At 33.1% G+C, this 122,267-nt stretch overlaps 19 protein-coding genes across 35 annotated transcripts; 7 read left to right on the top strand and 12 right to left on the bottom strand.

Annotated features, from left to right (window-relative positions):
* Positions 1–3,326: 3,326 nt before the first annotated feature.
* Per (period circadian regulator) lies at positions 3,327–25,657 on the bottom strand. 2 transcript variants are annotated; one of them, XM_072906282.1, is made up of 17 exons: positions 25,522–25,657; positions 20,332–20,409; positions 15,731–15,915; positions 11,621–11,754; positions 11,305–11,503; positions 10,823–11,047; positions 9,340–9,524; positions 8,832–9,116; positions 8,433–8,585; positions 6,193–6,415; positions 5,726–6,117; positions 5,419–5,609; positions 4,990–5,159; positions 4,558–4,787; positions 4,161–4,430; positions 3,787–4,089; positions 3,327–3,680 (listed from the first exon to the last, which is right to left on the bottom strand). In XM_072906282.1, the coding sequence occupies exons 1-17, from the start codon at positions 25,602–25,604 to the stop codon at positions 3,570–3,572; spliced, it is 3,417 nt and encodes a 1,138-aa protein (XP_072762383.1). In that variant the 5' UTR covers positions 25,605–25,657; the 3' UTR covers positions 3,327–3,569. The 2 variants fall into 2 exon arrangements, with proteins under 2 accessions (XP_072762383.1, XP_072762384.1); XM_072906283.1 differs by having other exon boundaries at positions 6,193–6,391.
* On the bottom strand, positions 25,624–31,464 carry LOC140673372 (RNA-binding protein 45). Of its 3 annotated transcripts, none has more exons than XM_072906317.1 (6): positions 31,156–31,461; positions 30,800–30,914; positions 29,919–30,709; positions 29,592–29,821; positions 29,348–29,488; positions 25,624–26,951 (listed from the first exon to the last, which is right to left on the bottom strand). In XM_072906317.1, exons 1-5 carry the CDS (start codon positions 31,352–31,354, stop codon positions 29,375–29,377), a joined length of 1,449 nt encoding a protein of 482 aa, XP_072762418.1. In that variant the 5' UTR covers positions 31,355–31,461; the 3' UTR covers positions 25,624–26,951; positions 29,348–29,374. The 3 variants fall into 3 exon arrangements, with proteins under 3 accessions (XP_072762418.1, XP_072762417.1, XP_072762419.1); XM_072906316.1 differs by lacking the exon at positions 25,624–26,951 and adding an exon at positions 27,683–29,088 and having other exon boundaries at positions 31,156–31,460; XM_072906318.1 differs by lacking the exon at positions 25,624–26,951 and having other exon boundaries at positions 29,355–29,488; positions 29,592–29,846; positions 31,156–31,464.
* Positions 31,465–32,303: 839 nt separating this feature from the next.
* Pgd (phosphogluconate dehydrogenase) lies at positions 32,304–36,599 on the bottom strand. Its single transcript, XM_072906315.1, has 5 exons — positions 36,394–36,599; positions 35,711–35,934; positions 35,379–35,623; positions 34,669–35,294; positions 32,304–34,304 (listed from the first exon to the last, which is right to left on the bottom strand). Exons 1-5 carry the CDS (start codon positions 36,402–36,404, stop codon positions 33,962–33,964), a joined length of 1,449 nt encoding a protein of 482 aa, XP_072762416.1. The 5' UTR covers positions 36,405–36,599; the 3' UTR covers positions 32,304–33,961.
* Positions 36,600–38,120: 1,521 nt separating this feature from the next.
* Positions 38,121–42,072, top strand: Arl5 (ADP-ribosylation factor-like 5). Its single transcript, XM_072906356.1, has 3 exons — positions 38,121–38,517; positions 39,349–39,793; positions 39,873–42,072. The coding sequence occupies exons 1-3, from the start codon at positions 38,472–38,474 to the stop codon at positions 39,919–39,921; spliced, it is 540 nt and encodes a 179-aa protein (XP_072762457.1). The 5' UTR covers positions 38,121–38,471; the 3' UTR covers positions 39,922–42,072.
* A 218-nt stretch (positions 42,073–42,290) lies between these two features.
* On the bottom strand, positions 42,291–60,429 carry Kdn (citrate synthase). The gene is made up of 4 exons (XM_072906320.1): positions 60,241–60,429; positions 47,473–47,628; positions 44,740–45,663; positions 42,291–44,392 (listed from the first exon to the last, which is right to left on the bottom strand). Exons 1-4 carry the CDS (start codon positions 60,283–60,285, stop codon positions 44,126–44,128), a joined length of 1,392 nt encoding a protein of 463 aa, XP_072762421.1. The 5' UTR covers positions 60,286–60,429; the 3' UTR covers positions 42,291–44,125.
* A 220-nt stretch (positions 60,430–60,649) lies between these two features.
* Positions 60,650–62,894, bottom strand: LOC140673387 (methylenetetrahydrofolate reductase (NADPH)). The gene is made up of 5 exons (XM_072906348.1): positions 62,542–62,894; positions 62,045–62,271; positions 61,459–61,619; positions 61,039–61,361; positions 60,650–60,855 (listed from the first exon to the last, which is right to left on the bottom strand). The coding sequence occupies exons 1-5, from the start codon at positions 62,757–62,759 to the stop codon at positions 60,795–60,797; spliced, it is 990 nt and encodes a 329-aa protein (XP_072762449.1). The 5' UTR covers positions 62,760–62,894; the 3' UTR covers positions 60,650–60,794.
* A 121-nt stretch (positions 62,895–63,015) lies between these two features.
* LOC140673396 (phosphatidylinositol N-acetylglucosaminyltransferase subunit P-like) lies at positions 63,016–63,673 on the bottom strand. Its single transcript, XM_072906360.1, has one exon. The coding sequence runs from the start codon at positions 63,671–63,673 to the stop codon at positions 63,290–63,292; it is 384 nt and encodes a 127-aa protein (XP_072762461.1). The 3' UTR covers positions 63,016–63,289.
* A 57-nt stretch (positions 63,674–63,730) lies between these two features.
* LOC140673400 (EKC/KEOPS complex subunit LAGE3-like) lies at positions 63,731–64,641 on the bottom strand. Of its 3 annotated transcripts, none has more exons than XM_072906367.1 (4): positions 64,517–64,641; positions 64,160–64,227; positions 63,940–64,068; positions 63,731–63,870 (listed from the first exon to the last, which is right to left on the bottom strand). In XM_072906367.1, the coding sequence occupies exons 2-4, from the start codon at positions 64,174–64,176 to the stop codon at positions 63,738–63,740; spliced, it is 279 nt and encodes a 92-aa protein (XP_072762468.1). In that variant the 5' UTR covers positions 64,177–64,227; positions 64,517–64,641; the 3' UTR covers positions 63,731–63,737. The 3 variants fall into 3 exon arrangements, with proteins under 3 accessions (XP_072762468.1, XP_072762469.1, XP_072762470.1); XM_072906368.1 differs by having other exon boundaries at positions 64,450–64,590; XM_072906369.1 differs by lacking the exon at positions 64,517–64,641 and adding an exon at positions 64,313–64,438.
* Mfs16 (major facilitator superfamily transporter 16) lies at positions 64,512–68,435 on the top strand. Of its 4 annotated transcripts, XM_072906305.1 has the most exons (10): positions 64,616–64,754; positions 64,822–65,528; positions 65,728–65,806; positions 65,889–66,024; positions 66,117–66,482; positions 66,785–66,829; positions 67,066–67,264; positions 67,349–67,497; positions 67,792–68,094; positions 68,172–68,435. In XM_072906305.1, the coding sequence occupies exons 2-10, from the start codon at positions 65,177–65,179 to the stop codon at positions 68,238–68,240; spliced, it is 1,698 nt and encodes a 565-aa protein (XP_072762406.1). In that variant the 5' UTR covers positions 64,616–64,754; positions 64,822–65,176; the 3' UTR covers positions 68,241–68,435. The 4 variants fall into 4 exon arrangements, with proteins under 4 accessions (XP_072762405.1, XP_072762406.1, XP_072762404.1 ...); XM_072906304.1 differs by having other exon boundaries at positions 64,512–64,648; positions 67,792–68,435; XM_072906303.1 differs by having other exon boundaries at positions 67,792–68,435.
* Positions 66,112–69,606, bottom strand: Pen-2 (presenilin enhancer, gamma-secretase subunit). 2 transcript variants are annotated; one of them, XM_072906365.1, is made up of 4 exons: positions 69,332–69,606; positions 68,948–69,052; positions 68,702–68,863; positions 66,112–68,570 (listed from the first exon to the last, which is right to left on the bottom strand). In XM_072906365.1, the coding sequence occupies exons 1-3, from the start codon at positions 69,390–69,392 to the stop codon at positions 68,724–68,726; spliced, it is 306 nt and encodes a 101-aa protein (XP_072762466.1). In that variant the 5' UTR covers positions 69,393–69,606; the 3' UTR covers positions 66,112–68,570; positions 68,702–68,723. The 2 variants fall into 2 exon arrangements, with proteins under 2 accessions (XP_072762466.1, XP_072762467.1); XM_072906366.1 differs by having other exon boundaries at positions 66,112–66,525.
* A 460-nt stretch (positions 69,607–70,066) lies between these two features.
* Positions 70,067–73,599, top strand: LOC140673383 (polycomb protein PHO). Of its 2 annotated transcripts, none has more exons than XM_072906335.1 (3): positions 70,067–70,556; positions 72,369–72,921; positions 73,177–73,599. In XM_072906335.1, exons 1-3 carry the CDS (start codon positions 70,067–70,069, stop codon positions 73,289–73,291), a joined length of 1,158 nt encoding a protein of 385 aa, XP_072762436.1. In that variant the 3' UTR covers positions 73,292–73,599. The 2 variants fall into 2 exon arrangements, with proteins under 2 accessions (XP_072762436.1, XP_072762437.1); XM_072906336.1 differs by lacking the exon at positions 70,067–70,556 and adding an exon at positions 70,957–71,266.
* Positions 73,120–76,910, bottom strand: U2af38 (U2 small nuclear riboprotein auxiliary factor 38). Its single transcript, XM_072906349.1, has 5 exons — positions 76,743–76,910; positions 76,555–76,642; positions 76,295–76,361; positions 75,880–76,168; positions 73,120–75,778 (listed from the first exon to the last, which is right to left on the bottom strand). The coding sequence occupies exons 1-5, from the start codon at positions 76,784–76,786 to the stop codon at positions 75,544–75,546; spliced, it is 723 nt and encodes a 240-aa protein (XP_072762450.1). The 5' UTR covers positions 76,787–76,910; the 3' UTR covers positions 73,120–75,543.
* A 1,884-nt stretch (positions 76,911–78,794) lies between these two features.
* Cycg (cyclin G) lies at positions 78,795–90,436 on the bottom strand. Of its 5 annotated transcripts, none has more exons than XR_012048052.1 (8): positions 90,223–90,432; positions 83,508–83,764; positions 82,830–83,243; positions 82,371–82,616; positions 81,829–82,046; positions 81,660–81,731; positions 81,381–81,540; positions 78,795–81,229 (listed from the first exon to the last, which is right to left on the bottom strand). XR_012048052.1 is itself a non-coding variant. In XM_072906346.1 (7 exons), exons 2-6 carry the CDS (start codon positions 83,655–83,657, stop codon positions 81,686–81,688), a joined length of 1,071 nt encoding a protein of 356 aa, XP_072762447.1. In that variant the 5' UTR covers positions 83,658–83,764; positions 90,223–90,436; the 3' UTR covers positions 78,795–81,540; positions 81,660–81,685. The 5 variants fall into 5 exon arrangements, 3 of the variants coding, with proteins under 3 accessions (XP_072762447.1, XP_072762445.1, XP_072762446.1); XR_012048053.1 differs by having other exon boundaries at positions 78,795–80,736; XM_072906346.1 differs by having other exon boundaries at positions 78,795–81,540; positions 81,660–81,728; positions 90,223–90,436.
* A 446-nt stretch (positions 90,437–90,882) lies between these two features.
* LOC140673389 (putative glutathione-specific gamma-glutamylcyclotransferase 2) lies at positions 90,883–92,304 on the bottom strand. Its single transcript, XM_072906351.1, has 2 exons — positions 92,170–92,304; positions 90,883–91,821 (listed from the first exon to the last, which is right to left on the bottom strand). Exons 1-2 carry the CDS (start codon positions 92,302–92,304, stop codon positions 91,294–91,296), a joined length of 663 nt encoding a protein of 220 aa, XP_072762452.1. The 3' UTR covers positions 90,883–91,293.
* Positions 92,305–92,510: 206 nt separating this feature from the next.
* LOC140673362 (tRNA (34-2'-O)-methyltransferase regulator WDR6-like) lies at positions 92,511–97,007 on the top strand. The gene is made up of 13 exons (XM_072906294.1): positions 92,511–92,647; positions 92,777–92,972; positions 93,054–93,215; positions 93,298–93,442; positions 93,505–93,729; positions 93,809–94,208; positions 94,320–94,466; positions 94,539–94,945; positions 95,040–95,222; positions 95,290–95,807; positions 95,882–96,321; positions 96,403–96,568; positions 96,648–97,007. The coding sequence occupies exons 1-13, from the start codon at positions 92,581–92,583 to the stop codon at positions 96,700–96,702; spliced, it is 3,111 nt and encodes a 1,036-aa protein (XP_072762395.1). The 5' UTR covers positions 92,511–92,580; the 3' UTR covers positions 96,703–97,007.
* Positions 97,008–97,056: 49 nt separating this feature from the next.
* Positions 97,057–98,344, top strand: LOC140673391 (trafficking protein particle complex subunit 5-like). The gene is made up of 3 exons (XM_072906355.1): positions 97,057–97,356; positions 97,432–97,741; positions 97,848–98,344. Exons 1-3 carry the CDS (start codon positions 97,190–97,192, stop codon positions 97,944–97,946), a joined length of 576 nt encoding a protein of 191 aa, XP_072762456.1. The 5' UTR covers positions 97,057–97,189; the 3' UTR covers positions 97,947–98,344.
* On the bottom strand, positions 98,164–99,320 carry Nd-b15 (NADH dehydrogenase (ubiquinone) B15 subunit). The gene is made up of 3 exons (XM_072906364.1): positions 99,108–99,320; positions 98,392–98,535; positions 98,164–98,314 (listed from the first exon to the last, which is right to left on the bottom strand). The coding sequence occupies exons 1-3, from the start codon at positions 99,237–99,239 to the stop codon at positions 98,246–98,248; spliced, it is 345 nt and encodes a 114-aa protein (XP_072762465.1). The 5' UTR covers positions 99,240–99,320; the 3' UTR covers positions 98,164–98,245.
* An 860-nt stretch (positions 99,321–100,180) lies between these two features.
* On the top strand, positions 100,181–106,556 carry Ctsl1 (cathepsin L). The gene is made up of 7 exons (XM_072906347.1): positions 100,181–100,312; positions 103,745–103,870; positions 104,347–104,499; positions 104,587–104,784; positions 105,008–105,213; positions 105,295–105,446; positions 105,649–106,556. Exons 2-7 carry the CDS (start codon positions 103,772–103,774, stop codon positions 105,858–105,860), a joined length of 1,020 nt encoding a protein of 339 aa, XP_072762448.1. The 5' UTR covers positions 100,181–100,312; positions 103,745–103,771; the 3' UTR covers positions 105,861–106,556.
* Positions 106,557–107,710: 1,154 nt separating this feature from the next.
* Positions 107,711–118,002, top strand: Gmer (GDP-L-fucose synthase-like protein). Of its 3 annotated transcripts, none has more exons than XM_072906660.1 (8): positions 107,711–107,940; positions 108,009–108,218; positions 108,304–108,418; positions 108,496–108,624; positions 108,709–108,922; positions 108,993–109,130; positions 109,380–109,640; positions 117,493–118,002. In XM_072906660.1, exons 2-7 carry the CDS (start codon positions 108,094–108,096, stop codon positions 109,613–109,615), a joined length of 957 nt encoding a protein of 318 aa, XP_072762761.1. In that variant the 5' UTR covers positions 107,711–107,940; positions 108,009–108,093; the 3' UTR covers positions 109,616–109,640; positions 117,493–118,002. The 3 variants fall into 3 exon arrangements, with proteins under 3 accessions (XP_072762761.1, XP_072762760.1, XP_072762759.1); XM_072906659.1 differs by lacking the exon at positions 117,493–118,002 and adding an exon at positions 110,256–110,557 and having other exon boundaries at positions 107,712–107,940; XM_072906658.1 differs by lacking the exon at positions 117,493–118,002 and adding an exon at positions 109,886–110,029 and having other exon boundaries at positions 107,712–107,940.
* The last annotated feature ends 4,265 nt before the right edge of the window (positions 118,003–122,267 follow it).

Raw genomic sequence — 122,267 nt, 5'->3', positions numbered from 1 at the left:
GTTCCTCAGAGATTGCAAAATTTGTGCTAACACGAGGATAGTGTCGATCGTCTTCAGCTGCATAATCGAGAGAAAATCGCAAGCTGGATTTTAATAGACATTTTGGTCCTTTCTAGTATTTGTATTATTTATAAAACTCAGTTTTCTATTAATTAATTATTACTATATATTATAATCTATAAAATATATAATTAATAATTATATAATAATTTAATTTAATAATTATAGAAATAATAATAATTAATTTCACACAAACTTATTTTTCTATAAAATGACAAAATAAAATAACTAATATTTATTTTTTGTGAAAAAATATATAAAATGCTACAAAATAAAGCAGGAAAGTCATTAAAATCCAGCATTAATAATCTCACGCGTCGTTTCTTTCGCGTATCATATATACTGTGTGCAAGATTTCACGTAGAAAATTTCTCATACAAAAATATTTTTAGAAGCGAAAAACACAGCTATGAATTATAATAAATCACCAGACTCGATTTCTCAAGTTTCGGGGATCTGTCCGGATCCGTTAATAAGTAGCCGGTATACAAAATATTGCCTCTTATTAATATCGCGTACGGTAAACGCTATCTCATATCTGTTGCGTGACATATGCACAAATACGTGGTATACAAAATATTCGCTATGCATGCGTCATCGTAATAATCGGATTCGTTAAAAAAAAATATATATATATTTTTGCGCTAGTTTATCCATGAATTCCTGAAATCGATTTTTACGTCGGACAAAATCGGACTGTTTGATTACGATTACATAACTCGGAGTTTTATTTTTTCTATTATATATGTATGATTAATACAGATGAAATCCGATCGAATTCCTTTCTCACGTGTACTGTTATTTTCTAAACACGTGATGTGTATAAACTTAAATTTATCGAATTATAATGGTCATCACGATACCGTTTTATTTTATTCCATTTAACGAGGATTTATTTGGGGAAAATTACAGTTATCAGAGGAAACTGACGTAAGAAATAATACAATTATTTATCGCGTCTCGCAAGAGAAACACATGTATTATATAATAAAGCCAAGCATCTTCTTAGTCTAATCATATAGATATGTATCATTCAATATATATATATATATTTGCTCCAAAATATCTCCCAGAGATATTAATAAAAAACGTTCAATGTATATAATTATACAAATGCGGTGCTCGATGTAACTTCTAGAAGATGATCTCTTTTCGCTGCTGATCGCGATCCTAGAAGCTACATACGACACATATAATTCTACGTATCTCTCGAATGAAATGCACATTATCGTGTAATTTGTCAGTTTTAGCTGCTTTCGGTTGCAAATGTATACGAATGCGTTGAGATTTCTAACAAAGATAAATATATATCGATGACAAAATTTTGTTTTTTACAAAAAACGTCGTTGATATTAATAGAAAATAATCAAAATTTTTCAAACTGCAATTACTTAGTGATTTTTCAACAAATTTTACAGAACTGCTATTTTTGTAGTATCAGCTATTGTGTCAATTAAATTCGCAAGTATAATATAATTACAGCGAATTACAAAGAGTTGTAAAGTACAAAAACCGCGAATTATAAACATATAGAAAGACGCTATAAAAAAATATACCTCACTATCGATATATACATTTATATTTCCCCGATATGTCCACCTTTATTGGTCTTCTCTTTTCACATGAAAACTTCTTAACGAAAGAATTAATCATACAGAGAGAGAGAGAGAGAGAGAGAGAGAGAGAGAGAGAGAGAGAGGAAAATGAAACTAATCTAAGCTTGTTTCATATAATTTTCGCGCGCAAAATCACTTTCGTATAAACATTTATAAAAGTAATTTTTACAATCGCGAAAAAAAAGAGTATCAAAACTCATGTATATAAATATTCATGAAAAAAGAGTATCAAAAATTCACGATAAAAAAAAAACAGAGTACTTACGCGAAACTTATGCTATCGAGCAAAATATTTTCTTCCTGTATAAATTATTTCTGCATTAATATAAAATCTTTCGATAAATTCATATACGTTATTGTAATACACACGAGTATTATATAGACGCTAAAACAGTATATATATATATATATATATATATATATATATATATATATATATATATGTATATGTATATGTATATGTATATATACTATGTCTGTATATAACGTATGTCAAACTCTTTTTGTACTATTTATCTTCGACACGTTGGAAGAAATCAGTCATCATTTCGCTATTCCCGTATATATTATCATAATTATAATTATATCATCTATTCAACAGAATATTTCCCAAAATCTTTGCGTAATGAATTCTTCCAATCAGAAACTCATATTTGTGATTGAGAGAACATTCGATAATTCTAGGACACGTACGCGAATATAATACATATTTATATATTCATACAAATATTTTGTATGAATATATAAATAGTTTTTATATAAAAATTATTGATGATTTATATTATAAAATATTTTTATACACATAAAAACTATTTATGAAATCTATTTAAATATAAATGAATATATAAATATTTTGTGTGAATATAAAAAATAGTTTCATATAGATATTTAATTATGTGTTCAACTTTGCGTTGAAAATTTTGAAAAATATATTATAAAATATATATGTGATCAAACTCACTGCTCGCTATTAAGGCAACTTGAAAAATCTCTCCGAGCTTTGTACCTGTGTCAATTTTTCTCCGATTCTTTGATTAGCCATCCATCATCAATACGTACTTATTGCAACATTCATTCAATCTCATAATTGCTTTCTTCTTTTTGAATGAAAATCAATTTTTTCAAAAAAAAAAAGTAAGAATTGCGCGCATACATTTTTGAACGTCGATAAATTTATGTGTCTTTTACCGAGTGCATTTCATTCGTGTGTGTCTATCTACACATCGATCCGTATTTGTAGTTTTTCGGATAGAAATGTTCAATCGACAAAGAATTTATTCTGTCTCTGTCGTTTGATTAAAATTTGCTTAGATAAATATTACGTATCAAAGAAAGAATTTAAGTTTCATCAATATTTGATCGAGGAAAATAGAATAGCGTTTGTACAGTTACAAAAATATTACAAATTTTAAATATTTTATCGCGACTAAAAATTAGTTCAATCTTAAAATTTAATTTTTGTTTATTCATTTCGAATAAAAAAGTAATTCGAAACACAGATAGCAGCACATTGAGAGAATTATTGTTTTTTATATATTAAATTATATATCATTATATTGTAATTATAAATATAATTATATTATATTATAAATATAATTATTATATATTGAATTAAAACTCACTCAATGATTTCTAAATTTAAAAGTCTTAAAAAAATGTATTAAGATTGCAGAAAGTGTACAAATGTTTCGTTGTAGGAAACGAAAGCATTAGAATTGAAATAAAAGTTAAACTGTTTCCTAATTCTTAAGAAGTAAATGTAAACCTAAGTAAAAGACAGAGTACAAAAACACTAATTTAAAATCTAATTTAAAAATTAATTAAACAACGTTGTACCTATTTGTTGTACCACTTTAACTTCGAGGATATTCTAGATTTGCTCGATTGCAATTTCTATGAATGTTGGCAGGATATAATCTGGGACGCTAACGGGGGTGGTAGAGGCGCGTTCTCCTCATGAATCATTACCAGTTTGCCGTACTTGATCATTCTTCTCTGTTTGCGCTGAATAGGAAAAACAAAAAAGAGAAAGTCGGATCGTGTAATATATTTTGATGGAGATTTTTTAAAAATAAATCTAGCAGTTTTCTCTTTTATTCGCTCTTTTCACCTGCGACTCGGTCCAATTGCCGTTGCTGCTTCCGCTGTCGCTTCCGCTCGACGTGATCCCATCCTCGAGAACGAGTTCCGTACCAAAGCCCCCCAGCTCCAGATCCAGATAAAGTTGTCCCAGCTGATCGTTTACTAGAAGCGGCTGATTGAAATTCTTCATCGCTTCCATGTCGACCTTCAGCACGTCGTTCAACGTCTTCGGATGCATCTGGTATTTGTAAATCAACTCCGGCGTCAACTGAACGTCCTCCAACCAGGACGGATCTCTCTTTCGCATTCCTTGATGACACTTGGTGTGTTCCTACGCATTTATTATACCTTTACGATCGATTATATATCAGAGAGGTTTGAGAGATATCTAAAAAAACATACGAAGGATTGAGACGTTTTTCGGACATCTTTCGAGCATTGCGCAGTTTGGTTTTCTACTTCGGAGGAGAGCTCGCACGTTTTCTGATCTGGATTACAGCTGCTGTCGCTGCTCTTGTACAGGAAGTTACTGTAGAAGCTGGACGAGCTTGATTCGTCTCCGTTGTAGTCAGTCGGTCGACGACGTTCCGTCATGATCAGCGGTGTCACCACGCTCGAACAGCCGCCATCGTTGCTCACGCACGACGAGAACAGCTCGCCCGGCGAAAGAACCTGTCCGAAGTTAAAATTAAAATCACGATATAAAGTAACATCTCACATAAAGTAGAACCGACGTTAAAATGCAATCTTTTCAATCTTGTTTTCTATGACAGATAGTTTGTACTGTAGGTGGTTTTACCTTCTTGGAGGACTCGGACATGGCCATTATACTCCCCGGTTCTGCCTTGACACTCGTCGCTTGGCTAGCCGGTCGTTTACGATCCAGACACTCTGACGGCTGCTGCTGGTTTTCACGTGGTGGAGCTTGCTCCGGTATCAAAAACGGCTGATACATCATCGCACATGGCGACGGCGCGCCGATCATGGCTGGATAAATCATCCCGGCCATCGCTGTCGTAACATAGGACACTGGAACAAATATTAAAATTACTATCTAACTCGAATCTTATTTGTTAATATGTAATTAATATAATTAAATGTACCGAACTTTTTAATTCTAAGTTTGATCGATTTAAAGACCCAGATCTGAAGATCGTTTTATCGATAATCAAGAGAATCTATTTGCGATGTTTATTTCTATTTACTCTTTCGTCAAGTGTGTGACACCTACTGTAAGGATGCTGCGATTGCGTCGATTGCGTCGATCGAGGAGGTGAATCGAGCTTCTTTCGGGGCGGTGACATTGGCGTCGTGGACTCGCTGGGTTGCGGTACCGGCACGTAATACACCGGTATCATCGGTGGAAGTAAAGAAAATCTCGGTTTCACTTCCAAATTCGTACTGAAAGGTACATAAGTATGTACTTAAAACAATTCACTTGCAATAACTTGTATATATTTTTTATATCATGACATTTCTTTGTTATTTCGTTTAAATAATTCTACGAATTACATTGATATAAAATTTAATATTACATTTTAACATTCTATTAAAAATATTCCAATATATATAGATAAAGTTCTCTCTCTTAAAATATTAATATTATATATATATATATATATATATATATATATATATATATAGTATAAATAGTTTTTACTTGTGGAGGGAACTGCCAGGTTGGGTAGATGTAGAGGAGGAGGGCACAGTGACCGATAGCGGTGGCCACAGATTAATATTCGTCCCCGTTTGTACCACGGTCGACTGATCGAGACTCATGCTGGTGACGGTGGTCGTCAGGTTCGCCGCACCTGTCGTGCTCGTTCTCGAGATTTTCTCAAGCTTCGATGCCTATTTCATATTTTCCTCTCGTTAAAATTCATATAAACCTTATCTAGATATTTTTCTTTTTCGCTTCTATAACTTGTGTAATTCACTGCCACAGTAAGAAAGATGAAAAGATATACCTTGAAGCCTCTGCTATCGCCCTCCCAACTATGACTGCCGCTCCTCTTGATGCCGTGACTCTGATTCACGTAATGGACGCTCTGGTCGGTCGCGTTACCCTTCTCGTTTTTGGTGCGGGAGTCCTTCAGCTTGTCGCTGTTCTTGATGCTGGAACGTAGCTCCCGGTGCTTCTGCATCATCAGCTTCTCCATGTCCTCGTTGTGGCGGTTCAGCAACGACTCCGTCAACGTGGGCGGCTTGAAGCTCTCCGTCGTGTTGCTATTGCTGGTGGGGTTGAAGGCGTCGCCTCGACTGGCCGAGCTCGTCTGGTTGTTGGAACCGCTGCTCAGATTCTCGGCGCTACCGCTGCCGCTGGCACCGCTGCCGTTTATCGGCGACATGCATTTCCTCGCTGAAAAGACAACGGACATTGATTTTCTTTTTCCCCCATCTTGGATCTTGTTCAAACAAAGTGACGATGACTTACCGCCTTCATCGTTGCTGGAATTGACATTCTCCTCGTCGCTGCCGTATATGGTGGTGACGAGCGGTTTGCTCTTGAAGAAGCGCTCAATGTTCTCGTTGTAATTGAGCTGATTGTAACTCGGCGGCGTCTCCGTGGAGGACTTGCTGTCATAGTACTCGTGATGGGGCGAGATCTCACCGAGCATCACGCTGTCGTGTTCCTGCAACAAGGGATTTCGTGATCCCTTTACAAGTATATTGTAGAAACTTAATATGAGTTGTCACTGAGGTATTTATCGGGGTGAGTAGAGTTTTTGCGTGGCCGCACTTTTGCGTAAGCGGTGAGTAAGTACGCCGGCAGCCCTGGTGAAGATCAGCCTCGCTAGAAAGGAGTATCGAAAGACCCTCGCCCATACATTTAAATTATCCTTACGACCATCCATTCGCGAGGCTTGCGCCGCAAGCTCATGCGGAAAGTTCCGTGCAGATATTTACAATGAAGAGTTAGAATCAATCGATCACCTCACCGTCCGCATCGCAAGGTCCCTCGTTGCGTCGGATGTATATTAATTCCCTCCTCCTTTGATCAATCTCCCGGTTCGATTGGAACCGAAATCCGAATTATAATCGAGATTGTAACGGTCTCCAACAACCCCCTTCGATTCTTTACTCTCTCTATATTTTTGTCATTTTTTTCTTCTTCTACACATCATCATCTCATCCTCCTTGTGTTCCATCTTTCACTCAACTCTTTGAAAATACTATGCGGGTATAAATAATAATAAAAAGTATAAGCAATAAATTGAGAGAATGTATAAATTAAGAAAAAATACAAAATAATAAATTAGACATTCATGGACTATATATCTTAGCCCACACCCCTTCTCTTCTTTCGAAGCACCCTGGGAAATCTACTCACCTTTCTCAACTCTACTAAGCCCCTCTAAAAAGATTTCGGAGAAGCAGCGAGAATCTTTTCGCAGGTCGCGTTTTTTTTTATCGGTGCTACGTCTTTGATATCACGAACGAACTCGAAATCCGCTTTGATCTGATTGCAATCTTGAAGAATTATATAAGGTAAATGTCCCTATTTGTGACCATGACTCTATTTATATAATAAAATAATATTTATTGTGTTTGGCGATTAATCAAACATAATAAATATTCTTTTCAAGGATGAATTACTTAAAAACTTTTGATTAATTTAATAAAATCGCGAGTGATCACAAATAGGGTCATGGTCACAAAATAGAGACATTTATCTTAAATATAGAAATTTTCAAAAGAATTATGAGTATATATAAATTATTAAAATTACTATTAAATAAATAAATCATTAAAAAATTAATTAAATAATAATCTGTAATAACGGAGAAAATTAATCTATATAATTTAATAACTCTATCGCTTTACAGAAGACTATTATTTATTCAAAGATCAAGACGGTTGGAACGCGATAATACTTTGGACAGTGTCATTAATGTAAAATAACAATGTTAATGAACACTTTAATGGCATCTTAATATAATTTTAAAAAATAATTGAATTAATTTTTTTTTTAATTCAATGGCAATTATTTGTTCTACTTAAAAAAAAAATCGTTGATATTTATAGAAAATTAATAAATTTCTGTTCTGTTAAAGATCGCTGAAAAAGAACACCGTGCATGCAAGTTAATCATAAAATACACATTTCATATTGAGTCCTTTTGAGATATTGTCGAAGGTATCATTTTAATAGCGATCACATCGAAAACAAAAAGATACAACAAGAAGAAGAACTGAGCGACAAGCGAAAATTTCTAGTTGCTTCGTGAAAATCCGCGTATAATAAATAATCTTAATCGATTAGTCTACCAATTGCTTAAGTTCTATTTACATCATGCGTTCGCCATATTTGCGGAAAGAAAGGAAACGTTCAAGAACGGAAATCGCTCTCTCACGAACAACTTTCCTTCTTCTCCGATTGTTCACGATACACATTTTCGGCACGTCAATCATTTTTTTTTTTTTTTTTTTTCATTGTTTTCCGTCTTCTTCAAAGATTGAGAAACGAATTACCGGAAAAGTGTATCGTGCAATGCATAAATGGCGAGATTACGTTACACAAGTTTTTACCTTTGACGTTGTTAAGTACAATATTACATATTATAAGTATTATAAATACATATTAGAGTTTTTTTTTCGTAGCATACCAGAGCGTAAGTGATAATTAGCGTAATGAGTGTTTTTTCGGCGATACTAAAACGTAGCTAATAGTCACCGAAAAACTCCTGAGTTCGTCCGCCGTGAGAAGTCCATCCTTGCTGACGCCGAGCGCCTTCGTCTCCTGGAGCAGACTTTCCATGAAGGACGCTAGGTCCTTACATCGCTTTGATACGTCGAGCTCGGTTATATCTGACATTCTCTGGACGCTCTGCGCACATGCAGAAAAACCGATAGAAAAAAAAGGAAGAATGAATTAGGGGATGAGTTGGTTTATTCCATCCGTGGTGGACTTGTGTTTCTTTTTCTTTCTCAAAGATGCCTAATCATTTTCGTGCACTTCTTTTTATGTTCTTGTATAATTTTTCGTGAAATTTCTAGGCCTTAGTCTTACACAGGCTAATGGTATATTTTCTAATACTAACGGATAACATTCAAACTGTACTCTACAAGTTACCTCGTCAAGGAGCCCCCGTATCTCGCCCTGAATGATCTTAGCCTCCTTCAACACCTCCTCGCTTATACTAGCCAGGTAGCCGGAATCGGTGTCGCGAGGTACGCGGAAGATGTCCGGATTCACCGGCCCTTTGAGCACCCGGTGCTGACCTACGACAAACTCTAGTTTTTTCGTCCAGGGATTGATAAAGGACGACCACTCGGTCTCGAGGACGACGCAACCTCCGTTCTGCACGGCGAATCTGTACGGCTTCGACCTGAAGGAGGAGCCTTCGAGCCTGATCACCTGTTCAATGACAGGTAAAGGAATCAACGTGAATAATTTTTCATGTAAATCGACAACGCTTTTTCGCTCTTCCTATTTCTCTCCTCGACAGGATCGCATTCATTCTCTCTCTCTCTCTCTCTCTCTCTCTTCATCATCAACATCACTTTTTCTTTCATACGTGCACACACGATTGGAACCTAAATTTCTTTTATTCGCAGGGAGAGGGAGGACTCATGCTCACAGTCTCATAGATGTCTTTGATGAAGGGTAGATCCTCGGGATGGTAGAAGTCAAACAGCGAACGGCCAACCATATCCTGTGGTAGATAGCCGAAGTATTGGACTACGTCGGGATCGACATGGGATAAGTGGCACGTTGCGGTGTGGCGGGTCGTGAATATCGAAGATATTATTGTTTCTTCTGGCGCTGCGGATAACGACAAGATCGGAGTCATTCTCTCTCGTTACTACCTTGAGCGAAGTACTTAGATATTACGATGGTTAGACGTCGACAAGCTGCACTATGAAAATTCGCACACCGTTAAATTTCTGTATTTTCCATGTTTATTAAAATTATCTCTATATCATTAGTAAAGCATACTTTGCACGAATTTCCACACTAATTGCGGATAAACTTCGGAATTTTATTCTTCCTTTTTAAACATTTTTTTCAATATTAATATATCATTTGTGGAAGAATGTAACAACAATAATCTTGTAAAATAAGACATTGTCGTGATATAAAAATAATTTGACAACAAATACATAATCAATTTATCAAAAAAAAAAAAAAAAAAAAAAAAAAAAAATTCCGAAGAATACTGCCAAGATAAGGAATTTAAATGACACAAAGTCCACCAATGCGAATGAAAATTCTAAATTCCTCGAGATCAGAATGAAACACCTGAAGCTTGCATGTGTAAAAATGCCTATTGTGGTCGAAAAAAACGAAGCTTGTGAATGCTTTGTGGTGAAAGATGATGAGTAATCTGTGAAACCATATATATATATATATATATATATATAAGAGCATTCGTAACAGTGGTCTCCAAACTGAACGAAAAAACTGGGTCGGAACACGAAAGGAACGACACAACGACAAAAAAATTAACATATCGTCACGTGTCATCGACTTTGGACAAATTATGGAAATAAGTTACCTTCGCTTTAGACGTTTTTCCATGGAAACCACCGACTCACTGAGTATCGTTGACGAGATCAGACCAACGATAAGGCTTGATCGAGCGAGCAGTGAATATAAAGTATCTCGAGGCTCACACATGACAGGGAATGTATCTCGGAAATGAATAAATAATTGAACGTAATTATAGACAGTGGAATTACAACGCAAAAATTCTACATTTTTTTTTGTATACACCTTGGAAATATTTTATCCTGTAAATTCAAATTAATTCAGTGAAACTTTGATTATTCTGTGCACTAAATATATTTCATGCGAATAATATATTTGTAGAGAAAAATGATTACTTTTCAGCGGAAAAAAGAAATTTTAATGGGAAAAAAGTTAGTTGCGAGAAATTTGTTAGCAATTAAGAGTAACTTGATTTAGGAATCAATTTTCTGAGACTCGAAATCACTGATTCTCAGATCATGATTGCGCTAAATCATCTGTTTACAAGCTAGTTTTATAATTAAAACCGACTGTCTGTAATCATCGAGTCTTCTCGCCGGTCAGACCTCGTCGAAGACCTTGGACTATGCTACCTTTGTAAGCGGAATGGACGGGTTGGGCTGTAACTACGAGGAACATAGCTCGGTTGCTGGACTTCTGTTCAGCTGGCTTCCTGTCACGAAAGTCACGAAACGATAGGGTCAGGTGAAATATCAGGTACAGGTTCGATCTAACGTCCGCTCGATGTCCGTTTGACACATTGCCTTTGGTGAATCTTCGCAGGCCGCAGAACAAGCTCGCCCTTCTACCGTTGATGCCTGGAAGAAGCAAGCCCAACATTTATGTTAAAAAAGGACATAGTATTTCGAAGAAACTATAATTAAAAAAATTATATAATTAGAAGAATTGAATTATAATTACAATTATAACAATTAAAAAATTATATAATTAAAAAAAATTATAATTTTATTTAAAATGCAAAATTATAATTACAATAATTTAAAAAATAATTGTGAGAGAAGAGATACATAATTTTTCGAGCAAGAGAGCGTCGCTCTTTATAATTTTTATATACCTTTAGATTGATCTTCTTGCGGCGAGGCGATGCCGCTGGTGATCTGGTCGGCCAGGGTGACTTTATCTTTCGGATGCACGTAATCGATAAAGGATCGGCCAATCCAGGCGTCTTTGAGATAGCCGAGGGCGGTGCATATCGACGGGGTTGTGTATAACACGAGGCCATCGTGCATTGAAATCACTGCGCAAAATCCCTCCTGGAGGACACAACCGATAGATTAGGGGAGGAAATGATTAACATTAACGCTCTTCACGCGAATGATAACGTGATATTTAGATCCTTTGTTTTTTTACGCTTATTGACGTATACTAACGTTGGCCTGAGACGTGGAATCGTCCAGAGAAATAGTCCGCGAAGCAAGGGCTGCCGCTTCCGGATCTGTGACGGTGTTGCTGTTGTGTTCGCCAGGATCCGTTGCATCCACCAATTCCACGATGGCAACCTCTTCTAGGATTGTGCCAAAAGAAATTCTTGTTATGCTCCCGAATCATTCGTTCGAAAAATTGATAGCTGGGGAATGATGGAGCGGGAAGAGGGGGAAGAAGGATCAGGTGTCCAAGATTGGCATAAACAAAATGTGTATTTCAGAATTTTAATTTATATATATATATATATATATATATATATATATATATATATTACTTTAAGCTTGTTTAAATAAAATACCTGCAAAATATGTACATTAATTCTACACAATTTAATTATAAATATAATCAAATACTATCTATATATATATATATATATGTAATTTGCAATATATGTAACGAGAGATAGTATTTGATTATATTTATAATTAAATTGTAGAATTAATGTACATATTTTGCAGGTATTTTATTTAAACAAGCTTAAAGTAATATTAATCTGCGAAGTCTTCGAAATACCCGAGAAAAATGTCATAAATGTCACAACAAGAGAAAAAACACGTTCTCGAGAGATCTTTTCATAATATACTGTCTATATAGTAAGATGTAAAATAAAACGAAACATGTGTGTAATAAATTAAATGATTTGATTGAAAAACACATTTAAAAAATATAATAATTTTCAAATGATGAATTTCTTATCTTTATAAATTATATATTATATTATATTATTTTATTTTTATTTACATTACATATTAATTTTATATAATTTATTAATTAATAATATATTATCTTCTTATTTCAATAGTGAAATTCCTAATTAAATTATACATCAAAATTCGGACCTGTTACATGAGCATAAGAATTTAGAAAGAAAGTCGCGTTGTAATTCGTACTTTATCATAAAATCGCGTTATCAAAACGGTTACCGGAAGTACACGTGGAAAAATTCAATGCCATTATCCAGTAATATATAATATTACAATCTCCAGCTATGTCGTCACTTCAGTGAAAGGCATTTCTTTGCATAAGATACATGCGGGCGTACATGATTGCATTTAAGTGAAAGCGATAGTAATCATATTACGACGATATAATGCAATGATGTATTGAGCCTTTCATCTCGTCTAAATTTTCTTCCTTCTCAACATATACATCTTCAAGTAGTTTAACAATAACTAGGTTCAATATATTTTTAATATTGCCTCGCAACTCTATTTTTAACATTCATATCCTGTATACTACACAATATGTATGTAATATTCTACTATTTAGACCAAAAGCTACAAGCGAGAGGCATTAATTTTATCATTAATAAAAGGCATTTTTTAAAAATTTTATCGCCCATTGAAAGGGTTAATAAAGGGTTAAATAAACGGCGACGTAAACGCTTACGCAAACATATAAAATAACATGCTGGCAAGGACATAGAACGTGGGTGATTTCGTAACGCGCACATTGGACCTCCAATTAACACATCCCCAAGGGTTGGCATTAACTTGCTAAAAATACGAGCAAATTACTCTTTAGTAATAATGCAGAAACTCCAATTACGCAGGTCATGTATTGCGAACGAAAATGAATGAAAAATTTTTAGCTTGAAAATTTTCACGCGTTATTACGTCAACCTATTGTATAACGCTTTTGGAAAAAAAAATTAATATGCGCCGTAACACAAGCTCCACGTTTTAAACGCGTGACTAAACTCACTTGGCTTCGTCGCTTAGCTTATTGATCCATCGACAGTTCTCGATAGTTTATATAACTCGTGTATTAAAATTTATCACGTTTCTGAGAAAGAAAAAGATTTTACAACGCGCGATGCCTATAGATTTTTTTCAAATGGGCACAAAAAATTTTTCTTTCAAGAATTTATTAAATATTTCTCTGTCAAGTTTTTTGATTCCTATTTATTTCTTTCTTTCATACTTAGCAATTCTTATTAAATTTTTATTTATTTCAGACTGTCTTCCAATCTTGTAAAAAAATCTTCAAAATATTCAAATCTTGTAAAAAAATTCCCTGGAAATTTCACGATCTTCCAGATATTTTTTGTTCAAAATTCCAGGTAAAGAGAAGATTTTTTTTAAAATGCAATTTTCTTAAATAAATTTTTTTTATTGTACGCGTTTTCTAATATTTTGCGTTCATACGAAAAACATAAAGTCACTTGAATATCAAGATTTACAAATATACTGAAAAAACTGAATAGTATTTGTTAAGATAAACTTTTTAACTTTCATAACATTTTCATTTTTTATCACTAAAAATTAAAATGAAGAATACGTACTGTACATTCAATATTTTCAATATATAAAAAGATATATATATATATATATATTATAATTAAAGTAAAATTATCAAAGAGAGAGTTTTTTAAAATATTTTCCAAGTCCCAATAAAATTCTATCAAAATTCTTTGAGTTTTAGGTTTTTCATATTTCCAGGAAATATGTACCCTGTAATTAAATCTATCTTCGCCCTATCTTACAAAACCAATATAAATATAATACTTATAAGTACGAAAAAAACTGGAGAAAACGCAAAACTTATAAACGAGCATTGATACTATCTCAAAATCGCTGTCAAAACAATTAATTGCTGTTAAAAAAAAAAACCGATAAACTTATTTAGTAGATGCTGAGAATGTCACGTTGGATTGCATGGAAAATTCCCCATTCCATAGAACTTCGTCCACGCGTATTACAATTTTGCTCCGACTAGCAATCGCGACGGAATATCTTTCAAACTTTCCTTTGTTGAAAAAGAACGCTATTTTTAAAAAACCCGTGATGATAACCGCGTGTTGCATGCGTTCATGATTTTAACGTGAAATCAAAGTATGACACGTGTGTCTTCTTTGAGGTATCAGCCGCTCCATGCCTAATGCGGATCGATTTTGATTATGAAAACGAGCACAAAACGCACGTTTCGCAAAAGTCTTAAAATAATAACTCACGTTGGTCGTGCAAATAATCTCTCGAAAATCATGCGTTTAAACTTTTAATCCCTTTTGTATGTCACAATTTGAAAAAATTTTATTTTTTTATGTTTATATATTATTGTTATTATTATTTATTTTTGTTATTATTAGTAATATTATTTAGTTTTTATGGTTACGTATTTATTATTGTAGTAGCTATATATACTTATTGCTTTGATGCCTTTCTGCTTAAATGTGTTCTAGAATAATATTTTGTTCCTTTTTTTTAACTCGAATTTAAAACAATTATTTCGTTCTGTTCGACAGATCGAATCGTTGTTTTAACGAGGTATTCGTCTCGGACTAAGGGATAATACTGTATATGACTGTATATAATCGTAAAAAGATCGTTGAACGGAAGCCTTAAAAAGGAGAGCGAAACCAGACGAGGTCGGGCAGAATGCATAAAACCAATTAATCGAGAAACAAATGGAAGAATGATAGACTCGCGATATATATACAAATAAGAATTTCGATCTTTCGTTTCGAGAAGTATAGACCTTGATTCAACAAGTGACAGGAAATTTTGCAAGTAAGACATATTTATGAAATATTAGCGCTCTCGCTTCGTAAAAGTAAGTATGTCAAATTTAAGTTTACTCCACTGTGAGTGAAAATAACGTTAATGAAATCGGACGAAACACGCGGGAAAATAAACTTTAGCCGAATGACAATTATTTTCGATCAATAATGAAATTATTATAAAATTATTATAAAGTAAATGTATATAAACAATAATAATGTTATTGTTATTTTTTATTTTAATTACTTTTATAATTATTTTATAATTTTATTATTATAAAAATAATATTTTTATTATCAATCAAAAATAAATATCGTTCGGATAAAATTTATTTTCCCGTATTTCGACCAATTTCATTAGCATCATTTAATTTATCCATTATGTCTCTTCTCATGGTAAATCGATAATAAATTGAGAAATTATATAAACTTAATTCGCGAGTCTATCTTATTGAGGGAGAAATTTAAAAAAAATTCAAAAGCAACTCGGAAGATGAAAAATTGTGAGCAGCCAGCATGCACTCATTTCTCACCTTTTGTAGTTTGTGAAACCAACCTGATTTCTCGTCGAGCACGCCGGTATTCGTGATGATGTTGTAGGACTTAACTTCCGACAAGGCATTCGACGTTTTCAAGGCGCCAACTTCCGCCTCGGCATTAATCGCTGATACTGCTTTCGATTTCTTCTTCTTGTACTCCTTGTCCTTTCTCTTGCTGATTGGTCGTGGTAGCGCCTCATTGCTGAAACACACAATACATGTAAAATCGTGTGAGACATAATTCTCCATCGAATTTATATCAAGTATCATTAAAAGACTAACTTAAGTTTATTATTTCTTATAACATTTAAAAAAATTGAAATTTATTATTATCTTATTTTTCTGTTTAATACAACAGTAAAAATTTTAAATATAAATTAACTATGCCATTCACATATTTTTGACAATCGAGAGAATAAATAATGTGATATTTATGTGATATCTGTTTGATCTCATTTAATAATTTAGAAAATTACCTTAATATATAATTAATTAATATTTAGTTTTTAATATATATAATTTTTTTAATAACAAGTTACTTAATATTATCGTGATCGCCGTCGCGTGAGCACGTGTCATGCCATGTGACAAGCAAATGTCAACTTGGGAATTACGCTGATAAGCGAGAACGCCTGAATGAGTGCCATTCGAAAATAAACACCAGGAGAAATATTTCATTAGAAGAATGTGCAAAAATTATATATTTCTATAATTCATCGATGATTATTAAAGATTGATTAAAAATGATTCTAATAAATTAATCGAAGCGTAAGTTGGACACTTTCCCACGAAATTTTGGAAGAGATATCAAATCAATATTGTATTCGGTAAATTTAAGTTATTTATAATAAATGGAATTATATTTTTTATAGAAACGCAATTACATTGTAATCACAATTATTATATAAATATCTTATAAATACAATGTATAAATCGTCTACTAATACATAAACGCTTTTTCTCGGAAAGCCTTCTCTTACGTGAGTCTGATAAATCTACAAAACGTGATCGTTACGTTGCACAAACCAGAGAAAGTCCACATTCACTTAACTGCCTATCATCCTTTTTAGACGCTTTCACCGGAAATCTTTTCAATCGGACGTTTTATGCACTTTCCTCTAGGAATAAATGGCAGAGAATTGCATTAAGTGTTAACAATTATGTAAGTGTATTTTTACGAAATTAATTACGATTCTAAAATAATTTAAATTAATTAGAAAATAAATGCAAAATCAACTCGATTACAATATATTTTTTTTCTCTTTTCATTGATGTTTTAATCACGAACAGAATTTTTTGTCTTGCGTCAAATACATTAGTTTAAAAATTCTAGGCAAGAAGTTTTCATTAAACGGACGAGAATATATATATTTTTGAAATGATGTATTAATTTGTGATTTTTGATGACTTTTTAGAGATTCAACGAAGCACAATGGTTTTTTAATGTCAATAATAATACTGATAAAATATTTAAACATCCGTTATATATTATTTATTTTCTGTTATATAACACTAATGTGCATTTTGTCATAAGGTTTCGAAAAGTGTAAACGTTCGAAATTTTCTTTACACGATAATAAATCACGTAACAATATAACTCACAATCAGTGCAGAATTTATTTCTTCTGGTTTTCTATTGTTGTACCTTTATTGCTGCGACAGTAAGTAGATAATAGCCGATCTTGCGAGATTATATCTTTTCGCGTAACCAGACGCGGACTTGGTCAATCCTTCTTATCACGCAGACATGACTGATGATTATCGAATCGCTTTTAAACATAATGTAATGGAACACAATGGGAACGCATTAGAGAAATAAAATTATTTTAACCCTCCATGTTTTACTCGACTGAAGTTATCTAACGGATCTATATATACAATTGTTTAATTAAATTGATTAAACACTGCGATTATTTTAATTGTAACCTTTTTTCTAGGATTATTCCAATCCGAAAAAATCATTTCAATATTTTATAAAAAATATATAAATATAAAATATTTACAAGCATTTATAAATTTATTATTAATATTTATATAATAAAAATATTTTATATACACGTAATATATGTATATTTAGATATTTAGATAAAACATTTTTGACATTTTTATTAAATGTTATTTTAATTTAGTTAAAATAATATTTTCTAAATTTCAGAATGTTTTACTCGTATTAGAGTTGCATTAATTAAAATAGAATACTAATTAGCGGCGATATATTTATCACAACTATATATATTGGTCGAACCAGAGCTATTTGAAAATGTCACAACAAATGATACAACCAACTTGCAACATAAAATAATGATTACACATGATTGCAACGTGCTTTCAATTGCGATTGATCATATAAGTGTCTACAGGAAATGAATTATATATAACATATTATTTCTCGGATAGCCAATTTTCGAAAGCTCCTGTAAAAGCAATAGTAACATTGGTGCATTGTTAAAAATTTATTATTCGTACGATAGATTTAATCTTTATTTACACTTCATACTTTTGAATCGTTTCTGTAAAATCCAGATTTCTTACAATTTGACAGATCAAGCTATCATTTCATTTTTTGCCATTATTAATATAAATGTTTTTTTCAAAAAAGATTTTTGTATTTTTATACATATTTATGAATTTAAAAAAAATGTCAAAGAGAATTAAAAAAAGTTATTGCGTGTGAGAATTGTTATCTTAAGGCGTCATCGGATCATATTGATAGGAGTTATGATCAATTGATGTTATCAATTAAATAAAGTTCATATGGCAATATGAGCGGATCAATGAATGCTTTGCAAAACGATATTAATTTCAAGATTATGTGATGTTTCTAAAACCTCATCTTTGTATATTCTCGCTCAATTAGTTCGGAACTTTTTTTAAGAGAAAAAATTGAAAAAATAAATTAATTAAAATAAATTAAACACAAAAATCCTTGATATTCTATATTTTAATTTTGACTTTAATAAAGTGTGTATAAAGCATATAATTTAATATGTAACATTTTAACACGTGATACTTTTTAAATTGTTTCTAGAAGAAGATTCGTGTCTGTCGGTGAAATAGTTGAGTAAATTTTGTCAGTCTTTAATTATATGAATCATGTTGCGTTTGATCAACTTCGGCCATGAATATTTACAATACAATATTCAGATCGATATTCGCTTATTATTATCGTGCTTCCTCCCTCTGTACGTATTATGCAACGAAACACAAGAGTGTCTGATGAATATATACCCTAGTCAACAGCTGCACGTGGCGCGCCACGTGCATCGATGTTTATGGTGCCATTGCCAATGTCGTCGCGGACTTATTTCTATCATCGACTTGAAATTATATTATACTTTCTTTACAGAAGGATGCAATGTTACGCGTCGGTTACGCGACGATGCTTGAAAGCACAACCCTATATGTGTGATTGACATTATTCTCGCAAAAGAGTCGTCCACAGAGTTATTTAATTTGTTCAAAAGAAGAACGTGGGCACCTCTTGAAATCGAGTCGACAAAGATTAAACGTTCCGCGAGTTTAAAAAATTAAAAAACGGTATTAAATAGAAAAAAATATATTATGAATGTTAATCAAAGAATATATTTCACATTTGAAAATTATATTTTTATTAAGCAAGTTTGACCCTAATCGAAGATATGTCCCTGTAAACAATTTTATGATACGTATTTCGTTTTTAAATAAATGAAATGCATTTTTTAAAATAAAATATATATTTTTAGTAAGACATATTGCTTTGAGGAAAATATTCTATCTCTCTTTGTAACACAATATTCTAATAAAATGAACACTCTTAATTGGAAGCACTTCTTTTAAGATACGTAACGTCGCGCGACGAGAAGATCGTTACGAAACGTCAGTGCCAAGGACTTTATTCTCTGAGATACACATGTATATGACTTTAAATGATCTGATAAGATCTGATCGCACTACTATGTCCTGATTTTATTACTACGTCTAAATAATATTTAAAAGCCGATAACATTCTGAAATAAACAACGTGTGTTTCGTCTATCGAGCTACAATTCATCGAGCGATATACGGAAGCAAATTAAAAATGCTCGCAGAATAATTTACGAATAATAAGTTAATAATTACAAATCGCAATAAATTATATTCAGAAAACAATCTCTGAAAGCTGTTAGATTTTTAATTAAATTATTATCGATTTGAAGGATTACGTTTCTTCAAGCCCTTTTTCAGATTTTTAAAATCAATAAGACAATCGATCCTTTATTCGATCGTTTATTTCTGAATTTTTTTCTCACACGGATGAGAAATCTTACGATGGCAATTTCCGTTTCTCTAAATTATTGTCTCGAATTATATTCACGTGCGGCGCCCTAAATAGCTTCATTTAGTGTCGCTAAATGTTGTAGTTCCATATATATATAACGTTTGCACGTTTCCGTTTACTTTCAGGCATGAATTTAATGACAAAGTAATACAAATATACATATATTATAATATCTGAAATATGTATTAAATTGATATCGCAACCGCATCACACGGTTTTATTTTTTCAGACTAATAATAATTTCTCACGTGCGTGTGTACCGATCTCTTACAAAGTCTATGAGACTCTAATAAATGATCGATCGACAAAAAAAAAAGTTACCTGGATCCAAAGGTCGATGGATGCCTATCGCAATAGCCACTGCTTTCGGAACGATTACTGTTTCTTGAGCTGCCGCTGCTGTAACAGAAAATGACGGAAATGTTTCGTGTAAGATAATAATTGAAAATTTTATTTCTTGCGTTAAATATATGAGAATATATAGGGTGTCTGATAAAGATTGTACCCACGCTCGTAAGCGGATAGAGCGCAGTAAAATGAAAAGTCTTTTATCATTTTGTAATTTTCGTAATAATTGAAATATTTTAATACTTGAAATATTAATTAAAAAGTTATTAATATATATTAATTGGCTCGTTTGTCAAAAATTTTAAATTAATATTTTAATAATTATTGAGAAAAATAATAAAAGAAATTTTTCTCTTCTGTGCATTTTACTCGATCATATTGGTATAATTTTTATCAAACACTTTGTATATATAATTGTAAATTTCTACATTTTCCATGTTTCGTACACTAACTTTGATCATTTAAAACTGTATTATATCGTTTGTCGAATAATTCGGGATGTCTGATACAAATTGTGCCAAACTACTTATCGAGTCGGATCTCGGCCAATTGTTTTCATTGACGTTATCATAATTGTTGACAAATCCCGAGTGACAGTTTTGTAACGATAAAAAAATGGATGACAAATAAATACTGTTGTATTTATATTTCCAAATACGAGCATGCAAGAGTGTAAAAAATATTTTATTATAACAAAAACGTCTAGTATTAGATAGTTCTAGAATAAAATAAATTGAATTAGCAAATAAAAATAAATGTGAGTAATGAAGTAAAAAAATAATAATAGTAATCTGATATTGAATATTTTGTAATCTAATGAAATAAAAGGTCCCCTAAAGAGTTCCAACAATTATCTTTAATAACTAAAGCTCTAAAGTTGATAAGAAAAAAGTTATAGCGCCTTAAAGTTGCGAAAAAATGTGAAGCTAGTCCCCCAGTATCTTCAAGTGCTATTTTCGGTGCTTTAAACGGAACTATTTCTAAAACTGATGGAGAATTGTAAAAATTTTAGACAATCTAGAACTCTAATCATTTTAAAAAATTATTGATAATGAGGGGCCAACTTTATATACAATCGACGGGCAGAAATCATAGCGCGATCCGCATTTATATCTCGTCAGGATTCTTCCCGCGCAAAAAGGTTGCAAAATCGCGACATACATATATTAGTCTCTTTCAGCAGCGGCCTCCAGTCGATCGGGAAAGTCACGCGACTCGAAATTGCAACAAACCGGTTGCAGTTAGAAAAAAGGCCCAGGATCACATGTTCGGCAAACGTGACACGTTCGGCCCTTATTTATACGGCCTCCCTCCCTCTCTCTCTCTCTCTCTCTCTATCTATCCATCTATCTATCTATCTATCTCAGACCTTTCACTGTCCTCATTATTCGCCGCCGCCGATCGACTGACCGGCCGCATTTGTTCGGATAGAAAAATTATTGTATAAGAAGGTACCGCTTCACGTTCGCAGCCCCGTGACTAGTCCGCGACGACTACTATCGATTTCGTTCGCTGGTTATGTTCGAAGTATAAACGGGACACAAAATAATGGAATAATAATAATAATGGCTTGGCTATGCCCTTGATTGTTATACGACATTATGTAAAAACGGATTGAGCTACGGAGGGAGCTATTTCGAACTAACAATAGACTAAATGAGTATTCTTTGCTCCTTTTTTATTTAACACTATTCAATAGTCGCCTAATTGTTCCACCACGATTTTATTAAAAATAAAAATTAATCTGTATTTTATATAAAAAAATTTAAATAAAAATTTTATATAAAAAAATAATATATAAAAATATATCTGCTTGCATTTTATATAAAAAGATTATATAAAAATTAATAAATGGAAATAGAAGCTTTAGCGAAATGTCACATTACAACGCACTCTGCGTGTCGCAATGATAAAATGCGATTCGTTTATATGGAACGCGTATCTCGGAAACCTGTATATGATTATATCTTATTATTCGTGACACCCACCCAATCATCCTCTGCGACCCATTAGCGTCTTCGATTGTGATATAATAATCCGATTATAATATGCCTCTACCGGAAATAATCGCGTAAACATACGTTTCGAAATTACTTCGCTATTAAAGACAGTGTAAAAAAATGTTATTCAATATTGAGTAATAAAAATGTCTTCATCTATTTATTCTAAATCCTTTAATGATTCAAAAATTGCATCGCTATCTATTACATGCTTCTTTATCAAATTACTTGTCGCGAATAAAATTTAATAAGATGATCTGTATCCACTTTAATTTAACATCAATTTCACGATGCATTTTGCTGCGCGTGGCTGTCACGTGGCTCGAGGGAGCGCGCGATCAAAGAGAGATTGTGAATTGATCGTTTCCTTTTCATTTGACCTGTTTTCGCGCGAAAAGGTTTCGCAAGCGTCTTTAACCGCGTTAGCTAGGACGTGGAAAATGCAACCGGCACACACCGGGAAACCGGTTAGCCTTAACCGAACCGTGTACGAGTTTCTGTCTCCCTCGCACGTTGCACTACTCGCCTCTCGCCATCACGGCGAGGAAAGCATGTCAATGTCAAAACATTCCTCGAGAATTGCATTAGAAAACTTACGTGCAACATAATTAACAAATTTATATATCATTATAAATAATTTAATATAATGCGACAATTAAATAGGATATATGTTATATTTTGAATACATTTTTTTTTACCAGAACGAATACCTCTCTCCTCTTCAAAAAAAAAGATGTATGAATCTTTTAATACTATAAAATAAGTAATAAATTTTGCGAGTTTTTTTATTAAAACATAAATATAATTTTTAGAATATCTTACAAGGTCCTAAAAATTAAAAAATCCTTTAAATATCCCAAAGTTTTAAAAAAATAGTGTCGCGATCCACGTGACGTGGATCGATGGATGAGATGTCAATAATCAGGACATTGACAGCGTGTATAGACTGTGCGGAAGCCAATGTTAAACCAATATGATTCTTATTATGTAATATAATGTGAAAAGCGCGCGCGCGCAACAAAGTTTGAATGAAAAGATTAATCTATCATCCATATTTACGCGATAGATCTATGCGACTATTGATCAATAATACAATTTAATCCTTTTACTCTTATTGGGTCTATTGTTTCGGAAAAATATCAATAACATTATACAACATAATTTTAGCAAAATATCTAAAACATTATATAATTATAAGTAATATCGTTATAATTTTACTGTGTCAAAACTTAAAATGTTAAATGTAAAAATGATGGCATAAAAGAATTGAAAGAAATTTTCCTCAAATGTATTCTGCAAAATATTTATAAATATAAATTTTATTTATTAGATTTATAATTATAAATATATTTATAATTATAAAATTCAATGACTAGATGTAAAAGAAATTTTATTATAAAAATAATTTTTATAACAAATTCCTTCTTTTTAGAATCAGTCTAAGTTGGAACAGATTTAGATTTTTTTTTTATTTGCGTATCGATAAATTGCCTCTAATGGACCACTAATTAGCACTCGGACTAATGATCGTTGCATAATCATATACGGTCCGATTTTTCCTGAAACACATTACGTTGTATCACGTATTGCGACGCGCAGAGTATACGCTATAATTGGAAGTAGTGGATAAACAATTGTCTATTTAGGAGAGATTGCAGATAAAAGAAACGTGCTCTCAATCTGGAATACGAAAAGGGATGTACACCCAAATGGCAAGGGTTAAATCGCTATTTTGATCGAAGGGATGTAATTAAAATGATTGTGATGCCGAGCCATGGCGAGCTTAAGTTATATTCAACATTATGCGTTGTAACCTGGTTTATTTTCGGACGCATTATTCTGGACAAGGGGAAAAACTGATCGGATAAATTGAAAGATAATGAATCTTATAAATAATCCCGTTGCAATATATACCAAATACGTGTCTCTGATTTTTTAACATCTTGCGCTTGTATAAATCTCTCTTATATATAAAATCTTCATTGGTTATCATTTCATTAATCAAACGCAAAATTAATTTAAAAAAAGAAATATATGTCTGTATGCAACATATATACTATACAAACCATTAAAATAAGAATATTCGATTTTATAATTTACAATAAATTACAGTAAATTTACAGTAAATTATATATATATATATATATATATATATATATATATATGCAATATTCTGTTCGTAATGTATATAGACATAAATATATATACATATACAATAAATATATATAACACAAATAAAAGTGCATGATACAGAATAGTAAAAAAACCAAGTAAAATAAATTTGATGGAATCAAGCAAAATATTTTCCATTTTTTAAAGTAAAAAAATTCAATTTTATAATTTATATATAGTAAATGAGATCTGACGATATTATTCTATAACATTGAACGATATAAACAATAAACAATGATATTTCGCGTGATATTTTAGCATAATTATAATATTTTACTGTCAACTTAACAATATATTGATTTCCATAGATATAATATACAAATACGATTGTATAGCAAGAAAACAGGTAATCGCATCACAAGTAAACGCACGACTGAAGTTCGAAGTGAGGCCACGTGTATTCCACGAACATTCCGATGTACTTTGAAGTGCATCGATCACGTGTCGAAATATTCCATCGTCCGATGCGCAGTTTTATAGTGAATTCAATATGTGTATAATCAGGGTCGTCATTACGTTTTTTTTCGAAGCCTGATCATCAGTCAATGACCGAGAAGAAGGGGAGGGGATCGAGAAGGGAGGGAGTACAATTTTACATTTGTCAATACACTTTTTGTACAATATTTTCGTTAGTAATAACATAATATAATATAGCTTTAAGACATTAAAATATAAAAAATTATGAAAAATTTTTTTTACTGAAAAAATTATTTTATATTAAATTTCGAGCTGAGATTTCAATAAGACCTAAACAGTACTATGACCACCCTATGGTTATAATGATGCCTCTACATACAATACATTTTCACGCACTTGTAAATTATTATTATTATTAAAAGTCAGATAAATCCGTACTTTTATTTGATAAAAGAAATAAATCTTTTATTTTAAATTATATAAGAATAATACTTCAATCGTCCTTTTTCTTTGTGAAAAATATCCTGTCTCCACTCAAAAACGGAGAAAAAAAATTTTTGCGAATTGCGCTCACCTTCGTTGCGATTGACTGTTGCTACAAGTGTTGGAGTATCCAGAGTCCGATACCTTAGCGTTCTCCACGGATACTTCCTCCATTGTGCGATCTCTCTGTCTGTCTCTCTCTCTCTCTATTTTCCGAATAAAATGTTCTCCAAAAAAAAAAAAAAAAAAAAACGAAATATACTCTATCTCTCACGAAAATCTCTCACCACGCGCGCGATTTCGCGCTCGCGCCAACTTCGCGGCTCATCTTCGTTACTTCACCCTCCGCCGTTTCGAGATTGATTGACGATTAATTAGGATCGACGGGTACCGGGTACTAACACCGTTCGATGATGATTGCTTGTTCGCGCGACGAAACGCACTGAATGAATCGACGGTCGGCGATTTTCACGCGGGGACTGAGCCGCCGTCGCGCAGTCGCCGATCCACGCCGGCCGCACGTTCTGAGACACGTGACAGCGCCCTCCCCCTCCCCACCGCTCTCTCAATTCGTTCGCGAATTGTGGATCCCCCTCCTACATCGTCTTCGCGCTGCCGCGATAGCGATCGGCGTGATCGACATAAAATCGCCGCACATGTTACACCGGCACGCGTTGTTGCGTAATAATCAATCATGCTTTATTCTTTTTGATACTTGAATTTCCTGAAAGATTTCTACTCTTTGTTAACACATTATAAATTATCAAATGTTTATTATACAATATTTAAGATATAAATTTGTAAAATATTATTCGTATATTGTGATATATATTTATTATAAAATATCATAAAATAGAAAAAGATTTATAGTCTTTGAAAGAATTCTGAAGAGCTCTTTTACTCTTGAGACAGGTACTTTTTTTTCCTAAAAAAAAGGAAAAAGAGATTGATGTGTAAATTAAAAATTAAAAAAATTAACGAGTATATTAAAAAGCCCGTGTACTTTTATAGTTGCCCACCTGCGGGTCTCGTCTGACGTATTCTTGCTACTGCGCTCCGACAAATTTAAAGTTTGCTTCTCAAATATTTAGAAAGCTTTGCAAAAAGAAAATACATTTTTAGTGACAGATTAAAATATTAAAATAAAATTACATAATTAAGTATTATCGCAAAAGTGTAAAAGAAATCAGAAAGCGTTAAGCATTATATATATTGTATTTTAAATAATTTAGAAAGTTTTTAAAAATAGTTAATAACAAGAAATGATACAATTTGCCGTTATTCGACCAGTTATTTAAAATATAAATAGTTGAAACGAAGATATGCACTATAAGAAGTTCACAAATAACGCAACCGGCACAGAATTATGTGTGCGTATAAAAATATAATAATATATTCTCTGTAAAAACTTTGTTCTATGTACAATATCTCGTAGAAACATTATAATAATCTCATATCGCTAGAAATAATATCACAGTCTTCAGGTACGATGCTTCTCCCTTGTGGAATTCTTGTGGTATCCTGGAAGCGAGAAGAACACATGTCAGATCATCTCAGAAAGTATCAGTTTGACAGGCGCGCTAACAGAGTTGTAAAATACTCTCCGTTCAAGCAGAAAAAAAAATGAAATGAAAGAGTCGGTGTTTGGGATTTATTGCGTATTTCACTTGTGTATTTGATATCACCAAAAAGAAACAAGTCACAGTTACAGTCTCCTGGAACATCATTCGTTTTTTACGGTCAATACAGTGTGGGTCTAATCGCACGTAGGTGATACAAAAATGCATGTCCATCATCATTCAATGTTGTGCGTTGATTCATCATTACGTGTGTGACGAGGTTGTTTGGTTTCGTGATGAATCTGGATATCAGGTTTTATCGGGAGAAAATCTTGGGAAAAAGTCTTTTCTTCTTTCCTCTATTTTAGTCTCGATAAACGACAAGTCTAACACATACGCTTCATTTTTTTCTCTTTGTACTTTCTTAAACATGAAAGAGATAATTTACATACCAGTACATTTGGTACATCGATTGCTTCGTACATCGATAATTCCCAAAATAAGATGTACCCGCAATTAAAAGCATTTAACATATGTTTTGGCAATGTTTTATATTAGTATATTATATCATTTTTCCTTCATGTATAAAATTTTTCAGTTATATATTAAAAGTCAAAAAATATTCACCATTTCTTGGCGATAAATCCTTTTTTTTCTTTTTTTTTTTTAATAAGTTGTCGATTATTGTTTTAAATGGATAGTTCTTAATGTAAGAAATCAGTCAAAACTTTCTTGCCAAAAGTAAAATTTTAGTTATTTAAAAGTTTAAGTTTAATAACGTCTTCTCTTTCTTGCGAAAAAGGCGTATTACACAAATACACATTCTATTTTATTACAAAACATCCACACGAGTTAAAAATATTTTATAATAAACACGATCGATGTACGATATAAAGAGGTATAATGTGTTAACAAAGAACAGAATCCGATCATGAACAATCATTATACATAGGATAATTATTTGCACCGGTGTCTCAATTATTATATACCTTGTTTTTTTTTTTTTTATCCGCAATAACTTTAATACCTATCGTCATGTGAAAGTTGTCAATGGTGTATAAAGTACAAGTCATTTTGCTTCCTGCACGCAATATAACTATAAAAGAAAAGTACAGAAATATAATTATAAATAAAGATTCTCTTTTTTTTTGCTAAACCTAAAGCACAGATTATATCTAAAAGCCTGTGCGAACGGATAGCACTCTTATTATACAAAAAAATGTTCTTTAGTGCATTCCGTATTTTATACCTATGAAACAAAATTTACGTATATTATATAGTAAATATATATTTTTGTCACTAAATAATTCACTGAGTCACTCTATTCGTTAAATATATATATATATATATATATATATATATATATATATATATATATATATATATTAATGTAATTTGTTTCCTTTTTATAGTCGCCGAGTTAAAGCGACTGTTTTAATTTCAACAACTCGAACGGTTCACCGTCCGAGAAAGTACGATCTGTATCGTCAATAACCGAACAATATTCTAGACAAATAAAGATATAAGTCGGAATAAAGAGAGGGAAGATCTCGCGGGAAACGAATCGGTAGGTGCGCTTTGTTTCCTTCGATTCTTGGAAAGTCTTTCGAGCGAAGAAAATGTACACACATAGGGGTCCATGCGCTTGCTAGATATACAGCGAACGAATGCTCAACGAAATCAACCGTTCGCACAAGCCTCTTAAAGTAACAGAAACGCGAGTCCTCCACGCGCGAGCGCTATAAATCATGTGTGAACAAACAATGTAAGAGGATAAAAAGTAGTAGTAGTAGTAGTAATAGTAATAGTAGTAGTAGTAGTAATAGTAGTGGTGGTGGTAGTAGTAGTAGTAGTAGTAGTAGTAATAGTAGAGTAGCAGTTAAAGGTTTCAGTAACGTTGTTGCAGTTGCGCGAACGTAAAGCGAACAGTTAAATATATATATTATTTATATAAATATATATATATAGATATATATATATATATAGGTAGGTAGTTGGAGTAGTTTTCCCTGGATGCAGGCCCTTGACGTGGTCAAGTGAGTAGTCTTTAAATTCGTCTCTTTTTGTTGCGTGCGTCCAGCTTGTGTATACCAGTCAGTCTGTGAAGATAAACAGCAAAAATTACATTCTCTCCTGATGGTTTTGTCTCCCCCCCCGTGCCCGAGGAGGAAGAGGAGAAAAAGGAGGAAGAGGAAAAGGTAGAAAGAAGCAGCGAGATAGATAGATAGATAGATAGATAGAGAGAGAGAGAGAGAGAGAATGGCAGCGTCGACAAAAACACAACGTCGGGAGTGTAAAACTACAAAGAGATGCTTCTCTTTCCCTTCGCGTCGCGAACTACGTTCGTCTACTACTTACGAGATACGATTTTTTTTAAGAACCAGCTCAATTCTCGTCCTCATCCATCCTTAATCGTTTTCGCCGGTCCTCGCCGACGTTTCGTTCCTCCGCCTCCAGGACCTTCAGCCGAGAACCACAGATCTCTTGCCCGTGCAGAACCTAAAATATATTGTATTTTGAATTTGAAATATTTCTATGCGTAAGATTCTTCGTAATAAATGCAGCCATAAAGCTTGTAGGAAAAGAAAAGGGAAGACCTTACCTCAATGGCCTCGTTCGCGCTGTCAACGCTAGCGTATTTGGCATAGCCACAGTTTTTGCCGGGTAACATATATACATCTATCAGATTTCCGAACCTGCAGAATGCATCTTTCATAGCGTAGATGGGCGGTACTGGAGGGCCACAAACGATAAAACACCTCTTGGCTACCTCGGCGTCGATGCTGGCCATCGGTTGCGCTGGCGGCAGCTTCACCGATATGTGATCCAAGCCTAAAGTGAGAAACGTATAGCGATGCTTCACACACAACGTACATTTACTCCGTCGTGGTACCAAGCACGTTGAAGGGACCAGTTTAAGTTTACTCACTCGGTGCTGTCAATCCTGCGGCCTGTATTAACGACGTTGCTTGAGCAATAGTCTCCGCCAAGTGTGCCAGATCTGTCCTCGCGTTGGCGACCGCCGTTGAACCACCCGGCTTCGTCGTGCTCTTCGACGGCGCGCTCGTCAAGTCCGGCTTGACGATCATCCGGTGACCAGGTGGATACTCGAAACCGTGAAACTTCTCGCGCGCATACGCCGCTGCGCTCGAGTTGTTGTACACCACCACTGCCTGGCCGCGTGGCATCCTGTATCTCACGTCGGTTTTCAAGTGACAATAGTCCAAACCGGGCACTATGTCAAACAGCTTCCACAGCTGGTCCTGATTCAGCGCCGGATGCGCGATCACCTGTAGACGCGTGTAGCCGTCCGAGTTGGAGTAGTTGGTCGCAATCTCCAGACTGATGCTGCTCTTGCCAAAGTTGGACGTACCGTAACTGCCACTGGTGCCGTCATATGCGACGCTGGACAGACCGTTGTTGTACTTGGCATCGTTGTGATCGGGTTTCGGCTTCTTCGGTTCGGCAAATACTGCTTTATACTTTCTGTCGCACTCCTCGAACGCTCTTGCCGCACTCGACACCTTCTTGAACTTGACGTAGCCGAAGCCCTTGGACTCGTTTGTGCTGCGATCCTTCACCACGGTCGCGTACTCGATAGCGCCAAACTTGGAGAACTCCTGCTGCAGCTCGCTGTCAGTCATCGTTTTTGGTAAAACGCAGAACAACCGAACCCACCTCTCCTCTTCGTTCGTCTCGCGCACCGAACCCTGATCTCGACTACAAAAATCACACCGTAAGATAAAATATATTACAGATTAAAAAATGTTAATTAGAATATCTTTGAAATACAAATAATAAGACACTTACTTCGAGGCGATCATCACTTTGATAGGTCTGCCAACAGAGCCCAGCATTTTGCCGTTCATCTCCTCCAGGGCAAACGCCGCCTCGGACGTTTTGGAGAACTTGATGTACGTAACGCCTACCCATAAAACAATACAAACACAGGAAATTAGGGAGAGGTTGACATATACAAAAACGACGCTAGAAAATTTGCATACGTTTCCGGGCAAAAAAAAAAAAAAAAAAAAAAAAAAAAAAAAAAAAAAATTAATAAAAGACAGAAAGAGACAGCGAGAGCGAGAGCGAGAGAGAGATAGAGATAGAGCGGATTCTTATCGATTACTTTAATATCCTTAGGCAAAAGGCAGAGGCAGGATCACCTTTATTCTCGCCCGTGTTGCGATCCTTAACCACCCAGATGTCCTCGATCTTGCCGAACTTCTCGAACGCCTTCCTGAGATCATCCTCCTCGAGGCTCTTGTGACAGATGACGAACAGTCGGGAGTTGGGCGGATCGTCGTTCTTCGAGCGCAGATCCGTCTGCGAATAATACGAATCCCGTTCACGGTGGTCGGCCATTTTTAGGCTTCAACTCGAAGACGAGAGCGAACACGAGCGCTACCGCGAGCGCGGACTCTATCCACTGCCGTCGCCCGTCGCCCGTCTACGGTTACTTACCGGGTGTCCGCCGCGCGAATTCCCCTTCCCTCCCCCCCTCTCTCTCTCTCTCTCTCGCTCTTTTCCCCCCTCTCCCGGTGTATGTACCTTGTTTTTCCGCGCGCGCGAAAAATAAGTGCGCTTTTTTTTTTTAATTATTTTTAATTACACCACGCATGTTACACTCTCTAGAATCAAAGCGAGATAAACTCGATATAGGAAGGAGAAAATGAGAGAGAGAAAGAGAGAAATCGTGAAAGAAACCATGAAAAGAATGAAAAAAGCCGACGAAAGATATATATGTGTAACAGGTTCACGTTTGACATTTAACGTGATCAGGCGATTCCCACCGAGGTTTCTTTATCTCATATCCGTGATGTTATCTCGCTGTCGCGATATCTAGAAAAAAAAAATTTAATAGCGTGTCAATCGCTAATAATTAAAATTGATGAAATGCACGGAATCTTGTAAACAGAATAAGATGAAGTAATGATATATAAAACTTTGGCAGATTTTTTCATTTTTTAAAACCAACATAATTATGTTAATTAATACATTCATAAATTAATTAAAATAATTAAATAATTTATAAATAATGAAATATAATTAATATAATTTCACACAACGAATCAAATTAATATTATTAATTTATAAATGTATAATAAATTATAAACATTAATTTTATATATATATATATATATATATATATATATATATATATTATGACTTAAATTAATATAATAAATTTACAAGTATATAACTATTAATTTATAAACATATTAATTAATATAATTGGTTTTGAGATAAAAAAATCTTCTACCAAAGATTCATATAGCAATAAATAGCAGTATTAAAATATCTATGATCCTCGTTTCTTGCATTTCGAAAATTTAATATAGTATGTATAAATTTTAACTTTTGATGCGCAGTTTCTTCGCGCACTGTTGCACATTTATATGATCAAGATATAAATAAAAATTTATTGTATGTGTAAAACTTAATGTATAGTGTGTATATGTATAACAAATAACATTAGCCTGACCTTGATGTTAAAAAAAAAAACCCCGACTAATATTAAATATTCTTCAGAAAAACGAAGTATATAAAACGAAGGATAAAACTCCGATCAAGCTTCAAGGCCAACCGGCGTTATTTAAATAAAATAAAAACTAGTATTAAATAGAGAAAAGTTTAGAGTTATTTAGAACATATTAATTAATTCCTCAAGCTGTGTCGACACATTAGCCTCGATAATATCGCAGACTAAATTAAACGCCTCGCATAGATTCGAATATATCTTAGAATGGTTAAAAATGCGATTAGAAAAACGCCAACTGAATCTCTCTATCATTTGAAAATCGTTAACGTCACGGCAGAGAGCAAGCAAAAAAGAAAAAAGAAAATTGGGTTGCGCAAAGTTACTTCCGGAGTCGTCATTTCTGAACGCAATTGAAAGTGTCACGCTCCAGTATCTTCGCGTCCGCTTTTCTGCGGAGAAAGAGAAATGTAACGTAATGTCCACGAAATCGCAATCCGTAATCACATCGTGGAGTTTCACTGTAGTAATTTCGTCGTCTTATGTCTCCACTTCCTCCGCGATTTCTATCATCCCCTTCCCCTCTCGCTCTTGCGTCAACGTTCCAGCAAGCGAGGCAAAAACATATACAGCGTGCGATAATCTTATTATCGCCCGAACGGTAAAAGCAAAATAAATTTGCAAATTGTGCGATCGCTGTTTACGACCTCTGCGTGACGTGTACAACGTCGTCGGACGCCTACGTTAAATTATTCCACAGTCGTTGAGTAACGTACTTTATCCACGTTACGTAATCCGTGTCTCCAAATCGGAGTTTCCTAAAATATACGTGTGACTCGAATGGAACGCGACGCACGCACGGAAACGGTCGTCGCAGTTGACGATACAAGAGTAGTTTACACAGGATGATCTGTTGAAAAAATTCTGTGTTAATCACTTATCTATTCCTTTATAGATCAAAATCGATATCTATTTTATTAATACATAATCAACATTTGTATAAGAATATAGGCTTCTTTTTTTAACTTGCTTTTGTGATTTAATTCGATATAATAATTTTATATAATATGTAAGAAAATATATATTTATCAAGAAGAGAGAGATCGCGAAGAAAAGAGAAATATATTAGATGTACCCTTGTTCATGTTTTTTTTTGTACCATTTAGTTGTAAATCAACGCGTATTAAATCATTTATTCATTGTATTGCATCAAATATCACATGCATAAACTTATTATGTGACTCGTACGTTTATAATAATTATAAATGTATTTTTAAAAATATATACATTTATAATTGTTATAAATATAGGTATTTATAATAATTAAAAAAATATATACATTTATAATTATTATAAATACATATCTTACATTGTACTTTCATGTGTATGATAAACACACATAAATTACAAATACTTATCACACTCTTAGTATCGCAATTTTTTCTCGTTTGTACATATTATCGACCGTAATACTACTGGGAGATTCTCCGAGTTTACGCATCGTATGTGGAGGCGGATACATTTCCGCCGTGTCCCGTCCAGTTCGTATGGACGAATTTTCCTTCCTTGCCGAGTAATTCATATGTATGGGCGCCAAAGTAATCTCGTTGCGCCTGTAGTAGATTCGCCGGCAATCGGGCCATTCTGAACCCGTCGTAGAAGGCCAAAGCCGACGACAGTGCGGGAGTCGGTATGCCCATTGTCACGGCGGCGCTGACCACTAGCCTGGCACTTTGCTGACCCTCACGCACAGCCTTGGCGAAGAAATCATCAAGCAATAAGTTGGACAATTTCGGATTTTTTTCGTAAGCCAATTTTATGTTTCCCAGGAATGCACTGTAAATAAATTATTATTGTAATCTTTTCCAGGGAGATATATGTTTCTATTTTAATTTTATATAAAAATAAAATATATACTGTCATTGTACGGCATACATCTACATGAAATTGGTCTTTGCTTTAAGTATAATACAAGATATTATTTTGACGAGATAATGAATGGCGTCTTTTAGGAGAAACGAGAGTTATCTCGCGAGCCTCTGTGACACTAGATATGAAATGTGCCCTTGAAATATTCTACACATTCTTAATATTTATATTTTTCTTGCCGTACACAAAGAAGACGTAAGGTCACTTTCAGAAAGATTGGCGTGATACCAAGAGATTGAAAGTCGCGTAAATTTTCAAGTCCCGATATTACCTTCTTATGATACATCCACCTCTCCACATCAAGGCTATTCCGCCATAGTTTAAGTTCCAGTTATGGACTTTGGCGGCCTCTCTTAGCAGCATGAAGCCCTGCGCGTACGAGATAATTTTCGCGACGTACAGGGCCTGTCTCAAATACTCGAGGAACTGTTTCTTGTCGCCCTTGTATACTAGAGCCGGACCCGTTAGTATCTCGCTCGCTTCCACGCGTTCGTCCTTCAGCGCTGACAGGCATCTGGAGAACACCGATTCGCCGATCAGCGTAACCGGCACGCCGTAATCCAGGGCGGCGATCGCCGTCCACTTGCCGGTGCCTTTCTGACCGGCGGTGTCCCTGATGCGCTCGAGCAAGTAGCCCTTCTCGTCCTTATATTTGAGTATATCACGCGTGATCTCGATCAGAAACGAGTTCAGTTCACTCTCGTTCCATTCATCAAACGTCGCGCTCATTTCCTCCTGCGTGAGCTGCAGAGCCGTCCGCATTATGTGATACGCCTCGCAAATGATCTGCATGTCGCCGTACTCGATGCCGTTGTGTACCATCTTGACGAAGTGGCCCGCTCCGGTTTCGCCGACCCAGTCACAGCACGGTTCTCCGTCAACTTTCGCGGCTATCGACTAAAAAAATTTCAATATTTTAATAAATCATGTATATATTTTTGATATTTATAAATACTAATGAAAGACTGAGCATCACCATACTTGAAAGATAGATTTAATATGCGGCCATGCTTTAGGATTGCCACCAGGCATCAAGGATGGTCCGTATCTGGCACCATCCTCACCTCCACTAACCCCACTGCCGACAAAAAGAATCCCTTTCTCCTCTAACTCTTTGGTACGTCTCTCTGTATCCTGGTACTCAGAATTACCACCATCGATGATAATGTCTCCAGGGGAAAGGAGAGGTACTAATTGTTTAATAAAGGCGTCAACGGCTGCTCCAGCTACATCATGTAACATCAAATTGTATTATTATCATAGCATGTATTATAGTTGTAGATTTTTAATTAATATATAATAAGGAAGGTTACCTTTGACTAACAACATTACTCTCCTTGGACTCTTCAAAGTATTGACCATTTCCTCCAAGCTAAAAGCACCGATAACTTTTGTGTCCTTGGCTTCATTCTCGAGGAAAGCCTTGACCTTGTCAGTGGTACGATTGTACGCACATACCACAAATCCATGATCATTCATGTTAAGAATTAAATTTTGTCCCATCACCGCTAAGCCAATGAGGGCAATATCCGCTACTCTGGAAAATATAAAGACATGTATGTTAATTAAAATTTGATTAAAAAGTAAAAAAAATTTTTTTTACATCCATATATAACTAAAAAAAATTTCTATAATTGTTTTATTATTAGGCAGTCCAATGGAAAATATCTTTCATGACTCATTTCTCTCTACAATATTTAATAATCACAATAATTATAATTATAATAATGCCCAATACATATAACAATAATAATATACCATAATACTTGGATTAATTTCACAGCAATTAATAATGAATTAAAATTCGCTTTAAATCTACAGCTCTATTGATTCACATTCTCAAATTAGATATTCGGCCGCATATATGAATTGAATAATCACACGCTCGTAAACGTAATGGAAATCAAAAGTACTCAAAGAGCGAATGAATAATTTTTCTTTTTACGTAAGATATGTTTTCACGTCACTTGAAGAAAATAATAAAGAAAATACTCACTGAGTGCTCATATTTGCGGCGATCCGTGATTCGTGAATAAACGATGAAATTCGAGGGTCCTAGCAAAACAACAAGTGGTTTTTCGGCTCGTCGGTTAACGTGTGCGGACTGCGGACGTGTGTTCAGACGACGTGCTCAACTGTGCCTGACGTTCCTCGCGGCGTATCAGCTGATAAGCCACGAGCCAATCGTGAGGCGCGCCAGGTCAGCAGGGCCTTCGGGACTCGGGACCGCCATCGGCAAAAGTTGTCATAACGATGATGCAGCGTTGCAAATATCGCGCAAAAAATGCGCGGTATCGTGATTTTATGACGCAACCACGTGGCACTCTATCGGCTCTCAACCGATTTGTCAAATTTATTCTTTCTCTTTCTCGAGGATCCCTTTCGAAAAGCATTGTCCCGAGCTTGAGGAAACGGTAGTTTATATCAAAAAAGTCACTCTCTCCATTTCTTACTTCCGATGTCAAAATATTTTTCCCTTGCGATTACCTAATCAACGAAGCAAAATGCCATTAAAGGAAAACAAAAATCATGATTAAGCATTTTCTTCAGCTCTGAAAAATGGCTACCACTCATGAAAATATGTATATATTTAGATACCTTCGAAAAATGGTCAAAGTTTATCGGGAGAATACATTTCCATGAGAAATACCCGCGATTACTCGGAGGAACTCTCAACTAAACTAAAGTGAATCGCGAACTCTGATGCCAAGCTCTCGATATTAGGAGAGCAGAATTTAAAAGAGATTACGCGAACCTCTTTCACATCGTGTTCTCTTAATATCGAGAAGTAGCTTTGGATTTGAATGTACAAAGGATTTCAGGATAATTTACCTCTTGTCGAAATATATTCTCCCGATAATATTGACGATTTTTCGACATAAAATAAGATAAAATCGATCTATTAGTTATTTATATATAAATATTCAGATAGCAAAAATATAAGTCTTTTTGACGTCAAAATGACTATTTTTGCTATATAAACATGAATAGATTATTCTTACACAATCACGATAATAATTTTTATCATTATATGTTATATATAATTTAATTAATCAATAACTTGTTTTCATATCAGTTACACAACAAATTTTTTAAACGTGAATATAAATAAATAAATATATAAAAATTATGATAAATAAATTGACGCATGTTGTAAGAATAAAAATTATCATTACGTACAATTAATAAATGATTTTAATCGTTAGTGTATTTTTATATAAATTAAAAATAAGTAAAATTCAATGAATTAATAATAAATAATAATTAATTAAAAAATTAAGTAAAATTTACTAATTAAAAAAAAGGATTTTCCTTCATTATAATTTAAATTTAAATTTTACTGTGCCTTCTCAATTCAAGTAACAAATTACATTTAAATTTAAAAATTTTAAATATTGAAATACATTTATTACCTTCAAGTATCGTAAAAACAAAATTACTATTCATGCGAGATCACAATAATATATCAATTAATTAATTTATTAATTAAATTTAAGTAACATTAATATAATATTAAATAATTAATTAATTAATTTAGGATTATTTATAAAAGAGGGAACGCAAAATATGAAATTATACGTACTCCCGAAAAACCAAGGGCATCAGGAGAGCACGATCGACGAGAGATAAAAGGAATTGAAGCGAGAATTCGAATTTTCGAGGCAAAAGGATGATGACGAAATCGAGTGTAGTCGAAAGCCACAGCAGCAGCAGCGCCGTACCCGGAGCGATGCGTCAGTTTCGTGAAAGCAACATGTCGCGCTTCGCCTGATTGGGATCGTAGACAGGTGACAGGTGACAGGTTGTCCGCGTTTGTCTCTCCGCGAGATCTCTGGATATCTTCTCGTCCGCGAATTCAGCTCGCGACCCCCGGATGCGTCTTTCGAATGTGTTCCCGCGCGATTATGACGCTGCACCGCGAGTCGGTGTCCGACGTATCCTCGTCGTCGAGGCGAACATAACCCCGAGACAATGAACCGCCCTGTTCCCTGAGACATTCTCCTCAATCGCGAGCTTCGAGTGGCGACGAATAGATATCCCGGTTGTCTCGGAAGGCTAAGAAGGACGATCGACATGGGACTGCTGTTTGCCAAGCTGTGGAGCTTCTTCGGCAACGAAGGTGAAGTATCCCATACGTTTGTCCAGGTCTTCCTTTCTCTCTTCTTTCGTTCCTCTCGCGCGTGATATGTATATGTTTATGATGACACGTGCGATAGGATCGTCGACGACGTCATCCGTCATCCGTCATCTTCTCAGTCGAACATTTAATTAACCAGGTGGATGTTCTGACGTTAAACTCGATGGGGATGTTTACTGCGCTTCTTAATATTTACTCCAGTATTTCTTCAAGTATTAATTCATAACATCATTTATTTTGCCAGGATTGTGATGTAAAATTGGATGATAATTTACATTCTAGAAATTCTGTGTAAATGCACACTGGCCTACTTTCTAATCTGTTAACATATGCTATATGTCAAGTCATGGTTTCTTTGTTCTAAAATTTGGCTCTTGAATATAAATATGTGAATTTGACACTCTGATTTGGTTTACCTCTGCCAAATTTTCCCCTTTCTAGATTCAGAATTTTGCATTATCTCTTATCAAAATTTATTCTTTTGATAAGAGACTGAATTCTTCGATAAATATTCCAACTTGTGTTTTCAAACTCTTTGTTTTTCAAATCTTCTTGAATTTCTATATCTTTACTTTTTGTTATACTTTTATGTACTATACTATACTGGTAATAAGAAAAGAATTTAATGTTGTGAAATTTGTATGACTACTTCACATAATTATTATAATTTTAGTCTTATCAACATGAAGTTGCAAGTCATTCTCTTTAATCTACAATTCTCAGCAAACAAATTCTTTTACAACCAGTCATAATACATCTTTACAAAATATTTATGCTCTTTGTAATAATTGATGAAAAATGTCATTCTTTCAGAGCATAAGATAGTTATGGTCGGTCTGGACAATGCTGGGAAGACAACTATATTGTACCAGTTTCTGATGAACGAAGTTGTTCACACATCTCCGACCATCGGATCTAATGTGGAGGAAGTGGTGTGGAAAAACATTCATTTTATCATGTGGGATCTAGGTGGCCAGCAAAGCCTGAGGGCCGCCTGGTCCACTTATTACACAAACACCGAGTTTATCATTATGGTCATAGACAGTACAGATCGAGAGCGACTCGGTGTGATTAGGGAAGAATTGTATTCGATGTTAAATCACGAGGAGTTGAGCAAGGCCAATGTTCTGGTCTACGCCAACAAACAAGACTTGAAGGGCAGCATGACAGCGGCCGAGATTTCGAGGCAGTTGGATCTGACGTCTATCAAAAAGCATCAGTGGCATATACAGAGCTGTTGTGCCCTCACAGGAGAGGGGTAAGTAATCTATGAGCAATAATTGTTGTGAGATAAAGAGAGATAAAAATCTGAAATAAATCTGAAAAAAATGTTTCAGGCTGTATCAGGGTCTTGAATGGATTGTCGGACGCTTGAAAAAGACATGACGTACATTATGAGAGTCGATTATAAATCTAATGAAATATCCAAAATGTAAAATATATTATTAAGCTAAGTATCTGAGTTACACACACCCAACACACACACACACAAATACTTTGACAGTTATACGAAAGAGGAAAGTAACCAGGGGACTGTCGCATTTCGTTAGTCATTATTTAAATCTCCCGGTATGACTCTCAAAGTACATCCGATCGCGAGAATTTAAACGCATGGTGGACGGGTGAATCTGCTCTTTAGCTATTATATCGCGTGAGTAAAATGTAAACGGAATACAAATGGCTATTTATGCGTCAGAGAGAAAGTTCGATATTAATTATTATATAAAATATGACTAGTATCGCGTTTTCTCTCATCTACAGTCAATATGCAACAAAAACTAAATGAAAAGTACAAGACAAAGTATTAAGTATAAATAAAAATCATCATTTTTTACTCGCGAAACACGTAACAAAGTATGCAAACACTTGGCATTGATTTGTCACAATTAAACGTTTATCAAATGTATCGAGTCCCAAATCCATAGTTCAATAGCTTCCATTAAAAAAAGTTATACCGTTATTGCTTATGCAAATTATTATATAACGGAGGAATGCGAAGCTTTTTTATCCCGTCCACCTGTAATGGAAAACAGATGAAGATAACTAACGTTATTTGTATTCAGTTGACATAAGAGCGCAACGGAAGTGCACCTGTGTACATAGTTTTTTATACTTCTCGTTAAGAGAGCGAGCTATGTAAAAAAAAAAGAAGAGAACGTCGGACGGGAGAGTACGTAAGGGCCCGAGCAGATTCACGGCAAGGTCAGCCGATCGATAAGAAACCTTTCGTGACAGAACGAACTGCTCTGTGATATGTGGATTCAATTCTGAGACAGTTGTTTGCTGGACAGATTACGGAAGATATACACATGAAAAATAAAAAAAGGAATAGTTAGATAAAGCTGATAATGCGTGAAGGAAGACTGATAATATTCTCCAAAGTGTAACGCACAGATAGTATCGCGATAGGTGAATGAAAGCTTTGAATAAAAAAAAAAAAAAAAAAAAAAAAAAAACTTCGCTTTCTCACTGATCGTTTGCTTTCAATTTATTTTTTCTAGATCAATCAAGAAGAGCTATTTTAAAAGCATTTTAATTAATTTCTAATTAATATACGTTACTGTTACAGTTATTGTAATTATTGTAAATAGTTATTACAGTTATTCTAATTTAATTTCATTAGTCCAGAGGAGTCCTTAAACATTTAAGGAAGTTCATCTTTCCATTCCATTCACCTGCGATTACTATATGCTAGGATGACGAGAGGGACGTTTGCGAAATTGTACGAAATTTCCTTGTCCCCCCAACTGACAGCTGTCTCGCTTTTGTTTTTATTTAAATCGTAATATCTCTATCTTTTATGTAGCGCGTGAAATACTCCAATAGATATAATATTAATATTGTGTAGCTTAAATGATAAAAAAAAGGAATTATATCAATGCTGAGAAATTACCGATTTGATGACGGTCTACGTTGACGGTATACGTCAAGATTATTATAGAGAATTGTTATTAACATCACCGCGCGAGAAATATAAAAATGCCGTCTAATGCCAGAGTGAGATCTTAACGCTTAAAGTTACATAAAAGTTAAATAACGTCAGCTTTCTCATATTGAGAGAGAGAGAGAGAGAGAGAAACGGGTTCTTAGATGTTGATGACATAAGAATTGTATCTCGTGTGAATATTGTTTCCCCGTTTATTCTGTAGGCGGGGCTATTATGTCGAATTTATCCTCGGACGTGTCCGTCTTCTTTATGTAATTGTGTAAAAAAAAATTTTCTGAAATGTAAAGTACAAGATATAGGTTGTTTCAATCTCTAATCGATTGTTGGCGGAGCAAGTACGCGCGTAAAAAGAGATATGTAATTCGTGTTGGTTTTGCGAATTTCATACACGGCCCGGCCTGTCGAAAATAATAACGATTAATAAAAATGAAAAATCACAATCCATCTTCGCGATCTATTGGTCTTTATCTATTATAATATTGTATGATATATTTAAGTCCCAGGGAGTGTCCCCTGTACAACTTTATTAAGTAATAACAAAAAGGCTAAAATGTGCGATGTCAAATAAATCAGTTTCTATCAATAAGAAACACAGATGTCTGTTCTCCATTATTTTTCTCCGCCATAATAATTTTATCCCTTTTCCTAACTTTTGCGCTTTGATAAGGAATAATAATTTTATATTATTTTTATAAATTCACAAATAAGACATTTAAATCGCTCGAAACTTATATGTAAGTACACCGTTAAAAATATCTCTTTAAAATTTTATTCAGGACTTCATTATAATCCTAATAATTAAAAAAAATTATTAATTATAAATAATTTATTAATAATTAAAATTTCCAACCCGAAAAAATTAGACTTTTAAAATTGTACATTTTTTTATGTCGAGTGCTACATTTATATTAATGTGCTAGCTCTGCGTGAAAAGAAGGAACCGGTTACCTTTAGTCGTCCATTTATTTTCACATTTTCATTATAAATAAGATACGCACATATTCGTTCATTCTGATAACAGTGGTTGCTCCACTAGTTATGCTCCTTAATTTTACGACTCGCATGATCGAGTAATCGCGTTTGTCATTCGACGAAACTATTGACTGTTATATTTAAGTGCTTGTTGATTACTCCGCATCTGTTTTTTTTTTGCTCGCTTTTAAGTATTCTGCAACTACAACAACTTGTGGCACAGTAACATTATTTTTTTTCGCCATTCTAAGAACATTTTAATTGCAATAAACTTCCTGAGAGAGAAGTGGGATAGTGAACTAATGGCCAGGAGGATTACATTCGAATTACTTAACACTGCGTGTTTGGGCTTAGGCAACTATATTGTCTCGAAATTTATCTTCTATTTATGAAAATTTGCTTTCAACAAAATTTACTTTTTTTATTAATTAATAATATTAATAAAATTATTATATAATATATATATTAATTAATATATAATATATATATATATATATATATATATATGTATATATATTATTAATTAATAAAAAAATGTGATATACACTTTTAGGCAGTACCTTTCTTGAATGACAAGGCAATACAGTATATTAATACAATGTGCTAATTCCTACATCGTGTTGTTATCGAGCCTGTACAACGCAAAAGTCCCAAAGACATTCGAGAAAATCATCCGAATAACATCCGGATTGCATTTTCTAGACATTTTTTTGAACATTTGTATTATCTGAAAATTACATAATATGAATCTGTTACTTAATCGCCAGTTTTCACTGCCATTGTGTCGCTGAGATTAATTGCTATTATGTTAATTATCGTTTTAAAATTTTACGTTTATGCGAAATCAACCTTTCCTTCTAAATCTCTGACGATAATAAACGCATTACTAAATATTGAGAGCGATGAGTGTATTTACAATAATGCTTTATCTATTTCTGATGCATCTCTCTATTTAATGTATACGTATGTGTTTTCTTCAAATAATGTCAAATCCCAAAGACGTCTTTCAAAAATCTACGAAATATTTTCGTAGATTAAAGACATCTTAAACTCATCTCTTGGGTTTGTACGTTGTCTTTGAATTTTCTCACGAATTGGCAGTTTCCACTATTGGACCAATCTACGTTTCCGCTTAAACAAGCAGCTACGTCGCGACAACTGCATTTCATTTAACGCTTTTTCCGCAATCGATACTCTCTGAGTATGAGCGATTCAGAAATCGTATTAATTACATTACATTTATATTATAATGAATACTATACTCTTTATAATCGCCATATTCAAAAATATCAACAGGAAGAAAGTTAATGGGAATTCTGCCTCGATGACGCGGAATATTGATGTATTTGCTCTTAATTCTACATTTAGATAATACAGTATTAAGACGTAATTATTTGTCGTGTTTAATACCTAGCCTTGTCTCTTTCGCACATTCTCTTTCTCTCTGTCTCTTTCATTCTCTCGCTCTTTCATTCTCTGCAATTCATACTCTTCAAGGTCTTCGCTTGATAAGGCGCGGGATCATTGAGGTGACTCGATGACGTCGAGGTCGGTATCAAAATGATACCTTTTCGCAAAATTTCCGGCGTCGTTTGAACGAGATCAGGACGACGAGACTGATTTCGAAGTGACGCCGATAACGATCGTCGATTAAGGGACAGACGGACGTTTTTAAGCCTTGACTGCTTTTATAAGGAGATCGGTGCTGAGGGACTTAGGCCTCTCGATGGGCAATCCTAGAGCGCGGTCCCATACCAAAGATGCAAGCACGCCCAGCGCGCGCGAAACGCCAAACAGAACCGTGTAATAATTCATCTCCTTCATGCCATAGTATTGCAGCAGCACACCCGAGTGAGCGTCCACGTTTGGCCACGGGTTCTTTACCTTGCCGGTCTCCAACAGGACCGGCGGCACCACCTTGTACACCTGCGCGACCAGCTGCAAAAGAGAAGATTACATCAATATTGAAATCTAATAAGCTGACAATGAGTATAATTCTCTATAATTAGTATTATACAAATTTAATTTCCATTTAAATTAGAATATTAATTTTATTTCGTAACGGAATATATTTTATATATAACTATATATTTTTTAATAAAAACAACATAAAAAAAAAATATTTCAAGAGAAATTTAATTTTCTTGATTTCAATATTAATACTCTTAAATTCTTCAAGTGAGATTATAATGAAATCAATTATCTTCTTCACATCTCGCATAAAAAAAATCCTTCCCTTCGCATGTTTAGAACATACTCCACGTTCTAGATCACGCGTGACTTACCTTGAACAACGGATCATCCGGCAAGTGTTTTAACGCAAACTCCCTCTGGCATGTGTATCTCGGATCGGTTTTCCTGAGAACGGCGTGTCCGTAACCGGGCACGACCTGGCCGCTCTTCAACGTATTCCAGATGAACTCCTTGAGCTTCTCGTCGCTTGGATTGTCGCCGACCTGAGAGCGTAGTTTCTCCAACCACACCAGCACCTCCTGATTGGCTAGTCCGTGCAGCGGTCCAGCCAGACCATTCATACCGGCGGCGAAGGACAGGTACGGATCCGACAGGGCTGATCCCACCAAGTGAGTGGTGTGCGCGGACACGTTACCGCCCTCGTGATCCGAATGGATCGTCAGGTAGAGACGCATCAGCTCGATGAACTCTGGATTGTCGTAACCGAGCATGTTGGCGAAGTTCCAGGACCAATCCTTGCCTGCGTCGACTGAACCCAGGCCCTTGCCACCCTTGTAGAGGTTACGGTAAATGGTGGCCGCCACCACCGGCAGCTTGGCAATCAGGTTCATCGAGTCCTCGTAGACGGTTTCCCAATACTTGGTCTTGTGCACGCCCTTATTGTACGCCTTGACGAACTCGCTCTCGCTGTTCAGCAGCGTAATTGCCGCCGAGAACTGCGTCATTGGATGCAGACTCTTGGGGAAGTTGTTGAGGGCCTTGACCACGTGTTCGGGTAACGAGCTCCTAGACGCCCATTCCTGCGAGATGGCCTTCACCTGCGCCTCTGTGGGCACATCACCGGTGATCAGCAACCAGAAGAGACCCTCCGGAAGCGGTTCCGCGCCACCGGCCGCCTTCGGTAGGAGTTTCTGACACTCGGGGATCGACTTGCCGCGGAAACGGATGCCTTCCTCAGGATCGAGCACCGACGGCTCCCACACGAGGCCCTTGATGCCGCGCATACCACCGTACATCTGCAATTAAAAAAGAATGTTATTTATGTAATAATAGAAATAAAATTAAAATATATAGTTTTCATTTAATTATTTGGATCTTTTTGCTTATTTTAACCCTCAAACTGAACACGTGGGTCTTTCGTGTCCGTGCCATTTTTAATCCATTGTTTTAAAAAAATATTAATAAATCTCGAGGTTGGAAACTTATCCAAAAAAAAGTTTGTGTCAAAAGGGACTTGTAACTGAAAGGACAATTTAAACAGTTCATTCAGTGCAAAGTGCTGGCGAATCTAAATCTGAATCTGACACAAATAACCCCCACGTATTCGCTTTATGTATTATATTAAATAAGAAAGAGTGAATAAGTAAATTTTTTTAAAAATATTGTTTTTTTGCTGTTAATCGTTTTTTATAAAAATAACTTATAAATTTACAATAATAATCTTACTAAAAAAGAAACAAATTGCTTTAATTTCTATTGTGTTCATTTATTTTCATGCTAAAAATATCTTTTGTTAATGATAACAAGCAACAAACAGGGATTGTATGTATTAATCAATTTTTATACTGTAGATTGTAATGTAAATTACATTTTGTTTTCATTTTCTTTCAAATAAGTTACGTAAAGATTAAAAAAAAAATTTTCCTCAGAAAAAACACATTTTTTTATACCTGAAAATTATCTATTTTCGATCATTCAAATAATTATATTTTTTTAAAGCCGTAGACATATAGTATTTTTTTTTTCGTAAACTTTGAACTTTGAACTAAAAATTCCTGGAAACCTTTTTGTTCAAAATTATTTTTTCAAATTTTTATTAATTTTTATATAAAACATCTATGTTTCCAAATCTTGATCTAACAAATAACAAAAATATAGTATTTAAAAATATTTTTTCTTAACTCTACTACATAAACTTTTAGTTTAAACTTAAAAAAAGATGTGTAAATTTTTTTAAAATTTTTGAAATAATTTTAGAGTACAAAAATTAACTCGAACTCCAGTTACCCACGCGTTCAGGATCACGGTGCCAAAAAAACGTGTTCAGTTTCAGGGTTAAGTAACATTACCTATTAATAAATTACAAAAGATCGAATTTCTCGAAAATGGTTAATTAAAAAAAATTTTCCTCAGTAATTAATATTAACGACATTCTTTGCCTAAAAGCTGGATTCGTGAAAGAAATATCGAAATGTTTTTAATTGATCGTAGAGAGATCACAGATAAATAAATATAAATACACATGTAGAGCGATCAACGAGGTCTTCACGTGCGATAAGTAAGATCGTCACATGAGAGCTCGCGATTCATTCGGTGACGATTAATCTCCACGTGTTTCTTTCGACTGATAATCGCATGCTAAAAAAAAAAATCCGCCAGTTACTGTCGCAACAATCTGCATGCGCAGACGAGAGAACTGTCAATGCGCGATACGGTTATCACGATCACATAGTTAGCACGCTGTCGCGCGATCATCCTATAGTCCTTATCATCAGAATGGCAAAAAAAAATAACTCATCATATCACGTGAAATCTTTCCTCCTCGTGGGATTCGTCAACCGAGAATTGATGATTATTGTAATTAATTATCAGTATCCTAAGTATACACTGTATATAGCTAATTTTAACCGCGATATAAAACGAGATTATAAATGAGAGAGAGAAAGAGAGAGAGAAGAATTTCATAAATTATATTATTAATTATATTAAATTAAATTATCTAATTTCATTTCGAGAGAAGATTGAAAAAAAGATCAAAAGTATTGTTATTTTAAATGCTTGTAAATAAAAAAAATGTTATTCATTAGTAGCAATAAAATACATACCATGTCGACAGTCACTTCTCCGACCTTGGTGGATCCATGATTCTTACGAAAGGCTTTAACGCGCTCCTGCTCCTTTGGAATCTTCTCTGTGAGAACCTTCTTCAGATCCGTGGATGCGTCGGTCAGCTGTCGCGAGAAGACCGTCGACGATAGTTTCTGAAAGAGAAAGAGGAATTGTGATAAAATTGCAATTGTTAAGAATAAGAGAACGCATTAAAAAATATAAACGAGAATTATTTATGGATAAAAAATTATTAAATAATTCAGAGAGGAAAAATTCGAAAAATTATATAATATATATAATACTGTAAAATTATATAATACTATAGTATAAAAATTATATAAATCAAATTATAACCACTATAATATATGTTCTCCGAGTATTTCAATAAGTTTAATATTCTACAATTGAATGTAACACATATATTTCATTGCAATTTTATCTTTTCAAATTATTTCTTCGACAGACTACACAGACTTTTCTGACGTGTATGCGCGTTTTAATTTGATGAATATCTTTCGTACGTGACATACGCTATGTAAAGAAATCACAATAAAAGGCACACGTGGATTACGTAAAAAGGACAAACCGTTATTAATTACAAATCGTACTGTCAATTGCACACGCGAGTGTTCATCGGGCTTTTGACAAATAGCAATTTCATATTAAGAAACGACAGGAAACGATTCCTATGAAAATACTCTTTTTCAATAGCCATATAATTTGTGAAATTGATGTCACAATTGATTATAACATTTTATAACAATAAAATTCAATTTCTAAAATTCAATTATAATTATGTGCATAAGAAGTTATTAATTTATCCTAACAACGGTAATTTAACATCGAAAGGACGAAAAGTTGTCAATTCGCTCCAAAAATGATTAAAAAGTAATCTTTATCATTTAATTTTAATACTATTAATCACGTTAATATTATCAATCAATTCAATTGAAAGATTGTTTTTAGAGAGAGCACGATTACGTCACGATTACTCGGGAATTACGCGGTGGATACGTTTTTTTTCGTTACATCATCTGATCGACTCTTTATGACGATGTAAAAAAAAAATCATCTCATCTCGACACGCATCATCGAACGTCATGAAATAGTCAGATAAGAGCAAGGTCACGGGATCTCAGTTCGAGGTCATTATTAACAGTTCGCGGAAACGCCATCATCATGAATTAATCCCTTTAATTTCTTGACGAAGAATAGGCAAGACGATTATGACCTACTTGGTAGTAGGTCTTTAATACAATAAAGAGTTTAATTTGAAAATAAAGATATAGTGAGTTTAAACATTTTGGAGCTGAACACGAAGTTTAGGACATTTTACATCGCGAATCTCTCAGTGTATCAAGTAGCAGAAATAATAATGTAATATACAAAGATAAATGTAATATTATAATATCTAACAATATATATTTATTTTATAATATTTTATAATAATAATAATAATAATAATAATAATATACTAATATTAATATAAACAATATTAATATATATTAATATTATAATATTATTAGCTATCTTCCAACAGTATAATAATAAAATAATAGTGAAGCAATACAAATGATAATTGCAAAAATAAAAAGCGATAATAAACAGTGACATTTAAATATTCAAATTTTGACGAGAAAAGGTGAAGACCGATTTATTGTTACATAATTGCATGATATAGGAAAGGCACATACAATGTATACAATGTGTGAAATTGACAAGTCTCGGAACTCTGGAGTGGATACAAAGATCTATCGCAGTCTTATCTTTTTTTTCTTTTTAAGCGAAACAAAAATAACTAATATTTACTTAAAACTCCTTCATTTGCGTTATGTCTAATACACTGCGGTCAGAACTAATTTATGCAAGAACTTTAACACACACACGCGATAAATGTCGACTTGAATACTTTGTGTACACAGAACGACACTCAGCAGGTAATTAAGCCAAGGTAAAGTATAGTAAACTTACGGAAGCGAGTATCAGTTCAAAACAATGAGATTACTTCACTGAATTTTTGAATCTAAATTTTCTTTAAATTTTAGTTTGATTATTAATTATTTTAATTAAAGGTAAGGTACCTTTTTAACGATTTTAATTATTAGAAGAGACAATTTTTCTACTAAACTTTTTATAGTAAAATTTACAAATCTTTATACATGTTTGACGTTACATAAGATATATTAATTATAAATAATCGTCTTTCATATTATAAAAGAAAACATAGCTAAATAAGAAAATATTTCCACCAAAATTAAACTTCATCTCATATTCATTTGTCTATGACCTCGATAGACATCGTTTTTTAATCATCTTATTAATTAGTGTAATTGTTTTTTTTTTAAATATTATTAAGTGACAGAATAACTATGTGTTTTACCATAATTCACTTTCGGAATTTTCCGTCTTTGAAATAAACTTATCAGACTAATATTCTTTGAAAGAGCCATTGTTAAAATATATTATTATTTTTAAAAAGAAAAATCCATTGATTTCTTAAATTTATTTTATTTTTCATTAACATATAACATTCATTATCTTTTTCAACATTATTTTAATTAATTATTCATAGCGATATTTGAGCAAACATAAATTAAGATAAAAAAATAAATAATTTATTTTTAAAAAATAAACCATAACGAAAAGAGAAGTGTCCATAAATATGTCTACAAAATTGTGCGAAGCACACAATAAAATAAAAAAAAAACTTTAAAATGCGAAAGTAGCACATCTATAAAGACTTGGACGGATTTAAATTAGTATATAAAAAATATCATGTATCAAATAAAAATTTTCTTCTTCTTCCTTCTCTAAAATACACTCTTAGATCGACCTAAAGAGAAACCAAGTGTCTCACAATATATCGCTGTCATGTCACGATGCACCTTCAAATTCAAGTAACTCGATTCAAAGATCACGCCTCGTCGCAGTTCTTATCATCTGTCTGATAGTGCACGTTCCACGTTATATATTTACGCAAAAAAGCGGTAAGACGCGTGTGATTATGTAAGGCCCGGGTAAACTTAACGCGAGGCCTGCACTCGAATGCAATTCGATCTTGACAGTTGTACAAGGTACAAGTGTCCTTCTGTCAGAGACATCCTCCCGATCGATTTATCAGAAGCGACGAAACGGAAATTCTCGATCGGTATGTAAAAAAAAAATTTAAACAAAGTCTCATGGAAGCGTATAAAAAATTACGAATTCGTATACTTCAGGTAAATAGTAATAATATTTTTGTTTTCGAATACGGTTATTATTATATTATCTTAGGAAAAATTTGAATATATATGATGAAAAAATAATATATCGATGATATTTTTGCGGCTGAACGGGAACATAGTTATTGGACGGAACGCAAGATCCGGGAAAGAAGCCAATGACACAGCTAAAAATAAAAGAATTTTGTTAGGCTCGTCGTACAATTCGGGTTGAATACTAATGAATAAATTCGGATGCGCGATGTGAATCTGATAAGATGGGATTTTCGGAATATCAGAAATTTCACTCTCAAACGCATTAATTTTTTATATGTATACATATGTTTCCAAAATATATGCAAATTGTTTACATCACTCTGTACAAATTTCAAGACGAAATATTATAATTTTTAATAATTAATAAATAACAATAATAATTTACATATAAATTAATAATAATGAACATTTTTGTCTGCGCTAATAAACCTGCTACTTTGTCTTAATCGCAATTATAATTTTAATGTTTATTTATTACGATGATGAACATTCGAGTAGGTACTAAAAATATCATCAGTACAATTTCCTGTTTTCTCAATCGAAAAAAGTTATCTTATCTATCAATATTCGATTCCGCGAAAGCTTAGATAGCAGGAGCTAAAGGCAAATCGATTGAATTGGAAGATGCCTGAACTTCGAGGGTCAATCATGCTTATAGCAAATGTGTTTAACCTTTTAATATATGCAATTAACCTATTAAACCCTGGTGGCAATTGTAATCTCTTTAGAAATAACAATGTGTATGTAAATGTGTGTGTGTGTGTGTGTGTTACTCGTAATACTTAAATAAAGAATGTCCAAAAAAAAAGAATGTGCGTTAAAATCTTGTATGTTTATAAAATAAAATTTTATATATCTCGTCAAATTCTTTTATATGCTTTTTTATATTTTTTATGTGTCAGGACAATTATAATAAAATTTTGATTTCATTTCTTATATCAGTATTTCTCTCAGTATACATATAATCTTTTTTTTTTATTTTTAGAAGATTATGGTAATAATTGATTATTTATTGAACTATTAACTGCAAGATGTACGTATATGAAAGCTTTACGAATTAATTCGTTGACTCGCTGAATCGTTATGCAAATGCATTGCGCGAAATGCGAGTGGCATCGCTTTCAATATGCAACGCGAGATTATCGGGTTAAATTGCGAACGATGCGTCGATATTTATCACGTAGGTGGTCGTTGAAGAGCAAATACACGAGTCAATTTAAGCGGAATGTCACATGGCTTCAGTGACACCGTGTGATGAAAAACAAGCTACAAACAAATTATAATAAGTTTACAAGATTTACGAATATTAGACTTTAACAAATACTAGCAAATAAAATGAATAGAGAGAACCGAGATTATAATATAATTTTATTATTGTTTGATACGTTCTTTTCTAAAAAAAAAGTGACGTGACGTATAACGTGAAATTAATAATAACTGATAAAGATTTTAATATGTCTATTAAATCATTTTGGCGAATGATAACAAAATTATTTAGTCTGGCTGGGAGGCAAAGTTCACTGTGTACATTTCTCTGTAATTACGAGATTATAGTCTTCCATGTATGATCTAATTGTAAGCCATATAAGTAGAAAGAGAGTTGACTGACTTTCCCGATAATAAATGATTTTTTAATGCAGCCTATATATTTTTTCATTTTTAAGTTATTTCCATAATGTATTACACATGAAATTTTCGTTATACTATTTATATAAAGATATATCACAGAAAAAAAGTAAGTGTCAAATCAAAACTTATATACTCATTTGAACGCGTTCATTGTTTCATATATACGCAACAATTTATAATCTTCTTAGAACAATTTAAAAATTTTAAACTTCAACAATATTATAATCTTATTTCAATATTACAATTGTCATTTCAAGAATAAAATAATTATTTTAACTTTAAGAAAATTATAATTTTTGATTTGTGTGAACATGTGTTATTTTCTATCCAACATCTTTTCCTCTCTCCATTCAAGAAAATTATTCTTAAATAACAAGAATATATTTTTCTTGGTTGAACTATATAAAATGTCTTCATCCAAGCAAATTTTCTTTGTTTAACGCAATGTAATCTCATTTCAAGATTTACATTTTGAAACTAAAGATATTGTCAAAATAAGAAGAATATTCTTTTTTTCTGTGCATACATGTGTAAGAAAATATATAATATATTTTAATATATTATGTAATACGTGTTAAATACGTTTAAATATATTAAAAAATTTCCTCTGTTCTAAAAAAAAATACTTTAAATTAGATTTAAAATAATATTAAATGTCAGATTAATAATAAAAATATATATTATATTCCACTTTTTTCGATAGATGAAATTATAACCTTGCCATTATGTATATCCTATAATGAATAGACCTTCACCTCGATCGTCCGGAAAACCGGATGATAAGAACTTTCCACATACACATAAAACGCTCTATATCTAAAATATTCGCAATTGCGTATTCTAAACACGTGGAACAATTTTTCTTATTTTAAGCATATATCAATTGCAATTGACGAAATAAAATCAATACTAATTTTATTTGATAATAAATCAAATATTATATATATAAATGAAAAAAGAGAGGATAAAATTTTGGCCAAGAAAAACTCGGTATTGTATTTTGTAGCGTCAATAGAATACGAATAGCGAATTGTAATAAATATTACATTTTTAGAATTAGATTGTACTTAAATATGACAGAGAAATATAAAAATCTCCTCTCTCACTTTTTTTTACATCAATTGACACAATATCTGCATCATTCATAGAACGATTAATTATATCAATGGAAACCGCACGTGTTGGATGACAAAGTGATCGACGATGTGAAATAGATCTCGTCAGCAGTCTCGTCATTGCCGCGAATTTTATCATCCTAGATTTGACTAATACAAATAGCACATTTTACTCTGTTTTATTATATAACCCGCTACTTGTTTTCGCATCGTATATATTCATGCCCGCGATTATCTCATCTCTCCGTGTGTGTAAAACCGCATCTCCGATCGTAAAAATCCAATTGTCACACAACGGGATTGAGATACCGCTCGTTGTGTGATAAGGAAATATTCACACTGAATATTTCACGACCTCCTGACACATTTCTCACAAGGACAAAATCGATTACTCATACTTTTTCTTCTAATTATTAGATAATAATTTTCTCTTTTACTTAATTAAAAATAATAAAAAAATCTCAAGTTTAACGACGATATAAGCAATAATTTTATAATAAGTTCCACTTTTCATTAAATTATTACATGTTATTTAAATTTTATTACATGTATAATATTTATTTGACATAATTATACGCATGTAATAAATAATTATATATACAATCCGATAATATATTTCGTCTAATTACTTAATAAAAAAAATTCATAATGTATTAATATTCCATTTTTATAATTGCGTTGAATATTAAAAAGTCTTTCGCGTTGTGCTTTAACATTGTCACCATTTATATGAAAACTGTATCTCATTGCTTATCAACGGACTTTGAGAACATAGGCGTCACAACAATTTCGAGATTCGCGCGTGCATCAGGTCAGTTATACTTATTATTAGATCAATCAATGATCACTGTGAGAGCGAGGGATTCGGTTACGATACAGGAAGTCAGACAGCGCGATCTCTTTTCCGTGAGTGACAATTACATCCTCAGCAAAATCAATATATCGCAATATTTTCACGAGGACATATCGTACTATTTCGAAATCATCGCTGCTAATGTTGCATTTTTTATGAAATACGATTCAGCATATTAAATCGCTTCCTCAAAATCACTGACGAAATTATGACATGTTATTTAAATAATACGTAATAATAATAATAATATGTTACTGATAATTGCTGGATGTATATACTTTTAATTGTAGTAAAACAAGTAATCTCCAAAATGCAAAAAATATAAAATAAAAAATAAGTAAAATTAAAATAAATATATGACGGTATGAAAATATGAGTTATTTAAAATAGAATTATCTAAATATATGTGTTATATTTAAAGAGTTTCTAAAACGTATTCTAATAGCGTATTCTTACTTACATTTAAAAAAATAAAACTCTAGAAATGTTAAATACTCTTTAAATTAGTTAACATCAATTATTATATAATTAATTTTTGTATTTCGAAATTATATCAGTACTTCTATATTCGACTACGCGTATAAAATATTTATCGAATCAAAAAATCGTAGATTACTTAATTTTTTATACCACATACCTATTCATCATATAAAAAAAAACACTCCGAGAAAGAATTGGATTTTAATTTCAAATTTATCGACCAAAATCGTAAACCTTATTCAGACTTCTTTTCTCGTCAATTCAAAATGGTATGGATTCGCGAAAACTTTTCCGTTTATATTCTCGAAAAAAATACTCCTATCTTCAATTATTAAAAATTACAAATTTGAGACAAATACAAATTAGAGAACGGAATATTAAACAAAACAAAAAATTTCCCAGCATCTCCTTTTGTATCTTTAAAGTATTTTTTAAATATATAAATCTATAAAATTGTCTCTAAAAGTAAAATGTAATTATGACTACAACTTATTTCAGATAATCGCGAATAAATACCAGTTCTCGAGTAGATATACGAGTTTACTGTGTTTTGAATTCATGGCCTTTCTATTGCGCTTGCTAAGAATGGCCTCTCATTCTTAAGCTTACAACATTCTAGGTCGCACGATAGCGGTATAATAAAATCCTTAATGTTAGAAAAATTACCATATATATGACACGATTGCATATATATATTAATGAGGTTAATCTATTTATGTTTAATTCAAATAATTTACAAATGCATTTATAACACAATAAGCAAAAATACAATTTGTATAAATTAAATATTGTACTAATATTAATATATATATATATATGAATTTTAAATAAATTTTATATAATTTAAATTATATATTTGTTAAATTAATTTTTGTTATTAATTAAGATGGTTAAAATCATATACCATTAACAAATTCGATAAGATAACTAAATCTGAGTGATTAATTTTACGGAGAGAGTGATAAAATTTGGTGCATTAGCTGTTTAATCAACGCAACTCGTATTCGATTAATTGTCGGGGAATCGTGTGAGAATGCTCTCATTATCACCAATTGCGTAACAGACCCGCTCTGAAGGGTATTGCCAGTCGGAACACGCTCACACTCGTCGTTCACGATTATCTAATTGATCTCGCGCCATATAATCAAATGGCGCTAAAAGGAGCAGTGATGAGGGCCCAAGATGTCAATCTTCATAAATTCTAACAATAAGATGCGAATTCAATAGTATTCTGAGCTTAATAAATTTTTTCATAAATTGTAATAAAATTATTGCGATATGAAATTGCAAATTTTAATTGTAAATTTATGATTAAAGAATTTTTAAATTATTGTATATTATTTAAAAGAGAAACATATGTAACAATATTGTACATAAAAAGAATTATTCTAGATTAAAATGTATAACTAAAATTCAATTGTGTGTAATTTCACGCAATGTTTAATTCGTCTGCCAGATATAATTAAAATAAAAAATATATTTTATACAAAGCTTAATAAATAAAGATACATTTTTATATACGAAGGTATGAACAATGATAGAATTTACTAAAAATGAATGAAGGTATCATGTTTCAGGAATATATTTTTAAAAATATAATACGTATATAAAAGAATAATAATTGAATGAATTTATCGAATCAGTTTGGTGCAGATAAAATAAAATGCGATATCATCAAATTGCACTTTAACCATTTGTTTAAACAGCAAAATAACATGTGATCAGGTAAATTTGGGTAAAGCTTATTAAAATCGCTATATTTTCGGACGTCAAAATTTTATCTAAAGAACGTTATATTCCAAAACGGATATCTGGAAACATATGCGTCAATATTTTACATGTCAATATTCAGCGTAATATTCAACGATAAGGTAATATTTTTATGTTATCTCTAATTAATATTTGCATCATAAAAAGAATTCTATATGTATAAGAATGCTTGTAAAGAAAAGCTATGAGCATACGATATGCAACTGCAATACCTCCATTAACCTATGGAACGATTAATAATGTATAATTAATAGATCTTTAGTAATTGATACCTATGTTTTTTTTCTACACATCTTTAACGCATTTTCAATTTAAAGTGAGAATAAAATCGACTGATATGCAACTGCAATACTTCAATTAATTTATGGAACGATTAATAATCTATAATTATTAGATCTTTATAGTAATTGATATCTACCTATGTTTTTTTTCCACACATCTTTAATGCATTTTCGATTTGAAGTGAGAATAAAATCGACTGCAATTTTCATACAGCAGACGTATGTACATGCTTTTAATTTTAAAACTGTGACATAACTAAGGACATTTAAAATAGCATCGTTGAACTCGCATCAATTTCGAATTCTGTTGATGCATATTCTTCTCGATAGAATCTCGAAAAGACAAAACAAATAAATATACAATATATATTTCCAACAAAATATAATTAAATTGATAAAAAAATTTCTAAATTGAGAAATATTTTCTACTCTATCGCGTCTGATAAAAAACTTAAATTACCGTGAAAATTGTATGTTTAGAGAAAGTTCTTCGCGACGACTTGTCACGGATAAAATAACGCTTTTAAAAGGAGTAAAGAAAAATTTTACGAAAGGCCTTACGAAATTCGCAATTGGCAATGAAACTTGTTGGCATTCAGAGAGTTAGGTCAAGAAGAGAAAAGTCTAATAATAGACGACGCGCATGTGTTCGCAAGCTTGAAATGAAAGAATCGCCCCTGAAATAGTTTGTTAGGACATGACTGGTATCGTCAGCATTAGGTAACAGGTATAAGATGTATAACAATCGACAGAAAACTCTGCGAGCCTGCCAAAAGTCGTAACATAATAAATTCACAAGTACTACTAAGCTTCCTAATTAATATCGGATATTTAACAATAAGCATTAAGAAAATTACAACGTGATAATAGCCTCATTATAAATTTATGATAAAAAAAAAATTACCCTCAAAACTTGTTGAAAAGAGTCGATTAATTTTTTTAGGACGCTTTACGGTTCGAAATATTTTGACTGATTATATAAATCTATCATTGTTAAAAATATAAAGATTTTTAATCGGTTTGACAAACTTTGAAGCACGATTGAACTACTTGATCTAATTAGCCGGCCAAATAATATATCACGTGATCGACAGTATGGACAAATTTTTCATCTCGAAAATTGCCGCTAAAATTAGCCAGCCTTTAAAAAAAATCACTCAATGGAGAACACGCGAGATGAAAAGGTTCCTCTCAATACATACACGCTTATACATGCCACGTGTCTACGCACGCGCGCGCTCGCGTATTGTATAACTCCAATCTCGTTTATATTATTTCTTTATAAAGATACATGAGATATGGTTTCTTAGAAAATAGATAAAAATGTACATTTTTCTATTTCACATTTTATCCGTGTATCGAAACAATTAAATGAATCGTAGAATATTAATAAGACTTCTTGGCGAGCGTGACTTATTATTTAATTCACAATGTTGAATAATTATATTAAAAAATGAATCTGCTTTGAATTGAAATGTATATTGATCCCAATTTTCTTGTTTAAAATATGTCACTTGACTAGAGCGTCTTTTGTTCTAAAACGCGTCATGATATGTTCAATGATAGTGACCCAAATCCCTGTATTCTCTAAATGTCACAGAAATTTTTCAAATACATATATTAATAAAAAGAGATTTCTAAAAATATTTTGATAAACAAGATAAAGTACAATTAAAAATTCTGAGTGACCAGTTTAAGACACGATATTTGTTTAAGCAACTATAATTATTTAAAAATTCAAATTCTGGATGAACACAAATTTCTCAGTCATTCTATATAAACCGGTATCGCAAAGTCACGCGATGCATGTCAATCGAGCAGACGTACGTGTTCACGAGGATCTTGAACACGCGCCGGCACGCATTGCGTAATCATTGCGCGTGGAAATAATTTTCCTCAACGTTCAGGTAGGAGAACCTGTCGAGAATCAAAAAAAAAAAAAAAAAAAAAAAAAAAAATTCGTTCTAGCTCTTGTTCGTAAAAAAAAGAACATAATTCAACTTTTTTTTTATCAAACGTCACGTGAAGTCCCGTAGTGTGGTTAATTAGAACAAAAAATGTGATGTCAGCGTTACTTGGTGAAGGTGTCATCGACTAGTTCAACGAATGACGAGTATGAATAATTCCATTATCGTTGTCGCAAAACAGGTTTATTTTGCGAAAAAGTCCCGGATCGATCTCGCGAAATGCATATGGAGACGCGAATCGATCGACTTAAATACTTAGAGATACAAGAACCCCGGGAAGTCCTTATGTAATTCTCTTACACTAGCGTCCGAAAATGACCTTGATTGTATAGCCTAGGAGTCTTTCGATCAATTTCAATCTTTTTTTAATATGGTAAAGATAATTTGTGTCAAGGAACGGGATGTCCGACTTTCTGGGACACCGTGTATATAAGACTGATGATAATTTGACATGGATAAAATTTCCTAAAGGTCGTGATACAATGTGTGTACATATATATATATATATATATATATATATATATATATATATATATATATATGTGTATATACAAAGCAATACATCCACTTTAATGTGCCGTATATATATTATATAATATTTAAACGCAAATATATATACTCTTCTGAATTGAGATTAGTCTATTAAAAAAAAAAACCGCGATGAAGGCATTTTTTATTTGTAATAACACTACCACAAAATGACATTAGGTAGACCACACATATTTAAATAGTATACAGAATATTGTGTGTGTTATTCTTGTGGTCGCATGTTTTTATACAAATATGTTTATGAGACGTAAAAGTATGAGATAAAAATTATTATTCAAATATTATAAAATCGAAGTTTAATTGTTCATGAAAATGCGTGCGATATCGAAAATTAAGGCACACATATCTATACATTTATTTACAATTACGTTCAATCTTTTCAAAAAATAGATGTAAGAATGAACCAACAATAAAAATCCTGTTTACTGTAAACATTCGTTGAACGTGCTCGCGCATCACAAACATACATACAATCATCTCACAAGCACCATATTATTATCCCAAAACCGTCTCATTTTCTAACAGACGAGAAGATCGATCGTGGCCATTCGAGGCATCCGTTAATCGACAATTTCAAGACACACACCCACCCCCTCGATCTCGCAACGAACGGGATAGATTTTTCGGTCAATATTAGAAAACACCACCGGGGGAATCCGGCTGGTGTTACCTCCGAGAGAAAAGGAGAATTCGCCCCAAAAATCTCAGCCGCGGCGTCCTCCTCGTCCTCGTGGATTTCGAATTTCTAACGACGCGAGTCGGGAAATAAACGACTGACAATTCGACAGGTGAGCCTTGGTGCTGTCCCGGGAACAGGGGAAGAAGAGAAGGAAAAAGCGCGAGGGGACGGAGTCCCGACTCACCGTAAGCTCGAGGCAGCGTCTCGGGGTGAAGCGAAAGAGCGCCATCCTGTTCTGTGAGGTGGATTAATCCTGCGCGCGGAATCTCTTCTTCCGTCTCTCGTACTGACCGACTCGACTCGATCGTCTGACTAATCGACCGGTCCACGCGATGCTTAGGCGCCCCCAACTCCGACTCGACTGACACGCGTCGCGCCACTTTCACTACTGATCTTACGCGGCGCGCGCATGCGCCGCTCAGGTGCGGCTGCGGACGCGCCGGCACCCCGCGGCCTGACGTATCTAATTTGCGGTTCCTTTATTTCGCGTTCTCTCGCGTGTGGTTGTTTTTCGACGCTTATTATTAGATTCGTATGCTGAGGAATTAAAATAGCGTATAGTTTAAGAAAAGTTTAATTAAGTAAAAAACACGTAATTATATATCGCTTTTATTTTACCTATGATATAAAAATTAATTTGAATATAATCATCTTTCTAATTTGATTAATATATATTTAATTTTCCTGAAATTAAATAATATAGTATATTGAATAATAAATTCAGTATCGACAGATTTGCTATGCACTTCTCGGTTTGGGGAATTCTACGCGTCTGCATATTTCTGCCACTAATGACAATCTATAAACATATATAATACGATAATATATACAATATATACATATATGAAAAATAATTTATTTAAATAAATGAATCATTATTTATTTAAAGATTTTTAAAAATAAATTTTAGATAAATGAAAATAAAATTTAAATAAATAATCTCTCTCTATAGATTTAATATCGTTTAAGCGTATTTTTTTACCTGTTCAATGTAAATAGATGAAAACCACACGTAGCTCCGCTCTTAATTATGTCCATAATTATCCGCACGGTTAAGTCAATTAAAAATTTCCTTACTGCTTGATCATCATCCTTTATTCGCGCCAAATCATCTTTAATTTCGATCGGAACGTCGAGCTTACAAATGTCCGTCATCTTTTCTAAACAATTGTAATCTGTTGGCGCAAGAATTCCGGGAAAGATTGGAATCTGAATTCCAATCTTTCGACAATCTTTTACAAAATTTATAAAAACTTGAGACTCGAGGCATATTTGCGTTATAATAAAATCTGCACCCGCCCCTACCTAAAAATTTTTAATCTTTCACTTGAAGAAATATATGTATCGTAAAATTACGCTTGTAAAATACAATTTTTTATTACGAATAGATATCAATTATTACTTTCGCTTTTAAATAATGCAAATCGAGTTCCTTTGAGAAGGATTTCGGATGCATCTGTGGGTAACCTGCCACAAATATGCAAAACGTATCGCCAAATTGTTCCCTTATGAAAGCAACCAAATCCGCTGCATACTTGAAATCTCCCTCCTCCAATAATGAATCTGTAATTCAATTCATAAACGAATATATTTTTTCGACATATAACTCTTGGAAGATCGATAAAAATCAAACTTCAAAGATATACTTTTATCGCTAATCATTTAAGAGATTACGATGATTAGACACGTTTCGACAAACAATGATCTAATAATCAATATTCCAAATCTATTTATCGTACAATATATCGTAAAATTATATAAGCATACATATTATAAACATATATAACATATTTATAAATTCTTATAAATTAGAAATAAATTATTAGATATATAAATATCTTTAATTTTTATCAATTATAATTATTATAAATTATAAATAAATTATAATATAAGAAATAAATTAAAGATATATTCTTTTTTTAGAGAAAAAAAAATTCTTTCACACACTTAGAATCTAGATTTTTGCCAAAGTTGAAGATGAAAATTACCTCCTTGTAGGGCAAATATATTAATTATTCCAAAGCCAAGGGCCTTCCTTAAAATATGAATAACTTGGTCGCGCTTTAGACCTTTAGCTGCCAGATGTAAAAGAGTATTGGATGGAAAATGTTTTACCAAATCCAAAGGCAAATAGCTATCATTGCCAGAAGCTTCTTCATTATGCCAGGTTAATGCGTAAAAAAGAGGTGAATATTTATCCATGTCTAGGAAAAGCCTGATATACATTTTTAAAAATATACATTATATTTTCTGTCTTTTATAATTTTACAGAAGAAAATAAAAATCAATATTCTTTATTAGAGGAATCTAAGATCAATTAATTAAACAATTTCATTTTTTTTAAATATAAAAAAACCATTATAAAAGCTTCTACGTTTAAAGCTCCCATATTAAAAAAAAAGTTTATTATTTTATAATTTTTCGAATTATTAAATATACTAGTATAATTAATTGTGTGCACCAATTCCTTTTTTGCTATACAAACCTTTGATAAAACGTTTTAGGTTTCCTCATAGAAACAATTTCAAGACTGTAAAATATCTCGCGTCTACTAATTTTATCTTTTATGGATTGTCGCAGATCCACGAACTGGAGAGGACGATTTTCAATATGAGAACTGTATGTAGAAGGATCGTCCTCACTCTCATTTCTATCAGTGTTACTCTTCTCGCACAGATTCTCTTCAAAAATGAACTTTCTCATTGTAGATGAACGATAAGAGCGAATGGAAATGTTGATACTCTTATTCCTCGATACGTACTGACAGTCCGTTATCGAATTATGTAATGTAAGCAAAAATGGAGTAAAAATGTCTGCATATATATATATATGCTACAGTATACAAGAATACAATTAAGTATAATCTCTAAAAGAGAAATATTAATAAATCTTTAGTACCAATTAACTGTCATAAGTATATTTATTGATAATAAAGGTGCAAAACAATGTAATGTATGGTATATATTTAGGTACATGACTTTACTTTAACATTGTAGCTTGTTTTGAAAATGATGAAGATACAGTTTTGGAATGTTATAATAACGCCTTAAAAAAGCTTTTCTTTTTTAACTGCTCTGACATCGCGAGGAGATTATTATTCTGTTACATAATATTTTCGGCAGTTAACCCAGATTGAAATTTATAGGTATTTCAAATATTTCTACATGTAATAAATTTATATATACATTTCCCTTGATATAAAAAAATAAATTATACCCCTATGCAATTGCGAGTTAATTTTTTCTCAAATACAACTTCTTGCAAACCTCTGTAATAGGTATATCAGAAACAGCTGGTATTCCGCCTGAAATAATTTCGGTTTTCTGCAGGGCGTGCTTATCCGTGATAGTACGTATATCATCGATATCCGGAGTTATCAACATATTGATAGCGGGGTAAATGAGAAACGCGAATGTAGCTAGAGCTGTCAGGGCCCATATGGGAATCGCGACCGCCCAATACTTTGACGGCCAGTACGTCAGGCCGAAATAATCGTGCAGCACCTCGTCCGGCACCACAGCCCATATCACGTACAACAAGAAAATTATATTTGCACCTATGTACATGGCATATCCGTACACAGCTCTGGGACCGTAAGGTGCAGGAGTGTGCTCCATAATACTTATGTATCTTGCGCAACATTAGCTAAAAAATATATAACTAATAAAAAAAATATATATATTAGTCTCGGTAATGACTGTACGTCGGTTCAGGTGGACCAAATTGTTGAATAGTTTCCGTGACTAGTAATAGACTATCGAAAAAGGCCCCAAGTCCCACACGTACTTTGCGTGCTTCCAGGCCACTGAATGATCTGTGAAGGAAATGACAAACGTTAGTACAGCGACATACAATTATACACAGAATCAATCTGCATACTTACACTTGTAAGACGTTATTATTTAACACAAGTTTCTTCGTGACTCCACTTCTTGGCGGTTCCTCGTCAACTCGAAGCACCTGATATGCGATCTCTGCTTCTCGGGCGCTTGGGAAAGGCACAGACAGATCTCTACGCAGCGTTAAGGTCCTTAACTGAAGTTGATGCAAATAGAGTAGCAAGTTTTGCTACCGCAAGAAAATTATTTGTAAAATAAGGATACACTTTGAGATCACTCATGGCATTCTAGACAGAAGACACTTGTTGGGCAAATTAAAATTTTCTGCTGTTCTGCAAATAAAAAATAATATAAATATATATTGTGATTCTATCCCAAATATAATATAATTAAATATGTTATTAATTAATATATTACTAATTAATTCAATTGATGTTGAACATTCACATGCGTGTATATAATGTGAAATATAATAAAGTTTCATATTTAATAAAAAATATTTATTTTTACTACAATAGATAACCTAAAACCGACCACGAGACAAATCAACTTACGTAACGTATAATCAATCGTATTTTTGTAAATAATAGTAAAATCAGCCAAGATTTACGTAATAATTACCACGTTGTGGAACATGTGTCCAGGATTACTACCACAGTATCGATGTTATAATCGACTTATGCCACGCAAGAGGCGAGAGCGCGTGTAGGCGTTGCTGACATCTCTCAGTTGTCACTTTAGACCCTCTTTGTGGTACGTACACATGTATAAACATTCCATTAAAGATTATCTGTTAGAGAGAAAAAGCAACAAGAACGTGATAACATTTATCAAATTTGATTCCTGGTACCTTCTATGAGTGAGTAATATATTTTTCAGCATTTAATTCGTTTGCTCTTGAACCTTGAATCTTCTCTTTGTTCTAGGTTACGAATCACAGCTGTTTATTTATTATCATCTACCAGTCTTCAATAATCACTCTGTTACTTGCGACAGCGAATTAGTATTATTCGAAGTGTCACGAACGTAACGTCGACAAAGTATTCAGTACAGTTATGACGTGTAATTTATCACGAAATTCTGTACAAAGAGATTGTACAGACCTTTATCTGTCGATTTAGCTAAATTAGTATACAAAAGTGAATTTTTAATTATTCGTTTTAACACGTGTATTCTACATATGTGATATAAAAATATTTTCCAAATGCAATCTTACGTATTTATGCGCCAAAGAATACAATACATAGAGCAGTACTTTGTTATTTAATATCCAGAAATTTAATGAATGGAGTATTATTAATATTAAGCATAAGACGAGTGATTGAATATTCAGAGTCATTGAAGAAAATATTAAATATGAATGGGCCGACGAGAGATTTACCATGGGGCTTCCAAGCCTTGAAGTACATGTGCAATGGTTGCTGCGAGCATCGTCGTTTCAATCGGATGGCGTGGCATCAAGGAGGAATACTGGTGCTTACTTATTTAGCGTACACTTGTTACCATATGACTCGAAAGCCCATATCCGTAGTGAAGAGCGTCCTGACTCTCAATTGCAGCAATTTACTACCACCTCCAAATATTCCAGTAAACGACAGCAACCGTGACACTTGGTGCGACTGGGCTCCATTTGGTAAGAAAAATATAGAAATAATTATATAATAATTATTGTACAATTTGGCATTCAAATATATAAATAATTATATATATGTATATATCATTTGATAAGATAAAAATATAAACAATAGTTCAAAATAATTTATCAATATCCATTCATCATTCATTTTTCTTATATATTGGACTGTGATATAATGCAAAAATTATTTTTACAGACACTGAGGATGCACCAGCATTACTTGGCATGTTAGACTCAGCATTCCTGTTCGCGTATGCGGCGGCTATGTTTTTAAGGTGGACACTTTAAAGTGAGCTTATTCATTTATTATAATGCAGAAATATTTTGTGTAACGTTACTCTTCTTTTCTCTGTACAGCGGGTTTATAGCAGAGAGAGTGAATCTGAGATACTTCCTTTCCTTCGGTATGCTCGCTTCAGGCATCTCATCCTATTTATTCGGAATCGCTAAACCATACAATATTCATAATCTGTGGTATTTTATTTTTGTACAGGTAAATATCAGATTGATAAGGAATCGAAATCGATATTGTCATTTTCGCTGTGGTTTTCTTTCTCCTTTTTTATTTACGTGTTATGATTATAGGCAATAGGCGGAATCTTTCAAACTTCAGGCTGGCCCGGTGTGGTATCAGTTATGGGAAATTGGTTCGGAAAAGGCAAACGCGGCTTGATCTTCGGAATCTGGAACTCTCATACATCCTTGGGAAATATATTGGGAAGTTTAATCGCGGCCGCGTACGTCGAGTCCGACTGGAGTCTGAGTTTCATAATGCCCGGACTGATAATGGGTGCGATAGGATTCCTCATCTTCCTGTTTTTAGTGCCGAACCCTGTTGACATAGGATACAGTCCACCTACCTCTCTTGGATATCGGAAGATCGATGTAACCAACAGTTCGGACGATGATCAGGCCGATGTAGGTTCCGATTTTCATAATATCAGCGAGGATGTAAGTTGATAATATATTCTTGTCCTTTCCGTTTAGTAAATACCTGCACGCATATAACAGCTGTTGTCTTTTAAGTTTAGTAGAAATTATAAAACTGTAGCAGTCGTTAATTAACACGAGTATATAATAGCATGTTCATTAAATTGCAAGCATGTTTTTCCATTTTGAACGTTTTTGGAATTGTACCCGCTTCCAAGTCTTTCGTTTTTCAGTAATAGATAAATGTTTAAGTTTAATTATTTTTAGTAGAATTATAGTTTGCACTACCCATAATAAATAATCATCTGTGCTGTACTACCTAGCGTGTCACCTATCGCTGTGTCTACCGTGAACAACTGCCTTTCAACGTAAGTGCATGTCACTTTTCAATATAACTATAGCTAAAACTATTTTCTGACAAACACTTTAAATATTGTGTAAATAATGCATGTATTATGTTATGTATATTTAATTTATTTGCAACTCTTGAGCCGTGCAAAAATATGTGTTACATGCAGCAATATAATGTATATGTATGTGTTTACATATATGTGTATAGATTATTATATACGGATAATATATATAATTTATGTATGTTTGAAAGAATTCGGTCAATGAACGATCCGAGACCAGCCCGATGCTACCAGGACGTCGTGTGCATTACTCATCTCGTGATAACGCGATCGGATTCATGGGAGCCATGAAGATACCAGGTGTCATCGAATATTCCTTATCCTTGTTCTTCGCAAAGCTTGTTAGCTATACATTCCTCTATTGGTTACCATTGTACATTGAAGCTTCAAGTAAGTATCATAAAAAATTATTCTTCGATTAGCAATGTATTTTTTTTTTTCGTTTTATAATTCTTTTGGATTCTTCTTCTGTAGCTAGGTATGGTGCAACTACGAGCGCAAAATTGTCGATTCTATTCGACGTTGGCGGTATAGCAGGCGCCATAGCAGCCGGTGTTCTCTCGGATTTCAGTGGCATGAGTGCCCTGACATGCGCCGTGATGCTTGCAGTCGCATGTCCCGCGGTAAATACGGTTTTACTTGTAAACAATAACAAAGAGTGCACAGTGAAATGATAGTAAAAATATCACAGAAAATTCCTGTAAAAAAGCCCAAGTAATTTTGTCACACTCTTTTAAAGGGCTTTGAAAACAATGCATATAAACTAAAAATGTAAATTGAAAGATTAATTAATCTTTGGTCGCATAATTTTTTTAAGTTTTAAATCATTAAGCTTGATTTCACTGAACACTATAATATAGAATATATAATTGCAAACGTAAGACTAATTTTTTAATACTTGTGATATTCTTTCACAGCTATTTTTGTACAGTTATGTTGGGAGTATCAATCTAACTGTCAACATAATATTACTGCTAATAGCAGGAGTATTAGTGAATGGTCCTTATGCGTTGATAACAACCGCTGTGTCGGCTGAACTAGGAACTCATCCTAACTTAGGAGATAATTCAAAGGCGTTAGCTACAGTAACTGCCATTATCGATGGAACTGGCAGCATTGGTGCTGCGGTTGGTCCGCTATTGGCAGGTTTAGTCTCTCGATGGGCTAAATGGAACAATGTGTTTCATATGCTTATGTGCGCGGACTTATTAGCCCTATTGGTGAGTCTACTTTTCTTTAAGCATGGAAATGAAGATTTTAATTACATAAGTAACTACTGTATTTTGTCGTGTTTCAGTTTTTGTCCAGATTAGTTTATCGAGAAGTAAAATTGTACATACAAAGACGAAGAGTCATACAAATTTAGACTCTGACAGAAAGTTTGTTAAGGCAAATTGTTATGTACATGTGAAAGTACAATTTTATGTGTACTTGGATCTGCACACACATAATCTCGCTCATATTCTTTTAAAAATGTACAAAAATATTATACATTTCCAAGCTCGAAATTGAAACATACGAGACATTTAAATGTACAAAAAAAATAAATAGTATATTTTTTTACAGTATTTTGTTGCAATTGCACTGTGCAATGCATATAAATATGAATGATATTAAAAGAATAAATATGATAGTGCTATTAGATTAAACTGGAGGTCTTTTTGTGATCGACATTTCTTAATATTCTCATATATGCCTATAAAAAATGCTTTCTTTTTACTGTATATAAAATATGAAATGTTTCGCGAATTTATAATTATAATTATTACGCAAGACTAATATACAAAGATTATTTAATATACATATTTGTCATAAATTATTGCATACCAACAAACTATTGGCACTGGAGTCAAGGAATACCAGTGGGAATTATGTAGCTGATAGCATCGGCAAAATCACCCCACACAGCTCTTTGAGTTTGAAAAGTAATTATCCAAGCTAGTAAAGCGGCTGTCCAAATAGTTGCTCCTATAGCGGAGAAAATAACATCTGAAAGAAATATAAATGCCTGTCGTTACGAGAGGAAAATTTAAAGTATATCTCATATATTTTTTAAATAAAATTGACACCAACATTTCTTAATTTGTTTCTGTTCCTCGTAAGGTGGCGCAACAAAAGCCTCTTTTGAGAACCAAATTGCATTCACAGCCCACAGAAATGGCAGTAGTGCAAAACCAGCTGTAACAAAGAATACAGATAAACACCTGTACAAACAACAAAAACTTTTAAATAACTTTTTTTATAGCTGCACCATATGTTACTCTCTACATTTTAAGTAAGTATACATTTAACATTTGAAGAGAAGAAAAGAAGAAATATAATGTAAGTCTAATTAAATATAATCAAACTTGACAGTCAAGTTACGTTAATTCAAAAGTTGAAAAATTTTTAAAAGCCGAATATCACATCAAATTACGATATATATCAAATTGTAATATTGTAACATTCATTACATACCACGAAAATACCATTTGCAAAGGTGCAATTTCTTTTCGTTCGGTACTTTGGATAAATCCATCTCGTCGATGATCCTGATGTTTCCTAACCTATGCTTCTGCCACTCGAGACTTTTTCGATTTAAATCTTTATCTCCTCTGGCTTTTCAATCAAATACCGATTAATTAATCGATCATGTATCAATCGCAATGTGATTCCTAAGATACGCTCATATAAACATCTTGAATAAATGAAGGAAAAAAAGCCACAGAAATGACAGGTTGAAACATCTCATGGCATTCCAAAGATGGCGTCGTGATTGCGTTCATAGACTATAAAATATATATAGATTGCTTCTATTGTAGAAATATTCGTCGAGTAAAAAAGGATAGAGCTATTTGACAAATACATTTTTCTTTTCATTATTTGATACTTTTATGCCTTTCTATTTTTGACAAAAAGGAAAAATACATTTCTGTCTATATATATTATTATATTATTGTATTAAATTATATTTACATATTTCTTCGTCGACTGGAAAGAGAGACGTAACCCGACAAACGTCAAATATCGCTGTCTCTTTTCAACGCGTTGGCCACCACTCGACGAGCTATCTACATAAATTTGACGTCTATGGACGCGCTCGTTGGCGCTAGATGGTGTCACGTGTCGGGGATCACGTGATCGGCAGGACGCCCGAGTGCCCGCTCGGGTCGCCCTGAGTCGCCCAGAGGACAGCCATTTTGGTACGGTAATATGGCGTCGCCGCCGGAGATTAATATGGCGTCCTCGGACATAATAACCGAAGTGGAGATTCAACCGGACATCCAGGAGGTCGAGATAGAGGCGATACCGGTGGAGATACCGTGCGAGACCGTGGAGACGACGATCGAGGGCGAGGACGGGCAGCCGATGATAGCGTTGCAGCCGCTGCCGGAGCCGGGCCGCGAGGAAATCATACTGCAGACACAAGAGGAGATCGTCGGCGGGGACTCGCTGAGCGTGTACGACCAGATCCCAGTGCCGGAGAACGACATTTATGTCGAGTCGAGCCCCGGGCCGTCGCGAAAGGCCACAAAGAAGGCGCGCAAAAGCGGTGCCACGCGTTTTCGCGCGTCCGATCACGCGATCTTCGGCGAGATGGCTACAGAGACCAAGGCTAGAAAGTGGGAGCAGAAGCAGGTGCAGATCAAGACGCTCGAGGGCGAGTTCTCGGTAACCATGTGGGCGTCCGGGACGGACGACGGTGAGTACTCATATCCCATTTTCTGCATTTTCTATTTTTTTTTTTTTTCTTTCTTTCTTTCTCGTCACACATCCTGCTCCGAGTTCCTTACAAACGAGGAGTTGTCTCTTTTTCTTTCTCTTTCTCTCTCTCTCTCTTTCTCTGTCTGTCTCTGTCTCTCTTTCTCTCTCTCTCTCTCTCTCTCTCTTCTGATTGTTCGTGTTGTATTCACGGGCGGGTACGCACTTCCGGTGCGATGTTGAGATCGATACTGCGTCGCTCGCTGCTCGCGCGGGATAGTCGTGCGGAAAATCGGCGACCTGCAGGCGCGGATCCTCCGACCGGCTTGACAGATTCGCGTTGTTTGTTTTGATCGCCCGAACGCCATTACTCTCGCTACGGGGGCAGCCATATTTTGAAAATGGCCTCTTTTACGGCGACGGGCTATGTTCGCCGCCGAGCAATGGCGGAAGCGTGCGAGCGACGCCACCGGGGATACGTCGTCCGACGTTCCCGTCGATTAAAGTCCCGCGAGTGCCCGATCGCTTCGATTTCTTCTCGTCGTCGGAAGGAAGGAGGAGAGAGGAGCTGTGTTTTATTCGGAGAAAAAAATGTGCCGCAAATTTCGACAGTACGAAGCGCACGGAAACAAGTCCGGGCGAAGCACCAGAGCAACGCTTCGACGTCTGACGTCACGAGGGATCCATGCTGCACCGCGGCGTATATACCGGGTGGGCTAAAACTCGAAGCGCGTTGATATTGGTATAGTTTGAACAGACTAAAATGATAATTAATATCTTTGTTAATTTTTACTTCCTGTTTACGTTACTGTAAAGATAAAATCGTGTGTTGTTTCTTGGATAAAAAGTTTGAAGATAAATTATTGTGTCTTGTAATTTCGGACAAAAAGATCTGGGTATTATTGAAAACATGCTAATTAATATCTTTAATTTATATTCCCTGTTTACGTTATTGCAGAGATAAATTCGCGTGTTGTTTCTTGGATAAAAAGTTTGGAAATGAAATAAATTATCGTTTTGTAATTTCGGGAAAAAATCTGGGTATTATTAAAGAGATGTTAATTAACATCTTTGTTAATTTATATTCCTTGTTTACATTATTGTAAAGATGATTCGTGTGTTGTTTCTTGGAAATAAATTATTGTAATTTCGGAGAAAACAAAAAGATCTGGATGTTATTGAAGACACGGTAATATAATAACGGATGTCCCGTTAGGTTCAGCGCATGAATTCTTTTATCTTATCTTCTATTATACGTCGTATAATAGAAACAGGCACTTTTTTAAAGTTTGTATAATAAAAGATATCTAAGTCTATTATTCATGACGTCGAATTCGACAAGTTTGCTCCATTTTAATTTCTAAAAGATGAAAATTAATTTCAAACGTTACAAAGATACTTTTTTCCTACAAAATTTATCCTGCTTTCTTTCCTCTATATCAGAAAATAATTATCAAAGTATATACAAGTTGTCTCATAAGAAGTTGCTAAAACTAATCAGCTATCATTTTAAATGCACGTTAAAATCATTAGATTGACTATCTTTCATAAACGTTTATTAAAAAACTGATAAGAATATCTTTGATTGTCCGATGTAAATGAAACTACTAAATATCCTTTATTAAAAGATATCTTACTTTTCCTGCTTCCTAAATGTGTTTAAAAATGACAGTTAATTAGCAAATTTCCATGAAACACCCTGTATATAACTAAAGAAAAAATCGAATGGTAACAGAAAAATTCCTACAGTTTTCATTTCGAAATGTTTGTTATTGTTAAAAATAACGTTCTATTAATGTCCGACCTGTTCCAGATGAAGGTTCGAATCCAGAACCGGATCCGGATTTTACGGAGTACATGACAGGCAAGAGCAACGCCAAGTTCAACTCGAACAGCTCAGTATCGGACGGGATGCCGGGGCTGGATCTCTCGGATCCGAAACAGCTGGCCGAGTTCGCGCGACCCGGTCACAAGCTGAAGGTGCGCAAACCGCCGGTGATGGACGGTGTGGAGCGTACGATTGCCTGTCCACACAAAGGATGCACCAAGATGTTCCGGGACAATAGCGCGATGCGCAAGCATCTGCACACACACGGGCCGCGAGTGCACGTGTGCGCCGAGTGCGGGAAGGCATTCGTCGAAAGTTCTAAACTCAAACGACACCAATTGGTCCACACGGGCGAGAAACCGTTTCAGTGTACGTTCGAGGGATGCGGCAAAAGGTTCAGTCTCGATTTTAATCTACGCACCCACGTGAGAATTCACACCGGTGATCGGCCATACGTCTGTCCGTTTGACGGATGCAGTAAAAAGTTCGCGCAATCGACGAACCTCAAGTCGCACATACTAACTCACGCGAAAGCTAAGTAAGTCATCGCCTCATCCTACGAAACTTGACACGAGATAAAAAAAATGAAACGAGAGTGCTTGAAAATTTTCAGACAATTATTCCGAATGCGTGCTTGAGAAATATTAATTAGCTCTTTAGAATTAATAAGAATTCAAAATAAAATTAAAATTAATGTTTTTTTTTTCTTTCATGATATAAAAAAATTAACACGAAATAGGAAAACAAGAAACTTTATTGTCTAACGAAATGTTATCTTGTCAAATTGTTTCAGGTCACGAAACGCGATTGGAAGACAAGTACAACAAATTCAACTTACACAACCTCAGTATGTCCAAGTTGAGGTTGCAGATGTGGACAATCAACAGTTCATTGTCTACGCTGATTAGCCCCCTTAAATATTGATCTCGTGTATTCTTCGCTACTGAACACTACTACTGAAATATCGTAATCATTAATTATTAATCTAAACAGTGTAAATATTTTCACGATATGTGCAAGCGATGTCGTCTATTGCGGGTGACATAGGCAGCCAAGCAACTGCCCGAAGAGAATTAATTGAAGGTTTGATTAATGGAATAATACCTCCGTGCTTAGATACGAATTATTTGAAAAATATCTGGAGCACTATATATATATATATATGAAATCGCAAAAAAGAGGGCAAATAAAGCTAAGTTACATTATTAAAAAAAAAGAAAGAAAGAAAAAAAAAGAAAAATATATATATATATTATATATATAATGTACCTTCTAAGGTAACGCAAGCTAGACTGTGACGCGCACTGCTCAATCTCTTGTGAACAAGCGAAATCGAGTGCGCTCGCATAACACACCTAATACACATACACACATATACACAGACACTCGACTGTATATATCTATAAATATATATAAGTACAATTAAAATATTGTATACAGTATATTTTGGAGAAATTCAGATGAGAATAAACCACGAAGATGCATCTTTTTCCGTCGGACTCAATTGTACCATCTTAGTAATACTTACGACTTTTACACTGTATAATGCTAAAACTTGTTGATAAAAGTTATTAAAGAAGAAAAGTGAAAAGACATCACGCGTATATATAATGTGTATTTAAAAAAAACCGTAAATATCACGCAGTTTTTAACGAGTAAAAATTTGGTACTTTTTATCGACTAAATCGTATCGCGATGTTTCATATATATATAAAAAAAATGATGTACATGTGACACAAAAATAATACATGTAACAATGATATGTCAGTGCATATCCGTGATATTTGCGAAAACATTGTAATGGTATGCACGCACATCGATTTACCTAATGATTTTGATGATACTTGAACTATCGAGTAAGAAGCAATATATAATTATGAATAGGTTTAATATCGATTTAGAATAACGATTGTTTCGCGCATGCGAATCCTTCATTGATCATAATTTTCGCATATCATAATCTTTTATATACGCGACATTATACTTATTATCCAATAAGTATATGCTAATCTGCATATATTAAATTAGGCGAAATTTGGATAATTTATTTAAATCATGTAAAGTATATAGATTTTTTTTATATAAAGAAAAAAAACTTTATTTTGCAGCTATATAAATATATGATTCTTATAATAGTAATCTGTTAATATTTTCTTGTACAATCAAGTGTCTTTTTGTATAAAAGAAAAAAAAAGAAAGAAAAAATAATTGATTTTAAAATTATTTAGCATTTGATATATAAAACTATTCTGCCACAATAAACTATCATTTCTACTTATTTGTTCCTTTTGACATTTCATTATATATATTATAATCCTATATAATATATGATTTATATACTTCTGTCCCCTTTCTCTTTCTATTTTCTTTTGTATGATAAAAAAAACTACGTTTGAATGTATTACATTTATATGATCTATGTTTAATGAGTAATATTAAAGAGAAAACTGAAGTAAATGAAATAATTGCTTCAAAATGTGCCATGTAAGTGGATAAAAGATAAAAGATTCGGATAACTCTTTGACACAGGCGAAATGTAATTGTTACTTATTCTCTGGGAAAATATAATTTAGTAATGATGTGTGCGATTACAACAATGCTTTTCGCCAAAGATCACTCGTAATATATTCAATATGCACACACACACACACACACACATATATATATATATATATATATATATATATGTGTGTGTGTGTGTATATTTTTTATTAAATTTATAAATATATAACTCTGTGTATTGTTTTTCACGAGATATATTTAAGTTTTCGATAATTTATATATGAAAATATATAGCAAAACACGAAATATATATTTTATATATATATTTCTATACTTATATTTTATTTGTTTCTGTCATTATCGCACAAAGAGAACTGTATTCGTTAATTATTTCAGGATTACTTAACTAACAAGAAATTCATTACACAGCACTGAAGAATACTAATTCTAGTATGAAGATTACACATGTGTGTGTGTGTGTATATATATATATATATATATATATATATATGTATATATGTATATATATATATATATATATATATTAATAGGACAAATATTGTCCAGCACACACAAGAAGACAGTATCCAGTCTCTCAGTTAAATCAGGACATTAGTATATTCGGAATGAATATTCGTATAAACATAGTTCTCTACAATTAGTATCTTCCAGAACGACCATCCCTACCTTTGTCGTCTCGCTTTCGGCGTTCCTTGGATCTCGATCGTCTGTCGCGCGATCGCGATCTGCGCTTACGATCTCGGCCACGCGATCGCGATCGCGATCTGGATCGTCCCCTGCCGCTCTTCTTACGACTGTACAGATAGCGGCGCAGTTCGCGCGAGATAGGCTTCAAATGCATAAAGTTGCAAAATCCAGATCGTGTGCATTCTCTGAAAAAATGAAAGACAGACAATCAATTTTATTCTTTGTCACAAAAATTTGTATAAAAAAGTTTGCAAGTGTAGGATTTATATATATATATGTGTGTTACCCCATTTCATATTGGCGACAGCAAGCTTCTCTGAAATCTGTTACTGGTGAAAGTTCGGCGTAAACAGGTCTGCCACCAAACCAGCGATTATTCAAATCGTTTACAGCTCTTTCCGCATCTTCCTCTCGGCGGAACTTGATATAAACATTGCCTACTAAGTGATCACCAAGATTGTCACACACATTCATCTCTTCGATCTCGCCATACTTGTCTTCACACTCGACAAAAACGTCTTCGAAAAAATTATCATAATGTTCTTGCATTTCTTCATCCGATACATTTGCAACCACTGAAAAAATAGATTAAATAATTTCCTTATTCAATTTAAAGAAAGTTTAACACAATATAAGGTCATCTTATATAGAAATTGATAATACCAAATGGAGTTATATTTGTAGAATTGCAATTAACTTACAGTGGGAGCCATCCGCGCTCTTGGCAGAGTTTTGAGGATTTACATATAGGTTTTGAAGCAAACATGTCTGAAAAAATACAGTTTATTTAAATATTAACATTAAAGAGACATTCTTAAAAATTATTAAAAATATATCGCAAGTAAATAAAATTTGAAAGGGAGAAGTAAAAAATGAAAAATTATCACAATAACTGCTATATGTGTACAGGTTAGAATTGAATTAAAAGTCAGATAATATTAATTATTTATGATCTACACACCTGGCTGAAGGTGGGCTTGTTGTGAATACGCGAGCACCTGTCACCGTGACGACAGGCGCCGATTTTGAAGTAGAAAGAGCAATTTACTCTGAAAAAAGGAAAAAAAATAGGTTAGTAAAGTTTGTTCTCGCTTGTTTTTCTCTCTCACTCGCATACATCTGTAACTTGACTCAACACAATTTTCTTACTTGTCTTTCTCGGTTCCAAAGATCGACGCCAGATATTCCGCCATGACTTACGTCGCCTGGATGTTTTAAAATTTTAATAATTCCTTCCTCGAAATTATCAAAAGTTGCCGGCAGTTGAACACTTCAGATATACATCTACCCATCAAAATGGTGGCAACTAAATGTCCATAGATGACAAAACTACAAGATTATCCTCCAGTGGGGAAAGAAACGACCAATCCGAAAATTATTCATAAATGCTGGAAAACAACATGGCTGCTACCAATCGGAAAGCATGATAGTAAAGTTACTAGATTACCAAGTATCGCAATTAGAGGAAAAATAGCCGTCATTTTGACCTCCCATGTTAACAAATAATTATAAAACATAATATCTATTATAACTCAGTGCAGAGAGATAAAAGGGCGAATTTAAAACCTTTACAAATATGATTAGGTAATTTTTGAATATACTAATATTTCACGTAAACAAGTAAGACAGAGACAGCTATTTACTCCGGCGCGTGTGTAAACTTTCAAAAAACACGTGACGTATTCAAAAGTCGCAAAGTTACCGAGACAACAGAACTTGAACAACCCTCGTTTCACGAGAATCTCACGATTCTCACGCAATTAAACATGTTCAGTTATTTTCGTGAACATCGATTGGATTCTTGGGACCAAAAGTTACGCATCAATATAATTATTACGTTATTATTATTCCTATAGTCCATACGATTCTCCAGTTGAAAGTTTCTGCGAAAACTGTGACTTAAAGGAAGATTGACGAAGAAAGAAAACAAAACATACGAAAGGAGAGAAAAAAAGAAGGATCTTCCCCTCGAAGATGAAACGAATTCGGCGACAGGTTGTTGACGGTTATCAATTTAAACAGATTGATATTATCGGAGCAGAATCTACCAAATACCATCGCAAGATTATCTTCGAAGACATAGTTTCGTCATCCGTTGTCGACGTTATAGCGTCGGCGAGAAGCTGATGGTTTATTTGATAAAAATAATCACCGTTCTCAGCTCTAGCTGTTCCTCGCGGCACACGAGTAACACGTGCACGTGGCCGCCACGTGGTTGCCACGATCCATCATACGTATATAGCGAGTAATAGCAAATTGCCGGCGAGGTAGATAGCAGCTAAATGGCCCTTTGCAAAGAGAGCAAGCAAAAGAAACAGGAGCAGGCAACAGACACCCCGGCCGCTGGGAATGGCAGCATGACACTACCGAACAAGAGGAAAACAGTCGCGAAATCGGCAGATACGGCGGCGCCGAAAGAAGCTAAGACACGATCAAAGGCTAATTGTAAGACCATCGTGTCTTAGATTCTTTCGGCGCCGCCGTATCTGCCGATTTCGCGACTGTTTTCCTCTTGTTCGGTAGTGTCATGCTGCCATTCCCAACGGCCGGGTTGTCTGTTGCCTGCTCCTGTTTCTTTTGCTTGCTCTCTTTGCGAGGCTAAGGCGAAGCCAAGCAGTAAAAGGAAACCGAGAACGGCGTCGAGGAATAACCAAAGAAAACGAGTCGTCATAGGAAAGTTAATGAAGGCGTTGCTAAAGATAATGCATCGACGGCGAAAGGAGAAGTGAAGAAACAGCATACGCCGCGGAATGCCGAGGCAAAAGTTATTGCGGAGTCTAACGATAAGCCGGAAAAAAAGCTCCGGTATAGCTTTTGCGTCTGCATTCCGCGGTGTTTAGCTTCTGGAACAACTTTTACGTCGTCTACGACGGCAGCAAGCAGTACAGAGTTCAGAGTAAGCAGTACGAAATGGGATTCGTTCATTTCATATATATATATATATATATATATATATATATATATATATATATATATATATATCAATTAAATACATAAATTAAATATAATAAAACAAGCGAGAGAAAAGATATACATATATATTAGAAATGACAGAACAAAGAAATTGATGTATCGTTCGTTATAAATATTATTATATAATTTTATTATAAACGAGCCTTGTGTGCATCTTACAAATTCGATTTTCATCACGATAGAATAATAACAAATTACAGAGAGATAATCTTCTTTCTTTTCTCTCTCTCTCTCTCTCTCTCTCTCTCTTTCTCTTTTTTTAAATACAATATATATTTCATTATAAACGATTCTTTTTAGTCCCTAGTTCCAATGGTAAAAGGAAAATTGGAAAATCCTAAAAAATAACTTATTAATTACTTTACTTATAGTAGATATATACACATTTCAAACCGAGTATTTGTAAAAGAAATTAAAAGCTAGAATTGTACTTAAATATAAATCACTTTTTAAAATTTTTCCTTTTTGGAATTTATCAATATAGTTATAAGAGTTTTTTTTTTTTTTTTATACAATCTACATACATCAAAGATATGGTATGATACGAGTAAAAACGCCTATATTCGCGCTTCTATGTAACAATTTTAATGAGTGATATTTTGTGACACATGATATTTCGTATGATAAAAAACGATTATCAATGAATTGAATGTATCAACAATGTTGCGATAATGATTGACGATAATATTAGAGTCGAATCGTTTAGAATATTCTATCTTATGCGTATATAAATTATATAAAGAGGAAAATAAATCATTCAAAAAAATATATAAAAACAAAATTATATATTTTTGAAAAAAAGAAAATTTTTAATAAATTTCGCATTTATGTAATATAATACGTAAAACGCAAATGCACTGTTTAACTTTTTACAAGTTCCACATGATAAAAAGAAATTCTCCCCAAAAAAACACAATAATAATTATTCAGTTAACAAATTTATAAATTATTGACGAGAAAAAATCTGGACTTTTTAAAATATAAGTATTAAACTTCTATGAAGTTTATATATTATAATATAATTTGATTTGTGCAAAATAAATAATAAATATATATGTGTATGTAAATGATACATAGAGAAGTATTCCCACAAGAAGAATTCTTTATACACAATGTTGCATTACAAATCCAAAAAGAGTATAGTATTATGAGATCAGACTTCTTCTCGTTCTTGCAGTCTCAAAATGTTTACGTTGCACTTGCACTTACGTATTCGTGGGATATTTCAACTCTCGCTTCCAGTAAAAACATTGGTGATTAAATACTTTCCGAATACTTTCATGGTGCCTGTTGCATCACAGAAACAGAGATTGGAATAAAATTTGCTCAGTGTTTTTATGGTGGATGCCATGAGGCACTAAGAGAATGTATTTTCACACATAATAATCAGAAGGTATGAACTTATGACTAGCGTAAACTGGCTAAGATCGGAAAAACTGTTTGACAGTTCTGTTTCTTTTTTCCTTTTTTCTTTATAATTCGCGGACAGTTCCCCAACTTGTATGAGCTACTGTGCGATTATATATACCGTTTTATGTAATATGAGAAATAAATGCAAAAATATACATAAATTGTTTAGTACATTTTTGCGAAATTCGTTTGCTCAAGTTACGACGCATCATTTGCGTTTGGTCTCATATTACATCTCTCTATTCTATCATATTTTGGTACAGTGAAAACCATTCCTAAACTGATAAGAGGAACGGCGATAGATCAGCCACAAGAGGTTTTTCCATTGCGTTCCTTTGAAACTTTCTAAACATATTGTCACGATGAATTATACAATGTATAACTGTAAAATTAACGAATTAGTCACGAGACTTTCTATTTTTTAATTTCAAAGTGTACGAGTTAAATCCAAGTAATATACACGAGATAATTTCTTACGGAATTGAAAAATAGTCATGTTGAACAATCATGTTTTTCGGCAAATTGTTATACAATATCAATTCAAATACTTTGAATAAAATAAGACAATACAAATTATTTTTTTAAATACACATACAAGTCACGTCTTCTTATCTTCCACATTAAAACCGACAACAAAATTCATCTCAGACACTTTGGTTTATACTGTTTTGCGTATCTTGAAATATCGCTGAATGAGAACGCCAAGAAACGTACTCGATGGTAACCTATGTACATTTTGTCGATTATTCCATTTGATTCGCTGGAAAAATGAAAAAGAAGCGAATATTTCGAGACATAAATAAAACTAAACTCAGTAAAATACTTTTTTTCCTTTCGCCAAACATAAATTTCAGCGCGTTCAGCAATTCTCTCGTTACTAATATAATTTGTTGTTCTTTCAATAATCGTTTTATGTTATACCTAAATTTCAACATTTTCGCAATTTTTCTTTCTATTTATATCTCTTCTTTTATATTTTCTTTCTTTCGTTTATCGCATTTTGCAAATATATAGATATATATAATTTTAGCAATGCATTGATTCTACTAATTACTAAATAACACTAATTATATAATGGACATATCACATTAATTTCAATTTCTTTTAAAGATAATTCGTCTGTTGATGCTGCTGCTCTTCAAAGTATGTATTTGTTCGCCTCTCCCCTTCTCATTTTTCCCTCCCCATAAAAGCTTCTTATATAAATAAGAACGAATAATATTCGATTTTATCATCGGAACGAGGCTTGTTTCCTTTGTAAAATATTAAATAAAATATCATATATTTACACAAGCATTTCAAATGTGTACGATGCGATAAAGTAGAGATTAATGTATGACGCGATAATGATAGGTTACATATTGACGAAACATATGTAACTTTAGCAAGATAAGAACGACTTACATTTCACCAGTATGTATAATCTCAGCGAGCGACGCAAAAGAAATATCTAAGGAAAATTATTATGTGTTGTGATGTGTAAACATTTGTACTCCCAGCCAAACTTTGATTGTATTGGAGAAAATAAATCTTTTGTGTTACCAGACACTCCTAGTGCCACATCCTGAAAATATATTCAAAGTAAGATTTAAAAAATAAAAATAAATGTAATCAATTTATTCCAAAATAATAATTTATACAAAGAAATCAATTTAATAATAAAATAATTCATACAAATCGTACCTCAAAAAAAGACTGACGATCTTGTATTAACACCTCTTATTTCCACGGCGTCGATATTTCCGATTTTTCCTGCTAAGAAAACATTATAATATTAATTTTCTCTAAATATTTTTAAAAAATAATAATGTACAATATTTTTTAATAGTAATCTAGAAAAGTATCCACGTACCTGATCTTATTCGGAGATGGAACTGATGGGACATGTTCCGCGATAACAGGTAGCTCCGATATAAAGTTTTGAGACGGACGTAAAACACCTGCGGTGCGGGGCGACAATTTCCAAATTAATTTCTGCTTATGAGTTTTGTTTGTTTGCTCCTGAGCATTATATTTACTCAATATGATGCTCACTGCTTCTTGAGTGAAGCAGAAACTCTCTTCTGAAATCTAATAAAGCATAAAATGTGGTGAGAATCAATAAATAATTATTTGATGTGAGGCAAGAGTGTCGTTTCAAAAATGTTCTTGCTATCTTTTGTTCCTCACATTTTACCTCGCTTCAAGAACTTTTAGTCATAATTCTAATCTTAATAAAAAATAAAAACAAAAACTAATTTTTACCGTACAATTTATTTAGATATTTATATCTTTCATAGAGGAAAAGATAGCATTATATAATGGTTGCTTATTGCGTTCAAAATATCAGTAATCTTATATATATAAGAAATGAATAAGAAACTTAAAAAGAGAGAACTTAATATAGATACTTACATTGCATTTCTTTCGAAGTTCCGTAACAAATTGCATAAGTTCATCTCTTAGCCTCTGATATGGCGGGATAGGTGCTGCGTTGTGCGATAGACTATTGATAGTGACGTCCGTGTTCACGTTCAACAGTCGATTAACAGCGGCATCCAAGTAACTGCAAAGTAACGTCAGAGCCACCTCGGACGGTCTAAGGCTCGCACAATTGCCATCGCAAGCCACCATTTCCAGTCTGAGAATCAATTCGGATTCCTAAAACAAAATAAAAACAATAACTTTTAAATTTATTTTTTTATTATATAAAAATATTTATTTTTTGTTAGATTTTAATAAAGACTTATTTTTTTTATATAAAATTAGTAGACTTAATAATAATACGCCGAATTTTACTTAATGTTTAACATCTCGTAACGTTTGTTTTTTACCATCTAATAAATAATTAAAAGAATGATAATAACGACTTACGTTGGTGATACTGGCATACATGTCACCGAGATGCAATTGTCTCGCAACAGCGTGGAACATGTTGTTGAACAGCCGTAAAAAGGTCAGCGCAGTGATAGGTCGAGTACCGGGTGCCCGCTCCAACTTGTCCTGTATTAACTTCGACATACGCTTCAGATCGTCGGCAGTACATCTACACTGTGAGATCGAAACCACATGGTCGGCGTCGAGGGGTTGCATCTCTTGAACAGCGGCCGTGTAAAAGGCGGATACGCTGATGCAAGCCATGTATTTCTGTTTCGCCTTCATTTTCGTTAAAAAACAATCCATCAGATTGATCGCAATGAAGAATACATCCGATGACAAGTCGTACATCACTTTCAGGCATCTTAGTATGTAAGCGGATTTATCCCGAGCGGCAATACTTATCTCGTCCTGTAATATATACATAAGTATTCTTAATTAATTTAACTACTAATAATCTGAATAATTGTAATAAGATTTCTCTGTTAAACCTTAAAAATTTAGAGCATTGTATCAAAAAATTTTATAAAATTTCTCGTATTATATAAAATAATCATAATGACAGTTGACGTTTGTCGTACCAAGAATTTAGTTCTGTGCCAATATTGTTGAAGATAAAATTACTGTAATTACATATTTCCTTCGTCAATTGTCAGGTGTAAAGGCAACTCTTACCTGCAGTGTGAGAGGTAATTCTTCGAGATTCGGTTGAAATTTAACCTCCTGGACGAGGTTTAAGACTAGGTCCTCTTGCAGTTGTTCGAGGGTCGGGTTTGCATCCGGTACAGGCAAGCCTGATGTGTCCATTCCTGCGGTGTGTGACATCACAACAGCTAACTACACCGACGATCCGGTTAGGACACTTGGCTGCTAGTATAGCTAATGAGAAGAATCACACAAAACAAGAATGGCGCAGCTGGCTAGCCCTGTATCTGTAAAACACCATAAACAAAAATATCATCAATTTCATAAATATCGATCACAAATAAAAATATTTATATTTTGAAAAAAATATTATTCTCTACTCTACACGATGTAATATTCTATATGATTCGCAAATTTAACTTTAATGACCGATAGATTTTCTCTCACAAAAATAAAATACTCCAAGAGAGATAAAGCTATTTAAATTTTTTTTTATCGCATCTAATTCCCAACTTTTTTTATTATAAATTCCAAGAATGACAAAAATTCGATAACTCTAAATATTCTTGTTATTAATGCAAGTCATGGCGATTTTATATAAACACAGATCGTTTCACAATCACACCCACGTCACTAAAATATCCGCACGTCACGCGTGAACAAATTTATGATTGTGCGAGGTCGACCGAGCCTTTTTCTCTTTAAAGACTGTAGGTAAAAAAATCATCGCCGTAAGGTCGTAAGAAAATCGACTAATCACAATCAAAGATTTTTACTACATTTAAGAAGGTTTGAGACTGTGGTTGGGCAATTTGTTCCCGACCTTAGGACTAAAACTTTTTTACCTGTCGCTTTTAGTGTGGCTGGTCGTGTAGATGACATAAAAAAAATATTACGTGTCTCTTCGCACATACCGGCCCGATTGGAAAGAGAGAGTTTTAAGAATGCACTATCCTGATGAAGTACGTTCCTCGGCTTCTCTTTCACTCTCGCGATCATCTTCGGACACAACAACAATATGAGAGAATCGAATAAATATACGAAATGATCCAAGCAAGAAATCAGTTTCACGGTCAAAATTAAAGTACACTTTCAAAAGCGAGGACAAAGATTGCATTGTGAAATATATATCCAAAAAAGACTCCTATTTCAGAAGAATATATGATATCATATTTAAATCCGAGATTATATATATGTCTACTAATAAAGTCGAGGCTCGTGTAAACATTACTATTTAATAAAAATTTTTTTATAAAAATATTTCGATATAAACATCATCATCATTTTATTACAAATTTACATACATTACAATATTGTAATTTTTCTCTCAAATTTTAAATAAATTTGATAGAAATTTACACGCGCAAGATTAAATCGAGTAAGCACGTGAAAAATACATAGGCAATTGAATTTAATACATACATTAGTCGATATAAGATAAGAGATAATTTTCAAGTCAAAAGTTAAAGGCGATTCACTTCCAAATTAAGCAAAATTATCGGCAATTTTATGTGCTCTGACGTCATGGTAAAGATAGACGCTTTCTTCGTCGAGGAAACACGTGTTATCATTGAAAGTGTATTTGCGTCAAAATCATCGACCGTGGTTTCATGGTCACGCATTAATCGATTGCAAATCGAACGAGAGAGATAATGAAATAATTATTTTTTAAGGAATAAACATTCGTGCGAAAGATAAAAACAAAGTAGCAAGATTTAAACGATGTAAACAAGAGCGAAATGTCAAAAACAAATTTTAAAAATATTTTTTGTCAAATATAATAAGACTATTTAATACAAGCTACGTATCCGCATTTATTTCTTCTCTGATATCGCATTAATATGTGATAATTAAAAACGAAAGACAACAATGTTTTTAATTGGTTGAAATGAGAATGCTCTGAAGATCAAAGTCTTTAAATATATAAATTACACGATTAATATGACCTCTTGAGATCACTGTACACGAGGTGGATGGATCAAAGATTTGACTTCGAAATAAAAAAATAAAAGATAAAAATAATGCAATTTTCACTTTTTGTAGTGATTCTCTAAAAAATAGCAATCAACTAACCATTTTTTATACAAATCACGTAATCGTCCAATTAAGCATCAATTTATAATCAAATGCTAAGTATTGCCGGGTTAAACGCTGATTGTCTAATTAAGTGTTAATCAAAAGATTAAAACACACGAAATTTGGTCAGAATTCTTATACAAACAAATCAAAATTGTCGTTGGAGAATTATTACGATTATTTTCATTATTTCTTTTGAACGCATGATAATTCATTATTAGAGTAATTTATGCACTCGATATAACATAGTGCGATTTTATTCCAAGGTTCTATTATATGGGACGCACGAATATGCAACAAGGTTCCAGCAATATATTCTGATGCAATGTCGGACGAGTTTCTCTCACAAAAATGTATGTCACAAATGCGTCCTCAGTTTTCGTGATAACATCTCGACTATAAAAAAAGAAATATTATAATAAATGATAATGAAAACCAAGACACAGTAATATATTTTCATGAAAAATAAGAGTCTGAAATTATAATTTAAAAAATAAGGAATAACATATATACATCTCATAAATCGATAAAATATAAGTATATTGATATGTGCAATTAACTTATGTTTCATTAATTATCTCTCTTCCATCCGTTTGTCGCGAAATATAATAAATATATTGAATAATCTACATTTTTTAATAACATAATTTAAATTTTTAATAATATAAATTTTTAATATTTTTACATAATATAATAAATAATAATAAATACATTAAATATTTTAAATTTTTATATTGGACAATGTCTTCAGAACTATCTTATTTTAGAATATTATCGCAATTTATCGATCGATGCTCTTGTCGCGGGAAGAATGAAAGACTCGAACATTCTCGATATTCGAAGATTCCTTCGACGAGAATAAACGCGAATACGAAAATATCGAAAGGAGGAGCTAGCTGAAAAAAATTATTATCGCTCAATTATCGCGCTGCAAAGTTCATTAAACTAGTGCGACATTTAATTGACGTTAAATTAAATCATCGAGGTCATATAAAGATATACAAAGTGACCGATAATGCGAGCAGAAGTAATTTTTCTTATTACAAAAGCACACGTGTCAAATATATTTCGGAGGGAGCAAACAAAGATTATTGTTAAAAGTATCATTAATTAATGTTCGTAAAAAAAAAAATTGCAATTTTTTTTCTCAAGCTGATGTATTAGAATGCACATCATATCTATCTCTTGCGATCAAGCAATTTAGAAAAGATCTTACATGTTACTTTGCCTGAGATAATAAACTATATAATGCAGAGTATCTTTCCCACGTAAAACAAAATAATGAGATCCAAGACTGCACAATTAAACGGTAATTAAATCTCGACGGAAACTCAGCGTGTAATAATCTCGCGATTTATTCCCAACAAAGTACAAAAATGCATACGATTACTTACGCTACTTTGCTTACGTAAATGCAGACGAGAGTCAGAGAAAACAGTCGTACATCACAAAGACGTATGTATCTACCGTCTCGTTGAACAAAGAACGCGCACACATATTATAAGACACGATAAGAGCGACTGATGCAACTACTCGTCGAGAGCTGTCAAACTCGCGGGTTAACTTTCGTCGATGCACTTTCGCGCACGTCCGTGACCGACGAGAAAGAAAATATACATGCGTTTCTAGAGACCTTTATAATCTCAAGAATTACATTTAACATTTCTTTTTCTCCTCGCGAAAAATGTCTTCAATTTTTTAAATCTCGCAATAACGTTGAAGACTTACACATTTGGCGGGAAAATTATGTCGCGGAGTATATATGCATGTGTGTGTGTATGTGTGTGTATATATATATATATATGCACTATGCACTTGCGTTACGCATATGTATGTTCTACAAAAATAGTAAATCTAACGAGTTTTTCGCGAGAAGCGCACGTATAAAGGCACCATCGCGAGTAACAAAGGAACGCGAGCACGCGAGGCGCCTATCTTGCGCGTAGGAGTCAGACTGACACAAGACCGACTGATCCGAGCTAATGTCACATGCGTCGTGCGAGTAACGGCCGGAGCGCCGGAAACGGCCGAGCGTCTGCCGAAAAGGCCCGAACGAGAAATCCGCCGCGTACAAACAGCTCGTGTTTTCACGCGAGACTGTTGAAGCTTTATCCTTTTCGCGCCGTTAAAACTCGCTTCTAGAGTAGCTTGCAGAAAGCGAATGCATGGTTATCTGCCGGAGGGATAATTGAACGCGTACAAGAGTGGAAATAAAATGAAATAGATTATAATTAATACGCATCACTGGAGTACACACGTTACTTGCCGGAACGTCAATCGTGACTGTTTAATCGTAAACTAAAATTAATTAAGACAATGAACTCTAGTGTTGAATTTAAATATAATATTACCGCGGACTATTCATCGTTAGACGAGGCTCTAGCTTCACACTCGGCTTCGAAAATATTTCTTTATCTACTCCGAACAAACGTGAATCATTCACGAAATATGTCAGTCTGCAGCTTGTAATTCGGCTAAAAGGTAGCATGGAGGAAAAAACGTTAATATTTAAAGCTCATAATTCTTTCAAAAGAATGAAACTACCATCCAGAATATTCCGGAATTTATACGATACCTTAAAAAAAAAGATGTTGCAATTTTGTACAAAAAAAAAAATAATAAAAAAAAGCAAATTTGACAAATAAATATATTAGAATCGTATTTTTTAAATAAAATATATAAAAAAATTGTAAAAAATATTTTATATTAAATAGAAAATATTATAAAATTGCACGTTTTTTTTACATTTCATATAATATTACTAAAAAATTTAATATGCAATTTGATATGGATGTAAAATATAATTTTGCTAAATAATATTTTTAGATTAATTTAATTTCTATAAGTAACACAATAAAAGTGTCAATTTTGTATATTATTATAATATGCACAGAATTTTCACACATCAAATAAAGCATTTCGCATCACAGAAGGTTAAAGGTTACGTCATCACTGTGTATACATTGTGGGAGTTCAACGCACTCGGATTCAGCGCAGGATAGACGTAAATGTTTATCGATCTTCTTACGTTATACACATATGTTACAAGATATATGTTGTCAAATATCGACAGAGCAAATGTATAAATTACATATAAAATATATAAAAAGAATTATATAATATAATATATAATAAAGAAATTGAATAACAAGATATAAATAGTAATTTCAAAGAAATAGTAAAATAAAATATAACAATAAAAGTTCTTATATAGAATCATTAACAACACGAGTATTAATCATCACGAAAATTTATTGTAAAGTCATCGCGTTCATTTTTACTCATTAATTATAATAGTTCGTGACCTTTGCATGAGCGTAATTTACTCCTTTAAAAATAGATAAATGTCATGAAAGGGGAAGATTAATTAATCTTAAATTTAAATAATTATAATTAATCGTAAATATCCAACAAAGACTATTTTTCGTTAATTGTCACGCTTGTTATCATTCTCTATCTAAACATACGAAAATTAATGTCAATAACGGCGCGACAGGAAAAAAAAAACAAGTTTATCACAACGTCACAACCTCGAACGATATTTTAAACACTATCGTCATGTATGCATTTGTCTCCCCTTTCATTTCTTCCTCTCTAGTAACTCGTAAATTGCACCTTGACAATTATAATAAAATGCATATCATTGATAAAACTGTAACACCATATCTACAGGATACAAAAGCGAGACTCACATTCTCCAATATTTGATACGAAAATAAAAAATTTAATTCTTCCCAAATTCTAAAAAGTTGATCTAAAAAACAATTGGCGAAAAAAAAAGAAAATCTATTCAAATATAGCTAAAAAAAGGTCGTGTGTACTCGGGAAATATTTGAAAATTATGAAAAATTTATTTTAGATCTTCTCTTTTTTTCCTTCTTTTATTGACAATTTTTTATTTTTAGTCTAAAAAAATATAGCTTGTTGTTTCATGGTATTTATAGCCTTGTTTCGTGGCGTTGTTGCTGTTCTCTCTCGATTCAAGTTGAATATATTTTTTCAGTTCTCACAATAGCTGCATTAATTTCATTCATTGCATTTCGTTAGATCGCAGAAAGAGATTAAAGTTTATCGAGAAAAAGAGATAAAATGCAGGTAAATCTCTCCGTGATAGTTTCACTACAGCAAAATGTCAGATTTATTTGAATAATTATTTCGATTGTAGAAAGTATTCGCGACAACCAAGCCAAGTCTCTACAATGACCTGCATCTATGTAGCCTCATTTATTCATAAATATTTATGCAAGCGAATATCTAATCGAGCAAACAGTAAATGAATTTCATTTGAAACGTTTCTCTGTCTCCATCAAACATGACCTTTTAACCAAAACAAATTTTTTTAACAGATTCGAACGAGAGACAATTTTTTATAACATAACCCCATCACTGCACAAAAATAAATGACTGTAGCTAAAATGATGTTCGATTAAAAAATCAAAGATAATTTCCGAATAAGATACTTTAATATTTTGGTTAAACTTTTTCATGTTCGGAAGTCAACGAGTGTATATTTAGATGATAGAGAGAAAAGAAAGGGAAGACAGAGGCTAGAAAAAAACTCGAAAATATACGTAAACGACCGCGAACCGTTCGAGGGATTGATTCTTTGTCATTGTTGATAAATTCGAGAACGAAACGCGTCTAAATTGATGACAAAAAGATCACTCACCCGGATGCGTCCGAAACGTCTTCACGTCAACGGATCATCCGATTTTGGCCTGCGTCTTATTTCTCGGTCCAGAAGGATAAACAGAAACTGGTCAGAGATACCTGCACAAACTGACTGGAGTTGACGGTTGGTCGAACGATAAGAAATCTCCTCTTCACCCTCCTCCGGCCCCTCTTTTATTGCGTCGCCGATTCAGCTGATTGTTGTGCGATCAGCGCGCCACCTCGGACGAGTAATGAAAGCTTCGTGCGCTGGCGGGAATTTCAAACTTCAACTTGAAAAAAAACTTTACAAGCTCGTGTATTAATTTTACATTGTTCGTAGAAATGTTTTATATAACAGTTAATGATATTTATACTCTGTATACTCACGATTTTTTAGACAATCACAAACTTCATTCTTATTATATATTATTTAAATTTATTGTTATTTAAAATATATAATTATATATATATATATATATATATATATATATATATATATATATATATATATATATTATATATATATATATATAATTATATATTTTAAATAACAATAAATTTATATATATATATATATATATATATATATATATATATATATATATATATATATATATAATTATAATATAAATTTAAAAAATCATAAATTAAAAAAATTACATAAAAATTGCAACTATCTTGTGTACGAAAATATGATTTATTTCATTAATAAATACGATAATTTATTTTTCATCATTGGTTATTATATAATAAATATTCTTGTCTGCAACTCTCATGAAAATATTACAAATTTTCCTGTTGCTTTGGACAATGCAATGACATTTCGTCTTTTATTTCTCGGCCAATTGCATCAACAATCTTGACTGACTAACTGTAATTAAAGCTATATTTAACCTTGACTACAATAAAAAAACTAGTGTACACAAATACTTTGTTACATAAATATGATCTTAATTATAAATATTCTCTATATAAGCTGGAGAGGCAAAATTAAATCAAATGGACTTGAAAAAAATTGATTAATGATGCAAGTGTCCGTATTTTCTTACACTTCGACACATCATTTTTTAAATATTCTCATAAATTTTTACGAAAATTGATCCGATTCTTGTGATTCTTTATCTCTTTCCTCCTCCAGCTGTTTTACGGCTCTTTCTAAAGCAAACAAATGTTCGTCCTGTACACCTGGAGCTATCGCACGCATCGCGGATGCCAGTTTGTAGAGATATTCCGTGTTAGAGCCGCTGATACCTCGCGAAACAAGTATGTGATTCGCAATAATATCTATATTTTCCGTACCAGCATAATTTGGATTATCTTCTTCGCCTATGTAGATGGTGAGGTAGAATGGTGCTTCATCCGAAGCAATAGACAGAGACGCTGTCGAAATACTCGTGAGATCATTCGAAAAGACATTGGCATTCGAGGTGCTTTGGACAGACTTGGAGAAATCGCAGGGATAAAAAAGGACGGTTTTCTTCTTGTAACCTCCCTTCTCTCGAAAATCCAAATGATTGACCACATTTTCTATGTTCTCGGTGGATATCTTGTACGCCAGTCCCCATACCTCATCGTTGGGATCAGTAGAGGCGAGCAGGGTTACTACACGTCCAGGCTAAAATAAACAAAAGAGATTATATATATATATATATATATATAATATTTAAAAACAATAATAATAATTTAAATTCATAAATATAATTCTTTTAAATAGAATAATTATAAATAATTATTATAAATTGTGGATATAATTGAAAAATCAAACTGCGAATGTTTGAAATGTCAAGATCGTCTCTTGAGATTTTTTCCGGGGGGGGGGAAGGAGACTCACGCTATTATTTTAAATAAAATAATTATAAATAAATATAAATTGGATTAGTAATTAAAATAAAATCAAACTGCGAATGTTTGAAATGTCAAGATCGCCTCTTGAGATTTTTTCTCCAGGAAGGAGGAAACTCACCCTGTTAGGCACTCCTCGATGATCGGTACTTTTCTGATAGAAACGTCTAACGTATCCCTTGATGTGGCCGACGAGCTTCTTCTCGTACGGGAAGTCCGCTTTCCATATCAGGGAACCATAACCAAACACCCACATGCTCGCTTGCTTGTCACGTCCGCGAGGAGGGACCTTTCTCGTTGACAGAAATAAGAAGGATTACGTCGCGCGCCAGTGCAGACTCCGTCTGACGTTTCGGATGACAGGATCGTCTTTTAATGTCGCAGCATAATTCGCTGAACAATCCACCTGGAAGTTATACCCCATGTTATCACGCCTGACGCGTGTCGCGAACATAACCTCACCTTGTGGAAACACCTGTGTGCGCGTCGCTTTATCTCTCCATTGCGAAATAATTTATAAATCAGCGAGATCATGATTTCCAGACTGTCACGTACGAACGTTCTCGCTATCCGATGCGTGGAAAATCACGTACTCGTGGGTCGGTTGAAATAATAGATATTTTTTTTAGTCTAATAAAAAGTGTCAATATTATTTACACTTGCATTTGACACACTTAGAATATTATAAGTCATTAGAACTTATTGAGCAGAGTTTGTTATCAATACAGGTATGGGACCCACGCTCTACTTCTTCCAGCTTTCCAAGTATGATGAAAATTATAATTTGAGAGAAAAATTGGATTGTTTATATCCAAATAACATACATGGCATTGTGGTGGGACCGAATAATAAATTAGCTGTATTTGGTGCCAAGTCTATATGTATCTGTAACATTATTAATCAAGAAGAAAGTAGAGAAATGACGTGCGTATATATTTAAGTATATATAATCAGAGAAATATGATAATGATTTTGTGTGAGAATATATAATTTCCTGTGTTGCAGATTAGAAAAACAAAGCATCGATCAATTGAATGACTGGATAATTGCTGTAGAATGGATATCAAAAATGCAATTGGCAATTCTATTTGCTCATAATTATTTATGCTTATACAATGTATTTGATAAATCTTTCCAAGAGGTACATTGTAAAGAAAAATGCATACTGTATCCTTTTGCAGTTTTTATTCTTGCAGAAATAATTGATATTTATCTGAAATATGACATTGTTTTCTTAATTAATATATAGTTACTGTGGATCTATAACAGGAACTTCTCAGGAAAACTTAGTCATTTTCAGTGGAACAGTATTTCAAGAAATTTTAATATGGAAAATAGATAACTGTGATATTATTGGAGAAATGCCAGTTTTGCATCGCTTAATAGGACACAAGGTTGGTGATTAATTGCGCTTAAAAAGACAAGCAAATGAAAACCTTATGTACATTTATTCTAGGGTGTAATTTTCTCTGTTATTTATGATTCATGTTCACGGCTTATTTGTTCCACATCGGATGATAGAAGTGTCAGATTATGGAGAGTGGCAACAATTGAGAATTCTGAAAGCAATAATTTAAATTGGCAAACTGTAAAAATATTCCAGGAAAAAGCAATGTTTGTACACACAGCAAGAGTTTGGAAAGCTATAATCAGAGATGAGATTGTTGTGACAATAGGAGAGGTAAGATTCAAATATGTAAAAAATTAATTTAAAAATTATTAATCTTATTTTTATATTAATCTTTTTTTTTGTTTTATAGGATTCATTTATATGCACATGGTCCCTCTCAGGTGCTTTACTTAATAAAGTCCATCATAGAGCACCTATATGGAGTATCGATATATCCAAAGATGGTCAAAGAATATTCACGGGTGCAGCTGATGGATCTGTATATGTGTGGAAAACCATACACCATGCTAATCCAAAATTTATTTGTCCGCCTAATGATGAATTTTTCAATCCTAAATATATATCCTACTTGAGAAATGGTACAATATTGATCTTTGATGAAAGAAGAATACTGTTTTGTTATGATAAAGGAAAAGTAATGGAGAGAGAATATTACAAAATATGTAGTAACTATTATATCATGCAAGTGTCTCCAAATCGTTCCTTTGTTGCTTTTGCATCTACAACAGGATATGTAAGCATATGTCAAGGTACGAATATTTGTCACAATACATTAATATCGATGAAATGTGAATAATTTTTTTGTAAATATGTTTCTTTACTTTAAAATTCTCCTTTAATCAGATTATTAAATGTATTAGCAAATTTTGATAACGGATTTATATCTTGGATTACCGAAGAAAAAATAATGGACTCACAAATCTATTCTTTGCACTGGTTGAACTATACTAGCTTAATAGCATGTGGAGAAAATGGTTTTTTGAGAACATTTAATGTTAAAATTAATGGTGTGTATATTATATTTCCAACTATGTTGAAATGACTGAAAACAAATTTCTTGTTACTTTGTCTTTTTTTAGCTATAACTAATATAGGACAGATTTATATGGGTGTACAGTTTATATTACCACATAGCAGAGAACGTTGGCTGACTGCAGCTACAGTTTACAAACGGTTGTTAATATGTGGAGATAGAGTTGGAAATGTTTATGTATACAAGTTGATTAAGCAGGGAAATGAAGATATTGAAAACCCTATTCAAATATTCAATAGAGCTCATGGTAAAATAGGAATTCAATCATTTTCTACATGGGAAAATAAATTAATGACAACTGGACGCGATGGAATGTTGAGATTTTATGAACTGAATAAAGATGACACAAAGCCCTTGTTGATGCTGCATAGACAGAAGATGCCAATAGACTGGATCAGTGGCATGTTAAAATTCGACAATATTTGTTTTCCTTTTATATTAGGTTTTAAGGAGGTATAAATAAAATATAAATAATATATAAAAAAATAGATATGAAATACATTTAAAAAAAACTAGAAAACATTTTATCATAATTATTTTTACACAGATGGAATTTATAATATATCATATGTTGGCTGAAACCATACTAATTAGAATTCCTTGCGGTGGAGGTCATAGATCATGGGACTGTATAACATTGGATGATACAACAAGTTTTGCTTATATACAAGATAAGGATATTTATATTCATGATTATCCTCTATCTTCATCATTTTCTCCCATTTTACAGGTACGTATTATTAGTAGTTGTGGAAAACAATTGTGGCAGTCTCCAGACTAATGTTTTTCTTTTTTAGAATGGTTTTCACATAAAGGAAACATATTGCTTGCAATATATCTCAAGATATCAGAATTTTCAACAAGATATTTTCATCTCTGGTGGAGAAGACTGCACTCTTCGTGTTAGCGCAATTTGTGCAAATTTTGACGACAAGTTCTATACTTTTCATAATTTAGGAAATTATGACGGTCATCTTTCGAGCATAAAATGCATAAGTACCATTAAATTTAAAAAAATCGATGATTTATACAGCAGATATTTAGTTTTCTCTGGTGGAGGAAGAGCTCAACTAAAAATTTGGGAAATAAGATTCAACGATAGATATTGGATAACATCGCACAATTTATCATGCTCTGATATAACATCTCATATGCTTTATGGACAAGATCAATATCGCAAAAAACCTTGGCAGGAACCTAAGCAATCTTATGTTACTGAACCAGAAACGCGTTACATGGATATTTGCACATATTATTCTTCTGAGAATGCGAATCATGTGTTAATTTTTATAGCTTGCGCAGACGGATACTTGAGGTAACATGATCTAAACTTGATTTACTTATCAACTCATGCTAATGGTATAATATTATTGTGATTTTCTGTTACAGACTATTCGTGTATAATATCACAACCAATGACGTATGTTTGAAAGTATCTACCAAATACATTGATCGCTGTATTTTAAAGCTGTACATATTATCACATAAATCCAAAGTGATCGTATTAACAATGACTACTGATGGAATATTACGTTTTTTCAATTTTACCGATACAATTTTGAAAATGTACGAAGATGCAACTATCGAAAATCAAGATATCATAGACTTTAGCGACGATCCTTTTGCAGAATTTAGTTTGCATCAGTCGGGGATTAATTCTTTCGATTTAAAGTATATGGATGAGGATAAATATCTCTTGGCCACCGGTGGCGACGACAATCTTCTTAATCTCGTTTGTTTTCAACTTTGTATATTGGAAAACGATGCATTGTCAGCTGTAATTCTATCCAAATGGAACACATCATCCGCACATTCCACGCAAATTACAGGTATATAGATGTATTTTAAACAAATAATGTACAGTATTATACATTCCACAAGCTTAAGAATTTATAAAAACTGTATGATAGGTCTGAAATTTAAAGACGATGATCAGATATGTAGCGTCGGAATAGATCAACAAGTTATTATTCATAATTATTCATGGTCTGATGAAACAATATCTGCAAATATATTAAATCAAACACTTACATGTGTCACAGATGTGCAAGGCATGGCCTTGTGGCCTTCCGATAAGTAAGTTTAAAAATTTATTGAATGCCATATTTTCTTTCATCATCCTGACAAAAAGGAAAATTAATTTTTATGTTTACAGTAACAGCAGCATCTTGTGCATCTATGGAAAAGGCTTTGAAGTCCTATCTGTCTAAAAAATCGTTACAAGAATTGTTATTTGCGTGAACAGTATTTTCTAAGCAAATATATATGTGTCATATTGTATTTATTTATTCATTTTTATAATCTCATAGCATCATATACATAAATATAATCTCAGAAATCACATGATATGAGCAATAGAATTATGAGCAAGAATAATCAAATTTTATTCTATTTGTTGTACTGAATGACAGCTGAATTATATATTACATCATACAAAGCACAGAGTTTCAAATACAATTAATTCTATATTTTTTTATTGTATGTAAATAAAAACTTTTCTTTGATAAATAAAATCATCTACTCGGTTACTTGTTTCCTTGAAATAATTCCACGTGGTGTCGTCAGATGTCAGACTGTATCACGAAAAAAAAAATGGCGATGTTCACGAAAACATCAATTTGACAGCCGTAATGTTTCCGGAGATACATTTGTATAAAAATTACATAAGAATATAAAAGACACATAATTAATCTAAAAATGTCGAGCATCACGATATCAGCCATAAGACCTCGGACCAGTATCCTCGACAAATCGTTGAGCAAAGGTAAAGGAGAGGTTAGCCTGAGCTGTTTTGCCCTCCTGTTCTCCGAACTCGTACAGTACTGTCAAAACAGAGTCTACACTGTTCCAGAGCTGCAGAATAAGTAAGAAAACCGAATCAGTCTTTCCTATAAATTAATCCTCTGACGTTTACTTAAACATCCTTTTTATTTGTCCAGATTGGCGGAGATGGGCGCCGAGGTCGGTCACAGGATAACGGACTTGCTCGTGATGCGAGAGAAGAATGGCAAACGCGAGATAAAATTGCTCAACGTATTGTTGTTTGTCAAAAGTACGATGTGGAAGTCTCTGTTTGGTCGAGAGGCTGATAAGCTGGAACACGCCAACGACGACGAGCGTACGTATTACATCATCGAGAAGGAATCTTTGGTAAACAAGTTTGTGTCGGTGCCCAAGGATAAGGGAAGCTTGAACTGCGCCTCCTTCGTCGCCGGTATCGTGGAGGCTGTACTTTGCGACTGCGGCTTTGTAAGTAATATTCCATTTGTTTCAAAGTAATAAATTCAATCTGGCTTTCATCTGGTGTATACCTTTGCGCAATGAGAGATTTGCAAAAATGTTTTGATTATTGCAGCCTGCAAAGGTCACCGCTCACTGGCACAAAGGAACCACGTATATGGTTAAGTTTGACGATGCTGTTGTTGCACGTGATAAACAACTTGAAGATCGGTAATAAAAGTAGAAAAAAAAACTATATCAAGAGAAGATATATAATGTATATGTATAAGCTTATATTATATAAGATAAATCAATAAGATCCTTAGTTATCAAGTTACACGTTTTACATACGTTTTATATTTTTAAGGTCTTTTTTAAAATTAATTAAACAGAGATTTTCAATCTTTTTTGAAAAATTTTGGTTCTGTCTAATGTTACATTTCAAATTAATATTGTTTCGATAATTTATTTAATTATACAATGATACATTACAACTGTACTTATATTTCTCTAAATAACTATATGTCTAATATTTTAGACGAATTTAAATTGTCTGTCCGCATAACTTACTTGTCCGGTACGATATAAATGTTCTCGTGCATCCTGCGAGAAATACAGTGTTGAAGTACATCTTAATTTTGCAGTATGTGATTGATTTTTTTTTATGCATTTTAGCTTACCCTTCTTTTCTTTATAATTATTCCAGTGAGCACAATAGAACCCACAACAAATCCTATTTTTGTAAGGTAACCTACAAGTGTAGGTACAAAAAACTGATCTAATGCCGTTTTTGACGCGCCAAATCTGTGCATTCCTGTATCAAACTATATACATATAGAATAAGTAATTGTGACAAAATATGAAACAATTAATTCATACATTATTAATAAAATTATTTAAAACAATTATATTTGCACTGACATATTTCTAAATTAATAAAATATGATATAAAACAAATATGTCTAAATAACATAAAATAGTTCTTGTTATGTTTTATAGATCTGTCAAGCCTGTTATATAATTTCTGTACAAATATATTTCTAGATTATAAAGCATGAAGCACACTCAGAATATTACACGTATAAGTTTATATTTATTATACTCTTATGAATGATGATAGATATCCTCTGCTATCATATTATATTTGCAATATTGCTGTTATTTTAAAAGATATTGATCACATGAATATTTTTTCTAACGCAATATGAAAATAAAAATGTCACATTTAACGTCAATGCAAAAGAAAAAAAAACATAAAAACAAGCTATTGAATAGACAGATAATAAATAAAATACCTCGACTGCAAAATAATAAATCTCGTTCGCGAAAACAAATATTGTGGATATGTTTATAGAGGTTAGGATCTAAATTTTTTTGTATACATGAATATACGCACCAGGAGGCTCTTGGTCGGATGTGCCGAATCCTTCAGGTACAACTCGCGCAATTCTCTTCGTTTCACGTCTCTCCATAATGCAATTTTTTGCTGTTCCGGCGTGAGATTATAATATTCCTTCTTCGCAGGCATGATTCCTCCTCTCAAAATGTACTTTCTCGCTCACTCACTGTTTTATCACGTGAACAAACGTGTGCGACACTCTTATCGACCGTGGAATTCACGAGTCATAAATTCCGTTTCAAACACTTTTATTTTATGGACATATTATTATTATTATTATTATTATTATTATTGTGTCAAAATATTTTGACAAACTATCCAAGGAAGAAACATTCTACGAATTGTCAAATTCCAACGCGTACAATTTCACGTGTTAAATCCTAATGCGATTGCTTTTAAATTTTCAATAGAAAAAATTTTTAGAAATAATGTAAAAATATTTTGTATATATATAAATGTTTACATATATATATATATATATATATATATATATATATAATATAAATAAATGAATAAACATATGCATTTATTTATTTATTTATCTTTTTCTTTCTTTTTCTTATATATATATAAAAAGAGAATATAATAATATTCAAAATATGAGTCTCTTAAAAATCAATTTGACTTTTGAAAAGCTAATGAAATGATGCGTCGTTAACGAAGCATGATACTCTCTCGTCATTAAATTTATCATCTAAAAACGACGCAGTAAGATAAAGGATTTAAAAGTGACTTTAATCGCGAATTATCTTTTCCGCCTTCGAAAAAGATGAGCTTCGTAGCTGCGTAGCTTCCTCTCGAGGAGACGATTATGAATCTGGGTTATTCGATATTTGTTTATCACAAGCACATGACTCGCGGGCGTAACATCACATGTATGTTAATCAGTATGTACGTACATATTTACATACACTGATATATCCCGCCTTCACAAAAGAAGTATGAAAGGTCGTCCGGCGCGTTGGAATTCGTCGCGCGGATAAACAAAAAAGAACTGTCGCCCGACCGTCAATGAATCACGTAGTCTACGGCGATGAAAGCGGTGACGTCACGGGCCGCTGGGAGGGGAGACTCGGAAGAGCAATACAAAAGTCGACGCGAAGTTGTCGCCAGTCGTTGTCGCTCGTTCGTCGCAGGTGGTCGACTGTCACAGATCGCGCCAGTTTAATCGTTTCCTTCCGTTAGAGAGAAAAAGAATTCTGGTGAGTACATATTTATTTATACATGTGATACTATATATTATTCGCAAGTTTTATTTCCGATCGCGCTTCTCCGTCCGTTTTGAAACAGAGCTTTTCCAATGGAAATTCAATGACGCGTATAAATCGACTTCTGGAGAGAAAAAAAAAGGACAAAGGGATCCGAAGGGTAGATGAGTTATTGAAATAAAATAAACTTGTTTTTTCTCGTTCTTTCTCTTTCTGGCACTTTGACATACATTGTACGTTTCGCACGCTCACATGATGTGACGTTTATTTAGATTTGCATAACCGTTCGGAGCATCTGTGAAGAGGGAAATCGACCAATTGTGTATTTTATTCGTAAAACGTAATAATAGGACGTTTGTACTGTCAGGTACGCGTAAGATCCGGTTTCTTTATGTCCCTTATGCGTCTGAATAATGGGCCAATTTCGTTGTTTGGGTTAATCGAGTCTGTTGTGAGCGTCCTCGACGCATCCGAGTCACGATATACGCGAATACTAGAAACGATGTTGTCGATGAAAAAGTGCCAAACTTGAAGCGCACGAGCAACAGGACCTATTTGTCTTTCTCGCGATTTTTCTGTCTTTTTTTTTTTTTTTTTATGCAAAACGGGAAAAGTTTACGATTAATAAGAGAATTCAAATTGGAAAATCAAAATTAACGTCAATATGACTCGTGTGACATATGTTTCTTGCTCCTTATTTAATCATTGCTGCCAAACTGACAGTTATATTTTCTTTATTATCGGCCTTTGTTTGAAATAATTATCATGCATTTGATTGTTGGAAACATGACAAGCGATGTCACAATGGAGACACGTTTTTACAATCTACATTCTCTGTACCACGTGATCTCTCAACAAAATCGCATATCATACAGGATGTAAACAACCGCCTATTTAATGCGTAGTTAGAACAAAAGAGTACATTTTTTTTTTTTTATATATATACTCGAGACACGCAGTTTACAGTCACGTGATTTCGTGCGAACGAAAAAAATAACGTCTGACATTTACTATGTATATATATTAACATCAGAACGTCACACATTACACAATACATCGCTTTAGTTTCTACCAAATTGAATTAAATTGAATGATACCTTTAAATTATCGTAGCTATTACGAATACACGACTTATCTTGAATACATTGAAGTAAAAGATAAAAGCAAATAAAAGAAAGATAAAAGAACAATAGTAGAGGTCATTGTCATACACGTGTTTTATCTTACAAAATCATCTCATAAGAGGGGCCTAAAATTTCAGATATATTTTATTAATATTTTACAAATATTCTTCTTGACGTTAATTATCTTCGTGAAATATATCATGTATTTTTACAGCTCTCGAAGTTCAGTTCAGAAATTTTGAAAAAATAAAATTTATATATATTCAAAAATCTACTTTATATCTGCTTGCTATTATATGTATATTCATTGGCAGTTTTAAAACGTTCTCTTAATCTGAAACTTAATTCTTAATGTTAGCAGCGAACAAATTGCGTCTTAAATTAAAATACATATGCACAAAGGCGATAAATTTACGTAAGAGAAAAGATAAGAGACTTTACGATCTTAAGACGAAAAAAAATCTTCCGGGACATAATACTACTCGTCTGTAGCGGGTGTATTTATCATTTGATCAACAGTTTCATTTTTCGATTTGTTTTACTAGAAAGTCGATATCCTGAAAGATCCCTTATCTCCATGTGCGTTTCCCGTGTTTTCTTGTAGGGGAAAAAAAAAATCTGACATTAGGTCGAAGCGAGGCGATTACTACCAGCATTGTATCTGTGATAAGTGCGTAGTTTTTTCCTTTCTTCAGTTATTCATTATCAGAGGAAAAATGAAACTGCTTCTTGTCTGACATGCACAGAGCAAGATGTTATACTCCCTGGAATTCTCAGAAACTTTTTTTTTATCTGAAGAAATAAAAAATTCTCTCATGAAATTTTATTAGGACTCAAAGAATTTTTAAAAACATTTTTCTTTTGATAAATTTTGGCTCTTTTACTGTCAATTATATATCTATTTACATATTCAATGTCTGTAACAAATATTGAATATAGAGTACACATATTCTTCATTTCAATTTTTAATGATAAAAAATAAAAATGTCATTGAAAGTTAAAAATTTTTATCTTATCGAAAGTTATTTAGTTTCTATTTGCAATAAAGGTTATCACTCTTGAAACTTAAATGGCTTTAGAGTTTTTCATTTTGTATGAATGAAAAGCGTTCGAAAACGTGTACAATAAAAAAATTTATTTTAGAAACTTGCACCAAATAAATTTTGAAAATATTCTCTTTCGTGGGATTTTGAACAAAGTACCTGGAGGATCAAGGATTATTTTTTACAAAATTTGACTAGACACCGTGAAAAATATAACTTCATATAAAAGCGATAATTCGCAAAAATGATAGGTTTATATTATACTTCCCTGTATCTGCGAGAAATATGTGTCATTCGTCGCATTGTTGAAACTGCAATTATATTTATGGGATAATAACGTCGCTTGGACGATATCACTTGTCTTTCGGAGGACGTAGAATAAAGAAAATAAAATAGTATTATAGATCGCGCGATCCTCGATCGTTTTATTTGATTAGCATATATTGCAACACTCGTTCTAGCGAGTGCGTAATTTCTGGATATCTTCATTCATTTATTATCGGAGAAAAAAATGAAGTTACAAATGTCTTTGACACGTGCAGGCGAAGATATGACTTCATGCGGGACAATAATCGATATACAAAAATGACGGACTATCAGACTGACGTAATGTTCCTCAGAAATGTTTTCGAAACTTTCAAAATTTCCGGCTTACCCATGATGCACGAGATGAAAGTCTGTTAATTTGAGGCTAACATTAATAAGGTTCACTGTTTATCTAATTGTATCTTTATTTATCAAGAGCGTTGACAGCAATATTGAAAGAAATGTAAACATGTGTACATTTAAAATTTATATCTTATTGTTAATATGCTGACTGTCATGTGACTCATCCGTGAATCATATTGTTCTATACATTGAGGTACATATGATTTATCTATGGGCCACGAGTATTCAAGTTTTTAAAGTCATGTGTGATTCAAATGGTCCCTATCTGTTTTCATACAAACTTATGTATTTCCAAATAATAGCCTGAATAGCTATTCAATTTCTGCATGGCACTCAACATGTTGAGAAATATAACTATAATAATATTATAAAATAGTATTATAAAATTTAAGTTTGTTAAAAATATAAAAATATATAAATAATATCGAATAAGTTATCAATTAGACAATTATTATGAAATTTTAATATACTTGTATTCAATCTATTTAAAATTTCTGAAAAATAAATTTTTTTCATACATTCTAACAACATTTCCAAATTGTTCTAATTTGGAGCATAATATTAATGAAAAAAATTATCATCTTTTTTAGGTAAATTCTTGAATTATTGAAGTAATCATGAAGAGTATTCTGGCTTTGTTGTTGCTGGCGGTAATTGTCACGGGGGATGCTATTTCCTTTAGCAAAATTTTAGATGCCGAATGGTTTATTTTTAAGGTATGAGATCATTATATTTACATCTTGCATATATTTATTTTCTTCATATCAAATTACGGACTCTGTAAATAATAATAATAAGATATGAATGTTGTTCATAATATATCAGTTACAGATTATTCTTGAACTCTTGAATCATATTTCTCTTCTGTAGAATGTTATAGTAATATAATCTACACCAGTAATATAATCTACACAATACTGCTAAAATGAAACAAAGCTATAGAAATGATTCAAGATCTGATTATTAAGAGACTCTTTTAAAAAGGAAATCATAAACATTATTATATAGAATGCTATTAGAAATGATTAAAAGTTAATATTTTATAGCGCGCGCTTGTCTTTTCTTTTTTTGAATAAAAAGCGAATATTGCGAGAGTAATTAAAACTTGAGATATTTCAACATCAGATTACTAATTGTAAGATTAAATATTAATTATTAAGATTAATTATTAATTACATTTATTATTTCTCAGGCGCATCATAAAAAAGTTTACAAATCCCCGATCGAAGAGGGATACAGAATGAAGATCTTCTTGGATAACAAGCGCAAGATTGTTGAACACAATCGCAGGTATGAGATGAAGGAAGTTGGCTACAAACTAGGAATGAACAAATATGGTGATATGGTGAGTTCTGAAGTGTATGATTAATTGTGAATTGTATGATTAATTATGATGAGAAATTTTCTGAGAAATATATATTTTTTCTTACAGTTACATCACGAAATTGTCAATACTTTGAATGGCTTCAATAAATCAATAGGCGTTAGCGAAATGTTAGAGTCTGCAGGAGCAACATTCATTGAGCCAGCTAATGTTGAATTACCAAAAGAAGTCGATTGGAGAAAGAAAGGCGCTGTCACTGCAGTTAAGGATCAAGAACAATGTGGATCCTGCTGGGCATTCTCTTCAGTAAGTTGTTTTAATGTCTTTTGAAACATTGATATCTTGATTCAACTTTAAACAATGCGAATATTTTTTTAAAAATATATCTTTGAACTATCTTGATATTTAAACTTACATTCAAATGGCACAATTATATTTTGAATGTTTTTCAGTTTTTATGTGTACAATTATTGATCTTTTTTTGACAGTCTTGTCATTGTAAGAAATTATCTATTGTCTTTTCTTGCAGACTGGAGCCTTGGAAGGGCAGCATTTTAGACAAACTGGCGTTTTGATATCATTGAGTGAACAAAATTTGATCGATTGTTCCGGCAAGTATGGTAATAATGGCTGCAATGGTGGTTTGATGGATAATGCTTTTCGATATATCAAGGACAACAAAGGCCTTGATACTGAAAAGACCTATCCATACGAAGCAGAGAATGACAAATGCAGGTGTGTATTTGTTAATTATCATACGTGACAGAAACGTCTGTTCGTAGAATCTGATGATTTATTACTTTCCTAAAATTGCAGATATAATCCGAAAAACAGCGGTGCTTCCGATGTCGGCTTTGTAGACATTCCAGAAGGAGACGAGAGAAAATTGAAAGCTGCGGTTGCCACCATGGGTCCAGTTTCAGTTGCCATTGATGCTTCTCACGAGTCCTTCCATCTTTATAGCGAAGGTACACATTTAATTTAATATAATTAATTGGCTGTGATTATAAATTGACAATGTTAATAATCAATGCTACTAACATTGAATATATAATGTATAGAAAACGTAAAATTACATTTGACAATATAATAAATTTTACTTTATTTGGAATCTATTTTTTGCTTTGAATTTTTTTTTCTTTTTTGCTTAAAATTTTTTACAATTTTCAGGCGTTTATTACGACCCTAAATGTGATTCAGAAAATTTGGATCATGGTGTCCTGATTGTTGGTTATGGCACAGATGAAGAAACTAATGAGGATTATTGGTTAGTCAAGAACAGTTGGGGTGAAACATGGGGCGAGAAAGGATACATTAAGATGGCCAGGAATAAGAATAATAACTGCGGTATAGCGAGCAGCGCCAGCTACCCTCTTGTTTAACGTTCGGCTGTTAGTTGAGAAGCAAATTTTTTTCAGCCTGTTATAATGTCTACTTGAAACATGACAGACGTATTTAGGGACCTAATAAAGTTTCGGGATTTTTGTAAAATGTTCTCATAGAACACTTCTTATGCAGAAATCTTATAAAAATCACATTTGTAACACAAATGTAAATTATGGCACTTTTGTGACCAATACTCATTTTTTCCCGCGAGCTATAAAAAAAAAAAAAAAAAAAAAGAGTTAATATTGCAAAAAAAAAGTATTCATAGTTTCATAATTTTTTTCTTCAGGTCCCTATATAAGTAATTATTTTGAATAAGGATAAAAAGGCTCGCAGAAAACGTAAAGGTTGTGTAAAATGAGTTTGCCATTCATTACTTCTTTATTTTTTTATTATTAGATGTACTAGCAATAATTGCGTTATTTTATATTGTATTTAATACGCATATACTAGTGAAATGATATTACCTAGGAACTAAGAAGAAAAATTAAGTTTTATCTTATTCCTCCAGCTCAAATATAACTTATAATATAACTCATATGAGTGCCGAATTTAGATCTAATTAAGTTGATTGGAAACTTTTGTTGCAATTATCGTATATTTTTCTCTGATGGTAATTCATGGTCGAAACATTGTTAGACAAACCGATCTCTATTTTTTAAACGAAAATAAAATAAAGAAGTTCTTAATAACTGCTATTTTTTTTGCCTATCAACTTTTCATGTACAATAATACGCATCCCAAAACACATAATAATTGCAATAAGTTTTCCTTTTTCATTGCTAGAAATTACATTGGTATAATCTATATGTACGATTATAGTAATCTTTATTTGCGATATCTATAAACAGTCTATAAATTCTCATACTACAATTATAATTTACAAAAAATATGTCTGTAGAAATATAAAAATGAAAAAGCACGACCCAATCTTGGCAATAATGTGTTCGTTGCCAAGATTGTTTACGATGAAGAATTTTATATATTCTGTTGCAAAGATAAAATTTAATATTGATATTAAAATCATGTGCAATTAAAAACATATGATAGTGATTTTTGGTATATAATATTGATGAATGTTATTTTGTTAAATGTTATAATGTTATGTCTCTTTTAAGGATTATCAATTTAACTTGCAAAGTTAAACAAAATATTTTGGCTATTGCTCATTGAAACAATGATTAATCGTCAAGTTATCATAACCGAACGTTATCTGTATACAGCAGTATTGCGACAATTTCCGAGAAGTTGTCAACGTAATTATGTCAAGCCAGGAAAACCTCTGTGTGATAACCTATCAGTTATCAATATGTTATTTTTTCCCTTCCTTAAGTTAATATTATTTTTTATTACACAAAACTTGAAGTTTCTCTAACTAATGAATCGAGTAAAAATTTTTTTATCATTTTTCTCTCTCTACTTATACTTTATAATTCAATTATTAATAACAGAATAAGTAAAGTAACGAGCACAAACTGTGATAGTAATTTTAATATATGTATTATATAAAAAAATGTATATATTACATATATTAAAGTATATAAACTATATATTTATAAATTATAAATAAATATATATATATATATATATATATATATATATATATATATATATATATATATATATTACAATATATACATGTTTTTTTTCTATCTAGTTAAAATATGGTTTTTAACAATAGATTAAATCTTTCAATCTGTTATATTATTTTTATTAATATTTTAGTATTATTTTATTCGTGATTATCTATTTTTTATATTATTAAATATTAAATTTCATATTTTTCGCGGGTTATTTTAATTATAATGTTCGACTCACGCGTGATAACATAACGACGATCGATCATGTCAACATTCTCCAACTTATCTAACCCACGTGATTAGTCAGAAATTTATTTATCTACATTTTGCACACGTATTTATCATATTATATTTGTTTTGGATAGCACCTGTACGCATATTCAAAAGATATTGTAGACTGTAGACTCATCAGTTTAGTAAGGCGAAGACTTAATAAATATAAACTCTCTGCACATACACACACATACACACACCTTGCATAGGAGGCTTTCCTAGGGTGAGTATGACAGATTTCATAATCTGTCAAGTCGTCAACTTTAACTATTAATATATCTCACTTTGCAGGGCAGAGCGACACTTTTTTCGGCCATATTCTTTCATTTCGTGTAAAAACGTCGAATAAGTATCGCTAAAAATCGCTCTTGACAACATGAAGATCATCCTCGTAACCGGCGGTTCGGGCCTCGTTGGCAGAGCTATTCAAAGTGTCATCGAACATGACAGGAGAGAGGACGAGAGGTGGATATTTGTCGGGTCAAAAGATGCGGATTTATGGTGAGTCAAATCAATGGACAATCGCTAACAAAACATGTGGGTTAGAAACATTTATGTAATTCCGATCAAATGATTTTTTTCACAGCGATAAAGAGAGCATCCATAGGTTATTCGATCAACACAAACCGACACATGTTATTCATCTGGCTGCCATGGTCGGCGGGCTTTTCTGCAATATGTCGCAAAATTTGGACTTTTTGGTAAATATTACAAAAAAATCATTTATATTATAATTGTATATAGATCTTTAGAGCTTAATGTTCTTTTATCGTTGCAGCGGAACAATATACACATGAACGACAACGTTCTTCAAACTGCTCACGAGCAGAATGTTGCCAAGGTTGTTTCGTGCCTTTCCACTTGCATATTTCCAGATAAGACGACTTATCCAATCGATGAAACCATGGTAACGATATCAAATTTATTGCACATACACATTGTTATAAATACATGTAAAAATAACTAATATATTTAAATAAATACTTTCTAGGTTCACAATGGACCACCACATCCCTCAAATTATGGTTACAGTTATGCCAAGAGGCTTATAGATATCGCAAACAGAGGTTACCATGATCAGCATGGTAGACTGTACACCAGTGTAATTCCTTGCAATGTTTTTGGGCCTCACGACAATTTCCATCCCAGTGCGAGTCATGTTATACCTGGTTTAATGCGAAGACTTTATGACTTATGCAAGGATGGTAAGAAATCAAGTTTTGTATGTATATATATGATTTGAATTTATTATTAAGTTAATGTCTTTTCTGTCAGGAAATACAGAGAATAAGGTATTTACTGTGTTGGGCTCTGGCAAACCTTTAAGGCAATTTATTTATAGCATAGACTTAGCGAAACTAATAATTTGGGTCCTGCGAGAATATGATTCTGTGGACCCAATTATATTGTCAGGTAATTATTTATGGAGATATTATGTAGATAAGCAGAGTTTTGACATTTTAATATTTTTTAATGATAGCATTAATATTTTTTGCATAATTTTCCAATGAATATTTTGAATGGACCATCATTTTCTATCTCAATAATTTTATTATTATTGGAAAATATCTTGATGTCAGAGATACTATATATTAATAGATTCTATTGCAGAATATTGAGTTTATTGGTAGGTGAGTTATGAGATAAAATTATTATTTTCAGTGGATGAGGCGCAAGAGAAATCAATAGCGCAAGTAGCTGAAACTTTAGTACAAGCTTTCAACTTTAAGGGTAAGGTGATGTATGACACGTCAGCGGCAGACGGTCAATATAAGAAAACGGCAAGCAATGCAAAGTTACGAAAGTATTTACCCGATTTTCAATTCACACCTTTTGAACAAGCGATTAAAGAAACAGTTGATTGGTATATAAAAAACTACGATCGTGCGAGGAATTAAGATAGCTGGATCATAATTTGCTCAGGTACTGTAAATGCCTTTATTTTCATGAATAACATTCGAGAATTATCAATTATCTAGACTCATAACGATTGTTGAATCCAAAAGGATTGACAATCATGAGTCTGCTAATTTAGACAATTTGACATCTATCAATTTATCACTGCCGTTATTAGTTGTAGGTGTCTATTGAGTTTTATTACAACAAGTGTATGTTGTACATTTATTATTTATTTCTTAATACTTAAAATTTTTACATACAAATTTCAGTTATATGGTTTACTAGAATTCGTAGATTAATACATATGTTAGAAATGGCGAAAGATGGAAATGTACGAGTATCGATCACATAACTTTGTCATATTGTAAAGGATTATATTTTTGAAATAAACGATCTTCAAAACGTTTTATTCATTATCGAGACTGAAACGTTTTGTGCGGCTGTCGACCTTTACATGCGAGCTCAAAGCTCTATCGAGACCGGCGAGTATTTTCAGGCTGTTAAATAAACATTGATAGTATTTTTATATTGATCTGGAAATTTAAGTTTCTGCGCGCCCACTAAAGATAGATTCAGGCAAGCACTTGCATTTATTTTTGCTCGCGCGCAGCAAACTCACTCCAGTGAGGTATGTTTTAGGTCAGTTCGTCCATAAATTTGACTGATGGATCGCTTTATGATGTCTATTGGCCGTTACGTCTTGGAAATGGAAATCTAATTTCACAAATGCATATCATAAGTAGAAAGCTAGCATTGCTAAATTAGAAATTAGTCGTGTCGAGAATTTTCTTTAATTCTTAATATGCATCACATACACATGTGTCACCTTTAAACCTATTTTGAATTTGAGGTCAATTTTCACTCAATGAAAATGCTCCGGCAAATTAAATATGTGTATAAAAGATGCAAATAGAAAGCTTTTTATTTATCCGATTTGAAATATTTCTTAGCGAATTTTTCAGGTTTTTAATTAATTAATTTTCAATAAAAAAAACTAAATATCTTTTAAAATTGAATATTATTTTTTTGCCAAAGAAAATTATATTTCCTCGAATATTTCCTCGCTAAAATTTGACGTATTGTTTGTGAATTATGCACATATGTATATAACATAAATGAAGAGCCATTTGACATTCTTTATTACTCTATTACCTCGAATTGAAGGATGCGAATAAAAGGCAATATCCATCTACTCATAAATTATTTGTCTTGGTGACATCCGCGTTCCCGTCATAAAATCCCGGTTAAAGCGAGGAGAATTTTAATTCAAGAACGTTGGCACAATCAGCGCGCGAGAACAATGGACTAGGAAATAAAAGATCGGTCGGTTGAGGGGGGAAAAAAGGTCACCGATAATCTCTCGACAGCGGCGGCATCGCCGTCGTCGCGATCGATTCGGCCAAAGATAACCACGTGTCCTTATCGGAATACGTCTCCGATCGACGCGATATGAGAGGGTGCGTTTCCCTCGAGAAGAATAAATCACCGTTTTCCTTTCTCCCCTCCCTCTCTCTCTCTCTTTCTCTCTCTCTCTTTTTTTTGTGCCCCCCCCCCCCCCTCAAAAAAAAACATACCGTCAGTAGTTCTAGTGATCTCCGAGATTGAATCAATCGTAATTAACTTTCTTATGCGGGATGTAATGAGATTGCGCGTAGCTGCGATTAAATTGCACTTGATTTTTCTAATAAAAATTTGATGGATCGCTATTAGTGGCTGATTAATTTTCAACATTCTTGATAACTCGAATTAAAATTCTGCGAAGGTAAAATAAACGCGCGTTGGAAGTTTAGTGAATTAAGAACGATAGCTCATTTTTTTATCTACTTGCATTCCTAAAAGATTATTATATTCTATAGACTCTATTACAAATGATCCTTGGTCTTTCTTGATTGCATCCTCTCTTTTTAAAATTTAATTTTAATTATTTAATTTTAGTTTATTATTTATTTTTATCAATTATTTAATTTAATTTACTTATTTTTATTAATTTTAATTATTTTCACTTTTATTTCAATACAATTATATAATTTAATTTCTCTAACGTTTTGTGAAAGATTTTAAATATCATTAAATATTAAAATAACAATAAGACATTTTCGTGCAAAGTTAAATATATAATATCCTCGCGCACAACCCCTTTGCACGAGTGTTTGTGGAATGTGCGCGTGCGTGCAATAAACCTAAATAATGCGATTATGAATGAGTGATGATTCTAAGATCCACGTGTCTTTCATAAGTCACGCGTACGCGATAAGACAAGGGGATGTTGAAACGGAAGCATCCGGGTTTATGCGTGCCTACGTTTTCCGTTACGATCGCGTGCGATTGTGCGTAATCGCATTCTAGCTACTCGTTCAGAGAGAGTGTGCGATAACGGCTTCCCCTTCCCTAGAAAAAGTCTACATCAACAGCTATATATAAATAAGCTGAGCCGTTGTAGAGGATGGTTTCCTCTAAGAATGCTATAGGCAGGGTCGATAATATAATTATCAGATTTCAATCAGAATGGAAGGTTAAAGCTTCTCGGTCATTCAAGACTTTCGACGAGGAAACGATCCCCGACAAACAATCCCTGATAATAATAGAGGTGATGAAGAAAGAGAAACTTTTCTCTCAAACATTTATCGCATTACAAATAATATATAGTTTACACATCGTAATATATCGTATTCAATGTTTTTTTATTTACATACAAACAAATTCTCCGAAATTTCCTTCATCTTTCAAATACTTCTCTTCAAGATTCCAGCTAAAGAGAATATTTTTTTAATCCAATTTTCTAAAATAATTAAAAAAAAAAAAAATCGGTTCACCCTTTTCCCCGGAAACAAGAAGAAGAATCGTTCAACCACCACGTACATAAATAGTACGCGTGATATCATCATAGTAAACTACTAAATCCACCGATCGACCTGCAGAATACATGTCGCGACAAACGCGAAAATAAGGGTAAAAAAAGGCAGGGGGGAGAGAGAGAGAGAGAGAGAGAAAAAAAAAGAAGAACACGGAACAAACATTCCCCGGGGCGGGGGAGAGAGCCAGGGAGGGAGGGGGTGCGCGCGATGCAATGACAATCGGGACGGACGCAGGCGCGTGACGGGAGGGAAGAGACGGTCCTTCGGTAGAGGGGCGGGGGGAGGGGAGAGGGCTCGCCTCGGGTGCCACCTCGGGGCCGGCACGGTGGTTCGCGATCAGTCAGTCGCGTTCGGGGTTCGGGGTGGCTCGGCTTGACTCGTGTCACGCTCTACGCTTCTCGCCGGTCGAGAGATGCGTTCCTGTCGCGGTGGTGGCGCCGACGTGTCGTCGTGATACGCGCTCTCTCGTGGCACGTGGCCGTGGTACTTAGTGGTGGTGCGAAGTTTTCATTTTATTTATTTATTTTTTTTTTTTTTTGCGATTTCCGAAGGAGAGTGACATGACGTCGAGGAGAACGCGAGGAAAGCTTCCGGCTTGATCCCGGTAGCGGGTTGTTCGTTTCTCGCCGCGAATAGGACCCGGAGACGAGAAGGAAGGAACGCTACTCTCTCTCTCTCTCTCTTGCTCTCTCTCGCTCTCTCTCGCTCTTTCTTTCCCTTTCTCTCCCTCGTCGAATCGCGCTCCCGTGAAAACAAAGGAAGGACAAAGGGACACGTAGACGAAAGGAGACGCGTCCTTGCTCCGGGGGATAGGGAACGGGAGAGGATAGAGAGTCCGGTGATCGGTCGCCGGACACGCTGGCCGACGAACCGACGCCGAGGGTCGTCGTCGCCGACGACGCGGTGAATCTCGCCGTCGACCACGGTAAGCGCCCCCGAAAGCGCAATCTTCACGAGTCGAATTAAAAGCGATTATCAACGATCTTGGGACACCGAAATTAGAGAAGTGCTACTGGTAAAAGATTCAAGGATTTTTATCGCATATGAAGAGAATAATACGTATAACCTAGTAATGTCAATTGAACGGTTACATATTCGATTAGCGCACGCTATAAAACAAATATTTACGTAAAATTACATGCACAAAGGTCAGTTTTTTTAGCGATTAATTTAAATAAAAATAAACTTTTATAATAAATAAAATAATCTTTAATAAAATAAATTTATAACAAATCATATTACAATAAATAAAGTAAACTTTAAATATAATAAACTTTTATAAATAAATAAATTTTTATATCTTCATCTTTTTTTTTTTTTTTCAAAACTTATCTAAAAAAGACGAAGATAAAGTTTAAATCGAGATTAAAGTTAATCAACGTTGGAGAAAGTTTAAGTTAATACAGGTGCCAAATTATATATATTAAATAATGGAAATATACATTTTATTATTATTATTACATATTCTCTTTGTATTTACATATTATTTGTAATACGGCGTGTAATTTTACATGTTTTTTTCAACGTATACATGCACTAATTTCCGTCTACTTGCTAATGTCATTTAATTCATTCGTGGTTGTGCGAGTTTAGTGGATGTAGTTATTTTAGAAATCTCATCAAGCTTTAATTTTATCGCGGTTAATTCGAGTGATTCAACTAAAGTTGGATCTTAGAAATTTCATTAATTTGGAATTGTTACGGTTAAATTTGGTTGACGTAAAGTCTAGCTTTACTTCGATAATGATATATTGAATTTCAGTAATAAATGCATAATTTCAATAACTTACGAAGCATTACAAATTTAAACGAAGGTTTTAGTTTCTCAAAATAATCGTCGCGATCTCAATTTCTTTCAACTTTATCCGAATGATATATATATATCGAGTTTCAGTAATAATCGTCCAATTATAAAAGTAAGCTAATAAAGAATTACATGCGAATTTCAGCGAGAAGATTGAAACTGATCTCGCTCCTCTCAAAATCACGACACGTGATTCCTTCATTTTTTTTTTTTTTTTAGAAATAAATCTGATTCGTATCTCGCGAAAATTCGTGTCTTAAAATCCAAGTTACGTCATTGCCAAGATAAATGATCATATGATAGCAATTGGCAACAATAAGTATAACGCTAAAGAGAAAAAGAGAAAGAGCGAGGATAAGTTTGCCGGTCTATAATTCATGCGTGTTCGCACGAATACGACCGTTCACCAGCAAACGTTAATTTAATTAGACGATATCGATTTATTCGCGCACGCACAGACCCGGAGAATTAACATCGCGTCGTACACCCTAGTGTATTTTCTACACCATTGCAACGGCACGTTCGATTCGACAATTCGGCTCCTTCCCCCGTGTCGAGGTCTTGGAAGGTCGGAGAATGATTTGTAATAAAATATTATATAATCGAAGGTCACACGAATTAATCCTGGACGACACAAAGATTCTCGGCAAAAAAATCGAACTAGTTTATTCTGTTATTTCACATAAATCAAGTGCGAATTCGAATTTAAGGAAAAGAGAGAGTGGAACATATTTTTAAATTACATATTTTTTCCAATACACGTGAATCTGTCATGCGTTTCACGGTGTGTTTATGATATATGATTGACGCGACGATGATATATTATTTTACATTGTTTTTCCCGCCAAGTACATCTTTGTTTAACTCACAAGGGTCTACTCTGAAAAAACCTGGACTTTTTTTAGTTAATTTTTTTAATTAAACAATTTTCATGGAATTTTATTGAAACTCAGGAAATGAAAAAACAAATTATCTTTTTCATAATCTTGAAAATATTTTATTTATCTGAATAAAACATTTTGAATAAACATATCTGGAAGATGAGGGAATTTTTTTAACTCAATTTCAAACTTTTTCTTAGTTTCATTACATCCGAAACATTAAATACTTTGCACGCAAGCGTATAATTGTCACGTTTATCGCGTTGATATTTTTCTTTCAATGCCTTGGAAAGAGCCGTAATTATTCCGCGTTGCCTTTTTCGCGATGCAATATCGCTGCGAGTAAAAAAATACACTAGTGACTGAATAATTGGAATTTTTCCGTTTCTCAACGTACTTAGCCTTTACTTCGGGCTAATACGTTGTAACTTTGTCGGATTTCAAATTGTTTTACAAAAAATTAGAACAAGAAGGAGAAGTGAATTTTCGTCGACCCTTGACATCGTCATCGTGTGCAAAAGTTCGTAACTTTATTGTGGTCGATAAACTTCTCCAACCGAGTCTTCCATCTTACGTGACATCGGAAGGCAAAGAAAATGGGATTTATATTTTATTACAGTTTCACTAAAAAATCTCGCGTCTTGATTTGATCGATCGAGGTGATTTGAACGATCGCATTTTGATTGTAAGCGTTCAATTTTATCGTATTCGACCGTTGCGGGGGATTTTCTTGCTAATTACCTCATAAAGATTGTTTTCTCTGATATTAGTATGACGATAGTTGTTACGCTTTACAAATGCATTTCATAAAAAGTGCAGTCATAAATCGTGCAGAGAATCTCGAATGTACGTAATGCACTGCTTTCGCAACGCGATTTACGATATACATGAAGATTCTTCCATACAATTCAAAGTCGCTACACGATTCAGAGATGCTTAACTCTTTAAGGACGACCCGAGACTCCTTTAAGGAACGGCGAGCGAAAACTTTTTGTTTTTCCTCTCGAGTTTCCTTCCGCGAAAAGCTCGGGCAATTTAATTCGCTATTTCACGGTTGGAATAATGAGTGAGTTTTTTCGTTTGTCGCTATCCAACGTTGTTTCCGTGCGATTTTCTTGATGACAAAACACGTAGAGAGATCGCGAGGGGATATATTTTCCGACACAACATATACAATGTAGGTCGAAAAGACCAATTTCAAACGATTCAAACAATCAAAGTTTTCTCATTATTTGCTAACAACAAGGTGTTATATATAACAGCCTTGGAAAAACCTGGAATTCTCAGAAAATTTCTTTATAGCTGAAAATCAAATGATTCTCATGGAATTTTATTGCAGAAAATTAAAAAAATTCTTTTTTCCATAATTTTGCTCTTACATTATAAATTATAAATATATGTTGATTTCTGTTTATATATTTAATGTCTTGATAAAATATTGAATATGCAGTACGTATTCTTTATTTTAATTTTTAGTGATAAAAAATAAAAATGTTACAAAAGTTAAAAATGTTTATCTTAACGAAAGCTATTCAGTATGTTTGTAAGCACTTAAGTGGCTTTGATTTTTTAAGTTTAATTTTTTTTCTTTGAGCGAAAAGCATTAGAAAACTGCATTTTACGATAAAAAAATTTATTTTAGAAAATTGTATTTAAAAAATCTTGAAAATATTCTCTTTACTTGGAATTTTGAACAAAATTACCTGAAAGATTAGGGGATTTTCAAATTTTTTTGCAAGATTTGTGAGTAGACACCCTTAACAAATATAATTTTCTAATGAATCTTTGAGTTATTTAAAAAAGTAGAAGCACATCGGAAATGTTCGAATACTTGAAAGAAAAATGTTTAAAAGTTTCTTTTCATTAATGAAAAGGTCATTTCTGAAAGCCAATTACACGCATAGAATTTTTAATTTACTTTTTAATCTGATATATGAAAGAATATTGCAAATAAAGTTTTCTAATTAATTTAAATTATCTTACATTTAGTATCTATAAAATAAAACTAGAATATATAGTATATTTGATTTAGAAACAATATTAAAATAATCTTTAAATTCTACAAATACCGCTATATATAGATAAAAATTTACACGAGTTTTCTATTTTTAATTTTATATTCTGCTCCATACATATATGTTTATTTTTTTCAAATGTGCATATATATTGTGTTTTCCATATTACAACGAGATACTTAAAGTTATAAATAGAATTTTATCGCGAATTATATAGATGATCTAAAAAGTATGTCTGATTTATCACGCGAAGCAAACGCACGTTTATGGTTGCAATATTGATTTGAGAAAAAAATGGTGTCATCTCTTTTCATTTTCCAGGGGATAAGAATTTCCGTCGTCTCTTACAAAATTGCAAGGAAACGACATAAAGGTGTCCCGAAATCGATTTCGCGCCCTAGTGCTTGCTTGCTAGCCGAGTATACGAAATTGGATACCTTCCGCGGAGGACTTTGCGAGGAACATCCGCCGAGGGACATCGGTGCCGCGTGGTAGAGCGGCCTGTTTCGTCCATCCTGGTTCCATCAGTCTCACAACCAGTGATATTGTTATCGATGTGAATAGAGAGCAGCGATAGCGCTGGACGATTATCGCGGCCGAGCGGCGCGATGCGGTGCGCCGTCGGTGACGGAGGGCAAGAGGAATGTGTCGTCGTCGTCGTCGGTGACAGGTCGTTCGCCGACCAAGGATGGACAGCGCGAAGCAATGCGATAACAACAAGGGCCACCGTGATTGTCAGTGCACTCGGCGCGCCGCGCGACGCCGACGTCGGCGTCGTCGGGTGCCGTCGTCGATCACTCGCCACGTTGATCGTCGGACAAATCGGGCGACGAGCATTCGCGCGGTGATTCGCGTGTGAGGTGGACTCGCGGTCGCCGGCTTATTGGATGGAAGAAGACGACGACGACGAAGGCGGCGACGACGACGACGTGACGAGAGATGCCTGGTATCGTGGTGTTCCGGCGACGCTGGAGCGTCGGCAGCGACGACCTCGTCGTGCCCGGCGCTTTCCTGTTCATCGTGCATATTATTTGGTGAGTGGATTAACGTGAAGATAAAATCCAAAGCGAAGGATTGCACACGCAGAGAAAAGCGTTTCTTTGCATTTCAGACATTTTATTTTTTTTTTTTTTTATGAGATAAAGAGATTTAATTATTGGAATAATTCAGTTGAATTAATATTTGAAATACGATTGTTTAACTTTCAAAAAATATCATGTATGTTTATTTTAAATGAAATATTTTTTTTTTACTTAAATTACATTATTTCTTCAGAAAATTCAAAAACATAAACAAGTACTTAATAAGTTATTGGAAACAAATAAGGCTAATATTTGAATCAAATGTATTAAATTGTATTTGTGATGAAACAATCAAATTTTTCTTCAATAAAATAATGTTTTGTATAAAATAATATTAATAATATAGTCAAATAAACATATACTATGAAGGTAAAGAAACGTTGTTCTCTGTATAACCTAAGGTCCAAATTACCCAAATGTTATTTTGTAAGGCCACAAGTAAATTGACCAAACATTTTGATGTATGTAAGAATTTAATTGTGATTAACAAGAATATTAGTAAGAATTAATTGTGATTAGTCGATTAAAATTTTGAGTCTCGCTTAAGGCCAAAATAACATTTGTGGAACTGGGTCTAAGTTAATTAATTTTTTCATATTCTGAGATTTTTAATTATATATTTCTCTTGTTGCAATTATTGTAAATACAATTAGAATAGATACTCAAAGATTACCTATCATAAAGACTGACTTATATTGCTTCGTCAATTTTTTTATATCGAAACTAACTTAAGAATGAACAATTTTTCAACACGAAACACTTGATTCTATTAATTTCACATGCAGCTAGTATCCAAATACAATGCATAAATTATTAAAATTGTTGATTATTTTTATTTAATAAAATAATTAAAATTGCATTAAATATTTTTAAAATTAAAACTATAAATTAATTGTTGAAAGGGGCTGATAAGTTGAAAAATTTTTATTATTTTTTTGAAAAAATCGAAAGAACATTCTATTTAAAAAGTATATTTATAATACAACTTGCCATTTTCGAACTGTGGTAATATTTACATAATTCAAAGGTCGTGTGACACTTTATACTCATTGTTATAAATTTAAATTTATTCAATAAATCAGTTGCGCATATTCGTGAGTGTATTAAATTGCATATCTTGAAGTAAATTTACTTCAAATAACTTTGAGTAAGATTCAGGAAGAATATCATATTCAATCATTAACGTATTTGCAATTTACTGAAACTTTTAACTACAAAATTATTATTTCTATAATTATCATGCTTAAATATATCGCCGTCGAAAATATCGCTATTAGATACGTCGAATTCTCAACTTTTTAACAATAGATTCTTCGTTAGATGGTTTTAACGAATTTAGAATTGGAGAAATTTTATTCGAGAAAAGCTATCCTTTTATGCAACACATTTTACTGCGTTAAATATCTTTTTCTTTTCAATTAAATTCAAAGCTTGTAGGTAAAAGTTGTATGCATTTAGGCGGAGAAACTTGTTAATTATTGCTTGTTTAAAAGTTTAGACGGAATTCTTTACTATTAATTATATAGCCAATTAAATCCTTCTGATATACTCGTAAAATATACTAAATTTCATTCGCTAAAATCGAGAGTCGCACAAGTTTAATTATTCATCTTATCCCTTACGTTAACGAGTGCTTTTACTACAGTACCATACCCTTCGATGCCTTCTCAAACTCGACCTATATATTCGATTTGATATGCGCCAATTAGGGAAATTTCCTCGCGAATTCCGTTCAATTCATTTCCTGTAGGAACTGTTAATTGATATGTATCGTAAACGTGGTTTCGACTAGCAAACTCATCTGCAACATCATCAGCGATCGATGGCTAAAGTCGCTGATCTCTTTCTGAAATATGTATTCTGGCAGAATCTAAAGTTGGAGAGACAAAAAAAAAAAAGATATGCACATTTTCCGCGCGATATGTCCCAACCTATCTTCATATATTCTTTGGTCAAGTCTCTTTTTTTTAAGGTCGAGAGAGAAAATTGAGTAAAAAAAAAAAAAAGATTTTTTTTATTTTATTTGCGAATGTGTTTTGAAAGAAAAGAGAGAAAAAAATACACGCGCATTTTCCACGCGATATGTTTCTGTCACTTCATATATTTCTTTGGTTAAATCTCTTTTTTTTTTTTTTTTTTTTTTTTTTTTTTTAAGGAGATATAAAAACGAAAAAAAAAAAAAATTAAAAATTTTTTTTATTTTTGCGAATTTTTTTTGAAACTTAATTGAAACGAGAAGCATTTCGTTAGCTTCAGACTCAAAAAGGTCTCTGCATTTTTACTACAAAGAAATCAATTCAGAGATTGAAATCCCTCGTGTGAGTTTTGGCTTTCCTCTCTCTTGTCAGATGAATCCACCCCGGTATATATCGGAAGCATCCTAAATTCAGAAGCGGGATTATCGCGGCGGTGTTCGCGATTCCTTGAAAACAATTCAACTGTACATACAACACGCGAATTTATGTTGATCGATAGCTAAAGTTTGAATCTTGCATATATATATATATATATATATATATATATAATATATATTTGGCATTCTCCCGATTAGCACGCTTCCGAGATTGCGCTTGAGATGACTTGAGCGAAAATAGTGATACGCCACATAAACGGGGGATCATTTTCAAGAGTGTGAGCGCGGCCTTGATTATTCTCGGAACAGGGTATTGGTTTGTTATTTTCAGAGTTTGTTGTGTGCAAACGCTGTATGCGGATTAAAAAGATCACTTCGCGCTTCTTCTGTCATTCCCAAGTCAATTGCAATACCTTTCGGGCATATTTTTCGCATTACGTATTCCTTGAGCATAGAGATAAAAATCGATGGCCGACTAGACTTTATTGTGTGTGTGTGTTGTAAGGTAAAAGTTGCAATCGATCGAAATTGCAGCTGAATAGATAATAATCTAACTGGGATCGCGAGCGTTAATTAGATGATAAATAAATGAATATAATCATATAAAGATTTTATTCTATATATGCAGTTATGTTAGTTCAAATATTGACACTAATTATACATATTATATATTATTAATAATATTTTTAATAATAATAATATTAATTTTATTAATATTATTTTATATTGATATATTAATATAATATATTATAATAATATTATATATTGTATCATATTATATTAGTATTATATTAATATATATTATATGTGTTATTAATATATAATAAGTTATGAAAAATTAAAACATAAAAATGTGATTTCTTCACGTAGATCTTGTGAGTGTAACGCGAGATGTGTATTTGCGATAAGCTTTTTTATTTTCTGCATTTTCTATGCCACACGCGGGCCACAGTCATTGTTTTTCAAGAAAAGTCGGTCGCGCGAGAACATTTTTCCCGTGTATTATTAGCAATGATCGAGAATCTCTCGCGTGGGATATACTATGCCGTTATTTAGCACACTTTGAGGTCGTTTGCAAGTTATAATGGCAATAATATTAATTTGTTTTCAAATAACTACACAACTTGTTGAAATTTTTGTTAATTTAATTTTTTCACGCGCTCGCGACAGTTTTTCTTTTTTTTTCTTTTTTTTTTTTTTTTCGTTGTTAAATCGCGCCTATATTTCGATAATTTTTTTGAGAATTTCACGATGAATAAATGGACCCGGCGGGGGTGGAAGAAAATTTGGCGATCGTCCATTTTCGTTTTTGCCAACCGCAAAATTGCTTTCAATATATATTACGGCCGACAAGCTTCTCGTTAGAGGCATCAATTCTGTCAAGCAATGCGATATAATCACGATGCTTGATTATAATTAAGTCATAATTTTAAATTTTCATGAAATAGACTGAATTCATTGCAAATGAATATTCCCCGTTTCATTGATTTCCGGCTAGCGGTTTTGTGGATTTCCGCATTTCTAGGTCAATTCTAACATGTAGGAATATTCTTATCGAATTGTTAACGTAACTTATAAATTACTAACGTGATGAGTTTAATTCGAATTAATGTTAAATTCCGAAAGGCAAACCCGTTAATTTTCTTTGTAAAAAAAATAAT

Source organism: Anoplolepis gracilipes, chromosome 14 (genome assembly GCF_047496725.1).
Source record: "Anoplolepis gracilipes chromosome 14, ASM4749672v1, whole genome shotgun sequence".
Classification (NCBI taxonomy): Eukaryota; Metazoa; Arthropoda; class Insecta; order Hymenoptera; family Formicidae; genus Anoplolepis; species Anoplolepis gracilipes.
Note: the sequence above shows the minus strand (reverse complement) of the source record. Positions and strands in the feature narration are given on the sequence as shown.

Bases quoted from the DNA above. Each gene is read 5' to 3' on its own strand.
- Per (XM_072906282.1), bottom strand. From the start codon at position 25,604: ATGGAGGAAGTATCCGTGGAGAACGCTAAGGTATCGGACTCTGGATAC. The intron at 9,525-10,822 runs GTAGCATAGTCC...CGTTATCCGCAG, and splicing joins CGTCCATTCCGCTTACAAAG to CGCCAGAAGAAACAATAATA. The intron at 4,788-4,989 runs GTAGGTGTCACA...TATTTGTTCCAG, and splicing joins GCAATCGCAGCATCCTTACA to TGTCCTATGTTACGACAGCG.
- LOC140673372 (XM_072906317.1), bottom strand. From the start codon at position 31,354: ATGGCCGACCACCGTGAACGGGATTCGTATTATTCGCAGACGGATCTG. The intron at 29,822-29,918 runs GTGAGTAAACTT...TTCTCACTTTAG, and splicing joins CGCAGGATTGACAGCACCGA to GCTTGGATCACATATCGGTG. The intron at 29,489-29,591 runs GTAAGGTCTTCC...AATATATTTTAG, and splicing joins GCGCGAACGAGGCCATTGAG to GTTCTGCACGGGCAAGAGAT.
- Pgd (XM_072906315.1), bottom strand. The intron at 35,295-35,378 runs GTATGGTGATGC...AAATTTTTTTAG, and splicing joins ATATTAAATCTATCTTTCAA to TCGATAGCCGCGAAAGTTGA. The intron at 34,305-34,668 runs GTAATATCGGGA...ATTTATTTACAG, and splicing joins GGTGGATGTATCATAAGAAG to TGCATTCCTGGGAAACATAA.
- Arl5 (XM_072906356.1), top strand. From the start codon at position 38,472: ATGGGACTGCTGTTTGCCAAGCTGTGGAGCTTCTTCGGCAACGAAG. The intron at 38,518-39,348 runs GTGAAGTATCCC...TCATTCTTTCAG, and splicing joins GAGCTTCTTCGGCAACGAAG to AGCATAAGATAGTTATGGTC. The intron at 39,794-39,872 runs GTAAGTAATCTA...AAAATGTTTCAG, and splicing joins TGTGCCCTCACAGGAGAGGG to GCTGTATCAGGGTCTTGAAT.
- Kdn (XM_072906320.1), bottom strand. From the start codon at position 60,285: ATGGCGCTCTTTCGCTTCACCCCGAGACGCTGCCTCGAGCTTACG. The intron at 47,629-60,240 runs GTGAGTCGGGAC...TTTCTCTTTCAG, and splicing joins GACGCTGCCTCGAGCTTACG to AAACTATCGTCGACGGTCTT. The intron at 45,664-47,472 runs GTATGTATTTTA...TTTTAATTGCAG, and splicing joins GAGAAGTGACTGTCGACATG to ATGTACGGTGGTATGCGCGG.
- LOC140673387 (XM_072906348.1), bottom strand. From the start codon at position 62,759: ATGAGAAAGTTCATTTTTGAAGAGAATCTGTGCGAGAAGAGTAACACT. The intron at 61,620-62,044 runs GTAATTTTCATC...ATTGAATTACAG, and splicing joins TATATTTGCCCTACAAGGAG to ATTCATTATTGGAGGAGGGA. The intron at 61,362-61,458 runs GTAATAATTGAT...AAAAATTTTTAG, and splicing joins TGCATTATTTAAAAGCGAAA to GTAGGGGCGGGTGCAGATTT.
- LOC140673396 (XM_072906360.1), bottom strand. From the start codon at position 63,673: ATGGAGCACACTCCTGCACCTTACGGTCCCAGAGCTGTGTACGGATAT.
- LOC140673400 (XM_072906367.1), bottom strand. The intron at 63,871-63,939 runs GTAAGTATGCAG...TTTCCTTCACAG, and splicing joins AATAATAACGTCTTACAAGT to ATCATTCAGTGGCCTGGAAG.
- Mfs16 (XM_072906304.1), top strand. From the start codon at position 65,177: ATGAATGGAGTATTATTAATATTAAGCATAAGACGAGTGATTGAATAT. The intron at 66,025-66,116 runs GTAAATATCAGA...TTATGATTATAG, and splicing joins GGTATTTTATTTTTGTACAG to GCAATAGGCGGAATCTTTCA. The intron at 67,498-67,791 runs GTAAATACGGTT...ATTCTTTCACAG, and splicing joins TTGCAGTCGCATGTCCCGCG to CTATTTTTGTACAGTTATGT.
- Pen-2 (XM_072906365.1), bottom strand. From the start codon at position 69,392: ATGGATTTATCCAAAGTACCGAACGAAAAGAAATTGCACCTTTGCAAA. The intron at 69,053-69,331 runs GTATGTAATGAA...TCTTTGTTACAG, and splicing joins TTGCAAATGGTATTTTCGTG to CTGGTTTTGCACTACTGCCA. The intron at 68,864-68,947 runs GTTGGTGTCAAT...TATTTCTTTCAG, and splicing joins ACAGAAACAAATTAAGAAAT to ATGTTATTTTCTCCGCTATA.
- LOC140673383 (XM_072906335.1), top strand. From the start codon at position 70,067: ATGGCGTCGCCGCCGGAGATTAATATGGCGTCCTCGGACATAATAACC. The intron at 70,557-72,368 runs GTGAGTACTCAT...GACCTGTTCCAG, and splicing joins GGCGTCCGGGACGGACGACG to ATGAAGGTTCGAATCCAGAA. The intron at 72,922-73,176 runs GTAAGTCATCGC...AAATTGTTTCAG, and splicing joins CTAACTCACGCGAAAGCTAA to GTCACGAAACGCGATTGGAA.
- U2af38 (XM_072906349.1), bottom strand. From the start codon at position 76,786: ATGGCGGAATATCTGGCGTCGATCTTTGGAACCGAGAAAGACAA. The intron at 76,643-76,742 runs GTAAGAAAATTG...TCCTTTTTTCAG, and splicing joins TTTGGAACCGAGAAAGACAA to AGTAAATTGCTCTTTCTACT. The intron at 76,362-76,554 runs GTGTGTAGATCA...GTATTTTTTCAG, and splicing joins ACAAGCCCACCTTCAGCCAG to ACATGTTTGCTTCAAAACCT.
- Cycg (XM_072906344.1), bottom strand. From the start codon at position 83,657: ATGTCACACACCGCAGGAATGGACACATCAGGCTTGCCTGTACCGGAT. The intron at 82,617-82,829 runs GTAAGTCGTTAT...ATTTTGTTTTAG, and splicing joins TGTATGCCAGTATCACCAAC to GAATCCGAATTGATTCTCAG. The intron at 82,047-82,370 runs GTAAGTATCTAT...ATGCTTTATTAG, and splicing joins AACTTCGAAAGAAATGCAAT to ATTTCAGAAGAGAGTTTCTG.
- LOC140673389 (XM_072906351.1), bottom strand. From the start codon at position 92,304: ATGTGGGTGTTTGGTTATGGTTCCCTGATATGGAAAGCGGACTTCCCG. The intron at 91,822-92,169 runs GTGAGTTTCCTC...TGTTTATTTTAG, and splicing joins ATCGAGGAGTGCCTAACAGG to CCTGGACGTGTAGTAACCCT.
- LOC140673362 (XM_072906294.1), top strand. From the start codon at position 92,581: ATGATTTCCAGACTGTCACGTACGAACGTTCTCGCTATCCGATGCGTG. The intron at 93,730-93,808 runs GTAAGATTCAAA...TTTGTTTTATAG, and splicing joins TTGTTGTGACAATAGGAGAG to GATTCATTTATATGCACATG. The intron at 94,467-94,538 runs GTGTGTATATTA...GTCTTTTTTTAG, and splicing joins ATTTAATGTTAAAATTAATG to CTATAACTAATATAGGACAG.
- LOC140673391 (XM_072906355.1), top strand. From the start codon at position 97,190: ATGTCGAGCATCACGATATCAGCCATAAGACCTCGGACCAGTATCCTC. The intron at 97,357-97,431 runs GTAAGAAAACCG...TTATTTGTCCAG, and splicing joins GTTCCAGAGCTGCAGAATAA to ATTGGCGGAGATGGGCGCCG. The intron at 97,742-97,847 runs GTAAGTAATATT...TGATTATTGCAG, and splicing joins TACTTTGCGACTGCGGCTTT to CCTGCAAAGGTCACCGCTCA.
- Nd-b15 (XM_072906364.1), bottom strand. From the start codon at position 99,239: ATGCCTGCGAAGAAGGAATATTATAATCTCACGCCGGAACAGCAAAAA. The intron at 98,536-99,107 runs GTGCGTATATTC...ATATGTATATAG, and splicing joins ATCCGACCAAGAGCCTCCTG to TTTGATACAGGAATGCACAG. The intron at 98,315-98,391 runs GTAAGCTAAAAT...TATTTCTCGCAG, and splicing joins TAATTATAAAGAAAAGAAGG to GATGCACGAGAACATTTATA.
- Ctsl1 (XM_072906347.1), top strand. From the start codon at position 103,772: ATGAAGAGTATTCTGGCTTTGTTGTTGCTGGCGGTAATTGTCACGGGG. The intron at 104,785-105,007 runs GTAAGTTGTTTT...CTTTTCTTGCAG, and splicing joins CCTGCTGGGCATTCTCTTCA to ACTGGAGCCTTGGAAGGGCA. The intron at 105,447-105,648 runs GTACACATTTAA...TACAATTTTCAG, and splicing joins CTTCCATCTTTATAGCGAAG to GCGTTTATTACGACCCTAAA.
- Gmer (XM_072906660.1), top strand. From the start codon at position 108,094: ATGAAGATCATCCTCGTAACCGGCGGTTCGGGCCTCGTTGGCAGAGCT. The intron at 108,219-108,303 runs GTGAGTCAAATC...TTTTTTTCACAG, and splicing joins TCAAAAGATGCGGATTTATG to CGATAAAGAGAGCATCCATA. The intron at 108,625-108,708 runs GTAACGATATCA...AATACTTTCTAG, and splicing joins ATCCAATCGATGAAACCATG to GTTCACAATGGACCACCACA.